The sequence below is a fragment of the Daucus carota genome, chromosome 5, assembly GCF_001625215.2.
Source record: "Daucus carota subsp. sativus chromosome 5, DH1 v3.0, whole genome shotgun sequence".
Classification (NCBI taxonomy): domain Eukaryota; kingdom Viridiplantae; phylum Streptophyta; class Magnoliopsida; order Apiales; family Apiaceae; genus Daucus; species Daucus carota.
The window spans coordinates 20,189,607-20,333,785 of NC_030385.2; the positions used below are offsets into that span (position 1 = coordinate 20,189,607).

The window sequence follows — 144,179 nt, forward strand, 5'->3', positions numbered from 1 at the left end:
ATGTCCTTGTAGAAAATGTGCTAGTCGTTATTGGAATAGTGAAAATGGTATCCATGAACACCTCATATGTAATGGTCTGTGTCCACAGTCCATTCAGTGGATTTATGAAGTGTCAACCAAAAGAAAAATGACATTGAGGATGGAATGGATATTGAAAATGGTTTAGGTTTAGGAAATGAGTTCGAGGAGATGATACAACATATATATGAGAATAATATTGGTACTGAACATGGAGGCAGAAAGGGGATGGACGATGAAGCCAAGAAATTTTATCGGCTTGTCGAGGAGGGTGGGCAGCCTTTGTATCCTGACTGTACAACATTTACTCGACTTAGTTTCATAGTTAGATTTAAACTATTTCTTTTATACTCTTTGCACTTCATTAAATTTTCAGAGACAATCTAAGACTGCTGCAGAGAATCGTCAAAAGGTTGTGGACACCCACACTGCTGGGCGTACAAGTTTTACGCAAATTGGCAAAAAAATTGTATGTCATATTTCATATGATTGAATTTTTAACTCCTGTATTTCCTTGCATTATGTTAGGTCCCGATAGATGGTTTAATTAAGCTAGAAGGGGGGTTGAATAGCTTAATCACCAATTAAAAATATTTATGTCGTTTTAAAAAGTTTTCACCCCTTCTTTAGAACTTGTATCGAGAGTATTGGCAGTTACGTGCGGAAGTGTAAGAAAAGAAAAGGAAAATATTACACGAGCGATTTTATCCTGGTTCGCGGTGGCTAACTCAACCCTTGGAGTCCACTCACCCCTAGTCCAGTCCCCGAGCTCCTCCCCGGACTCGAGATTTTCTCTACTATAAAGAACTCCTTTACAGTAGGCGGAGAAGCCTTTACAAATATATATCTTGGAGCGTAACTCTTCGTTACCTCCTCACTATAAATGTAAATAACAAGACTTGTCTCGGAACGTAACTATCCTCGTTACTTCCTCAAAGTCGTTGCACCTCCAGTGGTCTTTGTACTTCTAAACCTTTCGCCGGTCTTGGATCTTAGGTATTAGGTATTGGGTCTTTCCTCTTCCTCACGGTGCGATGACTATCAACTCCCCGTCAATACGTCAAAGACTTGGGTCTTAGAACGAAGATCACCTCACTTCACTTCACCTCACTGCAAAAGTTAGAACACAATATCCACAAACAAATATATCCTTGTTTTATAAAAGTTTTGGTTCCGCAAGTTTTAGTCCAATTTTAACCACGTTGAGATTTGTCGATAATAACGTTTTAGTATGGTGGTTTAAATCGTTGGTTCAATTTTAACAAATTATATTGCGTGGAGAAATATAAGTTGTTGATTTTAATAAGATCGAGTGATGAGTGAGTTTTGAAAAGACGGAGTCGAAGTCGAGCAAGATATATCGCACACTCACACTAACGGATTTTGAACCAAGTAGCTTGTTCGGATAACACCCCGCGATAGCGAGAAGGCCCAAACGGGGTTTACCACCGAAACAAGTAAAATCACACCCGACACACACGTTCGGAAACTAAACACGTAATACCACGTATCTTATCTCAATGATATCCCCACCGAGCACAGGGCTGAAAAATGGGTTTCTCACTAAAACAAGAAGGGTATGGGAGTGATGGGAATGGGAGCACAAATTATGAGTTAGTGAGCAAGTAAAGTTAGTGCACAATATTCCCGATAATAACGAGTGGCCAACTCGAGTATTTTGAAATCAAGAGAGCTTAAGATGAAGAGAAATTTGTTTGAAAAGCCCTTTGAAAATGGTCGATTAAGACTCGGATAATTGAAGCTAAAAGAAACCACTTACACGATTAATGCACGAAAGTTCGCCGGAGAAATTCGTCGGAGGTTCGATACGACTTTAAGCACACGAACGAATTTGGGCAGCCCTTCGGGAGGTTGAAAAGAGTGGTTTATGAAAATGCTAAGATGAGCGAGGCTTGGTTGGGTGGAACGAAGCTTCGGGGTTTAAAACCTTGTATATATCGGAATATATGAAGAATCGAAGGTTTTAAAGATGAAGTAGAAGAAGTGGGCACTTGAATAAACTTTGGGAGAGTGTTTCTTCTTCAAAATCTCAGCATATATTTGGCTATTAGCTTGGAAAAAATGAATGGGTGGAGGGGTGTATTTATAGGCAAGAATGGGTGGGGTAAATGTAAGAAAAGTAGAAGTAAAAATGCAAAAGGTAATTAACCAAACCTTGGCCACTACTCCACTTTGTCCCCTTGTCCCCCACACCTAAAAAGGTGTTCTTGACCAGCATCTTGGACTAAAAATGCAGGACATTTAATGCACTAGAAGACAGACACGCTTTACGAGATACCGATAAAAACCGTTACATTAAAAACGCGATATTTCGAACGTGCGAAATAAATTACGGAAAAAAATATGATAAATCTTAGAATATTAGAAAATGGCATTCTGGAAATTTTGGTAATTTTTGGTCAACCCTAGCTTGGTCAAACGTTCAGCCAGTGATCGGGTCGGCAGACAGAAAACGCTCCGAAATGAAAGTTCTCGGAAAATTACGAAAATTTAACCATGCACTAAGAATAATATTTAATTGGCTAATCTCAAGTTTCAAGTCATTTTGGCAAGTGGAAGTATTTTATTTAGATTTAAAACGATAAATCAGGTTTTCGGGTTTCAAATAAAATACGATAATTCTTTCGAAATTATCAGAGAGGGATTAAGGCCAAACTTAAAACTTGAATAAATACTTAAAATATATTCCCATAAAGATAACATACTTTTGAGGGACGGGAATAATCTTAAGGTATTTAAACCGATTTTCTAAGATAAAGGCCGTTTTACGAAAAACCGAAACACTTCGTCTTTTGGAAAACAGAGAAGGATATTTGACGAAGGTTTTGATACCAAAATACTTAGAAAAACATTGTTCATGATAAATCATGATTTTGACACATTGAAAGAGCTTTCTAAGTATTGTGAATATTTTTCTCCGAAAAATAATGAATTTGAGAGACCGGGAGAAAATATTCCAGAATTGGTATAAAAGTGATATTAATATTTTTGGAGACAAATATTAATATGGAGAAAATAAATCCTTCCTTGAGTAAAATAAATCTTGAGGAATGAAGGATTTGATAATTTTTGAAAGATTTAAAATAATTTATTCCGAGAGATAATAAATGTTTAAATATGGAATAAATTACTTTAAATATACATTTTGCACATAATGTAACATGAGTACTCTAGAGAATACCAAATATTGATAGTCCTTTTTCGAGCTTCATGTAATTTAATGTTGCAGTAGCAAAAAAGAGGTAATCGTAGTCTCACGAAACGCCTCTGCGCCACTATTGCGTAATCAGAAAAGTTTCTTTAAAATAAATGTATTTTGATGTGAAGGAATATTTAGAGATTAAAATTACTTGCCAAAAATAACTTTCCACTTTTAATTAATCAAATAAATTAATGACCTATTTGGGAGGATTACTAGGTGAATTTAATTTTAATGTTTGTCACAAATACCGAAACAAATATATAAATAATTATATATTGAAGATATCCTTTCACATTATATAGTTTTAATGCGATTTATTTTTTGTATTATGTTGGTAGAGAGAGGCGGAGAAACTACAAGTGGAAGAACCGGTTCCTTTGGATCTCATTTACTGCAAAACTCATATGCATGTGCCAGGGCGTAAATACAAGGTAAATGCTATTCATGTGGAAGGTTAACTTAGACTTTATAAAATTGGTCCAATATTAAAGATGTGGATTACTTTAACTGGTCTGATTTTAATGTTTAATTTGTATTTATAATCTGTGTTAAAACTTGTTTTTTAGTTTAATGATGTTTATTTATCATCTCCCCCCCCCCCCCCCCGAATTTTTGTAGAAAAAAACTCCTTCTGATGATGGTGATGAAGAGAGTGCTGCTGTTCAAGATGGTGATGTTGTTCAAGATGGTGCTTCTGCAGAAAACAACGATACTGCAGAAAGCAAGAAGACTCAAAAAGGACCAGTCCATGGACCAAACTGGCTTCTTGGCAGATCGGGAAAATCAAGGAGAACAATGAACAAGCCATTGCACGTTGGTCAGAGTTCTACTAGCAACAGTACTGCTGATGTTGCTGAAATGAAGAAGACGATAAGGGATGAACTTGTAGCTGAAATGCAGGAGATGATTTACAAAAAAGTTCAGGAAAAATTGACAAAAGTGATGGGAAGATTGGGAGAACTTGTTCCAGATCTCAGAGAGGTTGCTGTTGAAGATTTCTGTGCTAATGTTGATAAAGGCGTGGACGAAGAGGCTCAAAATGATCGGTGATCATTATGGTTTATATTTACCATACTTTTGGTTGCATATTCTGACTTTTGCACGTACGCACGTACTAGAAATGGTTCATATTTTGAACCGTTGGTGTTAGTTCAGTTTCGACTATAGACTACATCTTTGGTTGGATATTTGACTCCCGGTGTTAGTCGTTTATGAAATAACTAGATGTTGGTTGTTTATTTTGACTTTTGATGGTTGTATGCTATATTAGTTTGGATTTTAAAGTTGATCTTGCTTGGATGTTTGGACTTGTTCATTAGTATTTTAATTCTTAATGGTTGATTTTGGATGAATAGGCGGTATCAAAATTTTCAAATAGAATACTGTAAAAAAATTAAAAAATATATGGTACAATAGACTTTAAAGTGTTGCACATAAATGTTGCAATTCAATAACAAAAAAAATATTAAAATGGGCAAAAAAGTTTGTTGAAAATGTTGCAAAAAATGTTGCAAAAAATGCTAATTAAAAGAACCAAAAAAGTGTTGCACACAAGTGTTGCATGAAAAACTAGTAGACACTGAAAAAATTTAAAGTGTTGCAAAACCATGTTACACTAGGCTACTGCAATATCTAAAAAGTGTGACTAAAATGGTTAAAAATGTTGCAATATGAGGCTACTGCAAGGCCTTTATAAGTGTTGCCATACAAGTGAAAGTGTTACATTTGATGACCTGTTGCAACGGCCGCAAATGCAAGCCTGAATTTTTGGTCAAATGTTACAATAGACACTGTTGTAAAACTTTTAGGCTATTACGCAACTTTTTTCCGGGCTTGCAATAGGCCAAATATTGCGTAGTGACAAGTCATTGGGAGATAACTGCTTTGGAAATAGAACACAATCACGAAGTTTTTACTCTTTCTAAGATGAGTTTGATAAGACGATAGAGACATGTGACCGCGGCTCAAAGAAATTTAATCAAGACCTTACATGTTTCGGGTGTCCCACCAAGACAACAAATGAATATTTTTGGTAAAATGCACGGAGGAGCGGAACAAGTAGGTTTTGATAGCCAACATTTAAGAAATGTCGTACGCGATTTTAGAAAGGACAACATGGGAGTAAACGATGCTCAAGCCGGTTTGGATTTGTTGTATCATTTGAAAGAAGAGAGTGTTAGTAAGTTTTTCATCAAGACTCTCCTTGATGACGAACAAAGATTGAAGTATCTTGTATGGGTCGATCTCCGCTCTTTGATGGCCTACAGAAACTTTGGTAATGTGGTTGTGTTTGACACTACATATCGAACTAATTGATATGCTATGCCGTTTGTCCTTTCACCGGAGTCAACCATCACTATCAATCAATACTTTTTGGTTTTGCACTCATGCGGGATGAATCAAAGACGACTTTTGAGTGGGTTTTGAGTACTTGGCTAGAGACAATGGAAAGCAAAGAACCCCTGACTATCATAACCGATCAAGATCAAGCCATGGTCGCGGCTATTGAATCACAACTTTCGAATACATCTCAATTGTTATGCTCATGGCACATTAGCAACAAATTCCCCGAGAAACTTGCAACATATTACTCCAAGGAAATGTTTAAATTTGATTTCAACAATTGCATCTATCACTCTTTGACCGAAGTTGTGTTTGAGGATCGGTGGAAGGCTTTGATTTTGAAGTACAATTTGGAAGGCAATACACGGCTTCAAGGGTTATATGCTTTGAAGCATAAGTGGGTCGAGGCTTACACAAGAAACACTTTTTCTGCAGGTTAGAAGATCACATCAAGAAGTGAAGGAATGAATGCCTTTTTTGATTCCTGATAAGTGGATTTTACATCCACTTGGAAGCCTTCGTTTTGACTTAAATCGATGATCTGGCCTCAAGTTTTTTATGTTTTTGATATGTTTTAGTGTTGTGTTGTGTAGGTTTCTTTGAAGGAGGATGGAGAGGAAATTCATAGCTTCAAGTGAAAAAAAAGGGCGAAAGAATTGGATGCACGAGGAGAAAGTTATGGACTCAGAAGCGTTGGCTGTGCAAGGCTGCTGAGTTGGCGTGGCCGCCCTACTTGTGGCGCGCCCGCCCCAAGTGTGGCGTGGTCGCCCCACCATCTGGACGCGATTTCAGGCCCGTTTTGCCCGTTTTTGATCCATTTGAAGGCCCGTTTGCTGGGGAACTTAAGGAAAGGCTTGGGGAACCTAAAATACAAGCTAGAGACATTCTAAGGAGCACGTGACGGCTACGGAGAAGATCGAGGATCGAGTTTTCATTGTTTTTACTTTTGTAATTCTTCGAAGTAGGCGTAACTTTGGATGCTCGTTTCGGATTTGTTTCGCAACTCTTGTTTTATTACTTTGATATTGTTTAGACTATTCAGTACCATGTTTACCCTTATTACCATGATGACGAGAGGTTTGATGATGAACTAATCGTTGTCGTGGGGTTTTAGTGGATTTATCGATGGATTTCAGTAGTTAATTTGTCTTATTCTTATGTGATGGTTCGATTTCCTCGTATTGGTTGTGCTTATTCGTCTTGGATGCGTAGCTAACATCTTAGGTTGTTTGTTAATCTTTATTGAAGCGACATTGGATATATAGATTTAGAACTTGCCATGCGAGCATAGGTTTATATGATATGCATAATTGTGATGTGATTTTACCCATCTTGCATCGCCCCATGTAATCTTGATAGATAACTTGTTCTTCAACCGTTATGTTTTCAAATCTTATAGACATATAGGGTCTAAGCATAATTGGTGTCTGTTTACCTTCTATCTTAATTGTGGATGTGAAACAGTATGGTGCACGTTTATCGACAGATAGCGTGTATCAATCTCGTGTTATCTGATTAGTTATCTACCATTACAATCGAATAAAGGCATAACTCTTAATGAAGTTGTTAATGAAGCTAGAATCTCATGTTTTAATTCACATAAGTAAATCAGTTTAATCGCTTAGTTTAATATTCTTAGTTTCAATAATTCGAGTTTAACTAGTAAGTTAGATAAAAACCAACCAACTTGTTATTTGTCCGAGCATTGAATAAGAGCCATACATTGTTGCATAAGTGCATATTCTTGATACACCAGTCTCTGTGGGAACGAACTTAATTCAAATTCTATATTACTTGTGACCACGTACGCTTGCGTGATTTTGTGCGAACAATGCCTATGTTGGTTCTTGCACCGGTTTGAAATATTTTGTAGAGGGTGCACAAAAAGCTTTGGAGAGGCAATTCATGCATGTGAAAGACGAGGATTACAAGACATGTCATAGAGGTCGCTGCATGCAAATGAAAACCGCTCTGGAGCACCACGCGGCTTCCATTTATACCAAAGAAATGTTTCGCAGATTTCAAGAACAATTGGTTGAATCATCTAAGTACTTTGTGGAGAAAGATAAAGATCGGTCCTTGGAAGATGTTGAAGACACATTCTACAAATGTTATAGACCGTTGACGGGTGCTTCTCAGAGAACCACGTATCTTGTATCATTCAACAAGGCGTCATTATGGGGTTCATGCATTTGTAGAATGTATGACCATGTTGGCATGCCATGCCGTCACATTATTGCGGTCTTGACGAAGAGGTGTGTGGCAGAACTACCGGAACATTTTGTGAAACGGCGTTGGACAAGGGACGCCAATAGAGTTGATGAAAAATTTCCATATCACACGTCCGAAGTTGAATCACCATCTCATGAATTGATTCCCACGGAAAGATTTAACCACATGACATTACTTGCCATGGCGTTTAGTCATAGTTGCATGGCACCGAAAGAGCGGTATGAGTATGCCGTTGGGGTTATTAATCAGGAAACAGAAATACTTGAGAGCATGCCCGTTGACGGGGTCGAAAATGAAAGAGGTGAATTCAATCCAAAAACAACTCAAGAAAGTGGTGAGAAGCTGCATGAGAGTATACTTGACCCCTTGGTGTCGAAAACGAAGGGGTGGAAAAAAGAGCACCGCTTTAAAAGCCCCGTTGAGGAACTTACTAAAACAAAAAGAAAATGCCAATATTGCAATATGTTGGGACATGATGTTAGAACGTGTCCCAAAAAGAAGAAGATGATTTAAGAAAAGCTGAAACTGCCCAATTGTAATTGACATTTTAAATAAATTTCCCCTATGTTTTAGTTGTTGTTTATATGTCCTTCATATGAGTTGGTGTAACTAACTTGTTCTTTGTTGAATTTGTAGGTGAAATGGCCGACGGTTCGGATGATAAGTCAGTGTCACACGTCAGCAACTCAATCTCGCACTCGGAAGAAATGTTTGTTTCACCTACCTTTAGCGAGTTGGAGGAAGCATGTCGTGAACTAGACGAACTTGTAGAAATGTACGAAGCACCACCCCAATCGGACGAAATTTGTGATTCACCTACTTTTAGCGAATTGGAGGAAGCATGTCGTGAGCTCAACGAATTGGCACAGATGTATGAACCACCTCCCTAATCGGAGGAAGAAAACACTGAGTTGTACCCGCCTGAGGAAGCGGCCTACCGGTCAAGAAATTAGACCAAAGCTTGTCAGTGGTGTGCAAACGATAACATGTTCGAAAGGGTGGCGTGTAACTTGACCCCATATTTTCTCCCTTTTTTGAACTTGGGTAAGGACTATCCCGATGGGCCAAACAAAGTCTCGCTGTGGGATGGTGGCGATATTGTGACGTGTGATAGGATAGCCGACATTCTGAGGTTGAGTCCTCGCCCGGGTTGCACGCGTGACCAAATGCGAATTGAATATGTCAAGGGGTGGGTGTCCCACCTTGATGGTGATGATACGGGGAAATGGATTACGGGCTAAGTTCCATGGAGCACATTTCGTCTCTATGATGGGTCTAGTAGCATTCGTGTGAGAATGTGGAATGATCACAATACTCATGCCAATGTGACCGACGGTGTGCTACGTGAAGGTTTTGTTGTTGTGCTCTATTGGGTGGCATGTTTCGTCAGAGCCGATGCTACGCCCGGGTCATCAAAGCACCGATTATCGGGAGGCTTCTCCAACAGTTTAGCAGGGTTTAGTTAGTTAGCTTTCCCGTACCTGATTAATGTTGATTTCAAGTTTTATATGTATTTTTCTGTAAGCGTAACAAACTAGACACCGTTCGATGTATTATTGACATTCAAATGACAATATTATGTAGTAATTTCTTTCTTAGTGCTAACATTGTCAAAATGTTATGAGGTCTTAGGATTACTTCAATTATGGTGTTTCTAGTCTATTCTAATTTTTTTTATGATTTTTGAACGTGTGTAATCACAGCAATATGCATGCAAAGTTCACAAAATTATCGAAAGTGGTCATTTCAAGAGCGTGCCCTCCTCGGGACATTCCCGAAGGGCGTGGTCCCTAAGGCAGGGTGCATTTCAAGCGTGCTTACGGTCAGCAACCGATGGGGGCATGAGGTGAAGACCAAGGGCGCGCCCTTTGCGGGGCGATCCCGTGGGCCTTCGGGTATTAGAGGATAGGTCAGACGTGTTGTTGAAATGACTAATGGGACAAGGTAGCAAGGTTCAAGGCGCGCCCTCAGGGGTCGCGCCCACAGGTAAATATATTGTGTGAGAGGATGAGTGAGTCTCAGTGACGACCCCTCTAGGGGATATACGAAGACTTACCCTTCCGAGGGATATGACGACCCCTCCGGGGGATATGAAGACCTACCCCTCTGGGGGATATAACGATCCTTCCGAGGGACATGAAGACTAGTTGTCGGCTCATCTGGTAGTTATCAGGCTCATCTGGTAGTTCCCGGGCCACATCCGGGCATGATCTATAATACTCAATCCTACTATCTGCCGAGTTAACCCTCGTGCGGGGCTTGAGGTGATCATGATTCTTGAAGGACCTCAAGGGTAACATGAAGGCCGATCATATGTCTGAATCCTGTATTCCGGTAAGTTAGCCCTCATTGGGGGATTGAGACGATCGTGTTACTTGGCTCCTTACTTGTCTTACCTCTTAGTGAGAACCTTCACTAAGGGGGAATGGCGCGTCCCTATAGCTCAAAGAATTGGTCACGGATCTACCAGACATCTCCTCCATGCTACGAAACGTAGGGGATCTCTCGTAGTGGAGATAATGCCGTATCCGTGATGTACTTGGACTAGGAGTCTGAGGTAGTTGGCCTCAAGGCTTAATTCTAACTGGAGTAGGACTCTGAAGGCGTTGGACGTAAGAGATAAGTCGCCACCTCAGGGTTGGTCTTATCCCCAAGAGGCCTAGTCCTGATCAAACTAGGAGTCTCGGTTCAATAGAACTACTTATGGCTTGATCCCCTATAAATATAGGGGTACGTAGGCACATTGGGGGATTATGGGTTGAGAGCACGTGAGACCAACTCAAAACCCTAATCTCAGCCACCCCCCAAAACACACAACCACCGCACTCCGGCAGCCAAAAACCACCGTCCCAGATCTTGATTCCGGCCATGAACCTCATCTTTGTTGATTACCAAATTTCTCTATCAACAAAGTGGCGCTAGAAGGAGGGGCTATTCAAGATTTTCATCTTAGGAGGAAGAGATGTCACACGATGGAGATTCGCACATAGAGGAGGAGCGTTTTCCAGCAGGGCGATGGCTAGAGCACAAGAGAAGAGGAGACATTCATCTACTTCTCCAAAAAAGGATGAATTCTCCATCGGAGTTTGAATGAGGACGATCATCAAAGGTTGAAAGGTAATGCTAGAGTACGCAGAAAATAAGGAATGAATTTGCCAAGATGGAACCCTTGCTTGAACTGACCATCAACCTCCTATTGCTCTATAGCTCAAGAAAAGAAAAGGAAGTGAGCTAACTCGACGAAAATCGAATATATTTATATGTAAATTAAAGGGTAGAAGGAGCTTTTTTATGATAAAAAATTCATTCAGTTCAATTTTTTTAAAGAGGAAAACGAAGACAACAAAGGGTCTGTTGAATTTCAAGTAGTGAGTTTCACCAATAGGATACGTAAACTTACTTCACATTTGGAATTGCGAAATTCTAGGAGGTAACCTAATTTGCGAGCCGGGTTTTCTGGACCGGGGAGTCGTCGAAGGATGAGATTTTTGGAGACCTGACGCGTTCGAAGGGTACGCCACCCCCTGACAGGGTGCGCCTCCTGGCGATGTGGTGTCCGACTACCACCGTGAGGAATGCATTCCTTGACACCTCTTAAGATGGTACGCCTCCCCCTGACAGGGCGTACCTCTAGATATGATGTTCACAACGTTTTCACATGTTATTTCTAACAAGTCTGTTGTGGTTTGAGCCTTTACGGGAAGGAGATCGCCTCCTTGGAGGCCACAAAGGTTTTCTGAAGGGGCGCACCCTCCCTAGAGCAAATGATTCGAGGTTTGCGAGAGGTGCATTTTGAAAGCCTAACCACATATGATGATGTGAAAGGGAAAGTTACGAGGGGCGAACTATTCAGATGGAACCTAGCTCGAAAAGTCATAAGGGTGCGCGCCTTCCCCTGGCTGGGCGCGCCCTCAAATAAATACTAAACCCCCTCAGTGTTTGGTTCCCTAAGACTACTGTATGTATAAATTCAGAGTTAATGTGGTGTTTGATTACCTTTATGAGGAATGCACCTCTTTGCTATGAGGAATAGTCACGCCTTCCTCTAACAAGGCGCGCCCTCATAAAGGGGTACGCCATATCCAACCAGTATTCTATTAGAGAGTGAATTGCGCGCCTCCCTCTGACAGGCCGTGCCCTCAGTTATGTTTGATGCATTGATTGCTTAATATTATTTTGTGTGAAGACAAAAATATGCAGGAAGGGGCTCAATAGTCTTGGGGAGGTCACGTCCCTACTTAGGACGCGCCCTCTCAGGAGTATTCATCACTTGAGGAAGCACATGAGGGCGCGCCCCTTAAGAGTGATATGCAGGTTCCCTTGACATGGCGCGCCCTTAGGATAAAAATGTTGAGAAGGAAGGTGTTTCTAAGATGTGCCTTCTCCTAATTGGACGCATCCCGAGTTCCTAAGTCGTGTGCCCGGATTAATATTTCCTTAGAGGGCGCGCCTTCCCCTAACAGGGCACGTCATGAGGTAACACTAACCATCACTATTGTAGTTAAGGAAGTCATATATATATATATATATATATATATATATATATATATATATGTGATTGTGTGCAGGTCAAGTCCATTCTAGAGGAGCTGTTTGTCTTGATTAGGACACGCCCTTCGTTCTACAGGAACAAAGCATGATACCTGCAAGGTCTTTGATCATGATACACTTAAGGCCTTTCAAAGGTTACCTAATTATCCATGACCAGCTCTGGGTACTATGAATTTTAACCATCCATGATACGCTCTGGATGTCATCAACGATCTACTCTGGATGCTACGATTATTTACATATCCATGATACGCTCTGGACATTATACTTGTGCATCCATGATACGCTCTGGACATTATACTTGCGCATCCATGATACGCTCTGGATCTTACATATCCATGATATGCTCTGGATAACACTTTATACTATTGATTCCCCATTGAGCTATGAGCTCTAGGACCCGTGTGATGCACCGGAGCTTTTTAAACCACGATAAGATTCGTGATGCCCCATATGGGATGATGTATGGACTTGGGAGTGGTCCTTTTGATTTTCTTACATAAGCAAGTGATTCACGTGTGAAAAAGTAAAGCTGCGCCAAAGGCCGCGCCCTCTACTTAATTCTTGGAAAAGATCAAAAGAGCCCACATTACAAGTAAGGCTGCGCCCTATGCTTATACAGTCCTTGGAAGATAAGAAATATTGCAAGTAAGGCAGCGCCATCGGCCGGGCCCTCCGCTTACGCAATTCTTTAAAAAAGATAAAAAAAGGGTCATGTTATAACAAGGCGGCGCCATTCTGTAAGTCGCGCCTTATATTACTATTCCTAGGTACCATGGACACACTAAGGTTGAAAAACAGCCACAAACTTTCGCATCGCAAAGGCGCGCCCTTCTTTTTTTGAAGTTCATTGGCGCGGATATTATAGTTAAATGTGTCCTTTGGAAGGAATAATCGAAGCTGCGCCACTGTCAACGACAGATAGGTCGCGTCCCCTGTTTTCTTTTATCTACATAAAGATTGCTCATTACTTATGAACGCATCATAAAGAGGCACCAGCCTCATGCTTAGCAACTTTGCTAAATGATCAAAGACACCGGCATTATATACTTGCAAGGCCCGTGCACAGCCTGCACCTTAAAATGTCGAGGAATAAAAGTGGCTTACGTCGCGCCTCTATGCGCGGACGCGCCCTCAGAAAAGGATGTGTGGTACGGAGTAAAAATTCCCTCGATATCTTCAATATCAAGAAATTTTGGGGAGTACTTGTTATAGCCAATTTTGGCTACACACTAAGGCAAGGGCGCGCCCTCCTCGGGACATTCCCGAAGGGCGCGGTCCCTATGGCAAGGTGCACTTCAAGCGTGCTTACGGTCAACAACCGATGGGGGCACGAGGTGAAGACCAAGGGAGCGCCCTTTGCGGGGCGATCCCGTGGGCGTGGCCTTCGGGTATTAGAAGACAGGTCAGACGTGTTGTTGAAACGACTAATGGGACAAGGCAGCAAAGTTCAAGGCGCGCCCTCAGGGGTCGCGCCCACAGGTAAATATATTGTGTGAGAGGATGAGTGAGTCTCAGTTACGACCCCTCCGGGGGATATATGAAGACTTACCCTTCCGAGGGATATGACGACTCTCCGGGGGATATGAAGACCTACCCCTCCGGGGGATGTAACGACCCCTCCGAGGGACATGAACACTAGTTGCCAGGCTCATCTGGTAGTTCCGGGCTACATCCGGGCATGATCTATAATCCTCAATCCTTTTATTTGCCGAGTTAACCCTCGTGTGGGGGCTTGAGGTGATCATGATTCTTGAAGGCCCTCAGGGGTAACATGAAGGCTGATCATATATCTGAATCCGGTATTCTTGTGAGTTAGCCCTCATTGGGGGATTGAGACGATCGTGTAACTTGGCTCCTTACTTGTCTTACCTCTTAGTGAAAACCTTCACTAAGGGGGAAGGGCGCGTCCCTACACCTCAAGGAATTGGTCACGTCTCTACCAGACGTCTCCTCCATGCTACGAAACGTAGCGGTTAGTGTTATCTCTCGTAGCGGAGATAATGCCGTATTCGTGATGTACTTGGACTAGGAGTCTGAGGTAGTTGGCCTCAAGGCTTAATTCTAATTGGAGTGGGACTCTGAAGGCGTTGGAAGTCTAAGAGATAAGTCACCACCTCAGGGTTGGTCTTATCCCCAAGAGGCCTAGTCCTGATTAAACTAGGAGTCTTGGTTCAATAGAACTACGTATGGCTTGATCCCCTATAAATATAGGGGTACGTAGGCACATTGGGGGATCATGAGTTGAGAGTACGTGAGACCAACTCAAAACCCTAATCTCAGCAACCCTCCAAAACACACAACCACCGCACTCCGACAGCCAAAACCCACCGTCCCAGATCTTGATTCCGGCCATGCACCTCATCTTTGTTGATTACCAAATTCCTCTATCAACAGTATCAACTTTTAAAAGTCATACTGTGGTTAAGGTAACCTAGGAGAGTATGTTTGAGCAGAATAAACACATAATTGCTTGAAAAAAAAATAACTCACTGGGTTATCTGCGGATACACTGATCCATTCCGCGGACAATCCAGTGGAAACAGGTGAAATGTGCAGTTTGTTTCTGCACATTCCCACCTGTTTTTAACACTGTAAGCCGATTCCAACAACAACAAAAACTGAATAAATGTGTAGATCCAGAAGGGTTTGGAATGCCTGCAGAGGATGGATTCCACCATACCGGCAGAGTATAATGATGAGTTTAGCAGGATTGCTCCTATATTTATTGAGCCGTACTACCGATTCATGCAGACGGTTAGAGGGCCGTCATATACGCCTCCTGTGTTGGAGCATGTCCATCCCTCTCCTTCTGCCAAGAGGCCGGTAGTTGCAGCAGCTTTTCACATGATGTTGTTGATATGACACAACCGTCTCAGCATATCTCTCAGGACCCTACACATCCTTCTTCTTCGAGGCCCGAGAAGATTGTTGTTCGCCGCCCCGCGGAACATAAATGGAAGATTAGCAAAAGGCTGACACAGGTGAAGATGGATACTATCCGGAGAGACTGGGGATGGGGGAAGGATATGACTGTAGGTCTTGAGGGTGGCATCAGACATGATCTCATGTTCACGCATGCCCCTATTTCAATGCAGAGTCTGGCCCCCGGTTGCTGGTTAGATGATCGGATCATCTACACATACATGGTACAATTTCTAACTGTACCCTGCTTCTATATTTCTGTTAATGTTGTACGTTCATTTATATTTGTGTTTGGTCATTTCTGTTAATGTTCTATTTCTGATAATTTCATGCAGTGGCTTTTACGTCATTGGGAGGAAGCAATTCTTGTAGAGGGCATCCATACCTGGGAGCCTACTTACTATTTCATGGATCCCTTGTTCATCCCTATGGCCATGGAATTGGACTACAAAAATCTGACGGAGAGGGAGAAGCATTTCTATGCAAAGTGGGGCAGTTGTGGGATTGGTTCACCAATCAACCAGGTGGACTACATATTTGTTCCCATAAATGTTAATGACAATCACTGGATTCTCATGGTCTTTGCTGTGAAGAAGTGGGCTATCATGGTTCTCGATCCTCTTAACAATGAGGCTGAATATCCGGACAAAGAAGAAGCAATGGTCTCGAATCCTTCACTCCTCCTCTAGTAATCTAAATGATGGTTGTGATGTTTTTGTTTTGATATTTGTTTTGATGTTTTTGTTGTTTGTTAGGTTGGTGTACTTGGAGGGATGCTTCGTTATCTTGGCAAGGGTCAAAAGTTCCCGAAGGAGGACCCTTTAGTTCTTGTTTGGGATGAAATGCCAAAGCAGCAAAATTATATTGATTGCGGGGTATTCGTCTGCAAGCACATGGACTACACCTTGCAAGGGTATGACCTCTCCACCTTGACGTGGGATACTTTGGATGTTGACCTTTTCCGCTTTAGGATTGCCAAGGAGCTGCAGAAAGGGAGAGCTAGGCGAATCCCCCATAATCTTATGTGGCAAAGGCTACAACTTGCCAAGCAATAGGACATTTATGTAGTTTCATAGTTTATGACATTTATGTAGTTTCATAGTTTATGACATTTATGTTTTAAGTATTCAAGTTGAACAATGTAATTAACTCTATTTCAATGTCATGAGATCTTTTTTGTTGATTATATCGGTCGTTTATCGATCGTGTCCACCCCCGACCCCTTTCATTCGATTTATTTTATGTGTTTCTCGTTTGAGTTTTCCCCACCCATTTATTGCATATTGTTAGGAATGTGAACCTCTTTGCCGTGATTAAATTTGAAATTTTTTTGAGTTTAGTCATATTTTGGATGTTTAAGAATTTTTGACGTTTTCTGTCATATTTGAAGGCTTCGCAAAATTTGGCCAAATTTTTTTTTGATTTTTTGTTGTTGGAATGTTGTTTATTCAGTTTTTGTTGTTGTTGGAACTGGTTTACAGTGTTAAAAGCAGGTGGGAATGTGCAGAAACAAACTGCACATTTCACCTGTTTCCACTGGATTGTCCGCGGAAAATATCCGCGGAATGGATCAGTGTATCCGCGGTTATTTTCCGCGGATAAACCAGTGAGTTATTTTTTTTCAAGCAATTATGTGTCTATTCTGCTCAAACATACTCTCCTAGGACACCTTAATCATAGTATGACTTTTAAAAGTTGATACAATAAGTTTTCATTGCTTATTGTCATTTCTTTCGAAAATGACCACTTTCGACAATTTTGTGAACTTTGCATGCATATTGCCGTGATTACACACGTTCAAGAATCATAAAAAAAATTAGAATAGACTAGAAAGACCATAATTGAAGTAATCCTAAGACTTCGTAACATTTTTACAATGTTAGCACTAAGAAAGAAATTACTACATAATATTGTCATTTGAATGTCAATAATACATCGCACGGTGTCTAGTTTGTTACGCTTACAGAAAAATACATATAAAACCTGAAATCAACATTAATCATGTACGGGGAAGCTAACTAACTAAACACTGCTAAAATGTAGGAGAAGCCTCCCAATAATTGGTGCTTGGATGGCCCGGGCGTAGCATCGGCTCTGACGAAGCATGCCACCCAATAGAGCACAACAACACAACCTTCACGTAGCACACCGTCGGTCATATTGGCATGAGTATTGTGATCATTCCATATTCTCACACGAATGCTACTAGACCCATCATAGAGACGAAATATGCTCCATGGAACTTGGCCCGTAATCTATTTCCCCGTATCATCACCATCAAGGTGGGACACCCACCACTTGACATATTTAATTCGCATTTGGTCACATGTGCAACTCGGGCGAGGCCTCAACTTCAGAATGTCGGCTATCCTATTACACGTCACAATATCGCCAACATCCCATAACGAGACTTTGTTTGGCCCATCGGGATAGTCCTTACCCAAGTTCAAAAAAGGGAGAAAATATGGGGTCAAGTTAGACGCCACCCTTTGGAACATGTTATCGCCTGCACACCACTGACAAGTTTCGGTCCAATTTCTTAACCGGTAGGCCGCTTCCTCAGGCAGGTACAACTCAGTGTCTTCTTCATCCGATTGGGTAGGTGGTTCGTACATCTGTGCCAATTCGTCGAGCTCACGACATGCTTCCTCCAACTCGCTAAAAGTAGGTGAATCACACATTTCGTCCGATTGGGGTGGTGCTTCGTACATTTCTGCAAGTTCGTCTAGTTTACGACATGCTTCCTCTAACTCGCTAAAGGCAGGTGAAACAAAGAATTCTTCCAAGTCCGAGATTGAGTTGCTGACGTGTGACACTGACTCATCATCTGAACCGTCGGCCATTTCACCTACAAATCCAACAAAGAACAAGTTAATTACACCAACTCATACGAAGGACATATAAACAACAACTAAAACATAAGGGAAATTTATTTAAAATGTCAATTACAATTGGGCAGTTTCAGCTTTTCTTAAATCATCTTCTTCTTTTTTGGGACACGTTCTAACATCATGTCCTAACATATTGCAATATCGGCATTTTCTTTTTGTTTTTGTAAGTTCCTCAACGGGGCTTTTAAAGCGGTGCTCTTTTTTTCGCCCCTTCGTTTTCGACACCAAGGGGTCAAGGATACTCTCATGCAGCTTCTCACCACTTTCTTGAGTTGTTTTTTGATTGAATTCACCTCCTTCATTTTCGACCACGTCAACGGGCATGCTCTCAAGTATTTCTGTTTCCCGATTAATAACCCCAACGACATACTCATACCGCTCTTTCGATGCCATGCAACTATGACTAACCACCATGGTAAGTAATGTCATGTGGTTAAATACATGAGATGGTGATTCAACTTCGGACGTGTGATATGGCAACTTGCCATCAACTCTATTGGCGTCCCTTGTCCAACACCATTTCACACAATGTTCCGGTAGTTCCGCCACACACCTCTTTGTCAAGACGGCAATAATATGACGGCATGGCATGCCAACATGGTCATACATTCTACAAATGCATAAACCCCATAATGACGCCTTCTTGCATGATACAAGATACATGGTTCTCTGAGAAGCACCCGTCTACGGTCTATAACATTTGTAGAATGTGTCTTCAACATCTTCCAAGGACCAAAATGTATTGATTCGTTCCGCACCAAAAAGTTGTCTTCAATTCATCCCGCACGAGTGCAAAACCAAAAAGTATTGATTGATAGTGATGGTTGAATCCGGTGAAAGGCACAAACGGCATAGCACATCTATTAGTTCGATATGTAGTGTCAAACGCAACCACATCACCAAAGTTTCTATAGGCCATCAAAGAGCGGGGATCGACCCATACAAGACACTTCAATATTTGTTCGTCATCAAGGAGAGTCTTGATGAAAAACTTACCGCCACTCTCTTCTTTCAAATGATACAACAAATCCAAACCGGCTTGAGCAACGTTTACTCCAATGTTGTCCTTCTAAAATCGCGTACGACATTTCTTAAATGTTGGCTATCAAAACCTACTTGTTCCGCTCCTCCGTGCATTTTACCAAAAATATTCATTTGTTGTCTTGGTGGGACACCCGAAACATGTAAGGTCTTGATTAAATTTCTTTGAGCCGCGGTCACATGTCTCTCTCGTCTTATCAAACTCATCTTAGAAGGAGTAACAACTTCGTGCTGTTCTAATTCCAAAGCGGTTATCTCCCACTGACTTGTTTTTTTCTTATTAACCACGTACATTGTAACTTTGCAACCATTCCTAGAAAGCACATCTCTACGCCGTTTTCCCTTAACACTACCAAGACTACCAATCAATATTTCATCGTCCTCAATGGGGTTTTTCCCACAATTTTCTCCCGCTAAATTACAAACATACATTCGACCATATATGAATTTATCTTTGACACGCTTCTGTGTGTTTTGTATCTTAATTTCAAAACCATTGTTTAAAACATACGCCCTAAACAAAATCTCCCCGGTTTGTAAATTAGGAAATTTTTGATTCATGTAGGGAATACTAATAAGGTCATCTTTATCAATATTATTATCACCATGATCATGCAAATTACCACTACTTTCATGCATACTACCTATATCATCATACAATTTCTCACCTTCATCTAATTGTTCACTAACAAATAACTCCTCACCATCGATATCAACAACTTTAACATACTCAATATTATCTCTATTATTACCACATTTAACCTCATCATCATTTACATCAACATTCTTGGTTTTTTTCAAACTTTTTCTACCTTCAAATCTTGCAAACAGTTTATCCATTACAACACAAAGAATAATCAACCAAACACTACTACAAATTAAGCTTACCCAAAAGAAAGATGAAAGTTGGATAAGATTCTTGCCTAAAAGAGTCACAAATCAGCACTACACTTTCCAAAAATTTCACACAACACTTGTGATGATCGCCTAGGTTATAAAAAGATCATACGAAACTTTTTGGGTTGTCCGCGTATAATAACCGCGGATACCCTGTGTGTTCTATGACAATTGTTCCATGACAATCAATTGTCAGGGAATAGGTGGCTTTATATACTATGTGCCTTCTTGGAAACGTTTATATTTCGAGGATAAGTGATTATTTTCGAGGTAAAATATATGACATTACTTTTTTTTTCCCGGAATTATTTTTTTATCATACAGTGAATTTGAAACACCTTCTTTATATGTATATTCAAAAAATTTATAAATATTGTTTTTTAAGAAATTAAGTCATCATAACACTTAACTTATTATACCACACAAGCCTTATATTTGGGTGCCACCAAATATATTTGGGTATATTTGGTTTAATTATTATAATAATAATTTATATTTGAATTTGTAAATACAAAAAAATTTAAATACATAAACTGAAATTTTCTTTTCATTTATAAATAATTTCTTAATACTAGACAATAACCACATTTTTTAAGTTACACTAAAAAACCCCTATATGTTAAAATGGAATTGTCCAAAAATTATTAAAAGGTCCTAATAAAACATAAAATCTATTCTTATACTCCCTCCGTCGCATAATACTTTTCCTGTTTGCCTTTATCACGCTAGCCAACTCACACTTTTGATCGTTAATATCTTTAATTTTGTATTATTATTAAATATAAAAATTTCATCGTGTTAAAGTACTCATAAATACGAATCTAACAAGATCACACATGACTAACTGCTCCAAAATTGGCTTGGTTTCAAGATGTAGAATCTATGTTAAATCACCATTTAGCGGGGGTACTAGGACTGGGGTCTCTCTCTTGGGCGGGGTATCTCAAGTACATGTATCTTTACCGATTAACCAATTTTTAAACGCTGGAGTAGATCCTAAAGAGCTACCACTTCCTCATGAATCGGGATCTTTTGGCTCAACTTTACCCCAGTTTTGCTGAGGGAGCAACTCCCTTTTTCACCTTGAATTGGTCAAAATATTCAGAGTTTATTACTTTTAGTAGAGGATTAGATCCAGCAACTAGGGGTCTATGGCTGACCGATATCGCACACCATCATTTAGCTATTGCAATTCTTTTCCTGATAGCAGGTCATATGTATTGGGGCATTGGTCATGGACGTACATTAGTAATTTATCTTATGTCATGAACAGTACCGACCGACATCTCACAAGAAACGTATAAAGAAACGGAGGCAGTATATTAAGTAAAATGGGGGAATGCGTCCTAATAATCACTTATCCTCGAATCGAAATATAAATGTTGCCGAGGCACATACTCCCTCCGTTTCTTTATTCTTTTTTCGTTTGATATGTCGGGACTGTTTATAACATGGGACAAATTACTAATTTACGTCTAATCTGTAAAACTAAATATAGACATGAGTGATCTTGTTGGATTCGTATTCACAAGTACTTTAATACGGTGAAGATTTTATATTAAATACCAATATGAAATTAAAGATATTAAGGATCAAAAATATGTATTGGCAAGTGTGATAAAGAGAAACAGGAAAAGTAATAAGAGACGGAGGGAGTAGTTGTTAGGTCCAAAGTATCGTAGAAGGGGGGGTTGAATACGATACTCACTACAATTTAAAATTCTTTCGAATCTTGCGGATTAATGAATTGCAGTCCTGTAATGGGTTTCGTGCTCCGGATATTTATTGGGTCGATTTCTGAGGATATGAAAATATTAAACCAACACACAATATTTCTCAAGGTATATCTGTATATTGATAAATACCTCGAACGGTGCTATAAATCCAAACCCGAAGGTTCGGCTACAATGGCCACTACTCTCAATATTACAAACCCTAACCACTACAGATATTTCTATTACAAAGCTAGGCTAGGGTGTATTATTACCAATTATTATTATATGTACCTCACAAGTGTTTCATTCTTCTCAAAATCCTATGTGTTTGCACTCACTTATGCTCACATATTTCTCATTCTGATATCTCATTGGTTCTTCTCAGAATCTCACCAAGTGTTTAACTCTCAGTGTTTGGCTCACAGTGTTTCTCTTAGCACTCAAAGTATTGTCTTCTGTACCCGCATGAGAAAATCACCATAGCCCCTTCAAGAGAGGTCACTGGCGGGGCAATGAGGTTTCGTAAATCCCCGATCCTCAACCGACTCATCAATAAATTGACTCATCATCAAAGAGTTGTTGATCTCCTATAAATAGGAAATCCATTCCGATTGGATCCAGATCTGTTCATATCTGGGGAGGGAGATGAGAATCCTGAAGATTTGGCAATTGAGATCCTCGTTTCCTCCTTACACCTGTAAAGGCATCAACCATCTAATCTACCGTAAAATGGTAAATTAAGAAGTTGCTTATGGAACATAACCTTTAACCTTACTGTGCACTCTCTTGTATTGTGCCAAAAGATATCTGTTTAGGCTCTTCATCAGAGTGATTACTGATGATGTGCTTGACTCAATACAAGATGCTCTGGCTGACAAGCGAATTTCAATGGACTCATCCTGTTAAGAGAATGATTCGAGAGACTGTTTTATTGCCTTTTCAGCTCTATATTCTTTTGAGAGAATACAGATGAGCAACAGTTACCTCAAGTTCAAAAACACCTTTTTCTCCTTGAGAGGTGGAGCTGTGGGTACACTATCCCTCACATCCTTCTTTGCTGCAACAAGTACAGTTTCTCCCTCATTGACCTCTAGTCTAATAAGTTCCTTATCACTCCAGGGGGAAAGTTGAGATGTGTTCTGAATTTGGAAGTATAGTCTAGGATAAAGATTGTTGGTTTGCAACCTTATGATTATCTAGGAAAGCCAAGAGGCTGATTAAGTTTCGAAGAACAGAATGAGATATAAATGCATTTTTTTTTGGAAAATCTATGATTTTAAATGAAAGCAATTGCATTTAATCTTTTGAAAAAAATGAATCAGTTGTGACTGTAAATTGATTTTCATAAAGAATGACAATCACAACCGATGAAAGAATCGAAGTTTTCCTTTAAAAATTGGTCTGAGTACGAGAGTCTGAATCTATACATAAAAAGTTTAAATGAACTTGTCTTTGAAAAGACACAGACTCCTGTTTCTCACTACAATTTTTTTTAAAAAAAAGGGAAACAAGAAAATTTATGCGTTACAGTTATAAAGCACTCGCCACACTAATTAGTGAAAAGGCCTCATACTAGCACATCGTCAAAACAGACGCTGCAAGTGACGAATATCACCAAGTACACGAATACAAGATAATCAATGTCTCGTCCTATGACGCTACATGTACAGATGCAAAATATTCTAAGAAATATTTATGAAATAGAGTAGTGGATACCAATTGTTGAATTCAATTGATAGGAAAATTTCTTTGAAGAAACTCACCACTCCAGAACATACATACGAGACAGAATAAAGATTTTGTTGTCTCCCTTATACACAGAATATTAAACACCTAAAATATATTAGCACTAGTGGTTATAGGAAATATGCAACAATATTTCACCAGTGCAAATACATCACAATCAATTCAAAAATAAAACATCAATAAAGCATCATAAAATAGATACCAATTAAATATTTCAAAAAATGAATTAATCATGCTTCTATTATTCTATCAAAGTCAAACTTAATCATTAAACAAATAAGCATTTAATCGTCATGGATCATAATTTAACTAAGATAAAGTAATAATTACCTACGCAATATCATATAATTATCAGATCAGCATATAACAACTAAAATCATGACAATCATACAAAGATATTCGCAAGCCCGAGGGAAAGTAGAGGAAAAGTTCACGAGTCCTATACATGTAAGTATTGAGTACAAGTAAACTCACACAACTCCTCGCGGAAAATATTAACTAAGCATCCAAAATATCACTAACACTAAAAGTATCACAACTATATGCAGTTAGACGTGAAATAAAATATCAATTAATAAATCATCAAATATCTAACACAAATAGTTATGCTTCAAGTATATACACTAATATAAATGGATTCAGCCTAGAGAGAATCTAAGTAACTCCACAAATACTAGTATATCATGACTAAATTCTAACTATATTCTGACCACATACCAATTACTGATACAAGTCACAAGTCTGGAAACAAATAAGTCATGCTTCATGTCATCCCTAATTATTTAAATCATGAACAAATAAGTCACTTAATTGTCATGCAACACAATTTAAATAATTGAAATAACAAACACTCATGCTAAAACATATAATCACCATCTAAGCATATAACATATTATCATGGCAATCACATTGAATAGCAAAAAGCACGAGGTACTGGATTTTAAATAAATTCACAAGTAATTTAATACTCATGAATTCATTCAAGAAATACGATAGACATGCTCATGAAAGAAGTAATACCTTATAAAAAATATAGTATGTGATCTACTTGCAGTTAAGTAAACTGATAAGTTGAATACCTCTAAGACTTGACATTTCAGTTGATGTACCTTTCTTGTACTGATCAAGTCCAGTGGTTGTTGTCATAAGTCTTGGCAGGTCTAAAATCTTCCAAAATGCGCATATTTAAAAGATCCTTGACTTCCTTTCATTGCCATCATTCTTTAGGCTAACTAGTAGACCATAAAGAATTGCAACTTTCCAACAAACTCATCATATCACTAATCTGCATTCACTTACCAATTATCTTGCACAAGTGACGTTAGTCCACATATAATATAATCATGGTATCACAACACATATAGTTATATTGTGTGTGCCTTGTATTATGAGAGGTAATAATTTGAATACCAAATATGACTCCAGCAAATAGATATTTAAATAATATGCTAGTCAGAAGTCATACCATGTCCGTGACGATCATCAGGTCCTGGAGAGTAACTCACAGAGAGCTGGTGAAGAAAGAGATATACAAATTCCGTTGGATCTGCAACTACAAAGTCTTTGAAATGTTGTATGAAGCTTTATCTTCTAGCTCACTGTAATATCCTGAACTCGAGTCTCGTCAATGGTGCTTTAGTTCAATCATGAAGGTCGTTGAGTCCCCTAAGATGTAGAGTCCTGAACTTGAAGATTCTGTTTTCATCATCTTCATAACCTTCTCCTTTGTAGTAACTCTTAGCAACCAAATTGGCTTGTCCCTCGTAACAGAGCCAAAAACATGTTGTTGGAATCTAAATACCCAACAAGTACTAAGTACTGAATTGTCATTAGGTTAGGGTATCAGACTCCGCACAATCTGCTATCCAAATTGATTGAGATAATCTTGCTGTGCAATCACTCAACCTGGATCCCTTTAGGAGCTTCTGAATCTTTCTCAAGTTTCACTTCAGATTGAAACCTAAAGAAACAACATCCTTTCACAATAGCTCTCCTAGTCTTCACTTCACCATTCGGAACATTTAAGAACTAGAACCCGAGAATGATATTGACTCCAAACCCTTTGTCTAAGCAGATACGCTCTTGAAATGTCCTGTTCATCTTCAATGTAGTGTTGAGTTTGACTAGTGAATCCACCAAATGCTCCCCCTAAGCTGTTGCTGCGATCTCCTTAATAATCCTTATCCTTGCGAAGAGATTCTGCTTGGATCTGAATCATTATTAAACAATTACTATCACCTTTAACAGCTTGGAGAAAAGTGTCGTTCAATGTCCCGTCTAGACATACAATCACCTTCTATTGATCAATCATAATCACCCTGTAGACTGTAGACTCCATTGAGTAGCCGAGGAAAGTATTCTTTGATCTTCAAATGCAAGACTTGCAAAGAGGCATTTCCCTCCAAACACATACCAAGAGTTAGTGTTTGCTTCTGATTGGCCACTGGCAAGAATGGTGTCTTTCTAGATTTATCAATGATCATGGTTCATCTTGATCAACCTTCATTTGTGATGTCTTGTCCGTAGAACACATACGAACAACACAAAAGAGTCTAGAGTAGTCAATGATCATCACAAAAAGATATCTGGCTTTGTTGTAGATATAACATTAACTGATCCGTAGAAATCCATATATGTATCATCTGAAGCGGCTCAGTAATGTTGATCATATCTTTGCTTCTGTGCGATGCTCCTTCGACTTCCCTATTTTGACATAACTCATATCCTTCATCCAATTTGAATTCCAGATGAGGTAGTCCTCTCACCAGTTCTCTTCTTACGAATAGAAAGAGCTCCTTGTTTTGACATACAAGTGCGAGAGCTTCAGATGCTATAGCTAACACTTATCTGATGAAGTTTTACTATCGAAACAGCTCACTCCATCTTTAGTTAAAGTTACATATTAGCTACGAGCAAATTCACATCCTTCCTGATTTAAGATAAAACACTATTCCATGAACTGACAAAATGTCCTTTGTCAGAGAACCGTCTGATACTAGGAATGTGTATTTTGACTCCTTGCAAGAAAGATATGCTTCCATGATGACATTCGTGGAAAACAGGCATGTCCCGTAAGAGAATCTTTGTTGTCATCTTCCAAAAATGATTGACGGAACTGCTCACACGATCACATTTGCTAACAAGGTACTTTTTGTGAATCATATGATTTCACCTACTCAGCAAACAGAGTGCACAAAAAATCATATGGAACATATGTAACCTGCAATTACAAATGGAAAGAGTTCTATGGTCCCCAATCATAACTATGTCCGAATGGATTAGAGATATTTCTTTAACAGTAGTAACAATAGAAGCAACCTTAACATGCTAATTCTATCTAGACATTGCCCTAATGTGATTTTCAAACATGCTTTTCTAAAATCAATGCAAGTACAAAAACATGCATTAATGACATGAAAATAAGCAGACATGATGTTGAATACACATGGCAAACAATCAAAGATAAGACAAGAGCAAGACAGGCAGTTATGCAATTCAGAAGATTCAGTACTCTCTACTTAAACTAATTAACACAAGTACAACAGGTAGCAAGTAGAATTACATATATTCAATAATCTTCTAAGAGCATAAGGATCTGATTCCACTCTGTTGTTATATGGCATTATACTATCTCTATTACCTAAGTCAGTTTTAGATTTAACATGAAGTTCTAAAAATTCTACTGACATAAGGTAGACATTCCATTATAGAACAAAATAAAATCCTTAACAAATAATTCAGATTAGATAAGCAAATCTAATTGTACTAGGGAATTTGAAAGTAAGTGTTTTAACAAAGTTATACATGCTAGGATCATAACCCCTAAAACTAAGAGTCGTGTTCCAAAGGAAAGCTTTTAATCTCACCATTGCAAATAATCAAATCCTAAATACTCATACACATGTTAAGAATCTGCTAAAGACACATGCACAAGATTATCATCAAACCTAGTTACTAGAGAAGTGATCTAGCATACTAGTTCAACATTATTTGTTGTGATGCTACCATGCTTGTGCTTGTGTATTAAATATTTCTACTCAGAGATTTATAACATGCTTTGAATATAAACAAATAAGTATTGCATAGTTAGAAAGAATTCGTACCTGAGAAGTGCGAGGTGAGTCATCTTCAGAGAATGCTAGGATAGCCAGATAACCATAATCATCCTTCTCATCAGCAACTGATCCATCTTACACCTTTCCTTAAGTAGCATAAGAACTTGTTGTGATGCTTCTTTCAAAACATCCACTTGAATTTCAGACAAGCCCTATTGTCCTTGTTTGTCGAGGCTTCAATATATATATATATATAGCAACCCTCTTCGCTAAAGATACCAATCAATATGTGTGTACTAACCAACTCAGTTTTCAAACAACCTGTCGAACTGAACCCCGAAGAGTGTCCACTTGAAACCAATGGATTCCATCTGAATCTGACATGACTAAACCTCTCACAGTGTTATGCGAATCCCTGAAGTTCTGTCCTCACATTCTTTAAAAGTGTTAACTTTCGTCGACTTGAGCTTCCTCAAATTCAGCAGTTACAAACTCTTCTGTTCAATCCTAAGGTTCTGACATAAATGCACGAAACTGATTTGGTGCGGTAGTAACTCGATAATTATATCCTTAAACCTCCACAGTTCTTTGTCTTTGGTTCAGTTGATTCTGGATGGATTTAGCATTGATACAATTCACTGTGTAATTGTATATCCCTGAATCACCGAGTTAGATTGAAATCCCTTGAAGATTCTTCAACAAAAACTTCTCTTTTCCTACTACTAGTGGTGCCATTCAAAGTTGACATTCCGAGCCCTGGAAAGATGCTTCATTGCAGATGTAGCAAATTCCCATCCGGATCTGGTGATCTGATAATCAAGTCAGAGTAATTACTCAGATCAAGGCCTGAAGTACCTTCTTCAAAATCCACTGTTAGTAGTACCAAATTAGTCTTCAATAGAATCTTCTTCGAATCACAATCATCTTTGTCGAACATAGAAAACTGCTTCTAACAATCCTTTGAGTAATCAATTGGATTGGGTCATCAATGTACTTCCATTACCGGTTCTAAGAATCTGGTATTTGAAAGCCCGGTGTTTGTCTTGTAATCCGTCAGCCTGATCTGTCTCAACTAAATGTCAATCTGATTTGTCTTGGAGTAGAATAATTAAAAAGGTTACGGCACACTTGATTATTTAAACTAGGTTTAAATTATAAAGAAAATAAATTTAAAAATAAGTTTTAAAAGATAAAAGAAAATAAAGTATAAAATAAACTTAGTCAAATCTATAAAATATATTTAATTATATTTAAAAAATAAATTAAAACAAATTCATAATAAACTGAATAAGTTTAGAACAAATTTATTTCAAATTCATTTAGTAAATATATTAAAATTTATTGTTTGAAAATATTCAAGTGTCTGGTCTCCAATTAAATCATAGCTTTCAGAACAAACTAAGTTGAACCCTGAACTTGAATTTATATCCTCTTAAATTTATATTTTATATTTTAACTTAAATTGAAATCATAAACTATAAAATTTAAATAATAAATTTATAAAATTTATGATAAACTTAATAAAGTCTAAGAGTAAACTTTACAAGTCTAAAATAAATTTAAACAAATTTATTAAATGAATTTGATAAGGTTTATAAAATAAATTTAATTAATTCATAATAAACTCAATTAATAAGTTTAAAATAAATTTTAACAAATTTATAAAATAAACTTATTAAAATTTAAAATATCAATTTATAAGTCCTGGTCCAAAGTTCAGTATCCAACAGATAATCCTTGCTTAGGCCTACGGACAAATTCAGCAACATAAACCGAAAAAACATTTCCCCTAATCAAATATCAAAAGCTAGGTTCTTGATTTTCCGTACGATAAGGATCCTGATTTGTATATCAATCAACCTGGCTCTGATACCAATTGTTAGGTCCAAAGTATCGTAGAAGGGGGGGTTGAATACGATACTCACTACAATTTAAAATTCTTTCGAATCTTGCGGATAAATAAATTGCAGTCCTGTAATGGGTTTCGTGCTCCAGATATTTATTGGGTCGATTTCTGAGGATATGAAAATATTAAACCAACACACAATATTTCTCAAGGTATATCTATATATTGATAAATACCTCGAACGGTGCTATAAATCCAAACCCGAAGGTTCGGCTACAATGGCCACTACTCTCAATATTACAAACTCTAACCACTACAGATATTTCTATTACAAAGCTAGGCTAGGGTGTATGTATAGTGGGAGTAGCCGTGCAGAGCACTTGGCCATTTCATCCCGAAGGATGTACAATGAATTGTGAGAACACAATTCACATATTTATAGGCTTTCATAACTAACCATGGTTAACAAGTTCGTTCTGGACGAATTGAGTTCGTCTTGAACCAATTCAAACTTAACCAAGTGTGGTTAATACTTGAGTTCGTCCTGGACGAATTGAGTTCGTCCTGGACGAATTCATATTTAACCAAGGGTGGTTAAACAACTTGAGTTCGTCCTGGACGAATTCGTCCCAAGTGCTTCCAATGTGTATGTATGTAGAAATCCCATGCCTTGGAATATTTTCAAGCTTTAAGCATCCATAGAGCATCACTAGGGCGCACACCAGGCGCAACTTGGGCGCTCTCAGGCACGACCTCGAGGAGCGCAACTTCAGGCGCAAGTCGGGCCCAACTCGAGCGCTCCAAGGCGCAAACTCCAGGAGCGCAACTTCAGGCGCAACTTGAGCGCAACTCGAGCATTCCAAGCGCAAACTCCAGGCGCGAACTCAAGGCGCAACTAGGATGCTTCCAGGCGCGAACTCGAGGAGCGCAACTCGAGCGCAACTCGAGCACTCAAAGGCGCAAACTCCAGGCGTGAACTCAAGGCGCAACTAGGGCGCTTCCAGGCGCGAACTCGAGGAGCGCAACTTCAGGCGCAACTCGAGCGCAACTCGAGCACTCAAAGGCGCAAACTCCAGGCGCGAACTCAAGGCGCAACTAGGGCGCTTTTAGGCGCGAACTCCAGGCGCAAGTTCAAGGCGCAACTAGGACGCAACTCGAGCGCTTCAGGGTGCGAACTCCAGGCGCAACTAGGGCGCTACTTGGGCGCTCTCAGGCGCAACTTCCAGCCTTAGTTTCTCAGCAAGCATGTTCATGTACTCAGCAAGGGCGCCACTAGGAGATTACCAGGCGCCACTTGGAATTTGCATAGCTAGCTTCCAAGTAGACACGTGACATCATCATTTATGCACATAATATAATATATATATATACACTTAAATATATATATATGTTTATGTAAAATTTAAATACATATACTATATACATACATATATTTATTTAAATATATATACATATAAATATACATATATACTTATGTTTAAAAACATATATACATATATATTATATATATTATATTTAATTAAATATACATATATACATATATATAAATATATTTGTACATACACAAATATGTAAGTGCACACATATATAAAATAGGTCACTATTGGACTTACTCTTATGTATTGCCTGTTTGAGAAGCTAATTATGGGCTTTGTGTATAACAAGAGGCTTTAATTTCGAGTTTTGACTTAATTAGCCCGTTATTTACATAACTGGATGTCATAAAACAAGTGGGAGGGTGTAATTGTAATCTCTGGTAGGAATATTGTGTGTTGTGAGAGAATTGATACAACACCCCCAGAACCGTATACCACAATTATAGGGATATCTACTACAACTACGAAAATCACGGCTAGCTTTTAGGGGCTACCGTTAACATAAACCAAAGAAAAACAAATGTGTTTAAGGGCTGAGCTTGCAAAGAACCAAACAACGAGGCCGGAATTATGGAATTCCGTCCTGCAATTGCCCGGAAATGTACGTCACAAAGGTTACACGTGCCTCTCTTTAGAGTGTAGAACTCGTGAGTAAATGAATCCGAATCCGTACATTTGCAAGGTGCCTACATACCCTATATATAGGGATCAAGCCCATGTAGTTATCGATTTAGGACTCTGAAGAGATAAGCTTTTATCCCCTCTAGTTTAGGATAAAACAACTTCCTCTTGTAGTTATCTAGCGGTATCCCACTCCAAGTAGGTCACTTGAAGCCTTCGTCTTGCATGATCATTCGAATATATATGAATTATCTCCTGTCGATTATAATTATCGCCATAATGCACGTATTTATCCCTTAATTTACAGATAAATGATAGCTGATATACTCCCAATATACTTCCAATTCGTCCTCCTAGAAACAAGGAAGAAGAGTCCTGCTTGGAGTCTGCCTGCCGTTCTGCCCAGGCGGCGGAAGCCCTACCAGCGTCATCCCCTAACTGCAGCCCTGTAGCTGCAAGCCAGGATGCACTTAGTGGTAACCCCTAGCAGAAGTAACCCCTAAGGCGCCTTCAGGTGCAGCCCCATTCTGATGGCAGCCTTCATTGTGCTTCCAATGCAAGCCCGTATATCTTCTTGTACGTCCTCAGTGGTTCACCCAGCCACGGTGAAACCCAATCATCACTTACCAAATAACTCCAATAGCCCAAATAAAGTCCAAATAATATGTTGGGCTATAAAATAAGCCCATGGAGATTTTATGGCACAACATTGTGCAATGCTTTCACTTAGTCTGTTGTTTACTTGTTTGATAATTTATGCAAGGCAATCAAAGGGTTTAGATTTCCAAATAATTCTTATTAAGAAATGATATGATGAGATGATTAATATACAGAGTGAAGAGATTGACTAGAACCTTAATTAGTACATGTCTTCATGTCAATAATCATGTGTAATAGGATATCGCATTCTCTGATGGGGAATGCAAGTGAAGAACTTTTATATATGTTGTTAATTAGTTTAACTATATAGAGTATAGGAATGAATAGTGTATTTACACCTATGTTTTTCGTGGGGCTGGTAGTTTATGTAGTAGATTATATGAAAGCCCCATTGTTATTGGGCCCAAGTTTATTAGGTATCTTTTCAGTACTTATTGTATTTTTGCACGTACTTCTTATTCAGCTTTGATTATATTTATAAATTTTAGTGAATAAATTGGTCGTGATTGTTCTTGGGATTTATTTGGGGTAGTGATTAGGTTGCAATTTAATCACCCAATAGTGTGTATTTTTGCTTTTGCTATCTTGTCGTACTCATTCTTGTTAGTAATTTATGAAACTCGTTTCAATCTAACTTCTTCATTGTCAATCATTAACCCAAATTCCCAAACTAGTTTGATGAAAGTGTTTTTCGGGTTAATATTTATTGTTTTAGCTTACAAAGAGAAGGTAGGGATGACAGTTTTACCTGACCCAATGGATACCTGAATTGTTCCGACCTGATTGGATCTACCCGAACCCGATTTTTTTGGATCCGGATCTTATTTTTAGACCCGAAAAAGTTTGGATCTGGATCTGGATCTCAGGTATTCCGAACTGAGACCCGACCCGAAACCCGATTTAAACCCGATCCGCACCTGAAACCCGATACAAAATATTATATATATATATATATATAGATAGATACTATATGTTAATGTAAAGTGTATATATTGAGATATCAGGAATTATTAGGCATGCATTTTAACATATTACTTAATTTTATATGCGCAATACAGAATTTATATCATTAAATCAATATTTTATTTTTCTCAATTATTGTGCATTAAAATATCTAAATATAATTAAAAAAATAAAATAAATGATAAATTTAATGATTGTATACAACTAAGTTAACATGTTTCACGTGTTTATTGTACTAAATGCATCCTGCATAACCATTTTTTATATTTCTAAATTTAAAAAAAAATAATCATCAATTGTTTTATAGATATATAATTTTTATTTTTATTTTATTTTTAAGTATCCGAATTAGACCCGAACCCGACCCAAAACCTGAAAAAACCCGACGGATCGGATCTGGATCTTTATTTTTTGGACCCGAACCCAAACCCGAACCGAAATATCATGGATCGGGTGTGGATCTCAAGAAACCCTACTCGATCCGACCCGTTGCCATTCCTGAGAGAAGGGTCAGGGGAGGTTGCCTTATATGGCCTCAAACCTGGACAAAATCTTATTTTTATTGCAACAAGAATAAGATTATTTATTTGAGGGTGTTCAATAGATTTCGTAGAGGGTGAAGAATATCATGTATTTCTCTTTCCACCTTATACCACCTAAGACACATCTTATACTTATGTACTCACATGACATTAGGATATTGGTTTTAACTTTCAGGCATTGCATTTTCTCATTCTATATAAGTTGGAAAATAGAATCGGATATATATATGATATATTGGTAAGGTTGATATTTCCCAACATTGTTAATAAGTTTGCTGCATATGGTGTTTTTTGTGGTATTTCCTCAAAAACATTGTTGCCACGGTGTTTCCCATTTGTGGGACATGCTCCCTTGTCTGTTAGATACAATATGTTAATGTAAAGTGTATATATTGAGATATCAGGAATTATTAGGCATGCATTTTAACATATTACTTAATTTTATATGCGCAATACATAATTTATATCATTAAATCAATATTTTATTTTTCTCAATTATTGTGCATTAAAATATCTAAATATAATAAAAAAAATAAAATAAATGATAAATTTAATGATTGTATACAACTAAGTTAACATGTTTCACGTGTTTATTGTACTAAATGCATCCTGCATAACCATTTTTTATATTTCTAAATTTAAAAAAAAATAATCATCAATTGTTTTATAGATATATAATTTTTATTTTTATTTTATTTTTAAGTATCCGAATTAGACCCGAACCCGACCCAAAACCTGAAAAAACCCGACGGATCGGATCTGGATCTTTATTTTTTGGACCCGGACCCAAACCCGAACCGAAATATCATGGATCGGGTGTGGATCTCAAGAAACCCTACTCGATCCGACCCGTTGCCATTCCTGAGAGAAGGGTCAGGGGAGGTTGCCTTATATGGCCTCAAACCTGGACAAAATCTTATTTTTATTGCAACAAGAATAAGATTATTTATTTGAGGGTGTTCAACAGATTTCGTAGAGGGTGAAGAATATCATGTATTTCTCTTTCCACCTTATACCACCTAAGACACATCTTATACTTATGTACTCACATGACATTAGGATATTGGTTTTAACTTTCAGGCATTGCATTTTCTCATTCTATATAAGTTGGAAAATAGAATCGGATATATATATGATATATTGGTAAGGTTGATATTTCCCAACATTGTTAATAAGTTTGCTGCATATGGTGTTTTTTGTGGTATTTCCTCAAAAACATTGTTGCCACAGTGTTTCCCATTTGTGGGACATGCTCCCTTGTCTGTTAGAACCTTACATTAAGGTTTCCTAACAGTCAACAAGAGGCTTGATGAATGGGTGAAGCTTGAGCAGCTTGATCTTAATTCAGTGGAGACGGTTGTAGATGAAAAGGTGGAAGACAAGGTAATTTTGTGTACATTTCTTCTATTAAACCTATTTTACTCAAAATTTTTGGTCTTGCATTCCCTCAGGTGTTTTTAGTGTTCTCGGCTGAAAAGTTTGTCCTTCTATATGAAAATCTATATTTCAAATCTGTATGTTTTTATTGTCATGCTCTGTTTAATATTCTGTGCATTTGTCTAAGTACTCCGGTTGTACAGTGTTTTGCTTTCTGCTAACATTTTATTAACAAAACTACCAAATTATAATTATTGATCGGAAGTTTTGCTTTTGTGGTTTTTAGGCGACATCCTTAGAAATGACTCGCCACCAGAAACGCAAGATTGATGAGACACATGTCGAGGTGTGTTACTTATCGTCTGCATTGCTATATGGATACTGTATTATTGACACTCTTATGTATGTCTGGTAACAAATTGTTATTATATTTATTATTATTAGCAACCTGGGAGTTGAGAAGTTATCATATCACTTCTTTATATATTATTTTCCCAGTGTGTTATTCCTTTTGATGGACTATTAGTTAGTGTGTTATTTCGACGTACTATAGGTAGATTAAAATATATGTGTAGCAAGGGAGTGCAAAGATGGGAAAGTGTAACTCAAGATGAAATTCCCGCTGACTTGTAAATAAAGACAATATAAGTGGTTGATATTCTTTTCTTAGTGTGAGACAAAGATATCAAAGGTATTGAAAAGGCTACAATATATGCCCAATGGCAGAATCACATTAACAAGTGAAACCCTATCATGCAACAATCCCATCTAAAATTATGCTTAGTCAGATGTTCATCCGTTACCCCTTAGTGGCTGTTGTGCCATAAAATCTCCCTGGGCTTATTTTATAGCCCATCATATTATTTGGGCTTTATTTGGGTCTACTGGAGTTATTTGGTAAATGATATTGGGCTTCACCATGGTTATTTGGTACAAGAAGGGATACGAACTTGCACTGGAAGCTTAATGAAGGCTGCCATCAGAATGGGGTTGCACCTGAGAGCTCTTTAGGGGTTACCTCTGTGAGGGATTACCGCTAAGTGCATCCTGGCTTGCAGCTACAGGGCTACAGTTAGGGGATGCCGCTAGCAGGGCTTCCACCGCCTGGGCAGAACTGCAGGCAGACTCCAAGCAGGACTCTTCTTCCTTGTTTCTAGGAGGACGAATTGGAAGTATATTGGGAGTATATCAGCTGTCATTTATCTACAAATTAAGGGATAAATACGTGCATTATGGAGATAATTACAAACGGGTGGAGATAATTCATATATATTCGGATAATCATGCAAGATCAAGGCTTCAAGTGACCTACTTGGAGTGGGATACTGCTAGATAACTACAAAAAGAAGTTGTTTTATCCTAAACTAGAGGGGATAAGAGCTTATCTCTGCAGAGTCCTAACTCGAGAACTACATGGGCTTGATCCCTATAAATAGGGTATGTAGGCACCTTGCACAGGGACAGATTCGGATTCATTTACTCACGAGTTCTACACTCTAAAGAGAGGCACGTGTAACCTTTGTGACGTACATTTCCGGACAATTGCGGGACGGAATTCCATTATTCCGGCCTAGTTGCTTGGTCCTTTGCGAGCTCAGCCCTTAAACACATTTGTTTTTCTTTAGTTTATGTTAACGGTAACCCCTAAGAGCTAGCCGTGATTATCGTAGTTACAACAAATATCCCTATAATTGTGCTATACGGTTCTGGGGGTGTTGTATCAATTCCTCTCACAACACTTTTTGTTGCTAGAAGGAGGGGGGTTACTGATCTTAGAGAGGAGAGATGTCAGAAATTCCCAAAAACGCAGAAAATCCCAAGACGCCGGAAGGCGCTGCGCAAGATGAAAGCGACGTTCCGAGCGGCGAATTAACACGCGAGGAGATGAAAGCAAAAATGAAGAGAATGAGTCAGAGAATTGCCTCCTTGAAAAGAAAGTCAGCAAGGTCAAAAAAGGTTAGCAAGGTGACCCCCACCAAGCTAGATTTTGATGGAGAAGGTGGTAGGAAGGAAGGTGGCAACCCTGAGAAAGAAGCTAACCCTGAGATGAATGATGGAGAACACTCACAGGCTGCTAGTTTGTTCGACCGCCTTGGGAGGAAACTGACCGAGCAAGACTTGCGGCACAGGCTTAGCAACAAGGCCCCTAACGGGGATGAACCTGAAGGCTCGCAATGCAAGGCTCCTCCCAGCCAAAGACAGGAAAAGCCCGTGTCTGAAGCTCGATCAAAGGATAAAAACCAAAGGCCGTCAAAAGTTATATCCATTCATGATGATGAGGAAAGCTCAGGGTCGCATAATGATGAGGAAATAAGCAAGAAGAAAGATCAACCCCTGGATGGTGACTATGAGGTTGCACTTGATGACGAGGATGATAAGTGCAAGATGGAAGAGCTGCTGGAAGCTCTAAAGAAAGTGAAGGCCAATAAGAGGTAGAAAGCCGAGCTTACCGTCAAGTCACCCTTCACCAAAAGGGTTGGGGAGTCACCCCTACCGCGTATCTACCAGGGGGTTGGCGACCTGCGATTTAACGGAACCACGGATCCCGTGGAGTGTCTTAGCCGGTTCGACACTCAGATGGATGTCGCTTATTGGCTGCAACCCTCAGGGATAACGCTCACCACTTTTTCAAGAGGCTTCCTGCTAATTCTATCAGCTCTTAAAGGAAAATGAGTGAGCTGTTTGTGGGACAATTCAGGGCTTCCGTTACTTATGCCCCACCTGCCAATACTCTGGCCAATATTAAGCAGAAAGAGCATGAGACACTCAGAGAATATTTCAAACGCTTCAACTCAGAGGTGCCTCATGTCAGGCCAACATCAAAGGAGACCCTGAAGAACTTCTTGATAGCGGGGGTAAGGCCTGGAACAGACTTCTGGAAGGAGTTGCAAGGGCGGGAGCCTGAAACCCTAGCTGACTTCTTTGCTAGGGCAGAACCCCATAAGGTGATTGAGGAATCTCTAGCTAAGTTGAAGAAGGAGTCGAAGTCTGAAAGTCGTAGTAGCTGGAAAAACAAGAGAAACAGGTCTTACAGCCTAGATAGGAGGAACACCTATAAGAGGAACCCCTACATCAGGCCTACTGGTGAGAAATCCTCGAGCCGAGACGGCAAAACCTCACCCATTACTGTGAATACAACCAGCACACAGGGCTTCGACAAGTCAAGGCTGACCCTGAGAAAGACCAGGGAACCAAGGTACCATGAATACACGCCTCTGACAGCTCCCATAGGTCATATTTTCGAGGTTGGAGACAAGGCGAGACTCTTCCGGAAGCCCTTTCGAAATGGACCCGCTGGAAAGAAAGACCAGGGGAAATATTGTGCTTTCCACGACTTAAATGGGCATGACATAGAGGACCTAATTAGGACTGGGTACCTGACCGAGTTTGTAGCCCAGGAGGCTAAGAAGTACAAGGAAAAGAAGGCCGATAGGGCAAATGACCAGGAAGCCAACCGTAACACCCGAGCTGGTAGTGTAAGAATGATCATCGGGGGACCCTTCGTAGGAGGCCAGGGACGCAGTGCTATGAAGAGATATGTACGGGAAGCCCGAGGGCCGCCCTTGACCAATGTGTGCCATCTGTCTGAAAGGCCTCCCAAAATGTTTAAAGGGGAGACCCTGGACATTACCTTTACTGAGGGGGATGCACGCGCAGTACACCATCCTCATAGTGATGCCCTGGTGGTAACAGCCGTGATTTGAAATTTTAATGTGCACATGCTTCTCGTCGACAACGGAAGCTCTGTCAATATCCTGGCCTATAGTGCATACCAAAGAATGAAAATGGCCGACAAAGACATGATGGCCTGCTACAATGAATTGTATGGTTTCATAGGAAATGCTGTCCAAATTGTTGGAAGGGTAAGACTCCCCATCACCCTTGGAGTGGAGCCACTGGCTACCACTCAAGTTGCAGAGTTCATGATAGTGAAATAAGACATCTCTTATAACGGGATCCTGGGCAGACATATCTTAAGAGACATGCGGATCATAACCTCGATCTACCACTTATCAATGAAGTTCCCAACCCCTAATGGAGTAGGATGTGTGCGAGGATGTCAGGCTGAGTCCCGAGAATGCTATAGCAGAGGTTTGAAATCCGCAGTGAAGGCCTGCAAAGAGATCCAATTAATGGACGGAGACATCCCCGAAAGCTGTTACAAGCAAGTGGAGATAGAGGAGGAACCCGAAACCAAGGCTCAGTGAAAAGTACTGATAAAATTTGCGAAAGAGACCTGCAACATGGTGATCATTGTGCAACATCCGGGGGAAGACCTATACCTTGAAGCCTCACATGCCGTGCATGGAGGGCTTACCCTCACGGATGCACCTCTAGTGAAAAATATTGATACAGCTGAAACCCTGGTTGAGGGGATTGTAGAAGATGTGATTGACAGTGATTCCGAAGGGGCTAGTCGAAAGCAGCTCCAAAATAAAAAGCAAGAAAATAAGTGCGAGGCACCTTGTGACTTCAACAGTGCTATGGTAACCTATCAACATGGGGACCGGACACGGCTTCCCGTTCATGAAATCCTGGGTACGCAACCCCAAGAGGGTGGCAACGAAGAGGTTACCGTTGAGATCGACCTCGACCCAAGGATGCCGGAAGCTCAGATGAAGACTGGAGCAGCTGGGGATACCCTGTCAATCTTGGTGGATGAGTCCGACCCCTCTAAAGAATTAAAGATTGCGGAGCAATTGGGGCCAGACCTAAGGGAAACCCTGGCCGCATTCTTAAGGAATAATCTAGACGTCTTCGCTTGGAACCATTCAGATATGATCGGGATTGACCCAGAAGTCATGTGCCACCACCTCAATATTGACCTGGACAGAAAGGGAGTCAGGCAGAAAAGAAGGCCAATTAGTGGGGAAAGGGCTACCGCTCTTCAAGAAGAGGTAGACCGACTATTGAAGGCAGACCTAGTAAAAGAAGCCTTTTACCCAACATGGCTAGCAAACCCAATGCTGGTGAAAAACCCAACGGAAAGTGGAGAACATGCATAGAATTCACCGATCTGAACAAGGCTTGCCCCAAAGATAGCTTTCCGCTTCCTCGAATTGACCAATTGGTGGATTCCACTGCGGGGCACGCACTGTTAAGCTTCATGGATGCTTATTCGGGCTACAACCAAATCCCCATGTTCGAGCCAAATCAGGAACATACCTCCTTTATCACTCGCTTTATTGCTATATTGGGATGCCGTTCGGTTTGCTGAATGCTGGGGCTACTTATCAAAGGCTAGTCAACAAGATGTTTAAGGACCAGATTGGGAAAACAATGGAAGTATATGTGGATGACATGCTGGTCAAATCGAAGGAAGCTTATGATCAGGTGACACACTTATCAGAGATGTTTGACATACTAAGGGATTACATGATGAAGTTGAATCCTCAAGAATGCGTATTCGGGGTTGAATCTGGCAAGTTCCTGGGCTTCATTGTCAATCACAGGGGAATCGAAGCTAACCCTGCGTAGATCAAGGCCTTAATTGAAATGAGGTCGCCTAGGAATGTGAAAGAGGTGCAATGCCTTACAGGCCGGGTTGCCGCCCTAAACCGGTTTATCTCGAAGTCCTCAGACAAGTGTAGAGAATTTTTTGCAGCCATGAAAAAGGGGCAAAAATTTGAGTGGACGACAAAATGCGAGGCTGCCTTCCTAAAGCTGAAGGAGCAACTTGGAAGCCCGCCACTGTTGGCAAAACCAACGGAGGGAGAAGCCTTAATCCTTTACTTAGGGGTTTCCGAGTTCTCAATTAGCGCCGTCCTGATCAAGGAGGAAGAGCAAGCCCAGCAGCCGGTATATTACGTGAGCAAAAGACTACTCGATGCTGGAACCCGCTACTCGAACATGGAGAAGTTAGCCTACGCACTAATTTTGGCTTCTCGTAAACTAAGGCCTTACTTCCAGGCTCACAAAATTGAAGTGCGAACATCCTTCCATCTCAGACAAGTCTTACACAAGCCAGAAGCCTCTGGTAGGATCATGAAATGGGCAGTCGAGCTAGGCCAATTTGATATAGAGTACAAGCCAAGAACTGCTATTAAGGGGCAACCATTAGCTGACTTCATCCTGGAATTTCCACCCACTTTTGAAGTTGAAGGGATAGAATGCGTACCTGAACCTCAGTCTCCAATAGCCATACCCGAGAATTGTTCCTCTTGGTGGAACTTGTACGTCGATGGGGCTGTCAATGGAAATGGGGCTGGGGCTGGCATTGTCCTAGTCAGTCCGGAAGGCCATAAGTTGCAAAGATCCATTCACTTCGACTTTAAAGCCACCAACAATGACGCGGAGTATGAAGCCCTAATAGTGGGGCTAAAGCTAGCGTTGGAGATGAGGGTGGAAAATATGAATGTTTACAGTGACTCAATGTTGGTAGTTTGGCACATTCGGGGAGGCTTCCAAGCTAGGGGTCCCCGTACCGATCTTTACATACGGTATGCCCATGAACTAATTGGGAAATTCAGGGAGATCAAGCTAGAGCAAATACCAAGGTCTGAGAACGCAGATGCAGATGCCCTGGCCAAGTTAGGCTCTCAGAGAGATGCACATATGCTTGGGGTGATCTCCCTCGAAATCCAATATCAGCCCAGCATCCCTAAAATTGAGGTCCTGGATGTTGAGGTTGAAGAATCTGACCTTTGGACAACCGCAATTCAGGAATATATAGCCAACGGAACCATGCCTGCAGACAAAGATGAGGCCAGAAAATTGAGATACAACGCATCTCAATATGTGATTTATGATGGGATTCTTTACAAAAGAGGGTTCAACCGACCCCTCCTTAGGTGTGTTGCTGGGATAAGATGTGAGTACATTATGCGTGAGGTGCATGAGGGAATTTGTGGGAATCACTCGGGGGGTGCCTCCCTCGCCCACAAAATTCTTCGTCAGGGCTACTACTGGCCTACCCTCCACAAGGATGCTCATGCCTTCGCCAAGGCCTGTGACAGTTGCCAGAGGTTCTCTAATACAAATAAGAACCCAGCAGTACCCCTAAAGACCTTGACAAGCCCCTGGCCGTTTGCTGTTTGGGGTATAGATCTGATTGGTGAATTACCCAAGGGAAAAGGAGGCGTGAAGTATGCGGTTGTGGCTGTAGAATACTTCACTAAATGGGCTGAAGCTGAACCCCTAGCTTCCATCACTGCAAGGAAGCTGGTGGACTTCGTTTATCGAGCAATCGTCTGTCGATACGGGGTTCCCTACAAGCTCATATCAGACAATGGGAAGCAGTTTGACAGCAATGAGATGATAAAATTTTGTGAACACCTCGGTATAAAGAAATGGTTTTCCGCGGTGTGCCATCCCCAGAGTAACGGTCAGACGGAGGCCGTAAACAAAATCATCAAGCACACCCTGAAAGCCAAACTAGAAGAGAAAAAGGGGTGTTGGCCAGAAGAACTTCCAATGGTGTTGTGGTCTCACAATACCACTCCAAGGTCTACCACTGGTGAAACCCCGTTCACCCTAACATACGGGTGTGAACCCATGGTTCCCGTGGAAGTTGGAGCAGGGTCCTTTCGAAGAGATAACTATGACCCTGAGAATAATGAAGTCAACCACAGGCTCTACCTAGACCTGATTGAAGAAGTAAGGGATACGGCTCAGTTGAGACTTGCTGCATATCAACAGAGGACCCGTAAATATTTTGATAAGGAAGTGAGGGCTCGACCCCTTAAAACGGGAGACCTGGTTTTAAGGAAAATGATGCCTAACATGAGGGTTCCCGCTCATGGGGCCTTCGGTGCAAAATGGAAAGGCCCATATATTATTAAGATAGTGCTTTGGGAAGGTACCTATCATCTTATAGACATGGATGGGAGACTCATACCACGGGCATGGAACGCCCAACACTTAAAGAGGTATTACCAGTAGCTTCACCCGGGTAGTATTTCTGTAGGCTTCGGCTTTGGGTTCAAGATAATAAAGGCGGTTTATTAGTTGTAATCGCTATGCTTTTAGGAAAATTATCAGGCTACTATTTGCTTTATTTGCTAGGATGCTCGGGGGGTGGTGTCTTCACACCCCCCAAAATTATGTTATGTTAACTATTTACCATGTGATTCAATAAAATTTTGCAGCTTTCCGTTATGAAAATCTTGTATATGCTTGTTTTCTTACCATGATTGTTAATCGGATGCTTTATGTATGCTTTAAAAAGTAATTAGGGCTTCAATTGCATCTAGTTCTCCACCATAATTGTAATTATGCTAAAGAACTCGGGGGGTAGTAGGCATATCATTAATATTACTTGACTTAAAATTCAAAAAAAAAATGGAAATCGAAAATATTAAAACTTGGGAAACACAACTTGATAACTTGGCTGCACTAGTTGGAAGGAAAGCTTATCAAAGCTTTCAAGGTTTCAAGCTTTTCAAGCTTGCAAGGCTGCATTTATTAGAAGTAGGGCTTATCAAAGCCCTTCAAGGTTTAAAGCCTATCAAAGCCCTTCAAGGTTTATAGCCTATCAAGGCTTTCAAGGTTAAAGCTTATCAAAGCTTTCAAGGTTTCAAGCTTTTCAAGCTTGCAAGGCTGCATTTATTGGAAGTAGGGCTTATCAAAGCCCTTCAAGGTTTAAAGCCTATCAAGGCTTTCAAGGTTAAAGCTTATCAAAGCTTTCAAGGTTTCAAGCTTTTCAAACTTGCAAGGCTGCATTTATTGGAAGTAGGGCTTATCAAAGCCCTTCAAGGTTTAAAGCCTATCAAGGCTTTCAAGGTTAAAGCTTATCAAAGCTTTCAAAGTTTCATGCTTTTCAAGCTTGCAAGGCTGCATTTATTGGAAGTAGGGCTTATCAAAGCCCTTCAAGGTTTAAAGCCTATCAAGGCTTTCAAGGTTAAAGCTTATCAAAGCTTTCAAGGTTTCAAGCTTTTCAAGCTTGCAAGGCTGCATTTCTTGGAAGTAGTGCTTATCAAAGCCCTTCAAGGTTTAAAGCCTATCAAGGCTTTCAAGGTTAAAGCTTATCAAAGCTTTCAAGGTTTCAAGCTTTTCAAGCTTGCAAGGCTGCATTTATTGGAAGTAGGGCTTATCAAAGCCCTTCAAGGTTTAAAGCCTATCAAGGCTTTCAAGGTTAAAGCTTATCAAAGCTTTCAAGGTTTCAAGCTTTTCTAGCTTGCAAGGCTGCATTTATTGGAAGTAGGGCTTATCAAAGCCCTTCAAGGTTTAAAGCCTATCAAGGCTTTCAAGGTTAGGGCTTATCGAAGCCCTTCAAGGTGCAAAATTTCTTGAAACTTCAAGGCTTACTTTGTGGAATTACATCAAGGCTTACTTTATGGAATAACATCAAGGCTTATGTTTATGGAAGTACCTCAAGGCTTACAGTTGAGGACTACTTCAAGGTTAACGAGTGAGGATTACCCTTAAGGCTCACGCTCAAAGCTTTCTCTCAGGGCTTACGCTTGGGGCTTATGCGTGAGGCATCATTGACAAGTTCACATACAAACTAGGGCTTACAAGGTCTTGAGCGAGTTATTCCCAAGTTCACTAGGGGGGGTAAACCCCTCTAAGTCTTAAGATGGTCTTCTTCACTAGCAGCCCAAGTTAAAGCCAAGCTGAAATCCACTAAGCTATATACTACTTGGGGGAATTTAAAGACTCTTTACGCTACTGGAGATCGAGCATGATCGTGACCCTATATATTCACAAAGCAGGCAGTACTTGGAGAACAAGATCCCAGGGGTCACAACCCCCGGAAATTGAACTCACTGCGTTCTTAATATAAGGGTTACCCCTTACCCTCATTCTTTTTACCGGCATGGAAGGTCAGACGGCAAATATAACAACATCAAAAGAAGTACAACAAAATTACACAAGACAAATGAAGGAAATAGAGCAGTTGCGATAAAAAAATAAATACAAGGGAAAGTTCCTCCCCACCCCAACAGGGGGAGGTCCCTTAGAATATCAGAACAGCTTGCGAGACTTTCGGAGGAGTCCGCACCTTCATCAAAAATTCAATTCGTGACGATAAACGCCAAGCCGAAATATTCGTAGTTAAAAGTTGATTAAACAAAGGGAGAGGTTATCAGGGAGTGTTAGGTCCTGAAACGATTGTAGAAGGGGGGTTGGATACAATCGTCACTAAAAATCACGGCGGAATAATCTGATTTGAATTAAACTTGTTAATCAGATTTTAATTAATTAATATAAAGATGTTTTAAGCCGTTATATAATTAAAAAGGTTCGTTTTAAAGTCCACTAAAGTTCGTAGAATAAATTCGACAGGATGTATTCTAGTTTAGTGATTAAAACAACCGAGTGATCAAAGCACAGAAAACTGTGGATATAACGAATAGCAAGTTACAAACAACTTGAAAGTTTACAATGCAATGAACAACATACAAATGAAGAAGTGAAGCCATATTTATAGGCAAATCACTTGGATCTAGGTATGACATTGAAAGGAATGACTTTCTAGCTTAGGAATGACATTACAATGGAAGATATGACATTATTACACAAAGCCATGCCCTAAAACAAAGAAGGAATGACATATATAAGGAATGTCATACTGCCAGGGGCGGTATGACTTTATTCCTTGGTCACTACACTTCATTTGGCATGACTTTACCAAAGAAAGTCATTCGGTTGAGCTTTGTATGACTTTTTAAGTCATTTATAAGCAAGTCATACACACAATCAAGAAAGTCTGAATACGGGACACGGTATGACATTATTATGTCATACCAGTGTAAGCCATATGCAAGCAAACGGTATGACATTCAATCAGAATGTCATACCGAATGGAATGAACACCCAAATGTCATCAGAATGACTTTTTCAAGTCATTTCTGAGAAAGTCTAGTAGCAAGGCACGGTATGACATTATTAAATAATGTCATACCGAGTCATTTGATGCATTAAACAGTTTAAAAAATATATATAAATATTAGATAATTACCCACTTAATTATATTAATTATATAAATTCATAAATTAAATTAATTCGAAAGTGAATCAATTTAATAAATAAATTATACAACCAATTTAATTATTTTGATAAGTGAGATAATTAAATAAATACTTATATAATTGTATATCTTCATCAGCAGAGACTTCCGGCTTGATTAAACTTTGTAGATCTTTGTCTTGATCGAACGGCCACTTGTAGTTGATGCAGAACACTTAATCTGAGTAGCTGACACACAAATGTACTGTCTGGTTCATCTGTATCTAGCTGAATTAAATATTCTTTATCAAATAAACATTTGAAACGAGGCTTGTTCGTCGAGTCTATGTCTTCGTAGTTCTTCTTCATAAGTAACAGTAGTATGGAATCTTCTGAATAAATAAAGTATTAAAACTTTATACCTTCTGGACTTCTGGACGTGCAACAAAAGATTATTTGTACACTGAGGCTTGAACATATTAATGAACTTCTTCCAGTGGTGTGCAGCATCATCCTGAAATTCTTCAGACATATAATTTCAATAAATCACTTGACGTTCTTCGTACGGATTCCTTCAACAGTACTTGCTATTTACCTTGCTTTCTTATCAGAGTTGAGTTGGTACCTCTTTAATTACAAATAGGCTAAACATATACCTTTCAGGGAGCAGCAGGGGAGGAGGAGTCCTTCTCGTCAACGGCAGGGGGATCCTGTGAAGCCTGGGTTATCGCCAGGGCTGCGGCCACAACCCATTCCGGGGGCGTCACCACAAGACCCGCAGAAATCAACTCTGCGGGCTTCGGCTCGTCTTCAGCCGCAACCCTTGTATCAGCCCCCTCAAGACCCTGGGAAGTTGCTGGAACCTTATCTAGGCCAGCCTCATCCTCGGCCTTCGCCTCCTCCAGGGCCACCGCAGCATCAGGCTCCAATTTTGCCCAGTCATTCTCGGGGAAGAACCTGTAGGCCGACTTGACACAGTCCTTAATGCCTGCGGCGACCCCAGCCTCAAAAATGGTGGCCTCCCGCTCTTTTCTCCCCGCCTTGGCCGTAGCAGCCGCATTCTGGAGACCTTTTACCTGCAACTCCAGCTCCTTAACCTGCTTACGCAGGCCGTCAACCTCATCCTCCAGCCCCCTCCTCACCATGTCCTCCTTCTCCTTCAGCTGCTGGGCCCTGGCTTCCGCCTCCTTGAACTTGAGGTTAGCCTTCTGGAAGGCATCCCTCTCCTTAATCGCGGAAGCCAGGTCAGCCCTGGCCTGCTTCAAGTCCGCCCTCATGGCTTCGTTGACCCGGGCAATGTCAGCAACATGCTCCCCCATTTTTAGGTCGAGGAACAAGCTCTTGGCATTGGCCACCACCTTGTCACGGGTGGCCTCTGTCATGGAAAGCCTGTCCCACTCCCGAATAGTGGCCTCCGGGATCTGGTCTCCGAGCATCCTCAGGAAGAGCTGAGTCTTCTGAGTTGAGGAGGACGCAGGGGAGCTACGTACCAGGGCCACCCTGGGCTTCTTGCTGGAGCGGCCTTCAGCTGAGGACCCCGCCTCCGTAGCTTTGGAGGGGTCCTTCTTGCGGCCTCCAGGGGAGGCCTTCTTCTGCTCCAAGGAGGGAGTAGGCAGCTGGGATACTAGCTTTACGGAGATAGGAGCTTGGGAGCCGGAGGCCTCCCCGAAGAGGTCCTCGTACTTAGTGGAGTGCTTAACAAATTTGGGGATGTTGGAAGCCATATTTGCAAGAAGGGAAGATAAGGAAAACGATTAGAGGCCACTGATGTGCTAGAAATAATACCTTAAATCGCAAGCGCACGATCACCGTTTTAATATTTATGATTCGATCCACAGAGATTAAAATTATTTTCGCAACTTTAATTATTCATCTAGGCGGAAAAGAAATACTTTTGAATATTTTTCGAAAACTTTGATTTGACTAATCAACGAAAGAGGTAAATTGATTTCTAATTTTAAAAGTAACTTATTAAGCCAAAAATTGAACTTTAACGTTTAAGAGTGATAAAATTAATTAAAAACTTAACTAATTCTATTCAGATTTTGAACTTAATTAATCAAAAAGTTGTACTAACAGCTCCACCCAATTCGGTTAACACTCGGACATCACTGTGTTTAAAACGAACCACGATCAAAAGATTAAACTAACAGCAGGTGAATAAAATAGGTGAAAATGAAATGAAGCAGGAGAACAAAAATAAAAGTGACAGAAAATCGAGGAAACTTAACAACAGCCCAACTATTCGATGACTCAAGGACTCAGTAGAATTAAAACCAAAAGCACAGCACGATCAACGACACAACTAACCAAACAAACCCAGCAAACTCAAACTTCTAAAAACGAAAACTAACGGCCTAATGACTCGATCGGAAACCAGCACAATACAAGACCCACAAGAATGGACAGGGCACTACGATTCAGCTATCTACCAACACAACTCGACAACTAAGAATTCAAACAAACAATTACAGAACCTACTCCGTAGAACAAACAAGCACAGAACACTACCCAGTAGCCAGACTCGGAAACAAATAGAAATCAAAACCCAGCCGCTACTAACGAATTCTACCAAAAACGCAGCAGAACAAAGGGGAAATGAAGCAAACTGACTAAGAAATGGCAGTGAAAACGACTCGGCAGAAACTAAACAAACAAACTCAAACAAAACCCAGCCATCAAAAACTCAGAATACAGACTAAGACCCAGAAACTCAGCTGTACTAAACACCAACTCGGCACAGCAAACTCAAATACTCAGCAAATGAAGAGAACCCAGCTACACAAATCGGACACCAAAAAATGCTAAACCCAACTCACAACTCAGACAAAAATAGAGGACGACGACTCGGAATACAAAACCCAGCAAGCAAACTCAAAGCTGCTAACACAAAAAAAAAGGAAAAACGCAGGACACAGCCTCACGACTTAGGCCAAACGACGCAATGCAACAACAGAATAGAGGCTCGACGAAACTAAAATCTAGACTACAACTCAAGCAAAGAGAAGAACAAGAACTCGGTGCAAAACAGAAAATCGATTCACAAGAAACTGAATACCAGACCCAGCAAAAACAAACGAACCCAGAACCCAAACTCGACGACTCACTACAGAACTCGGACACGGACTCAAAAGAAAACGCAGAATACGCAAACAAGCAACCCACAGACAGCGGTTCGATTTAACAAAACAAAACTCGGAAACTAAAAACAGAGTGACTCAGTGCGTGACTCGGAGAAAAACGACCCAACTCGGCAATCCATCGAAACAAAAATGAAAGCAAACGAAACCAAGTATAAAAGCAGAAAAGGTGCGTGGTGGTTTTTTGCTTAAAACGAAGCAGGAACAGGGGAGGGGGGAAGTAAAATTAAAACAGGGGTTGAGGAGTTTGTTCTGGGTTTGAATGAAAGAAACAGGGAAAGGGTTTATTAAAACGAAATAAGAACAGCTAAAACAAAAACTGAGTAAATCGGTTTTAAAGCTATTTTATATAATTTTTTACGTTATCAGCAGTTAATATATCTAGAAAACTGAAGTGATTTAGGAGATTTTAAATATTAACTCTCTCACAAATTGATTTTGTGCTAGAACTTTTAATCACCTCCCAAAAATCTACAACTAAATATAAAGAGAGCTAACAAAGATGGCTCCTTCCAATCTACAAACAACTTTTGAACTTTTTGTAGTTAGAGGAAGATTTCATAGCCAAAATAAAAATGAGAGAACAAAAGGAGATCTAGCACTATACTACCAACTAGGAAAAGACTAGGTTAAAAAGATGGTGATTACAAGTAAAGGGGTGGGGGTATTTATAACTAGAAATGTAGGCTTTAGGGGTAGGGTGGCTAAATCTAATCCATCCATGTGTGATGTGTGTTGGGTAGATCATAGCCCTCCATGTGCCCCTTTGCTTGCCAACTCTCTTTGATTTTCTTCTTTTCTTTTCTTTTTTCTTTTTTCTTTTCTTTTTTGCATTGACTCTTATTTCTTTATTTATCTACAATTTCCTGAAATAAAATAAATAAGCGAGTAATATTACGAAAATAAACAAAAGATAAGCACTTAAATATGCAAAAATATGGACTAATCAGCCACATGATTAGTAAATGGAAATATAAAAGGATGCAAGCACGGCAAATGACATGAAGGTTATACAGAATGCATGGCATATAACAGGAAATGTGCAAAAGACATAGCATTGACAATTAACAAGTTCAATATTACAAGCTAGGAGGAAACCTGGGCTTCCCGTCCCTTCAACACCTGCACCCCCCTCGTCAACGGGGGATGCATCAACCACCGTGGTGGAAAAACCGAGCCTCTCCAGATTCTCTGGAGTTAGCAGGCTGGAACCATCACCCAACTTGGTGGAAAGCTCCAACACATGCTTGGCCCTCTCAAGGGACTCTCCCGCCAAAGGGGTCTGCACTGGCATGTCTACAACAAACACAAGTATAAGGCAACTAAACGGGAAGCCTAAAAACTAAACTCATAATGAACAAAGGGGAAAGCTGGCTTACTGGGGGAGAGATTGAAGTCCAACCTGTAGACCGGGCAGTCGTAGCAGTAAAGGAAGAGCTTTTGCCAGTCTGACATTGACTGACGGCTACCCTTATACCCTTCTTGTGGTGGGTATTCCAAGCAGTAAGATAAAAGAACCCTGAGGTCCTCCCGGTGAGTTTCAGCTGGGAGAACCAACCCAACTCCAAGGCAGACATCCTCACCCCATGGTGGATGTCGTAGAGGATGTAGAGGCAGACCGCCATGCGATAGGAGTTGGGGGTGAGCTGCATGGGGGAGACCTCATAAAAGTCCAGAACCTCCAAGATGAAAGAATGGAGGGGAAGAGACAAGCCCAGCCTGAAGAACTGGGAGGATAGCACGGCGTTGGGGTAGTTGGTGTCCAGCTTGAGGGTATCAAAGCGGTGACACCTCTCTCCAGGTTTCCCGTTGGAGCCTGGCGGGAGTCATGATGGAGTCCATGTACTCACAGGTTAGGACTACAGTTGGAGGCTCGATAACCTCCACGGAAGCCTCGGCCTCCCATTTAGCCACCTCGGGGTTCTCCTCGAGAGCTTCAGCAGCAGCATCTAGCGGGAGGCCCGCGGTCCCGTCCGCTTGGCTGGACTTAGAGGTGGTCCAATTGAGCTCTTTTACCACCAAGCTGCGCTTGGAGCGAGTCCTACAGCTAACCCCCAAGAGTGGCTGATCAGGATGAAGGCCCAAGCTAGGAGAAGACCCCGTGTCAACCATGACCACGGGAGCCTTGCTGGTAGCAGATTGGGAAGAATGGAGGATGTGGATCCTTGAGACATCTACAAGAGGAAATGATGGGTTAACAAAGGACTCAACAGGAGGTGAAAAGGTCGAAAGAAAAAAGAAAAGATAAGGAAAAAGGGTCCGCGGAAAGCCGGGCTGCAAAAAGTGGAGCCCTACGGGTGTGAAGTCAGAATGGAAAGGCTCCAGTTGGAGCCCTAAGGTACAAAGAGACTGTCTCCCTCAAAGGGGAGTGGTATGAACTACGGATGACGGTTCGTCTTCTCCTCTTGCTATTGGGAAGCTTAATAAGGTACCCAGAGCGGGAAGCCCGATTCTAACCTTAACCTCAACCACAACAAACAACGTTCAACCGATACCCAAAACTACCAACCAAGCAGGTACAACACAGAAATTACACAACAAAGCATTTAAAGCAGATAAAAGGCACGAAAGGGATTTCAATCGAAAAAGAGGGGTTTCCTCTGAAGGCTGATTGGGAACCTAGGGTTTGTAATCTAGGGTTACGATCAAGGCTTCAAATCAACGCAACAACGCCAAGGGCGATAACCCAGTCGGGAAACAAACAAGGTTTTAATCGAGGTCAATTAAAGCCAGTGGTGTGTGAACCTTCAAGAAATTGGTGTGTACAATCGGCTACACAAACATGCAGAGCAAACTAACAGTTCAATCTGACACAGTAGTATCAAGCAAGACAAATGTGGGTGTGTGCATGCATGTCGAGGTGAACAGTCGAAAAGAAAAACAAAAAGCGATAGTCGAGCATGGATCATATAAACATTTAGCCGCAATCATGGTACAGATATAAAGGAAAAATAAAGGCGAGGGCTTGAAGAAGAGCATACCTTTGGTCGGAAAGCGAAGACGGAGAAGGAGTCGAAAAGAACGCTAGAAAAATGAAGTGTTCTGCGCCTGGGATGCTTCGGGTATAAAAAGTGGGAGAGTGAAGAGTTTGGAGTTAAAGAAAAGTGGAACAAGGCTGTATGTATGTGTATATATAGCGGTAGGAAGTGGCGAACAACCACGCCAGGTGGCTTGCCGTGACTGTCTTGGCGTGGAGGTAGCTTTGATGAGCCAGGGGTTCCCGAGGCCCAGGTAGGTGGCTGAAGAGGTAGAGGCGTGATAGGCCTCTACGACTTCACCACCAATTTAGGGGTTCATTGTTACAATTCAAATCGATTTGAATTTGAATTAAGCCCCGAAATATTTGGGATCAGCCTTATCTAAAAAATGTTGTGACACACGCGGGAAACTGAAAGGGTGGAGCTGAAATTGCGGAAGCATAAACACAATTTTTGGAAACAATTTTGATTATTTTTGGGAGCAAATATTCAAGGCTTATGGTGGTTGCATTAAATTAATATAATTGGATTTATAATTATGTATGAGGTATATCTGAATTATTTCTTGTTTCTTACACTAGGCTGCGCGCACGTAAGCTTAGAAATAATTTACGATTAATCCCTAACATGATTCGAGGGCTTGCAGCTGGAAAGTTGAGGATTACCGTTCTTAGGTTCCTCTCGTATTTAATACTTCAAGGAACCGATGGGGTAGTTGTTGTGCCATAAAATCTCCTAGGGCTTATTTTATAGCCCATCATATTATTTGGGCTTTATTTAGGTCTACTAGACTTATTTGGTAAATGATATTGGGCTTCACCATGGTTATTTGGTACAAGAAGGTCTACGGACTTGCACTGGAAGCTTAATGAAGGCTGCCATCAGAATGTGGTTGCACCTGAGAGCGCTTTAGGGTTACCTCTGCGAGGGATTACCGCTAAGTGCATCCTGGCTTGCAGCTACAGGGCTGCAGTTAGGGGATGCCGCTGGCAGGGCTTCCGCCGCCTGGGCAGAACGGCAGGCAGACTCCAAGCAGGACTCTTCTTCCTTATTTCTAGGAGGACGAATTAGAAGTATATTGGGAGAATATCAGCTATCATTTATCTACAAATTAAGGGATAAATACGTGCATTATGGAGATAATTACAAACGGGTGGAGATAATTCATATATATTCGGATAATCATGCAAGATGAAGGCATCAAGTGACCTACTTGGAGTGGGATACCGCTAGATAACTACAAGTGGAAGTTGTTTTATCCTAACTAGAGGAGATAAGAGCTTATCTCTTCAGAGTCCTAACTCAAGAACTACATGGGCTTGATCCCTATAAATAGGGTATGTAGGCACCTTGCAAAGGGACGGATTCAGATTCATTTACTCACGAGTTCTAGACTATAAAGAGAGGCACGTGTAACCTTTGTGACGTACATATTTGGGCAATTGCGGGACGGAATTCCATTATTCTGGCCTCGTTGCTTGGTCCTTTGCGAGCTCAGCCCTTAAACACATTTGTTTTTCTTTAGTTTATGTTAACGGTAGACCCTAAGAGCTAGCCGTGATTATCGTAGTTACAACAAATATCCCTATAATTGTGCTATACGGTTCTGGGGGTGTTGTATCAATTCCTCTCACAACAGTGGCTATTAAATAGTTCTTGGGATTTCCTCTATTCCAATAGCTGGGTTTTTTTTGGGCTATTTATGAAGTAGAGTAATGATGTTTCAGAAATATGTAGGGCCATGAGGAGCTTGATGCTGCCAGCTTGCGTGAACATGAAGAGTTTATGAAAGTTAAAAATATTGCAACTATAGAACTTGGAAGATATGAGATTGAGACATGGTACTTCTCCCCCTTTCCACCAGAATACAATGACACATTGAAGCTTTACTTTTGTGAATTTTGTCTGAATTTCATGAAGCGTCAAGAACAACTTCAGAGGCATATGGTGAGTTTAGCATCAATACTTAAGTTTGGATCGTGCTTTCAAATAGTACCTTGTGTCCTCTTGAGAAGTGCTCTTAATAATGTTATCCATATAAGAATTGTTAATTTGTTGTACTAAATCTGTTGATGCAAATAAAAAACATTGTACCGTTTGCACATTTAATTTTCTCACGTCACCCAATTGCTTGCAACTGATACTCGTGGGCTATATTCAAAATTCCTTTGTTAGCTAAATCTTGTTATTTGTGCTTTTGTTTCAGTTGATTCCTTTCATTTATTGACCTTTAATTTTTTCAAAACATGTATTCAAGTATAAGAAGTAAGCATTTTAAGGTTTATAATTGAATTTCTGTGTAGAGGAAATGTGATCTCAAACATCCACCTGGTGATGAAATATACTGCAGTGGTACATTGTCAATGTTCGAGGTTTGTTTACATGATCTTTAAGTTAATATGTTAGTTGTTTCTTGTTCCTTGTAATATTGGTCTATTTCATTTCGAAACTCAGAATTGCTAGCTTACTATTGTACTTATCATATCTTCCTTCATTTGTTTAGGATGTTACCTTTGAGTTTTACATAATACTATTTGTAATCAAGCCCTTCAGTTCTTATTTGTAATATTTCCTGATATTTTCTTATGTTCTTGTGTACTTAATGTCTTAAGTTGTATATAGTCAAAGATCTTCATACTTGTATTTTTTTTAAAAGCCTTACTTTAGCTATGTGAGTTTTGATGCATGAAATAGGTTGATGGGAAAAAGAACAAGGTGTATGGGCAGAATCTTTGTTACTTGGCAAAATTGTTTCTTGATCACAAAACACTTTATTATGATGTTGACCTGTTCCTGTTAATATGCCGTGTGAATGTGATGATAGAGGATGCCACATGGTTGGATACTTTTCCAAGGTATTCTATTCTACTTCATAGTTGTTTCATTTCTTCAAGACGTTGTCTACTAGGCTGGGTATATTTCCATATGATGGTGTTTTCCAAGTCTTGTTGTGTTCTAAATGTATGATTAACTCATCTTTTTCAGTTGTATATGTGTTTCTGTTTGTTATAACAGAAGTTAGTACTGAACATTGGACATGATGTTCTGAAGTTCCCTGAAATCGTATTTAGATTTGCATTCTTGACTACAAATGCTTAAATAAGTCATTAATCACTGCTATAGGATGAGGTAATTAGTTTTGTTTAGTCTGAATTTTTGGTTCGGAGTCAACTTAAGACTTTGGAGAACTATAACGCTTGGTTGAATGCAGAAGAACATTCAGATATTTGCTATACTTTTCGCAAAGAATATGTCTACCTGGGGACACTTGTTGCCAATAGTAATCTTTCTTTTCCTTTTAAATTGGCAGCAACTGGACATTAATTGGTTTCGGTTATCTGCAATAAAATTCTGTGTAAAAGTTTGTTTCTTAAGTATTGTTTCACTTTTAAATTGCCTAGATACTTTAAATGATTGAGCTGACGAGGCCATAGTGATGCCAATGTGAGACCCAAAAAACTACCTTTTAATTGTATATGTTCTGGTGATGCAGGAAAAGCACTCGGAGGAGTCTTACAATTTGGCATGTATACTGACGATTCCTCCCTATCAAAGAAAGGGTTATGGAAAATTCTTAATTCCATATTGTAAGATCTTTATATTGTTTTTATGTCATTTTAATCTTCATATCTGTAATAGAGTTCCTTGTATCTGAAACTGGATCGTCCAAAACCTATGCTTATGTTTCAAGGTTTTGGTTCAGATGTTTATTTTTCAAATTATAGGTTATACGAAGCTCAAAAACTAAAAGTAATTGTTAACTCATCTAACAATAATGTTGTTCCCTTTAATAATGGATGATACCTTCACCAGTTGTGAAAGGACATCTTCGATAAAAAGATTATTTTGATATTTGCATAACTTACATAAAATTTAAATTCACTTAGAATCCTCTCCAATAGGACATCTTTATTTAATTGATTCCGTCAAAAGTCAAATGGTCAAACTAGCTCAAAAAGAATTTCCAAAATTATATTTATATCATATAAATATAAATGATACTCCTTGTTTACAAAAAGATTTTCAATATTTTTCTAAGGAGTATTCAAAGTTCTTACACCGCAATTTATCGGACGAGAAATATCGATTAATGATATCTTCTTGTTTTAGAATTGCAAAAGCAAAATGCAAAAGAAGCTTGAACAAGGAATATACATTCATTATATTCTTTAGAACACTCTTTTGACATTTATTTGAAGAGACAAAAATTTATTACTCAAGTCTTTTATTTTAAAGTAATTTATTCCCAACTATTCAACTTATTATTTTACGGAATAAATTATTTTAAACTCTCAAAATATCTCCTTCAAAATTCAAAATATTTTATCTTCAAGGAAATATATTTCAAAGTGTTTACTCAAGTCAAAATATTAGCCAAAGTTCTGTTCAAACTCGCAAATGGCTAATCGTATTTTATTCAAACCCGGAGACCGGTTTTTATCGTTTTAAATCCAAATAAAATACTTCTACTTGCTAGAATGACTTGAAACTTGAGATGGATCATTTGAATAATGTTTTTGGTGTATAGTAAAATTTTCGTAATTTTCTGAGAAGTTTAGTCCGGACGCTATTTTTAGGGGCTGACTGGTATCTTTGACTGGACGTTTGACCTAGTCAACATTGACCAAAATTGACCAAAATTTCCATATCACCATTTTCCAATATTTTATGATTTATCATATTTTTGGTGTAATTTATTGGAGGTTTCGGAAAATCGTCGCGTTTAATAACGATACAAAGTTACGTTATTAATCAAATTCTCGGGAAGCGTGCTTGTCTTTTAGTGACACAACTCAGCTGAGATTTCTCCCATAAAGTTGTTTGTCTTCTTGTGCAAGTGGCCAACAAACACAACAAAACCACAATCCACACCTTTTCAATCTCCACCCTTTATTTTCCTTTCATCTCAACCATTCACTCCACCCACTTCCCTCTATAAATACCCACCTCCCACACACCAAATACTCCCAAGCTAAGAGCCAAGAAAGTGCTGAGATTTTTATAAGTGTTCAAGATTTTCAAGTTTATACTCTCTCTCTCTAATACTTCATCTCCAAAACCTTCTCTTTCTTAAATATATATTCATGTATACAAGGTTTTGATTCTCAAGCTCTAACCCACCAAGTTAGCTCACCCACAACCACTTCCAAGACTCCGTAGGGGCTGCCCAAGTTCGTCCAAGTGCCCAAAATCCGGCCGAACCTCCGGCGAATTTTTCCGGCGAACTTTTCCGGTCATCTCCCGTAAGTGGTTTCTTCTTAGCTTCTTATTTGTGTCTTAACCGACCATTTTGTTGCAGGACTTTGTACTTAAACTCTCTTCATCTTACAAGTTCTTCAACAAGGTTCTCTAAAAGAGACCAAAAGATCCGGATTTGTTCAAGATATAAAAGATACATACATCTCTCTCTTTTTAAAGAGAACAAAGAAAGAACATCCGAGGAAGTACTCGATCTCTTCAAAGAGACAAAAGATTTGAACATAGTTTCAAGAGTACTTAATCTCTACAAGAGATTTGTGATAAAAGCATCGTCGTCCTTCCATCTATCACCTTAGTGTTGTGTGGAAGAAAGATTCACGACAAAAGAGCTTTTAATCACTATAGCTTCAAAAGCAAAGTTTAGCAACTTATTTGTTGTTATTATCTTGGCTAAACTTTGAGAAGCTAAAGAAAGCATATTCGATCCCGCACTAACTTAACTTTACTATCTCGGGAAAATATCGAATATTCCGAACTATTGTTCGAGGAAGCTTTCTACATCCTAAACTTCAAAGAGCACAACTCAAAGAGGCTAGCCACCCACATTTTATTTATCTTGGCTTTATCAAGTTGTGCAAGAAGTTAAAGAAAGGATATTTTACAATCTCCGAGATCTCTCATTATATCTCAAAACGGAGTTTTGTAAACCAAGTATTCTTTGATCAACATTTTGAATCAAAAGAAAAGAATACTTGTGTAGCCTTAAGCATATTTTGCTTAAAAGAAAAGGCTTGATTAATTACTCCCAACTTAACTATACTTGGAGTAATTAAACGTATACTTGATCTTATATTTTAGATCCAAAGAAAGTATACTATACTTGACTATAATATTTATAACTTGAATATTATTGTCATCTCCGAACTAGTACAGTAACATACTAGTTCAAAACTCATCTTTTATAACTTGTTTGTTTTGTAGATATTGTGTTCTAACTTTTGCAGTGAGGTGAAGTGAAGTGAGGTGATTCTTGTTCTAAGACCCAAGTCTTAGACGAACTAACGGGGAGTTAGTCGTCTTCGCACCGTGAAGAAAAGAAAAGACCCAAGATCTAAGACCTAAGATCCAAGACCCGCAAAAGCTTAGGAATACAAAGACTACACCAAGGTTCTACACCGACTTTGAAGAAGTAACGGGGAGTTACGTTCTAAGATAAGTCAAGTAGAGTTTTTACATTTATTGTGAGGTTGTAACGGGTAGTTACGAACCAAGATAAATATTTGTAAGTTTAGATTGTAAAGGCTTCTCCGCCGGCTATAAGGAGTACATCTTTCTTATAGTGAAAAATCTCGAGTCCGGAGAGGAGCTCGGGGACTGGACTAGGGGTGAGAGAATCTATTAGAGGTTGCTCCATCGCGAACCAGGATAAAATCGACCGTGTGATATTTGCTCTTTACTTCCGCACATATAATTGCTAAACAACACGGTAAAAATATTTAAAACTTGGAAAATATTTTTAAAAGGCAATTATAATTTTTAAATTGGATATTAAGCTATTCAACCCCCCTTCTAGCTTAATTTACGCCTTATTCAGGACCTAACAATTGGTATCAGAGCTGTGCTGCTTAACGTGTTTGTCAAGTGATTTTCAGATCTACAGGCACAACAAGCAGTGATCTTAAATGGCGTATTTGAATACCATTGGCTGCGGTGAAGGTCTATCTAGCTCTCGACCACCTCTATTCGATGGCACCAACTTTGCAACATGGAAAACGAGATTTCGCATCTATGCTAGATCTCAAGGCGTCAAAGTTTGGATGGCTATAGAGGATGGCATTATCATTCCAACCAAAATTATTGATGATGTCATCTACGAGAAGAAAGTGAGTGAATATACTCATGAAGAGGAGGATAGAATGAACATCGCCGCCAAAGCTGAAATGGTTCTCACAAGTGCACTTGCTGAAAAAGAATACAAGCGTGTGAATAATTGCAAGTCTGCACAAGAAATGTGGAACAAACTTGTGGTCACCTACGAAGGAACCACCGATATTAAAGATTCTCGAATGGATACTTTAATCATGGAGTACGAGAACTTTAAACTCCAAGAAGGAGAAAATATCATCGACATGGAAACGAGATTCACTCGTATTGTCGATGAGCTTGCTCAACTCGGGAAGAACTACACGCAAAATGAAAAGAATCGACGAGTTCTTAAATCTCTTCCTCCGAGTTGGAAAGTCAAAGTTACAACAATCAAAGAGATGCACAATCTCAATGATTATCACATCGACAACCTCTTTGGAAATCTTCGTGCTTACGAGGAAGATAATGTTCCGGATATCGTCGTTCCTAAAGTGGAAGAAAAGAAGAAAAATATGGCACTCAAGGCCATATTAATCGATGATGATGACAACGACGAAGAGTTGAACGAGGAACTCAAAAATCTTGATGAAGGCGAAATCGCTTTATTGACAAGACAACTTCGTCGTGTGCTTCAAAGCAAAGCTCAAAGATATGGAAAAGGCTTCCTCAAATCAAACAATCAACAAAGAGTTTTCAACTCTAATGGAAGGCCTAATTACTCTCAAAACTACGCTCCTAACTACAAGAGTAATTTTCCTGCTTCGGGCTACAACAAAGGCAAAGGAATTCAAAATTCAAATTCGAATTCCTACAACAATGCAAACAACAACAACATCAACAACAACAACAACTATACTTCTCCTAAGCCTAAAGAACATGTTCCAGAGGAGACACAAGATGTTTGTTTTGAATGCAAACAACCGGGTCACTACAAAAGGGAATGTCCTAAGCTAGCCAAAGGACGTGTTCTCGTAGCAGAAAACGGTTGGGATCTAAGTGAGGATGAAGAAGCCTCCGAAGCAAGCGAAGAAATGGTTAATCTATGCTTAATGGCTTCGGATGATGCATCTACTTCTACGGAAGATTCAACTACGAACCAAGAGGTAAGTGGTCCCTCACGAATATTAGACAATATGCATCTATTTATTGACTCTAGCTTAAATCTGCTTGACATGACTAAAAGTGATTTAATTGATTTGCTAGTTCATATAAATAGTAGATATTGTGATGCTGATCAACGGTTCCTATCAATATGGTCGGAACATGAAAAACTCAAAAGTTCGAGTAAAGATCAACAAAAAGAGTTGACTCGAATAAAGGAATCAATGATCAAAAGTGAGGACGAGATAAATTCCCTCAACGATCAAAATGATCCCCTAAAGCTTGAAAACAACAAGTACAAGGATAACATCACAAATCTCGAAGTAGAGAATGTTTCCTTGTTACTTCAAGCTGAAGAGTTGGAAAATGAGAAGTTACAATTAAATGAAAATAATTGTAAGCTTCACGTTGATGCGTTAAACTTGAAGATTCTAAATGAATCATTGACTCAAGAAAGAACAACTCCGAGTCATCAAAAGAGCTCTCTTGAAATTGAAAAAGAGATGATCCTAGTCTTAAAAGAAAATGAAAAGTTTCAATTGGAAACACAAAGACTAAAGGATGAGAATATTAAGCTCTTATCTCAAGTTAAGGATCAGGAGATATCCTTAAATCAAAAGATTAATTCTTTGATTAAAGAAAAAGAAAATCTTGAGATAGTGGTTCAAAGATTCACACATGGTAATGAGATACTAAATAAGATGGTATACTCAAAGAACTCCTTTAACCGTGAAGGTTTAGGATATGATATAAACACTCAAAGTAAACGAGTGAAACCATGTGTGGAACCACCTAAAGATGCTCCCACACCACCAACTCTAAAGTGCTCATATTGCAACAAAATTGGACATTCTGTCTCGTTTTGTAAATATAAGAGTGGTGAAATTAAGGGGAAGCATGTATGGATTCCAAAGGAATCAAAATCATACACTCGGGTTGACAAAGCTATACCAAAGAAAAATGGTGCCAATAAAAATCAAAGGCAACCAAGGTTTAGCTACCATCAACAACCAATTGCGTTTCAAAGTAGAAACGAAAGAAAGAATACAGACTCTAGAGGCAATATTCCTAGAAGTCATTATGTGCCTAAACAGAGTTTCTATCATCACCCTACTCCTTATCATAGTTATGATAGAAACTATGTGCATCCTAGAAATGATTTAAGGCAAAATGCTTATTATGCTAGGAATCATGCATCTAGATCTTTGTATGTGCTTCAAAGTGATTATCCTATGCCTAAATTCTATTATGCAAACTCTAGAACTGCTTATGTTGGACTAACCCCTGGACCCTCAAGACAAAAGGGTACCAACAAGTTTTATTGATTGTGTTTGTAGGTGTGCCTTGCTGCTAAATCAGACATGTGGTACCTTAATAGTGGATGTTCGAGGCATATGACTGGAAACAAGTCACTCTTAAACAACATTAAAAAGGTTGCTGCTGGAGATGTCACATTTGGAGATAGTAGCAAAGGTCGCATCATTGGAATTGGGGACATTGGAAATGATCGAGTCAAAATATCAAATGTTCAACTAGTCACCGGGCTGAAATACAATCTTCTTTCAATCAGTCAACTTTGTGACAATGAATACAAAGTAATCTTCTATCCTACTCACTGTTCTATTTTGAACAAGGATGGAAAGTTGGTTCTTACGTGCACTCGCAACAAAAATGTCTATACATGTGACATGGGCAAAATCAAGAATGTGTGCCTAATCACTACAAATGATGATCCATGGCTATGGCATCGAAGATTGGGGCATGCAAACATGAACCTAATCAAGAATCTTTCCGCAAAAGATCATGTTCGAGGGATACCAAAGCTAAACTATCAAAAAGATCACATCTGTGATGCTTGTGAGATTGGAAAGCAAATTCGGGCGACTCACAAAGCAAAATCTATGATATCTACTTCAAGGCCTCTCGAGCTTCTACGTATGGACTTAATTGGACCTGTTCTGGTTCAAAGTCTCGGAGGGAATTCTTATACGCTGGTGATAGTTGATGATTATTCAAGATATACGTGGACGGAATTTCTCAAAGCTAAAAGTGATGCTTTTGAATCTTTCTCCGCTCTATGCAAAAAGATTCAAAATCAACAAAAGAATACCATTGTCTATATACGGACGGACCATGGTAATGAATTTGAGAATTCTAGCTTCAAAACTTTTTGTGATGAAAATGGAATCACTCATAACTTTTCGGCTCCCTATACTCCTCAATCAAATGGAGTTGTCGAAAGGAAGAATCGGACGCTGCAAGAAATGGCGAATACAATGCTAAATGAGTATCGTCGGCCTAAGTACTTTTGGGCCGAAGCAATGTCAACTGCTTGCCATATTCTAAATCGGGTGTTACTCCGACCAATAAAGCTGCAAACTCACAAAGCTACTTCAAAGTATTCGGAAGCAAATGCTATATTTTGAATACCAAGGATTATCTCACAAAGTTCGATCCAAAGTCAAGTGAAGGCATCTTTCTTGGTTATTCGAAAAACAGCAAATCTTATCGAGTATTCAATCTCAAAACTCTTGTGGTGGAAGAGTCGATGAATGTGGCATTTGATGAGTCAAAGCCATCTTCTAAATACATTGATCTTGTCGATAAAGATGATGATGGACAAGATAATGTGGAAGAAGTTATTCGTCAATTTAAGAATATGGATTTTGGTACATCTACACCAAATAATCCATTGGAATTAGCTAATGTTGAAGATGATCTCCCGAAGGAAATTCCTGTTGTTCGAAGTCATCCCCTGGACAACGTTTTGGGTGACTTAAACAAAGGAGTTCAAACGCGCTGACAAGTTCAGAACGTTGTTAATCATCTCAGTTTTCTATCTCAAATTGAGCCCAAAACTGCTAACGATGCATTACTAGACGAGGATTGGATCTCTGCAATGCAAGATGAATTGCTCCAATTCACTCGAAGTAAAGTTTGGGAACTTGTTCCAAAACCTGAGGATACTTCTATCATTGGAACAAAGTGGGTGTTTCGCAACAAACTTGATGAAAACGGAACGGTTGTTCGAAACAAAGCAAGGTTAGTTGCTCAAGGATACACTCAAATGGAGGGTATTGACTTTGATGAAACTTATGCACCCGTAGCTCGAATTGAATCCATTCGAATGCTATTAGCTTACGCGTGTCATAAAGATTTCAAAGTATACCAAATGGATGTGAAATCTGCATTCTTAAACGGGATACTCGAGGAAGAAGTTTATGTCAAACAACCTCCCGGTTTTGAAGATGCAACACATCCGGAGTATGTGTATAAATTGCACAAAGCTCTATATGGCTTGAAACAAGCTCCGAGAGCTTGGTATGAAAGGCTAAGTAAGTTTCTGTTCGACAACAACTTCAAAATGGGAATTGCTGATAAAACCTTGTTTACACGACAAGAAAAAGATGATATCCTACTTGTCCAAATATACGTAGACGATATCATATTCGGCTCTACAAATGCTACATTGTGTAAAGAATTCTCGGATAGCATGAGCAAAGAATTCGAGATGAGTATGATGGGAGAATTGAACTTCTTCTTGGGATTGCAAATAAGGCAATCTAACGAAGGCATCCACATCTCTCAATCAAAGTACTGTAAAGAGATGTTAAAGAAATTTGAAATGGATGATGCCAGACCCATCTCTACTCCTATGTCTACATCCAACAAATTAACGGAAGATCCAAAGGGGATTCCTGTAGACATAAAGAAATATCGGGGAATGATTGGAAGCTTGCTTTACATCACTGCAAGTAGGCCCGATATCCAATACAGTGTTTGTAAGTGCGCACGATTTCAAGTGGCACCCAAGGAATCTCACTTATCCGCTGTCAAAAGGATATTGAGATATTTGAAAGGAACTACTGATCTTGGTCTATGGTATCCTAAAGGGTTGTCATTTGACTTAGTGTGTTTTTCTGATTCTGACTATGCCGGGCATCTAGTCGACAGAAAAAGCACTAGTGGTACATGCCAGTTTCTCGGTGGATGTCTTGTCTCGTGGTTTTCAAAGAAACAGAATTCCGTATCGATATCTACTACGGAAGCTGAGTATATAGCAGCCACAAAATGTTGTGCTCAAATTTTGTGGATGAAGCAAACATTGGCTGACTATAATGAGAAATTTGATGTGGTCTCAATTCTGTGTATTAACACAAGCGCTATTGATTTGAGCAAAAATCCAGTGCTACACTCGAGATCAAAACACATCGACGTAAGGCATCATTTCCTACGTGATCATGTGAACAAAGGAGATATAAAAATGACTCACATTGATACGGAGAACAATGTTGCTGACATTTTCACCAAGCCACTACACTCGGAACGATATGCCAAATTGCGCTTGGATCTCGGAATGCTGGAATACACTAAATAATTTAGTGTGCAGGTTTGCGTATATTTATATTTAAATATATATATATATTTATTTTGGGTAAAGATAACTTACATAATTTTTAGTTATCTTACGAGCAAATAAACTTTTCGATCGAACGTCTCAATATCTCAAAAATTCAGATTCATTGATGAAGAAATTTGTCAATCGGATTTTGTGAGGTATTCGAGAAATTCGAAGTAATCGATCAAATTGTTTGTTCGAGCGAGTATCATTCAATACTTCTAAGATACTGAAATTATGCACTTTATTTTCCCAATATTGGTCAAATATCTTTTAGTTTATTATCTTTGATATATATATCTTTAATAATTATGTAGATGATTATTTTAAAGATTTTAATATATATATATACATATATTATTTTTGCGTGAGTTAATCCAGATCAGCCAACAAGCTTAACCATTTTTTTTGTTTGATTCACAAAATCTCAGCCGCTCGATTTTACCAGATTTAATCTGGATCGTTCAGTAACAAAAATACATATATGTATTATTTTTGTATTTTGTGCGTAGTGAAGTCCCTTCTCTTCTCTCTCGAATCCTTGCAATACAACTGCATCAATCTTCATCGATTGAACCCTAAATTCTCTGGGGATTCTCTTTGTGGTTTGTACTGTTGGGATTTTCTACAAACGCATAATTTCATTCTTGAATTCGTGTGTTTAATGGCTGGTTTGGTAAAAGTAAATTGATTTCAGTTCACTCAAATCCAAATCTTTTCAATAGATTTGGGGCTTTCGATTGAAATCAACATTTTTAGCTGCTGTATAGCTGATTCCATATTTATTTTTTACTGAACCTATCTAGTTGTGCATTGGGTGTACTGTTTAGACTCAATCATAGAAGCTATGTTGAGTTAGTCGCTGTTTGATAAGCCTTCACACACTCTCACTAGCACACATGATCATAGCATCTATTGTATAATTTCTAATTCTATGCTGAGATGCTACATGTATCACGAGTCTGGATTGTGAAAAGGAAATGAAGTATAGCAGTCTCCTTGATTTGGCAGAGCCGATATTGCTGCAAAAGGCTGATTGATTAACTGCCACTCGTCTGAAAGCCAAGTCTGGGTAGCTAATAAAGCTTAAATCGAAAGCATCAGCCTAGGAATTTCAGAAAATGTCCTGTGTGGATTGACTCCACAGGACGAGGTAAGTTTTTGAAATCTCTGCTAAATAATTGGATTTGAAATGAATTGGTATTTTCTTGTAAAATTGACAAGGACTGATAATCTTGATAAATAGTGTATTCAAGGTGTTGGATATGTTTGCTATGTTGATTTTAACTGACTGCCTGTGTGTAATCTTAGGTTATTCTGGTTAAAATTGGTTTGTTGATTTAGAATCAACTATGACTATGATTGAGTGGTTATTTGTTTGTTTCTCTCTTAACTGATTATATTCAGTACTCATAAGAGAACAGGTAATATAAGCCTGTTGATGTTTAATACTTGGTCAAAATGAGAACTGGTTATTAAATTCTCTTGAAAATGAGTTGTATATACTTGTTATTCTTAATGATTCGTGTTTTATAATACACCTCTGTAAACATGCTTTGTTATACTAGTGATTAAATGAACTCATTGCTAAAAAGAATGTCAGAGTTATGAAATATGTTTTTTTTTCTTGCTTGATAAATTTGTACTTATGGGAATGACTTCTGTCCAAATACTTATTGTTGGATGCCAACTGGGATTTTTAGTTATATATGCATCCATGTCATACCATGTCTGTAGAAAAACTTTACTCAGAAGCACAAATATATACTTTATACCCTGATGAATGTACTTTATAATGCCAACTGTCCTATATTGTACATGACTGTCTGCAGTAGGGCTGCTGAGCAGTTGCATCTATTAGTACTTATTGTGCTTTACACACTATAGTCTGGACTTTCTAATCCTGTTTATATCACCTATTCTACATTGGCTCCATTCCACTGTGCATTTTAGACAGAAATTACATGCATTCTGCTGTATTTCAATTATCTTTTCTTGCACATAAAGGTCAGTCTTAGGTCTGCTGTTCAGTCATGTCTAAGTGTGCTTATTGATAGACCACTGCATACTCTTTTGAATTTCAGCATGCCTAAATAAATTACTGAAGAGAGTTGGTTTATTAAAACTGAACTTATATGCTATTTAAATTGATGCCAGCTAAGTCATGTCTTGTGTGTTATATCATGCCTGCAGAAGACTTATTTCAGAGGCATAAATATATTCCTATATGCTCTGTTTTTACAGCTATTGATAAATGAGTGTACTTTGATGTATACCAATTGTCTCACCATGCATAAATCTTTCAGCTGTATAACTGTTACACAGGTGTACTAAGTTGTACTTGTAGCACTGTATTGAGACTTTGAGAAATTTTAATAACACCTATGTACTTTTGACTGATCACTTCTCTGCAGAACTGTTTTGCATTACAAGTTGCCTTGATATTGCTGCACTTAGATCACATGTAGTCTGTTGATAGTCAGTATTAAGAATGCAGGACACAAGAAAATATCTTGTTAATCTCAAAAATCAGCTGATGTGCTGTAAATTGGAACACAACAAGCCAACCTCCTGTTTTATCTAAACAAAGACAGCTAATTGGACTTCAAAATTGATCAGGTGTATTCTGCACCTTTATATAGTAACTATCCTGCTGAAATTTGCTAAAAGTCTCTTGCCTGATTATTATAGGTTAAACTGAGTTCACCAGTTACATTTCAAATGTTAAATCTATGTGATAGTCTGAAGAATGACTAAAATAATTAAGTGTTCTGCTCATGATTATCAGCTCTGCCAGTAAAAACATCCATAGTATGAATTTTTGTTGAATTTGTAGCATGCTGGAAACAAAAATCTTATCTGCTGCAGCTATTTGTATAGGCTACTTAGGTGTGCATTTCATTATTTCTACCATCTGTTGCCATATTTGACTGGTTGCCTGGCTTGATTTATTTGAATAGTTTATGCCTTCTGTTTATAATCTGCTTGGAATATCTCTCTAATCTCTCTAAATCTTATTCCTGCAGTATGAAAATAGTTGAAAAGATGATTTCCTGTATATTTTAATCACAAATGACTGTTCATGTGATATAACATTTGTGTTGATTAACATGAGACTTCCTTGATTAGTTAAGTAGCTTGCTTCGCTATTTTTTAATTCATACATTTACAGGAACTCCTTTTGGTTGTAATATATTGTCCCTGATTTCTACTCAGTTTAATGGTTGTTTATACTCTGGAAGTGTAGTTGTAGGACTGCAGGGTGAAGCACAAGTAATGATCGTTTAAATTTGGCTGCTGAATATTTCTGTATGGTTTCTGATTGCCAATAATTAACTCTTGAAGAGTTCTGCAGCTAAGTAGACTTCACAAGTATAGCTACTGTCCAGGTGTTTTCACTTTGTGATATTCTATAACTGGATTAACTTGGTATCAGTCTAAATAAAAGGTATCATTGTTATACTCAATTTTTTAAGCTTCTCTATCAACTGATTGTCTAAATATAGTCTCAAAACTGCTATTTGGTTCTGTGGTTTCTATAAGATATGCCTGACTTTTATGCAAATAGATGGCAAGAATGAATTATAGAAATTACCTGAAGCATGCTGTAAACAGACTCTTGAGGAAGTTATATCTGCTTGCTAATTGTCCTGTACCATGCTCCTGAAATTCAGTCAATTTCTAGCTTCCGTGAGAGACTTTTAATTGTCTTGCCTGTCTTGATGAATTATCATGTTAGTTCTATGTCAAATTCTGGAGAGTCTTTTCTATAACCTGAACTTATCTTGAATATATATATATATATATATATATATTTGCTTTTACAAGTATTCTCTGTGTTAATAAAGAATAGTACTTACAAACTTCTATTCTATTGTATTACTTGAGTTAGTTTCTTTATGCTTCTGCAAGACAGTACATTTGTTATCATGTGACTGATTGAATAAGGTTCAGTATGCAAGACTCAATTTCTATATCCCTGGGTGAGTTATTTAAAATGAAAATTAGCTTAGTATTTATGCAGTCTGATTCAGTGTCAAGCAGGTGCTGCTCTCACAATATAGTTTTCTACATTATCACTCTGCTCTCTTGTATACTTTCTAACCAACTAATTTTGCAGAAGGATCAAGAAGTTAATCACTACAACTCTTGGGTGAAGGATTTAATTTTTCAGTTTATTTGTTTAAATGATTGATAAAACTATCTTGACTCTTGTGCTTGAACGAAAATGAATATATTGGCACTCAAAAACTGTCATGCCATGTTCTATTTCTGATATATGATGGAATCAGTATGGAAATCGTTGTCAGCATACTCATTCTATTTGCTTTATAACTGATTAATACTTTTGTTCATACATATAAATTTTTTTTGAGGATTATCACCAACATTCTCATAGATTTTAAATTCAACTAGTTTTTCAAATTCTGGGTGATATGACTCTGACAAAGAAAATGCATTTATTAAACAAAATCTAGCAAAGTTGTACCCTGATTGCCATGCTCATTTTGTTTCCCCACTTTATAATTTTAAATATTGCTTTTTGGCATTTTCCAAACAAAAGGGGAAGAAGAAATTGGACTCCAATTTTAAAATTTTAAATATTCACTAACTATATTCTTTTTGAGCCCATACTGACAAATTAAAATTGCCTTGTGCAGGAATCAATCAAGAGGATTTAGCTTGTGTGCTCCTAAATTTTATGTGCAAAAATAATTTTCTGAAAATCCATGCATACACGTAGGGGAAGCACACACCTAAAAATTTAAATTTTATGTTTGTTTGGCAAATACCAAAAAGGGGAAGATTGAAAGGACATCTTCGATAAAAAGATTATTTTGATATTTGCATAACTTACATAAAATTTAAATTCACTTAGAATCCTCTCCAATAGGACATCTTTATTTAATTGATTCCGTCAAAAGTCAAATGGTCAAACTAGCTCAAAAAGAATTTCCAAAATTATATTTATATCATATAAATATAAATGATACTCCTTGTTTACAAAAAGATTTTCAATATTTTTCTAAGGAGTATTCAAAGTTCTTACACCGCAATTTATCGGACGAGAAATATCGATTAATGATATCTTCTTGTTTTAGAATTGCAAAAGCAAAATGCAAAAGAAGCTTGAACAAGGAATATACATTCATTATATTCTTTAGAACACTCTTTTGACATTTATTTGAAGAGACAAAAATTTATTACTCAAGTCTTTTATTTTAAAGTAATTTATTCCCAACTATTCAATTTATTATTTTACGGAATAAATTATTTTAAACTCTCAAAATATCTCCTTCAAAATTCAAAATATTTTATCTTCAAGGAAATATATTTCAAACTGTTTACTCAAGTCAAAATATTAGCCAAAGTTCTGTTCAAACTCTCAAATGGCTAATCGTATTTTATTCAAACTCTCAAACTTCTACTTGCTAGAATGACTTGAAACTTGAGATGGATCATTTGAATAATGTTTTTGGTGTATAGTAAAATTTTCGTAATTTTCTGAGAAGTTTGGTCCGGACGCTATTTTTAGGGGCTGACTGGTATCTTTGACTGGACGTTTGACCTAGTCAACATTGACCAAAATTGACCAAAATTTCCAGATCACCATTTTCCAATATTTTATGATTTATCATATTTTTGGTGTAATTTATTGGAGGTTTCGAAAAATCGTCGCATTTAATAACGATACAAAGTTACGTTATTAATCAAATTCTCGGGAAGCGTGCTTGTCTTTTAGTGACACAACTCAGCTGAGATTTCTCCCATAAAGTTGTTTGTCTTCTTGTGCAAGTGGCCAACAAACACAACAAAACCACAATCCACACCTTTTCAATCTCCACCCTTTATTTTCCTTTCATCTCAACCATTCACTCCACCCACTTCCCTCTATAAATACCCACCTCCCACACACCAAATACTCCCAAGCTAAGAGCCAAGAAAGTGCTGAGATTTTTAGAAGTGTTCAGGATTTTCAAGTTTATACTCTCTCTCTCTAATACTTCATCTCCAAAACCTTCTCTTTCTTAAATATATATTCATATATACAAGGTTTTGATTCTCAAGCTCTAACCCACCAAGTTAGCTCACCCACAACCACTTCCAAGCCTCCGTAGGGGCTGCCCAAGTTCGTCCAAGTGCCCAAAATCCGGCCGAACCTCCGGCGAATTTTTTCGGTGAACTTTTCCGGTCATCTCCCGTAAGTGGTTTCTTCTTAGCTTCTTATTTGTGTCTTAACCGACCATTTTGTTGCAGGACTTTGTACTTAAACTCTCTTCATCTTACAAGTTCTTCAACAAGGTTCTCTAAAAAGAGACCAAAAGATCCGGATTTGTTCAAGATATAAAAGATACATATATCTCTCTCTTTTTAAAGAGAACAAAGAAAGAACATCCGAGGAAGTACTCGATCTCTTCAAAGAGATAAAAGATTTGAACATAGTTTCAAGAGTACTTAATCTCTACAAGAGATTTGTGATAAAAGCATCGTCGTCCTTCCATCTATCACCTTAGTGTTGTGTGGAAGAAAGATTTACGACAAAAGAGCTTTTAATCACTATAGCTTCAAAAGCAAAGTTTAGCAACTTATTTGTTGTTATTATCTTGGCTAAACTTTGAGAAGCTAAAGAAAGCATATTCGATCCCGCACTAACTTAACTTTACTATCTCGGGAAAATATCGAATATTCCGAACTATTGTTCGAGGAAGCTTTCTACATCCTAAACTTCAAAGAGCACAACTCAAAGAGGCTAGCCACCCACATTTTATTTATCTTGGCTTTATCAAGTTGTGCAAGAAGTTAAAGAAAGGATATTTTACAATCTCCGAGATCTCTCATTATATCTCAAAACGGAGTTTTGTAAACCAAGTATTCTTTGATCAACATTTTGAATCAAAAGAAAAGAATACTTGTGTAGCCTTAAGCATATTTTGCTTAAAAGAAAAGGCTTGATTAATTACTCCCAACTTAACTATACTTGGAGTAATTAAACGTATACTTGATCTTATATTATAGATCCAAAGAAAGTATACTATACTTGACTATAATATTTATAACTTGAATATTATTGTCATCTCCGAACTAGTACAGTAACATACTAGTTCAAAACTCATCTTTTATAACTTGTTTGTTTTGTAGATATTGTGTTCTAACTTTTGCAGTGAGGTGAAGTGAAGTGAGGTGATTCTTGTTCTAAGACCCAAGTCTTAGACGAACTAACGGGGAGTTAGTCGTCTTCGCACCGTGAAGAAAAGAAAAGACCCAAGATCTAAGACCTAAGATCCAAGACCCGCAAAAGCTTAGGAATACAAAGACTACACCAAGGTTCTACACCGACTTTGAAGAAGTAACGGGGAGTTACGTTCTAAGATAAGTCAAGTAGAGTTTTTACATTTATTGTGAGGTTGTAACGGGTAGTTACGAACCAAGATAAATATTTGTAAGTTTAGATTGTAAAGGCTTCTCCGCCGGCTATAAGGAGTACATCTTTCTTATAGTGAAAAATCTCGAGTCCGGAGAGGAGCTCGGGGACTGGACTAGGGGTGAGAGAATCTATTAGAGGTTGCTCCATCGCGAACCAGGATAAAATCGACCGTGTGATATTTGCTCTTTACTTCCGCACATATAATTGCTAAACAACACGGTAAAAATATTTAAAACTTGGAAAATATTTTTAAAAGGCAATTATAATTTTTAAATTGGATATTAAGCTATTCAACCCCCCTTCTAGCTTAATTTACGCCTTATTCAGGACCTAACAATTGGTATCAGAGCTGTGCTGCTTAACGTGTTTGTCAAGTGATTTTCAGATCTACAGGCACAACAAGCAGTGATCTTAAATGGCGTATTTGAATACCATTGGCTGCGGTGAAGGTCTATCTAGCTCTCGACCACCTCTATTCGATGGCACCAACTTTGCAACATGGAAAACGAGATTTCGCATCTATGCTAGATCTCAAGGCGTCAAAGTTTGGATGGCTATAGAGGATGGCATTATCATTCCAACCAAAATTATTGATGATGTCATCTACGAGAAGAAAGTGAGTGAATATACTCATGAAGAGGAGGATAGAATGAACATCGCCGCCAAAGCTGAAATGGTTCTCACAAGTGCACTTGCTGAAAAAGAATACAAGCGTGTGAATAATTGCAAGTCTGCACAAGAAATGTGGAACAAACTTGTGGTCACCTACGAAGGAACCACCGATATTAAAGATTCTCGAATGGATACTTTAATCATGGAGTACGAGAACTTTAAACTCCAAGAAGGAGAAAATATCATCGACATGGAAACGAGATTCACTCGTATTGTCGATGAGCTTGCTCAACTCGGGAAGAACTACACGCAAAATGAAAAGAATCGACGAGTTCTTAAATCTCTTCCTCCGAGTTGGAAAGTCAAAGTTACAACAATCAAAGAGATGCACAATCTCAATGATTATCACATCGACAACCTCTTTGTAAATCTTCGTGCTTACGAGGAAGATAATGTTCCGGATATCGTCGTTCCTAAAGTGGAAGAAAAGAAGAAAAATATGGCACTCAAGGCCATATTAATCGATGATGATGACAACGACGAAGAGTTGAACGAGGAACTCAAAAATCTTGATGAAGGCGAAATCGCTTTATTGACAAGACAACTTCGTCGTGTGCTTCAAAGCAAAGCTCAAAGATATGGAAAAGGCTTCCTCAAATCAAACAATCAACAAAGAGTTTTCAACTCTAATGGAAGGCCTAATTACTCTCAAAACTACGCTCCTAACTACAAGAGTAATTTTCCTGCTTCGGGCTACAACAAAGGCAAAGGAATTCAAAATTCAAATTCGAATTCCTACAACAATGCAAACAACATCAACAACAACAACAACTATACTTCTCCTAAGCCTAAAGAACATGTTCCAGAGGAGACACAAGATGTTTGTTTTGAATGCAAACAACCGGGTCACTACAAAAGGGAATGTCCTAAGCTAGCCAAAGGACGTGTTCTCGTAGCAGAAAACGGTTGGGATCTAAGTGAGGATGAAGAAGCCTCCGAAGCAAGCGAAGAAATGGTTAATCTATGCTTAATGGCTTCGGATGATGCATCTACTTCTACGGAAGATTCAACTACGAACCAAGAGGTAAGTGGTCCCTCACGAATATTAGACAATATGCATCTATTTATTGACTCTAGCTTAAATCTGCTTGACATGACTAAAAGTGATTTAATTGATTTGCTAGTTCATATAAATAGTAGATATTGTGATGCTGATCAACGGTTCCTATCAATATGGTCGGAACATGAAAAACTCAAAAGTTCGAGTAAAGATCAACAAAAAGAGTTGACTCGAATAAAGGAATCAATGATCAAAAGTGAGGACGAGATAAATTCCCTCAACGATCAAAATGATCCCCTAAAGCTTGAAAACAACAAGTACAAGGATAACATCACAAATCTCGAAGTAGAGAATGTTTCCTTGTTACTTCAAGCTGAAGAGTTGGAAAATTAGAAGTTACAATTAAATGAAAATAATTGTAAGCTTCACGTTGATGCGTTAAACTTGAAGATTCTAAATGAATCATTGACTCAAGAAAGAACAACTCCGAGTCATCAAAAGAGCTCTCTTGAAATTGAAAAAGAGATGATCCTAGTCTTAAAAGAAAATGAAAAGTTTCAATTGGAAACACAAAGACTAAAGGATGAGAATATTAAGCTCTTATCTCAAGTTAAGGATCAGGAGATATCCTTAAATCAAAAGATTAATTCTTTGATTAAAGAAAAAGAAAATCTTGAGATAGTGGTTCAAAGATTCACACATGGTAATGAGATACTAAATAAGATGGTATACTCAAAGAACTCCTTTAACCGTGAAGGTTTAGGATATGATATAAACACTCAAAGTAAACGAGTGAAACCATGTGTGGAACCACCTAAAGATGCTCCCACACCACCAACTCTAAAGTGCTCATATTGCAACAAAATTGGACATTCTGTCTCGTTTTGTAAATATAAGAGTGGTGAAATTAAGGGGAAGCATGTATGGATTCCAAAGGAATCAAAATCATACACTCGGGTTGACAAAGCTATACCAAAGAAAAATGGTGCCAATAAAAATCAAAGGCAACCAAGGTTTAGCTACCATCAACAACCAATTGCGTTTCAAAGTAGAAACGAAAGAAAGAATACAAACTCTAGAGGCAATATTCCTAGAAGTCATTATGTGCCTAAACAGAGTTTCTATCATCACCCTACTCCTTATCATAGTTATGATAGAAACTATGTGCATCCTAGAAATGATTTAAGGCAAAATGCTTATTATGCTAGGAATCATGCATCTAGATCTTTGTATGTGCTTCAAAGTGATTATCCTATGCCTAAATTCTATTATGCAAACTCTAGAACTGCTTATGTTGGACTAACCCCTGGACCCTCAAGACAAAAGGGTACCAACAAGTTTTATTGATTGTGTTTGTAGGTGTGCCTTGCTGCTAAATCAGACATGTGGTACCTTAATAGTGGATGTTCGAGGCATATGACTGGAAACAAGTCACTCTTAAACAACATTAAAAAGGTTGCTGCTGGAGATGTCACATTTGGAGATAGTAGCAAAGGTCGCATCATTGGAATTGGGGACATTGGAAATGATCGAGTCAAAATATCAAATGTTCAACTAGTCACCGGGCTGAAATACAATCTTCTTTCAATCAGTCAACTTTGTGACAATGAATACAAAGTAATCTTCTATCCTACTCACTGTTCTATTTTGAACAAGGATGGAAAGTTGGTTCTTACGTGCACTCGCAACAAAAATGTCTATACATGTGACATGGGCAAAATCAAGAATGTGTGCCTAATCACTACAAATGATGATCCATGGCTATGGCATCGAAGATTGGGGCATGCAAACATGAACCTAATCAAGAATCTTTCCGCAAAAGATCATGTTCGAGGGATACCAAAGCTAAACTATCAAAAAGATCACATCTGTGATGCTTGTGAGATTGGAAAGCAAATTCGGGCGACTCACAAAGCAAAATCTATGATATCTACTTCAAGGCCTCTCGAGCTTCTACGTATGGACTTAATTGGACCTGTTCTGGTTCAAAGTCTCGGAGGGAATTCTTATACGCTGGTGATAGTTGATGATTATTCAAGATATACGTGGACGGAATTTCTCAAAGCTAAAAGTGATGCTTTTGAATCTTTCTCCGCTCTATGCAAAAAGATTCAAAATCAACAAAAGAATACCATTGTCTATATACGGACGGACCATGGTAATGAATTTGAGAATTCTAGCTTCAAAACTTTTTGTGATGAAAATGGAATCACTCATAACTTTTCGGCTCCCTATACTCCTCAATCAAATGGAGTTGTCGAAAGGAAGAATCGGACGCTGCAAGAAATGGCGAATACAATGCTAAATGAGTATCGTCGGCCTAAGTACTTTTGGGCCGAAGCAATGTCAACTGCTTGCCATATTCTAAATCGGGTGTTACTCCGACCAATAAAGCTGCAAACTCCATACGAGCTTTATTTTGGCAAAACTCCGAAGCTGAGCTACTTCAAAGTATTCGGAAGCAAATGCTATATTTTGAATACCAAGGATTATCTCACAAAGTTCGATCCAAAGTCAAGTGAAGGCATCTTTCTTGGTTATTCGAAAAACAGCAAATCTTATCGAGTATTCAATCTCAAAACTCTTGTGGTGGAAGAGTCGATGAATGTGGCATTTGATGAGTCAAAGCCATCTTCTAAATACATTGATCTTGTCGATAAAGATGATGATGGACAAGATAATGTGGAAGAAGTTATTCGTCAATTTAAGAATATGGATTTTGGTACATCTACACCAAATAATCCATTGGAATTAGCTAATGTTGAAGATGATCTCCCGAAGGAAATTCCTGTTGTTCGAAGTCATCCCCTGGACAACGTTTTGGGTGACTTAAACAAAGGAGTTCAAACGCGCTCACAAGTTCAGAACGTTGTTAATCATCTCAGTTTTCTATCTCAAATTGAGCCCAAAACTGCTAACGATGCATTACTAGACGAGGATTGGATCTCTGCAATGCAAGATGAATTGCTCCAATTCACTCGAAGTAAAGTTTGGGAACTTGTTCCAAAACCTGAGGATACTTCTATCATTGGAACAAAGTGGGTGTTTCGCAACAAACTTGATGAAAACGGAACGGTTGTTCGAAACAAAGCAAGGTTAGTTGCTCAAGGATACACTCAAATGGAGGGTATTGACTTTGATGAAACTTATGCACCCGTAGCTCGAATTGAATCCATTCGAATGCTATTAGCTTACGCGTGTCATAAAGATTTCAAAGTATACCAAATGGATGTGAAATCTGCGTTCTTAAACGGGATACTCGAGGAAGAAGTTTATGTCAAACAACCTCCCGGTTTTGAAGATGCAACACATCCGGAGTATGTGTATAAATTGCACAAAGCTCTATATGGCTTGAAACAAGCTCCGAGAGCTTGGTATGAAAGGCTAAGTAAGTTTCTGTTCGACAACAACTTTAAAATGGGAATTGCTGATAAAACCTTGTTTACACGACAAGAAAAAGATGATATCCTACTTGTCCAAATATACGTAGACGATATCATATTCGGCTCTACAAATGCTACATTGTGTAAAGAATTCTCGGATAGCATGAGCAAAGAATTCGAGATGAGTATGATGGGAGAATTGAACTTCTTCTTGGGATTGCAAATAAGGCAATCTAACGAAGGCATCCACATCTCTCAATCAAAGTACTGTAAAGAGATGTTAAAGAAATTTGAAATGGATGATGCCAGACCCATCTCTACTCCTATGTCTACATCCAACAAATTAACGGAAGATCCAAAGGGGATTCCTGTAGACATAAAGAAATATCGGGGAATGATTGGAAGCTTGCTTTACATCACTGCAAGTAGGCCCGATATCCAATACAGTGTTTGTAAGTGCGCACGATTTCAAGTGGCACCCAAGGAATCTCACTTATCCGCTGTCAAAAGGATATTGAGATATTTGAAAGGAACTACTGATCTTGGTCTATGGTATCCTAAAGGGTTGTCATTTGACTTAGTGTGTTTTTCTGATTCTGACTATGCCGGGCATCTAGTCGACAGAAAAAGCACTAGTGGTACATGCCAGTTTCTCGGTGGATGTCTTGTCTCGTGGTTTTCAAAGAAACAGAATTCCGTATCGATATCTACTACGGAAGCTGAGTATATAGCAGCCACAAAATGTTGTGCTCAAATTTTGTGGATGAAGCAAACATTGGCTGACTATAATGAGAAATTTGATGTGGTCTCAATTCTGTGTATTAACACAAGCGCTATTGATTTGAGCAAAAATCCAGTGCTACACTCGAGATCAAAACACATCGACGTAAGGCATCATTTCCTACGTGATCATGTGAACAAAGGAGATATAAAAATGACTCACATTGATACGGAGAACAATGTTGCTGACATTTTCACCAAGCCACTACACTCGGAACGATATGCCAAATTGCGCTTGGATCTCGGAATGCTGGAATACACTAAATAATTTAGTGTGCAGGTTTGCGTATATTTATATTTAAATATATATATATTTATTTTGGGTAAAGATAACTTACATAATTTTTAGTTATCTTACGAGCAAATAAACTTTTCGATCGAACGTCTCAATATCTCAAAAATTCAGATTCATTGATGAAGAAATTTGTCAATCGGATTTTGTGAGGTATTCGAGAAATTCGAAGTAATCGATCAAATTGTTTGTTCGAGCGAGTATCATTCAATACTTCTAAGATACTGAAATTATGCACTTTATTTTCCCAATATTGGTCAAATATCTTTTAGTTTATTATCTTTGATATATATCTTTAATAATTATGTAGATGATTATTTTAAAGATTTTAATATATATATATACATATATTATTTTTGCGTGAGTTAATCCAGATCAGCCAACAAGCTTAACCATTTTTTTTGTTTGATTCACAAAATCTCAGCCGCTCGATTTTACCAGATTTAATCTGGATCGTTCAGTAACAAAAATACATATATGTATTATTTTTGTATTTTGTGCGTAGTGAAGTCCCTTCTCTTCTCTCTCGAATCCTTGCAATACAACTGCATCAATCTTCATCGATTGAACCCTAAATTCTCTGGGGATTCTCTTTGTGGTTTGTACTGTTGGGATTTTCTACAAACGCATAATTTCATTCTTGAATTCGTGTGTTTAATGGCTGGTTTGGTAAAAGTAAATTGATTTCAGTTCACTCAAATCCAAATCTTTTCAATAGATTTGGGGCTTTCGATTGAAATCAACATTTTTAGCTGCTGTATAGCTGATTCCATATTTATTTTTTACTGAACCTATCTAGTTGTGCATTGGGTGTACTGTTTAGACTCAATCATAGAAGCTATGTTGAGTTAGTCGCTGTTTGATAAGCCTTCACACACTCTCACTAGCACACATGATCATAGCATCTATTGTATAATTTCTAATTCTATGCTGAGATGCTACATGTATCACGAGTCTGGATTGTGAAAAAGAAATGAAGTATAGCAGTCTCCTTGATTTGGCAGAGCCGATATTGCTGCAAAAGGCTGATTGATTAACTGCCACTCGTCTGAAAGCCAAGTCTGGGTAGCTAATAAAGCTTAAATCGAAAGCATCAGCCTAGGAATTTCAGAAAATGTCCTGTGTGGATTGACTCCACAGGACGAGGTAAGTTTTTGAAATCTCTGCTAAATAATTGGATTTGAAATGAATTGGTATTTTCTTGTAAAATTGACAAGGACTGATAATCTTGATAAATAGTGTATTCAAGGTGTTGGATATGTTTGCTATGTTGATTTTAACTGACTGCCTGTGTGTAATCTTAGGTTATTCTGGTTAAAATTGGTTTGTTGATTTAGAATCAACTATGACTATGATTGAGTGGTTATTTGTTTGTTTCTCTCTTAACTGATTATATTCAGTACTCATAAGAGAACAGGTAATATAAGCCTGTTGATGTTTAATACTTGGTCAAAATGAGAACTGGTTATTAAATTCTCTTGAAAATGAGTTGTATATACTTGTTATTCTTAATGATTCGTGTTTTATAATACACCTCTGTAAACATGCTTTGTTATACTAGTGATTAAATGAACTCATTGCTAAAAAGAATGTCAGAGTTATGAAATATGTTTTTTTTTCTTGCTTGATAAATTTGTACTTATGGGAATGACTTCTGTCCAAATACTTATTGTTGGATGCCAACTGGGATTTTTAGTTATATATGCATCCATGTCATACCATGTCTGTAGAAAAACTTTACTCAGAAGCACAAATATATACTTTATACCCTGATGAATGTACTTTATAATGCCAACTGTCCTATATTGTACATGACTGTCTGCAGTAGGGCTGCTGAGCAGTTGCATCTATTAGTACTTATTGTGCTTTACACACTATAGTCTGGACTTTCTAATCCTGTTTATATCACCTATTCTACATTGGCTCCATTCCACTGTGCATTTTAGACAGAAATTACATGCATTCTGCTGTATTTCAATTATCTTTTCTTGCACATAAAGGTCAGTCTTAGGTCTGCTGTTCAGTCATGTCTAAGTGTGCTTATTGATAGACCACTGCATACTCTTTTGAATTTCAGCATGCCTAAATAAATTACTGAAGAGAGTTGGTTTATTAAAACTGAACTTATATGCTATTTAAATTGATGCCAGCTAAGTCATGTCTTGTGTGTTATATCATGCCTGCAGAAGACTTATTTCAGAGGCATAAATATATTCCTATATGCTCTGTTTTTACAGCTATTGATAAATGAGTGTACTTTGATGTATACCAATTGTCTCACCATGCATAAATCTTTCAGCTGTATAACTGTTACACAGGTGTACTAAGTTGTACTTGTAGCACTGTATTGAGACTTTGAGAAATTTTAATAACACCTATGTACTTTTGACTGATCACTTCTCTGCAGAACTGTTTTGCATTACAAGTTGCCTTGATATTGCTGCACTTAGATCACATGTAGTCTGTTGATAGTCAGTATTAAGAATGCAGGACACAAGAAAATATCTTGTTAATCTCAAAAATCAGCTGATGTGCTGTAAATTGGAACACAACAAGCCAACCTCCTGTTTTATCTAAACAAAGACAGCTAATTGGACTTCAAAATTGATCAGGTGTATTCTGCACCTTTATATAGTAACTATCCTGCTGAAATTTGCTAAAAGTCTCTTGCCTGATTATTATAGGTTAAACTGAGTTCACCAGTTACATTTCAAATGTTAAATCTATGTGATAGTCTGAAGAATGACTAAAATAATTAAGTGTTCTGCTCATGATTATCAGCTCTGCCAGTAAAAACATCCATAGTATGAATTTTTGTTGAATTTGTAGCATGCTGGAAACAAAAATCTTATCTGCTGCAGCTATTTGTATAGGCTACTTAGGTGTGCATTTCATTATTTCTACCATCTGTTGCCATATTTGACTGGTTGCCTAGCTTGATTTATTTGAATAGTTTATGCCTTCTGTTTATAATCTGCTTGGAATATCTCTTTAATCTCTCTAAATCTTATTCCTGCAGTATGAAAATAGTTGAAAAGATGATTTCCTGTATATTTTAATCACAAATGACTGTTCATGTGATATAACATTTGTGTTGATTAACATGAGACTTCCTTGATTAGTTAAGTAGCTTGCTTCGCTATTTTTTAATTCATACATTTACAGGAACTCCTTTTGGTTGTAATATATTGTCCCTGATTTCTACTCAGTTTAATGGTTGTTTATACTCTGGAAGTGTAGTTGTAGGACTGCAGGGTGAAGCACAAGTAATGATCGTTTAAATTTGGCTGCTGAATATTTCTGTATGGTTTCTGATTGCCAATAATTAACTCTTGAAGAGTTCTGCAGCTAAGTAGACTTCACAAGTATAGCTACTGTCCAGGTGTTTTCACTTTGTGATATTCTATAACTGGATTAACTTGGTATCAGTCTAAATAAAAGGTATCATTGTTATACTCAATTTTTTAAGCTTCTCTATCAACTGATTGTCTAAATATAGTCTCAAAACTGCTATTTGGTTCTGTGGTTTCTATAAGATATGCCTGACTTTTATGCATATAGATGGCAAGAATGAATTATAGAAATTACCTGAAGCATGCTGTAAACAGACTCTTGAGGAAGTTATATCTGCTTGCTAATTGTCCTGTACCATGCTCCTGAAATTCAGTCAATTTCTAGCTTCCGTGAGAGACTTTTAATTGTCTTGCCTGTCTTGATGAATTATCATGTTAGTTCTATGTCAAATTCTGGAGAGTCTTTTCTATAACCTGAACTTATCTTGAATATATATATATATATATATATATATATATATATATATATTTGCTTTTACAAGTATTCTCTGTGTTAATAAAGAATAGTACTTACAAACTTCTATTCTATTGTATTACTTGAGTTAGTTTGTTTATGCTTCTGCAAGACAGTACATTTGTTATCATGTGACTGATTGAATAAGGTTCAGTATGCAAGACTCAATTTCTATATCCCTGGGTGAGTTATTTAAAATGAAAATTAGCTTAGTATTTATGCAGTCTGATTCAGTGTCAAGCAGGTGCTGCTCTCACAATATAGTTTTCTACATTATCACTCTGCTCTCTTGTATACTTTCTAACCAACTAATTTTGCAGAAGGATCAAGAAGTTAATCACTACAACTCTTGGGTGAAGGATTTAATTTTTCAGTTTATTTGTTTAAATGATTGATAAAACTATCTTGACTCTTGTGCTTGAACGAAAATGAATATATTGGCACTCAAAAACTGTCATGCCATGTTCTATTTCTGATATATGATGGAATCAGTATGGAAATCGTTGTCAGCATACTCATTCTATTTGCTTTATAACTGATTAATACTTTTGTTCATACATATAAATTTTTTTTGAGGATTATCACCAACATTCTCATAGATTTTAAATTCAACTAGTTTTTCAAATTCTGGGTGATATGACTCTGACAAAGAAAATGCATTTATTAAACAAAATCTAGCAAAGTTGTACCCTGATTGCCATGCTCATTTTGTTTCCCCACTTTATAATTTTAAATATTGCTTTTTGGCATTTTCCAAACAAAAGGGGAAGAAGAAATTGGACTCCAATTTTAAAATTTTAAATATTCACTAACTATATTCTTTTTGAGCCCATACTGACAAATTAAAATTGCCTTGTGCAGGAATCAATCAAGAGGATTTAGCTTGTGTGCTCCTAAATTTTATGTGCAAAAATAATTTTCTGAAAATCCATGCATACACGTAGGGGAAGCACACACCTAAAAATTTAAATTTTATGTTTGTTTGGCAAATACCAAAAAGGGGAAGATTGAAAGGACATCTTCGATAAAAAGATTATTTTGATATTTGCATAACTTACATAAAATTTAAATTCACTTAGAATCCTCTCCAATAGGACATCTTTATTTAATTGATTCCGTCAAAAGTCAAATGGTCAAACTAGCTCAAAAAGAATTTCCAAAATTATATTTATATCATATAAATATAAATGATACTCCTTGTTTACAAAAAGATTTTCAATATTTTTCTAAGGAGTATTCAAAGTTCTTACACCTCAATTTATCGGACGAGAAATATCGATTAATGATATCTTCTTGTTTTAGAATTGCAAAAGCAAAATGCAAAAGAAGCTTGAACAAGGAATATACATTCATTATATTCTTTAGAACACTCTTTTGACATTTATTTGAAGAGACAAAAATTTATTACTCAAGTCTTTTATTTTAAAGTAATTTATTCCCAACTATTCAATTTATTATTTTACGGAATAAATTATTTTAAACTCTCAAAATATCTCCTTCAAAATTCAAAATATTTTATCTTCAAGGAAATATATTTCAAACTGTTTACTCAAGTCAAAATATTAGCCAAAGTTCTGTTCAAACTCTCAAATGGCTAATCGTATTTTATTCAAACTCTCAAACTTCTACTTGCTAGAATGACTTGAAACTTGAGATGGATCATTTGAATAATGTTTTTGGTGTATAGTAAAATTTTCGTAATTTTCTGAGAAGTTTGGTCCGGACGCTATTTTTAGGGGCTGACTGGTATCTTTGACTGGACGTTTGACCTAGTCAACATTGACCAAAATTGACCAAAATTTCCAGATCACCATTTTCCAATATTTTATGATTTATCATATTTTTGGTGTAATTTATTGGAGGTTTCGAAAAATCGTCGCATTTAATAACGATACAAAGTTACGTTATTAATCAAATTCTCGGGAAGCGTGCTTGTCTTTTAGTGACACAACTCAGCTGAGATTTCTCCCATAAAGTTGTTTGTCTTCTTGTGCAAGTGGCCAACAAACACAACAAAACCACAATCCACACCTTTTCAATCTCCACCCTTTATTTTCCTTTCATCTCAACCATTCACTCCACCCACTTCCCTCTATAAATACCCACCTCCCACACACCAAATACTCCCAAGCTAAGAGCCAAGAAAGTGCTGAGATTTTTAGAAGTGTTCAAGATTTTCAAGTTTATACTCTCTCTCTCTCTAATACTTCATCTCCAAAACCTTCTCTTTCTTAAATATATATTCATATATACAAGGTTTTGATTCTCAAGCTCTAACCCACCAAGTTAGCTCACCCACAACCACTTCCAAGCCTCCGTAGGGGCTGCCCAAGTTCGTCCAAGTGCCCAAAATCCGGCCGAACCTCCGGCGAATTTTTTCGGTGAACTTTTCCGGTCATCTCCCGTAAGTGGTTTCTTCTTAGCTTCTTATTTGTGTCTTAACCGACCATTTTGTTGCAGGACTTTGTACTTAAACTCTCTTCGTCTTACAAGTTCTTCAACAAGGTTCTCTAAAAAGAGACCAAAAGATCCGGATTTGTTCAAGATATAAAAGATACATATATCTCTCTCTTTTTAAAGAGAACAAAGAAAGAACATCCGAGGAAGTACTCGATCTCTTCAAAGAGATAAAAGATTTGAACATAGTTTCAAGAGTACTTAATCTCTACAAGAGATTTGTGATAAAAGCATCGTCGTCCTTCCATCTATCACCTTAGTGTTGTGTGGAAGAAAGATTTACGACAAAAGAGCTTTTAATCACTATAGCTTCAAAAGCAAAGTTTAGCAACTTATTTGTTGTTATTATCTTGGCTAAACTTTGAGAAGCTAAAGAAAGCATATTCGATCCCGCACTAACTTAACTTTACTATCTCGGGAAAATATCGAATATTCCGAACTATTGTTCGAGGAAGCTTTCTACATCCTAAACTTCAAAGAGCACAACTCAAAGAGGCTAGCCACCCACATTTTATTTATCTTGGCTTTATCAAGTTGTGCAAGAAGTTAAAGAAAGGATATTTTACAATCTCCGAGATCTCTCATTATATCTCAAAACGGAGTTTTGTAAACCAAGTATTCTTTGATCAACATTTTGAATCAAAAGAAAAGAATACTTGTGTAGCCTTAAGCATATTTTGCTTAAAAGAAAAGGCTTGATTAATTACTCCCAACTTAACTATACTTGGAGTAATTAAACGTATACTTGATCTTATATTATAGATCCAAAGAAAGTATACTATACTTGACTATAATATTTATAACTTGAATATTATTGTCATCTCCGAACTAGTACAGTAACATACTAGTTCAAAACTCATCTTTTATAACTTGTTTGTTTTGTAGATATTGTGTTCTAACTTTTGCAGTGAGGTGAAGTGAAGTGAGGTGATTCTTGTTCTAAGACCCAAGTCTTAGACGAACTAACGGGGAGTTAGTCGTCTTCGCACCGTGAAGAAAAGAAAAGACCCAAGATCTAAGACCTAAGATCCAAGACCCGCAAAAGCTTAGGAATACAAAGACTACACCAAGGTTCTACACCGACTTTGAAGAAGTAACGGGGAGTTACGTTCTAAGATAAGTCAAGTAGAGTTTTTACATTTATTGTGAGGTTGTAACGGGTAGTTACGAACCAAGATAAATATTTGTAAGTTTAGATTGTAAAGGCTTCTCCGCCGGCTATAAGGAGTACATCTTTCTTATAGTGAAAAATCTCGAGTCCGGAGAGGAGCTCGGGGACTGGACTAGGGGTGAGAGAATCTATTAGAGGTTGCTCCATCGCGAACCAGGATAAAATCGACCGTGTGATATTTGCTCTTTACTTCCACACATATAATTGCTAAACAACACGGTAAAAATATTTAAAACTTGGAAAATATTTTTAAAAGGCAATTATAATTTTTAAATTGGATATTAAGCTATTCAACCCCCCTTCTAGCTTAATTTACGCCTTATTCAGGACCTAATAAATTGAACCTTACGAGGAGATTTATTTAAATTAAACTTTGCAGTTGACATCAAGCTTACCAGCTTACCAAATAGTATTTAGGGAATAAGTAGTTATTAAGGAGGCGTTTAGTAATGCTGCTCTCTTAAATATTAATTTTTGCACATCAATGATATCTATCTGTGAGAGTATATGTACCAAGCACACTTTTAGGTCTCTGCCTAGAGTAAAATATGCAAAAAAGCAGCCAAGAAGATTTATTACTTCATATTTATTAATAGATCGACTGAGGGGAAGGAAGAAAGATTGATTGACTAATGATGTTTATCGTACATCTCATGTTATGATTGTATTGCTGTTTTTTTGAGTGTTTGTCGTGGCTTATCTCATTATTAACTTGGAACAATATGTGACCTGTCAAAGAAAGAGGGGAAAGTTGCCACACCTGAAAGACCCCTGTCTGACTTGGGACTGTTGAGTTACCGGGGATATTGGACTCGTGTTCTTTTAGATATTCTTAAGAAGCACAAGGGAAACATATTTATTAAGGTATACCCAACTTTTGAAATAGCAATAGAAACTTTACATGTTATTTTGTTGCTATATTTAGCTTGTTGAGTAGTTGATTTGTTTTTAACATTTTGTTTTCAATTTTTCGGTTGGATGCTTTCAATGCTTATCATTATACTGTAGACATATACACACATTCAGCTGAATGGAACTTTATAAAAGCAGTAATTGGTAACTCGGGAATATATGACGTGTTCTCTCTCTGCATTTTGAATTCATCATGGTACCTGACTATTGTCCAATGGTCTTGGATGTTTTATTATATCACGCGTTATTACATGCTGAAGGAGGCTAAATTAAAGAGGCAAGCTGACATAAATATTGATGGGGATTAGGGGGGGGGGGGGAGGGAGTGACTTCAAGTAGAAAGTAGACTGGTTGTGGTTTTTGTTCTAAAACTCAGCAAACTAGGCGCAGCCTAGACCCCCAGAGTTTGTGGAAATTAGACCATCAGGCTTATTTCTGTATTTCGCCTATATTATTCTTTAAGCTTTTGGAATGTGGCTTGTGCTAGTCTGGCTCATATTTGCAAATGAAGCACATTGTGATCCAAAATGTAGCATTATAAAATGTTGTGAAAGAGTGGGTGTTTGTGCTTGGTGTGATCAAGCTTTAAGTTGTTAATTGATTGTTTTGTGTTCTTTTTTTGTAAAATGATTGTTTTGTGTTCTCTAAGATTTTTTGCTTGTTTGTAGGAGCTTAGTGATATGACAGCCATCAAGGCAGAGGACATTCTAACCACCCTTCAGAGCTTAGAATTGATTCAATACCGGAAGGGACAACATGTTATTTGTGTAGATCCAAAGGTCCTGGACCGTCACCTGAAAGCTGCAGGGCGTGGTGGCCTTGATGTAGATGTTAGTAAGCTAATATGGACTCCTTACAAAAGACAAGGTTAGGGGATGGATACAGACTTAGCAGCTAATGAGTGTCTACCTGGACTTTTGGATCCTACCTGTATAAATGGAAATCGTAGGTAAGAAAATGAAAAAAAGGAGCTTCTAAGTTACATAATCATGTTGGCTCTCAGAAAACAGTCTTTGTCAACCTGGTGCAGCTCTAAGCAGAATCCAACTACATGTATTTGGTATGAATTGGTAACTCATAACTGCTTTTAAATAGGTGAGATTGTAGTACTACTATAACTGTTCGTGTTCTGGTGTGCCAGTTCCATTATGTAACTCGTGGTTAGTAAATACTAAATACAGGCCCAGTGAAGTTTTCAAAATTCCTGCAAAAGGAGATGAATTTACAATGTTTGTGGCTTGTTATTTTATTGCAATTCCTCAAAATGTATAGTCCCTTGAATATATGACCAGAAACTTGTAAGGTGGATGGCCGAATCAGAATGTGACCCAGAACATGAAATGCAGTAGTATGAGTTGTGTATTGTGGTAATATTAACTTACTCCAACAGTTGAACTATTTTATAGACGGAGAGCTAGTAGATCTATCCTTCGGACAATCATTTTCTCTTCTTTCTTGAGAAAGACATGAAGGCGAATGAAGAAAGTTTTGAACTTTTATTTCTCTTCTATGGTATCTGAAACTCACTGAAAGTATAAAACGCGGGAGTATTGTGTGAATGTGTTGATTGTGATCGAGACAGCTCATAGTTGTTGGATGGCCTACATGTTGTGCCGTTTGCTATAATTGTTTACACGAGTAAAAAATGACAAAACTATTGTTTGAACCTCTCCTCGAAAAACATTAATATTGTCGTCGAAGTAGCCATTCTTACGACTTTCACCGGGAGAAAACCCCAAACTCTTTATTTGTTTTATTTAATTTATTTTTTTTAATAAATTTTCTTTTTGAGGAGAAGGATTTCTATTATATTGATTTGGTTTGATTTTCTAGATTTATATTGCGATTTACTTTTTTCTTTGACTCAAGTGGAGCTTATAAGATTCGATAGTTAATTATCTATCTTGTAGCTTCGATTATGAGATCTAACTTTTTTATTTTCATTTGTTTTCAGTTTGCTTTCATTTCGATTTTGAGCTTGTATTTTCAGGTTGTTTTCTTTTAGAGGTTTGTCTTGACTTCTTGATTGTAAGCGACGGTCTTGATTTCGTGATGAAATTTTGTATGAAATCACGGTTCTGGTCAATAACTCAAACCATAGCTCTATCGAGGTACGATGAGAGGGTATCAGTAGGATGCATGAAGTGGATACTCTTTTGTGTGTGTCTATATATATAATATATTATCCTCAAGAAATCGTTTAACTGTCACTTAATAGGAACTGTTGATTCCAATTTAGTATATGTTCAAGAAGATGAATATTACTAGAAATCGTTTAACTGTCTCTTGATGAGAACTATTGATTCCAATTTACTATGTGTTCAAGAATATGAATATTACTGGAAATCGTTTAACTGTCTCTTGACGGGAACTATTGATTCCAATTTACTTTGTGTTCAAGAATATGAATATTACTAGAAATCGTTTAACTGTCTCTTGACGGGAACTATTGATTCCAATTTACTATTTGTTCAAGAAGATGAATATTACTTCCACCTGATGCAAAAGAAACAACCTATTGACAAAATATTTACCGTATTCAACATTCATATATATTATATATTTGTATATAAAAATTTCTGCTTAACAAAAATGAGGACGTTCTTAAATATATCAAATTTGTCAAAAACACAAACAGTAATATTATATTAATGTTATGGTAAAATAATGAAAAACTAACGAGGGAAAATAAGAAAACATTAATAAGGTTCTCATCCGTAAGCACGTAAATTATACACAAAAAAGAAAAAAAGAGAGCAGCAAAACATAGAGTAGTCGTAGTATCTAAATGGAGGGAGGTGGGTCTATGGCTGTTTGAAAAGTTGGAATTTGTATATCTGTGAGTTGCGGAAGAGATGATCTTCTCTTCCACAGACTCACAGATGGTTGCAGCGGCTGCAGCTTCTTGATCACCGGCAACGGCGGATCCAATTCTGCGAAGTTGACTAGACCACCGCCCTTACTATTGTCATCACCATCACTGCTTAACTTGCTAGCTAACTGTCTTCTTCTTCTTCTTCTCTGATCAACCACACATTTCTTGATTATTTTGTGGGTGGTGGTGGAAGATGGGTGACGTTTGACTTGACCCATGCAGCTGACTTTGGGGGAACGAGGGTCGGGACAGAGATTTGCTCTTCTACTTGTGGGTTGGGGTGCTATACTACTAGTAGTGTCTTTAATAGAAAGTCTGCAGAGTATTGGGAGGAAGATTTTGTTGCTGGATGGAGATGGAGATACACAAGGCTTTCCATTCCGATGTTTTTGATTATGTACTCTACTTCCCATGTCAACCACTTCTCTCCTTGCCGTCTTCTGATATTTATAGCGCTTTTCTGATGTTAATTGCACGATCTTTTCTAATAATGTCGTATGTTTTACTTGTTAGGGAGGGGAGGGGAGGGGAGGGGTTTGTGGTGGGAGAGAGATATAGATTTGCATTTATAGTTGGATCACTTGTGAATAACTTGGACACCCTCGCTCCCCCTGCTTCTTCCCATCGTATATCCGGGAGTTACCAAAGAAGCTTCGAGTTTATAGGAATGTGTTCATATTTATTAATAGGATTTTGGTTCACACGGCCTATTGTTATAACGGTTTTTCTATGGTGTGCCCATGGGCACATGCTAAACGCGGAAAATTTTGTACTTGGATCATTTTGATTGGCTCATATCTCATGATAATGGTGGACCCCCCTGCAAATACACCAACCACACCAATAAAAATCTCCCAAATACAAAAATTTCCGCGTTTAGCATGTGCCCATGGGCACACACTAGCCAAACCGTTGTTATAAATATTTATCAACACGTATTTGTGTTTAATCATGTTGGGGATTTTGATTTATTATTAAAGTTGTTTATTCAGAACTTTCATATTTAAATGTGAGTCAAATCATTAAAAAAAATTAATGAATAAATGGGTAAAAAATATTATGAGGGTGTTTGACTCGGTTTATATGCTCACTCTTAACTTATGAGTTAGAAACAATTTATAGGGACTCTTTTGTGTAACATTTTCTAACTTATAAGTCAGAATATATGAAGTCGAAAATTCTAATTTTTTTTAGTGACTTATTTTTATTTTTAGAATTTGAATTTTACAAATATGTAGATGACCACTTTAAAAGATAGTGTATAATATTTACTATTATATTAATAATATCTATACCCAATAAGTTGTAAAAAAACAAAAAATTTATCTAAACATATAAAATAATATTTATTTCTCATTTATAATTAATTTCACGTTTATGAATAATAAGTATTTTTTTTTTTTGAAGTAATAAGTATTTCTTTTAAATTATGCCAAACAACCCTATATATAATCATCAAAATTTCTGATATTTTCTTACACTAATTTGAAATGAATTTAAAATACAGATTCCAAGTCCAGAAGTACTCTAGGCAAATGGTAGAATAGAATGATTGGTTGCGTATGTAAGTTGTAGAATACATGTTATCGTTTTGGTATGTGTCTAGCTGAGCTACACTTAATTAATAAGAAGTATTTATATATGCACATCCTGCAGATATCTAATTGAATATTTTGATTGAATATTAGTTGCCAATGTTATAGTATGGGTCATGCGTTGACAGGGGCGGAACCAGGATTTATAATCCACCTGGGCTGGCCGAAAGTAGGGATGGCAACGGCTCAGAACGGGTCGGGTTTTTTGAGATCCAGACCCGATCCATTATATTTCGGTTCGAGATCGGATTCGGGTCCGGGTCTTGAAAATGAAGATCCACATCCGATCCGTCGGATTTTTTCGGGTTTCGGTTCGGATTCGGATCTAATTCGGATATTTAAAAAAATTAAATAAAAATTATATATTTATAAAAAGTATGATGCTTGATTTTTTTTAAATTTGGAAATATAAAAAAGTGTTTTACATGTTTCATTTAGTACAATAAACACGTGAAATTCCGTAACTTATTTTGAATTTTTTTTTTATGTATACAAATTCAAATACTAATTTTTTATTAAAAAAAAAGATTAAAAAATAAGTTAGGGAATTATATCGGAGCATCAGATTAGTTTATTCCACGAAACTTCTCATATGTAAAGCCTGCATATGAACATAATTACACGGGCTGTGAAGTGTGATCATTAGTTTTAGTTTGGCGGAGACCGGAGAAATGGAGCCGTAAGTAGGTTTTGATTTGGGCTACCTGGGCTAAAACTAAATTGGGCTAGCAGATATATATAAAAATTTTGTAAAAAAATATTTTGGGCCGGGCTACAGCCCACCCCAGCCATGGGCTGGTTCCGCCCCTATGCGTTGATATTATATAGGCCTTTCCCTCCTGTGAGTCAAATACTGATCTTGAAATGATTCTAGAGATACAGTTGATATATTGTTGTTGATGCCCGTGGGCTGATATACAAAAATTAATCTGAGATTATTTTCATGAAAGGGACACGACTGGCGATCTGTTTTGGAATGCGATCGTGCAAATCGTAGTTTTTAATTAAAACGTGTTTTGCAACTCTGCTAGAATACTTGGCATCTCGAATCAAGGAGTAAAAGTAATTACTGGAGACTGCTTCATGACAATTACACGTGTTGCATTTTCTGTCTTAATTCAGACAGAAAATAATTGAGTGGACCATTTTAAAAAATAATTTATATAATTTATATTATTCTATTAATTTTCGTATCTGATAATTTGTGTATATCAAATATATTATCAAAATATATAATATAATAATTTATTTTTATTTATATATAACTTATCATTTATAAATAAATGGCAAACACTATTTAAAAATTAAAATCAACGGAAACGTGACAATATTGCGAATGGAGAAATTTGGAAGTTGGACATTACGCAAGTGATGTGAACACTATCTGCTGATCGAGTGGTCGGTTTTGGCAAGAAATCCAGCATTACTTCTTTTTGGTTTTAGAGTTGAAGTGACTCTCAACCCTGCAGCATTCTTGAATGTTTTGATTACGATGATTAACCATCATTGTCACCGATGCCGGCTGCCTTATGTCAACATATTCCTGTCTTAGATCCAAACTTTATATCAACCATCTTGTTTTTTTTTTATCTGGTTTCGTTATACGTATTCCTGATTTTGATACATAATTATTTTATATACACAGTATTTGTTAGGATGTGTTATAATTTACCACCACAACATAAAGTTAAGTAGCAAGTATAATTAGCCGTGCCCGACATGAGAGTATTACACTTGGGACGAATTTTAAAGTGAAACCGACATAAAGCAACTAAGAAAAATAAAGTATGAATGAATAATGGGGTGGCTCAATTTCTTCAGCCGTTTAAAACCCGAAATCACAAGACTCCGGATTGTAATAGCAATCGTTTATATCCTCTAATGACACTGCATATTCAACTTAATAAAGATGATACGAGAATTAAATTTAGAGAAAATTGTAAAAATATTCATATTTTTAAAAATACAATCGAAATTATAATTGAATTTATAACATAGTTGAGTTACTATTTATTGTGAGAATACGAGCGTTGCAAATGACGTTGCATCATATTTTTGAAAATCATTTCTACAATTTGGTACCCTTTTATATATATATATATATATATATATATATATATATATATATATATATATATATATATATATATATATATATATATATATATATATATATATATATATATATATATATATATATATATATATATATATATATATATATATATATATAGGCCAACATTCCAAAGAGGGACTCCTTATATGGAGTTACATAGTGCGCCACTATAAATCATCAATTTTATTATAAATTCTGTTATAGAATACATATAAAACGTGATTCTAATATAGATTACTATAAAATATATCTATTTTAAGTAATTTAACACTTAAGATTTGATGAAAAAAGTATATTTTCGAAACTGATTCTACAACAGAATAATTCTGGATGATTATTATTCTGTTATAGAATCATGTTGAGATATTGCATAATTTTAGATGATCTTTGGAATAAAAAAATTGTATAACTTCGTTTTTGGTTTAATAATCAAAATTTGCAATTATATTTCATAAAAAATATAATAAAATATATATTATGTATATATTTATAATGGTGTGCTACCTAACTCCATATAAGAGGGTATACTATGGAGTGCTACCCTATATATATATATATATATATATGAGTCAAGTTCTATGGAGTACAAAAAATTGTTGGAGTATTGGAGTACAAGATTCATACAATATAATCTAGTCATCCAAAATCTTTATTTTTTCTGTTCAACAATATTTGTAAAAATCCGACAACCTGCGGATTATCTTCTACAACATAAACATTGTAATCAAAAAATAGAACAATTACTTTTATAAATCGTAGGACATTATATTTTGCAATATAACTTATAAGCAGAACAACAATCTTAATGCTTGTTAAAGTTGAAAGATATTAATAATTAATTGATAATTATGTTTAATACTACTTATAAATGATAAATTATATATAACTTTGGATAATCAGAGATATTATTTATGATTAAACTAAAAAATTATAATTTGTACTCCAATACTCCAATGTTTATATGTACTCCATAGAACTTAACTCTATATGTATATATATGTGTGTGTGCTCATGATCAAATAGAAACCAATCTTAAAATAAAAATTAAAAACCAGTTTCCCTACTACTATTTATAACTACAGGTATCACTAATTTATACTGCATTAATCACTGTTTTTATACAGTATGTAAACAACGATTTTTATTATCAAAATTGTGACAATCTACTTATCTAAACTATTGATAATCGATTATAGATGATCAATTTCATCCGTAGGAAAGTTACTGGCGGTAGGAAGCCGCAAGAGAAGTTGTATGATGATGGGAAGTAGTCGTTAGCTTTGTAAGTTATGATGAAAAGTGTCACTACTAGAAAAACAGCATTAGAAATCGCACGTTATACATCAGGAAGAAAAACCACCAATGTTAAAACTGTTTTTTACATCGTTGAAATAAGAAGTGATGTCTTTTTATTGTTGGTGCATCAGTCAGGTGCATAAGGGACGTCTAATCCCCTTTTTAAAAAAAATGAAACCTGCTACCCGTCTCTTTTTCTCCCCGCCCTTAACTAAAATTTTCAGTTCCCCTTTAAAACATTTCCCCACTTTTAACATTCCCCCCTGCTGCACACACTCCCATTCTATTAAAAAAACATATAAACATAGAAAAATAAATGAAAAGCTATCAATTTACAAAGATTAGACTCAGAATTAAAACACTCTCTCTCTCTTCCCCCCTTTCATCGGCGCTGCTCAAACGTAACCCTAGAACTCGATTTGTTTAATTATACCTGCAATCTCCAATTACACATCTCAGTTTGTTCATATTAACACTTTTTATTTGTTTCTTTCTGTCTATTGTTCGATTTTCTTGTTTTTTTCAATCTTTCTGACAGATTCAGAGTGGTGTGTGTTGGTGTTTGGAGCTTAAAGATTCAGAGCTTGAGGAACGGAGTTTATTCGAGCCTAAAGCCTGGAGCTTGGAGTCTGTTAAAGTTTAAATCTTGGATCTTGGAGTTTCAGTTCGCTTTTGGGGGTCCAAGTTTCGTTTTGTTTGGTTTTGGAGTTTGCTTGGTTAGGTATTTGCTTGTTTACATTTTTATTATATTTCTTTGGCCTGCTATGTATATCTATGTGTAGTTTTATGTATACATATTATCGGAGACATGTTTAAAACTGTTTGTATATAGTTCTCTTTGAAATTTCAATATATTTTTATGTTTATAGGACCCTGTATAAATAAATTGCTGCTAGTTGTATGTAAAAATATGTGTTTGTATTGTTTGTAAATGTACTTGTACAATGTGTTTGTGTAAAGTGTGTTTGTATAGTTTTTTTTATGACTAAATTATGTTTTCTGTTTTAATATTTGTTTGTCTGTACGTGTAAAGTAGTGAGTAATGGAGAGCTTGGCACAACCCAAAATGTTCATAAGACTACTAGCTTGGCCAGGAAAGTGTTTCGGCTTTTTAAGGTTCAACCTGAACTCTGGTTTTCCAAATTTGTTGTTTAAAGTAATTAGTTCAATCGAAATGTTGCTTTGATTCATGTACCTCATTATGATCCTACTGTGTAATCTGAATTTGAATTGAAATATTGATGCTGAGTGAGAATAACCTTTGTATTTAGTTGGTTTTATTGGTGATCTTTTACTATTTTATATAATAATTTAATTGCTTTTGCAGTTTATTAATGATCTACATGCGCTTATTAGTCCTCCAGTTCAAGGAACTCCTCTTCCACTTATTTTGTTGGGAAAGGTACTAGATGAATTATCCTCAGAGCTATTTCCAGCGATCTTGTATTTTAATTGTCATTAAATCTTTGATGTCAACGCTTCTTGCAGTCTAAAAACGCTTTACTGTCAACTTACTTTTTTCTTGACCAATTTGTTTGGCTCAGTAGGACTGGCATATACAAGGTACAAACTTTTTTTCCATATACAAGAGTCTCTAATTGATTTCATTGGGTCTGCGTAGTGAGTTACATGTGCACAGAGTGTGCAGTGTCATACAGAAGGCAGAGTGTGCACAGCGTATTGCCAAGATTTCTGTTTACTGTTATATGGGTTCATCAATTTGTACTACCTTGGTTGAGGTTTGTTGCTTCTTATTAATATTCGAAGTCTTTTTGCTTTCCTATTAATATCCAAAGTATGGCTATGCTAGATGTTTGTTGCTTTGTATGCTAAAAGTTGCAAAACTTCCATAGTAAATTGTGAAGCTAAGAATGAAAGTTTTTAACCACCTATTTGGTTTCAGATAGGGGAGCTTGGAAGGCTTTCAGCATCAATGAAGAAATTAAAGAAGGAAACAGTTTGCTCATGATGATAGCAATTATACTTTACTCTATTGACGAGTTAATTTTCTTAATTTTTATTCATGCTGATTGCAGAATGAGGTAGAATATCGTGCTAAACTGCAAAATCAAATCAGAGGTCGCTGGCCTTGATCAAAGCAGCCATAGATATCGGGGTAGCAGCTGGGCTGTTACAAATAAGCAGCCATAATAATCAGTGTGTTGCAAGAATTAATGCGGACACTATTTTTTCAACAATAAGCTGAAACGCACATCTGATAGTTTAAAGAAACAGTTTCCTGATCTCAAACTTGTAGTCTGACTTGTAGTTATATAGACGTTCTTGTAGAGATTGAGCTTCTGAATGATGGTTTTACATTTTTTTTGCGGAAGTTTTGTTTTGCTAGCTAATTAATTTAGTTTTAGTTTTGTTATGGTAGTGTAGACATTGGTTTGGTTATTTAGTATGGATTTGGTATATTGTTTGGATTTTGGGCATTTAATTGAAACAGGGGATTCATGGAAACAAAAACTAACATTCACATCACTTAATAACTGATGTAGAATTTAGTCAAATAAGAAATTGTCATTCAAAAGATAGTAATGGACCGATATTACAAGAAGGGACACACATATCAGCTTAAAAGAAAATGCCCGATGTTAAACTATATAATAGATATCAGAGTATAAAAAAACTGATGTAAAACAAAAACAAAGACATCGGTTTCTTAAATAAAAGAAAGGTACCACATCACTTCAGAGAAAAGCATGATGTAAAAGGTTATTATATACATCAGTTTCAAAAGTTTTTGGATGTTAAAGTATCATTTTATTATATATGTGATAAGTTTAAAATGATATAGATGGCATACCAATGAAGAACTGAAATTATGGTGAAGGTATTTATTTAACAAAAATACATCAGATTGTTTTATAAAATGATGTGTAAACTGATTATAGACATCGGCTAAAAAGCGATGTGTAATGCACCTACTTTTCTCATCGCACGCGAAGACATCGCTCGGATTTTCAATAGACATCGCTTTTTAGCCGATGTCTATTGACAAATTTCTAGTAGTGTGTATGTGACTATTGGTGATGATAGACAATTGGGCAAGTCATAGAAACATCTGGTAATGGTGGTAAAAGGTCCATTATTACCATTTGGGTGAAGATGATGGTCATATACTTTGCATATATGTATACATACATATATATATATATATATATATATATTCGCGAGAAATGCTATATATAAATTTGTGATATGTTATGTACAAATTAGTGATTTCTATAGTTAAAAATAGTGATAAAAAACTGTCCAGGAACTGGTTTTTAGTTTTTAGGCTAATTTGGTTTCTATTGGAGTAAGACTATATATATATATATATATATATATATACACATATATATAGATATAGATATATACATATATATAGATATACATACATACATACATATACATACATACATACATATACATACATATATATATATATATATATATATATATATATATATATATATATATATATATATATATATATATAACCCTACTCCAATACAAACTAATGCGATTAAGTAGAATGGTAAGGATTTTGGGACCGGGGATAGACCCCGAGATGGGCCTGAAAGTGTTTGTCCTAAATCCAATCATGTATGATGAGTTAGGAAGAACTTTCTTGTATTCTTATTTGATTTCATTAGTATTAATAAAAGACTTGTTTTGGTTTTATTATGGGCTTTATCTATTTAAAGTGTTCTAAATAAGATGTTCCATAGTTTAGAGTAAAGCTTCTAGAATTATAATGAGATTGTAATTGTGAGATCTAGAAGATGATAACTCTAGACTTAAACAGTTCCTGATCATAGGATAACTAATCGGAAGTTAGTGAATCCGCAAAGATCGGTACATACTATGCTTGCTCCCTTCAGGAGGATGTCTGTTCTCATAGGAATTTGTGTGGTGACACTATAGCTAGTATGTAGGTGCTTATTAGAGAATAAGTTCACTGAATATGACTCGATAAGTTGAACAACTAATGGAGATTACTCACGTGTCATAGTTATTCACTGAGTGATAGTTGTACAAGTGTCCTTAGACTTGAGATTGTTAAAGTTATCTTGTATATAATGAACTGTGCTTTGGTTTAGTCCTCAGTCTCAAGGTCATCCATTAGGACTATTCTGGGCATAGGGATTTGTGTATAGAGATAGTTAACGTCAATAGAGGATCTACCCCTTCCAGTATAGGAAGAGAATATCCTATGTTATTCTTAGTATGCAAGTTTTGGAATCTCTGGCCAGAGTGTAAGAAAAAAGAAAGGAATTTCTAATTTGCATTAATATGAACATTGCATTATGAATAAGAAATCATATGATTAAATTTGATAGGCCTGACACAAGATCCATGCCTTGTATGTAATCGGGATATTGTAAGGGCAGAAGGAATTCATTGTACGGTAACTAGTCATTGACAGGTTCTTGGTATTCTAAGCAGTGAATTCATATTATCCGGATAGTCGTGATATGTTGAGAAGCATCACTCACGATGTAGAATAAATATAATTAATCAGTTAATTATATTTAGTGAATTTTAATATTCATATAAATAATTAATAAAAGTTTATTATTATTTATATCTACTACCGGCATAATAATGAACCTACAGGGTCACACCATAAAAGAATATTTTCTTTGATGAAAAGATGAGAGAGAGAATTATTTTCTAAATAGTTTAGAAAAAGAAATAATGATTAAAATAGTTTTAATTATTATTTAAACATTTTATATGATAAAGTGTAGGATGTATATAATAATATATATTGATACATTAATTATATAAAAACCTAAAAGAGCCCTATATAAAGAAAGAGATGAGGAGGTGTTTAGACACTTGTGTTTTGTGAAAACCTAGTAGCCACCATCTCCTTCTTCTACATCTCTCTCTCTCTCTCCCAAAACTCCATTTTTATAAAAGCTTGGTTTTATAAAAAGCTTCATCGAAGAGGATCATTCTTGGTGGATACCGGTAGAGCGCTTCACACTCTGAGAAGCAACTGCTATCAACCATTTTATAAAGCTTCGATTTTCAAGGTAGGGTTACGATTCCTCCACTCGTGTAATTTATATATCTTTTCTATATGCGCGATACACGGGTTTTACGGAATAATTGATATATCATGCTTCCACTCATCCGTAAATTCCTTTATTGGTATCAGAGCTAGGTTCTGTATATAGAGATTCATATAAAAAATTTCAGATTTTTTTATGCATGTATGGATTTATTATGATTTTTTCAAGTTTATTTAGATTTCATTATGAATTAATTCGAGATAATTTTTACATGAGATTTTGACTATTGATCTGGGTTCTACAAGTGTTGTGGATCATCTAGGTAATTTTTCATAATTTTGTGATGTGTAGATTATTTGTTAAGAATTTTTAAAATTGTTTTAATTAAAATTCATTAAATAATTATGCATGTTGAAATATATGAAATTATAATTTGCACAAGGAGCCCTGACTGATCAGATATTTTTGTTTTTGCTACTGCCTGATTTGAGAAATCATATTATTTTGATTTTATTAATTTATTAATTAATTGTTAATTAATTTATTAATACTAAAATTAAAATGATATTAATATTAATAAAAGTTATTAATTGTAAGGGAGTAATGTCAGTTTGTTGTAACGGCTGAAGAGTTTTAAAGCATGTCTTAATTGTCTTAATTGCTTTTAATTATCATAATAAATCCATACATCAATATATCAATGTGTGACATGATATTACTTGCATGCTTACTTGTTTATTTATTTTAATATATGAGATATATGCCTATGTTTACCATGCGATGATAGATTTAGGTGAACTTAAATCAAAATAAAGCGTGCCCTAGAAAATCTAGAATAGGAATCGTTTCTTGCCTTAACAATAATATTATTAATACAATCATGAGATTCTTGTGTTTGTGAAACACGTAATTAAATATGAATTTTCAATATTGAGAGAAAGGATGATTCTGTCAAAAGCGGCTTTCGATCTGTAAGAAAGGGGTATTAACTGACGCCTCTTGACAATGCACCCCCCGATCTGGGAATCATCTAATTATCGATTATTGATTTGAAATATTTAATTTAAAAGGAAGAATCTCTTTATAATATGATTATGATTGTAACATAATATAATCCCTCTAGAATTAAATAATATCAAGTAGTAATTGGCCAATAACACAACGGGCTTGTGTTGGTCATAGCCTTCCAACATCATAGAAAATAGTTCTTATTTTTAAATCATTGTCGTTTCGTGCTACAGCCGAGGGCTTTGATTTCGAAATAAGATATACTTATCTATTACATAGAGATGTGTACATTGAATTAGAATCTAATGTTCGTTACATGCTGCAGCCGTGGGCCGTTAGAGACCGATTTTATTGTACGAAATGTTGGGTTTGACTTGACTTAGAATATTGAGTTTGTCGTGCTACAGCCGTGACTCAATTATTCAAGAGGCTAAAGTTTTATTAGGGAATAACATAAGATGTAATTGACAAGAGTTGTCTGCCTATTGAACATCACATGACGTTTCGTGCTACAGCCGAGGTTGTGTGATGGAATGTAGGATCCCTATTCCCACTAGCATTATGAATGCTTAATTTTTCACTTAGGGGGTTGTATAAATTAGATAAACTAGTGGGAGCCACTTATGAATAAAGACCCGATTCATATAGTGTTTTAAAATGAAATTGAATATTTGCTAAGTGTTGTTATGTGTTTATCATTAACAGATTTACTATATACGTTATGTCTTCTGCACTATCACTCCGGAGCATACTAGATGCTCACAAGTTGACTGGTCCTAATTTTGCTGACTGGTTTCGAAACTTGAGAATTGTTCTCAGGGTTGAGAAGCTGGAATATGTGCTTGACTCACCTATGCCTGCTAAACCTGCTGACGATGCACATAATGATGAACATGTTGTGTATCGTAAGTGGATAGATGAAGCAAATGTTGCACAATGTATCATGCTAGCATCCATGAACATTGAGCTACAGAAGCAGCATGAGCATATGGATGCTCACACTATCCATACGCATCTACAAGAGTTGTATGATGTGGCAGGGTGGACAGCTCGATATGAGATATCGAAGGAGCTGTTCAGTTGTAGGATGTCTGAGGGATCATTTGTGAATGACCATGTACTTAAGATGATCAATTTGATTGAACGTCTTGGACAACTTGGTTTTAACATGGATGGGGAACTGACTCAAGACTTGGTCTTGCAATCACTTCCGGGTTCTTTTTCACAGTTTGTTATGAACATTCACATGAATAAGCTGGATGTCAGCCTGGCTGAACTCCACAACATGTTGAAGACTGCGGAATCAAATTTTCCCTCTAAGAAGAGTTCTGTTCTTCTAATTGGTGAAGGTTCCAATCCTAAGAAAATGAAGAAGAACCCTTCCAAGAAGAAGAAGGTAGGTGAGAAAAAGCCAGATCCACCAAAAGCTGAAGACCCCAAGAGCAAAGCTGTTTGCTTCCACTGTAACAAGGTGGGGCACTGGAAAAGGAACCGCAAGGTTTACCTTGCAGAATTCAAGAAGAAGAAGGGTAGTGAGACTACCGCTTCTGGCTCAGGTATGTTCATGATTGAAGTGAATATGTCATTAAGTCAAATTTCTACTTGGGTATTAGATGTTAGGGTTATACTGAAATATTCGTTTGAAGTATATAACAATTATTTGAGAATCTTGAATGCATGTTTTCACATTGTCTGTATATTATATATTGTAGACAAACATTGTCTGTATATTATATATTGTAGACAATCTAGTATCAAATGGGATAGCAGAAGATTAGATTGTCAGACTCCTTATATAATATAATAAGGGTTCACAGTGAGGTGGTGTTAGACAAACCACTGGAACGGCTGAAGTATCATTTGGAAATAGTTTATCTTGACTATTAAATAATACTTATATACTTTGTGTATATTGAACGGGATCAAAATAGTAGAATAATTGTTTCTTTAATTCTGACAATAAAGAACTAAGATTCTATGATGTTATTAATGCTTAAGTTCTTAATCCGGATATAGTGATTGACACTTGTATTTAATGCACATGCCTTGACTCATAAATTAAGTAATTTATTATAAATTACGAATTTATGTATTGGGCAATGACATTATATACAGAGTTGGATATTGACTATAAAAGGAAACCGTGTCCGAAAAATATATTCGGGTGATGATGTCCTCTTGAAAGCTCATAAAGATAATTATGCTTTAGTCCTGCAGGCAGATTTGTTCTTGCATAATTATAAGGTTGAGTGGATGATCAAGGATAAAAGATATTAATTAAATTAATTGTCAGAAATTAATTTAATTAATGGACACGATATCTTAAACATGGGGAATTTATAAGCAATTAATATGGGAACCGAATTAAATAATTAATTTACGGAATTAGGAAAGGTAGTGCAAATATTAGTTCTTTAGTGGATAGAATTAATATTTAATGACATTGGGCCTGGCCCGGAATGTCATTGGAAGGCCTGAACTAATGGTCCATGATCCCTACTGTAGCCTATATATATTCTCGTTCTCCTAAAGCAGAAAGATACACCAAAACGAATTGATCCTAGAGTTTGAGAGAGGCAGACAGCTAGGGTTTTGGTTTTCGGAGCTTTAAGGAGAGGCACACCTTGGGAGATCGAAGGCCACACTTCGTCCAAGGAGAATCAAGGAATACAGTAGAAGACGTGGATTTGAATCGCTTGCGCCGTAGCGATTAAGGTTAATATTCTGTTCGAACTTTGGATAAGTATCATAAAACACAGGGCCAAAGTCCGATTGTTCCAACAATGGTATCAGAGCGAGGTTGCGGTTCTGCGTTTTATGATATGTAGTCCATGTCATGATTATATATATGCATGTATGTAGTGATTCTGTGATGCAGGTTGTAATCCACTATTATGGCCATGTTTTAATTATGTGTTTTGGATCCCACGTGGTTTATCGTGGTTATTCTGTTATGTTTGGATTCCACGTGGTTTATCGTGGCTGTTGTAAATCACGAGGGTTGATCGTGATAGTTTTAATCTTGTAATTCAATTTGTAATTGTTTTAGATGATGATATGATGTAATAGAATAGGCTGGTTCGTCTGTAAAATTAGTATGTAATTGTTTGATCAACGGGGCTGCAAGAAACAGGGATCTTCCGCTGCTGCGATTAGGGTTTCGGGGGTGCAGCACTGTTTTGGTCATAACTTTTGCATACGGTGTCCGATTTGGGCGAATGAGCACTTTTCGGAAACGGCAGAATGAGACGGAGCTAGCTAAAACTCGACAAAGCCCGGTTGAGGTGTTTTCGAGGCTGTTTTCGGAGTTTTTCGAGGCATTCTGAGGCCGTTTAGGCCTCCAAACGGGCTCTCCAAGTTTTCTGGACAGATTTGGATTCTGTCGAAGGATGAATTCGAAGCTGTTTTTTCCGGGGCCATAATAGTGGATGTGCTTTATTATGATTCTTGATTATTGTTATTATGTGTTTCTTGTCTGTGTTGTTATGCCATGTGATACTAACCCTTCGCATGCTAGAATGACATGGACATAGGGATGTTTTTAATTAATGCTTTAATCATGCTAGTATGCTGCCATGTTATGTGTTCTTTATGTTGCTATAACCATGATAGTATGCATGTGGACTTCGAAGAAATAGCATAGGACGATGCATCTAGATTAAAATCCTCAAAGTAAATTCTAAGTGGGAGAGGGAGTTAATATGATATTAAATCCCATGGTCTCCATCATTGTTTGTATGTAATTTAACATAAAGACGAATATAAATTATGTATACGTCACCCATCGTGGCATGTAATTTATGGTGTCTAGAATGTTACAGATATTACTGGAACAAACTTCTTAAATTAATACGAATAGATACGAATTTTATTTATCTCTGATTTAGGGCGATTTCTGAGGCTTATGGGTATTAAGTGAGACCGATGTGACTCTTCCACTGCCTAGAAGTCAAACCAGACACGAATATTGAATTGAAGTATTTTATTCAAGAAATATTGGAAGGTATACATGCCGCCCATCGTGGCATACCAAGTTCCATAGATTTCGGGTAATTTAAGATTTGATGATGGTATACACTTAGCTATGAAAAATAATATAGACCACCCCAACGTGGCTTATTGTTTAGTAATAGGACCGAAGTAACGTTTAAACAAATTTAGGTGGTATACATGTCACCCATCGTGACGTACCAGAAACTTTTGGTGTTTAAACATTAGTGCATTTAATTTTAATAATTGTTAGAGGAACCAATATGTCTTAATTTTTTATGCACCCTTCTTTATGTGTAATGTGATTTTTTCATGCATGATTCTCAGGATAAAATGGGCTTTAATCCACTGTTCACCATACTTAAGGATAACAAACTTACCGGACCTAACTATATTGAATGGAAACGTAATTTGGACATTGTGTTGACTGCTGAGGAGTACAAGTTTTGCACTTATGAACCCAAGCCTGAGCAGCCCGCTGCTGATGCTCCTGATGAGGAGAAAGAGTATTATAAGCGGTGGACAAAGGCTGATGAGATGTCGCGATGTTACATTCTGGCAGCAATGTCGGGTGTTTTGCAGCATCAGCATCAGGCTATGGCCACTGCTTCGGATATGCTCTTTAATCTCAAAGAACTTTTTGGAGATCAGAATAGGGCTGCTAGGCAAGTAGCCATGAAGGCTTTAATGAACTCTCAGATGGCTGAAGGTACACCTGTAAGGGATCAAGTTCTCAAGATGATGTCACATCTGAATGAGATAGAGATCCTTGGTGCAGAGCTTGACGGGGAATCCCAGATTGACATTATCTTTATCAGCTTGCCCAAGAGTTTTGAGCAGTTCCGCTTGAATTACAACATGAACAAGAGGCAGTATAGTCTTGCGGAACTGCTGACAGAACTTCAAGCAGCTGAAGGATTATTTCGCCAGAGTGTTCAAGTGAATGTGGCTGAGAAAGGTTCTTCCTCTAAGCCGAAAGGCAATAAGAAGAAGAAAAAGGCTCAGACATAGAAAGCTGTGAAGGCAGTGGGAGTTCAAGGTGGTGTGAAAAAGCCTAAGGGGAAGTGCTACCGGTGCAAGCAGTCGGGTCACTGGAAAAAGGATTGTCCTCTTCCTAAGAAGACAAACGATACTGGTATGTCTCTTTCTCTAGTTACAGAAACATTTGTAGCGGCTATATCTACGAGCACTTGGTGTGTAGATACTGGAGCCACTGATCATGTTTGTAACTCTATGCAGGGGTTCCAGCAATCCAGAATGCTTAGAGATGGTGAGATCTACGTGTTCATGGGAGATGCTACGAAAGTAGCAGTAGTTGCAGTAGGAGTTATTCATTTATCTTTTGGTTCTGATAGGATTTTGGTTTTGAACAATTGTCTTTATGTACCTTCTTTTAGAAGGAATTTGATTTCGGTTTCTAAACTTGCTATGGATGGTTATAATGTTTGTTTGGATCGTAATGTTTCTATTATGATGAATAAACGGATTATATGTTCTGGTACATTGCAAGACAATTTGTATATAATTAATCCTAGTCAACCCGCACTGAAACTACAACATAGGGTATTGAACAACACATCTTCTACCTCTAATAAAAGAAAGGAACCTTCTAGTTTGAACCAAACATATCTTTGACACTTGAGACTAGGTCATATTAACTTGAGGAGGATTCAAAGACTAGTAGTAGACGGGCCTTTAGGCTCATTGGCAGTGGTGCCATTTCTAGTTTGTGAATCCTGCTTGGAAGGTAAAATGACCAATAGGCCTTTTAAGGCAAAGGGGAATAGAGCCAAAGAAGTGTTAGGATTGGTTCACTCTGATTTATGTGGACCTATGAATATCCAAGCAAGAGGTGGTTATGAGTATTTCGTCACTTTTATTGACGATTATTCTAGATATGGATACGTTTATTTGTTGCACCGTAAGTCTGAGTGCTTTGAGAAATTCAAAGAGTACAAAGCTAAAACGGAGAAGCGACATAATAAAAGTATCAAGTCACTACGATCTGATCGTGGTGGCGAATACTTGCTTGGGGAATTCAGGGAATATTTATCAGAGAATGGGATAGAATCCCAGTTGACTGCACCAGGCACACCCCAGCAGAACGGTGTAGCAGAGAGAAGGAACCGGACTCTTTTAGAGAGTGTTAGATCGATGATGAGTTATTCGGATTTACCCAAGTCATTTTCGGGACATGCCTTAGAGACAGCAGCTTATCTTCTGAACTTAGTACCTTCTAAGTCGGTTCCTAAAACCCCTTTAGAATTATGGACCGGGGACAAACCGAGTCTGAGACACATTCGGATATGGGGTTGTCCAGCACATGTGCTGAACAAGAACGCGACTAAGCTAGAATCTCGTACAGAAGTAAAGCTGTTTGTAGGCTACCCCATGGGAACAAAAGGTTATTTATTTTATAGTCATAAGAATCGGGATGTCACTGTTATCACCAATGCAAGATTCTTTGAGGAAGACTATATAATGAATCACAAACCCATGAGTAGTATCGTTTTAGAGGAATTAGTGGGAGGGACGAATAATGAACCTGTAGTACAAGTAGAACAACCACAGCAGACTGTGCAGCCGGTCACTAATACTGCACCAGTTCCTCGTCGTAGTGGGAGGGCTGTTCGACAGCCCGACAGATTCATGTTTTTGGGAGAGTCTTCGGACTTGGTCTCTGGTGAACATGATGATGATCCCCGGACATACGAAGAGGCAATACAAGACAAAGATGCAAGTCTTTGGCAGAAGGCAATGGATTCTGAGATGGAATCTATGTATTCTAATCAGGTCTGGGAGCTCGTGGAACCACCCAAAGGTGTTAAACCTATTGGATGTAAGTGGGTCTACAAGAAAAAGAGGGGATCAGACAAAAAGGTTAAAGCCTGGAAAGCAAGACTTGTTGCGAAAGGGTATACTCAGAAAGAAGGTATCGATTATGAGGAAACCTTTTCGCCGGTAGTCATGCTTAAGTCAATCCGTATTCTTTTATCTATAGCAGCTCATCTCGATTATGAGATTTGGCAAATGGATGTCAAGACAGCTTTCCTTAATGGAAATCTTGAGGTTACCATCTATATGCAGCAACCAGAGGGATTCATTAAAGAAGGCCAAGAGCATCTTGTATGTAAGCTGAAGAGGTCTATTTATGAACTTAAACAAGCTTCTAGGTATTGGAACATTCGCTTTGATCAGGCAGTCCAGTCATATGGATTTGATCAATGTCCAAGCGAAGCATGCGTGTATAAGAAATGTGAGGGAAATGCAGTGGTTTTTCTAGTGCTTTATGTTGATGACATTTTACTCATTGGAAACAATGTTAAGATGTTGTCTTTAATAAAGGCATGGCTGTTCAAACAATTTGAAATAAAGGACTTAGGTGAAGCAGCATACATCCTTGGGATCAAACTTATAAGGGATCGCAAGAAAAGGATGTTGGCTTTATCTCAGGAGCCCTACATAGATGACGTATTAGCTCGTTTTAACATGCAGGACTCTAAGAAGGGTAATTTACCCTTCAGACATGGAGTTACTCTATCAAAGAGGCAGTGTCCTTCGACACCTAAGGAGATAGAGAACATGAAGGCAGTTCCTTATGCTTCGGCATGTGGGAGCCTAATGTATGCAATGTTATGTACGAGGCCTGATATCTGCTTTGCCGTGGGCATGGCTAGCAGATACCAGTCAAACCCAGGACAAGAACATTGGAGTTCCGTAAAAGCAATACTCAAGTACCTGCGAAGGACTAAGGAATATATGCTAGTTTACAAGTCCTCTGATTTATTGCCTCTGGGATATACCGATTCGGATTTCCAGAAAGATAAGGATAAGAGAAAGTCCACCTCGGGATGTGTTTTTACTTTGGGAGGTGGAGCCGTAATATGGAGGAGTGTGAAGCAGAAATGCATCGCAGACTCAACCATGGAAGCCGAATATGTGGCAGCCTCTGAGGCAACGAAAGAGGCTATATGGTTCCGAAACTTCCTGCTGGATTTGGATGTGGTTCCAAATCTGCCACAGCAAATCACGATTTATTGTGATAACACTGGTGCTGTGGCGAATACCAAGGAACCACGGGCCCATAAGGCAGCGAAACACATAGAGCGTAAGTATCACCTCATACGACAGTTCGTTAAGCGATGAGATATCATTGTGGCTGATATAGCATCAAAGGATAACCGGGCAGATCCTTTCACGAAGAGCTTACCAGCTAAGGCTTTTCAGGAGCACGTGGAAGCGATAGGAGTCAGATACTTTGTCACATAGTTATATATAGTTGGTAGTGGATTGCTTGTAATAGACACTGATATACTCAAAGAATATCTTGAGTATAAGTGGGAGATTGTTAGGGTTATACTGAAATATTCGTTTGAAGTATATAACAATTATTTGAGAATCTTGAATGCATGTTTTCACATTGTCTGTATATTATATATTGTAGACAAACATTGTCTGTATATTATATATTGTAGACAATCTAGTATCAAATGGGATAGCAGAAGATTAGATTGTCAGACTCCTTATATAATATAATAAGGGTTCACAGTCGAGGTGGTGTTAGACAAACCACTGGAACGGCTGAAGTATTATTTGGAAATAGTTTATCTTGACTATTGAATAATACTTATATACTTTGTGTATATTGAACGGGATCAAAATAGTAGAATAATTGTTTCTTTAATTCTGACAATAAAGAACTAAGATTCTATGATGTTATTAATGCTTAAGTTCTTAATCTGGATATAGTGATTGACACTTGTATTTAATGCACATGCCTTGACTCATAAATTAAGTAATTTATTTTAAATTACGAATTTATGTATTGGGCAATGACATTATATACAGTGTGGGATATTGACTATAAAAGGAAACCGTGTCCGAAAAATATATTCGGGTGATGATGTCCTCTTGAAAGCTCATAAAGATATTTATGCTTTAGTCCTGCAGGCAGATTTGTTCTTGCATAATTATAAGGTTGAGTGGATGATCAAGGATAAAAGATATTAATTAAATTAATTGTCAGAAATTAATTTAATTAATGGACATGCGATATCTTAAACATGGGGAATTTATAAGCAATTAATATGGGAACCGAATTAAATAATTAATTTACGGAATTAGGAAAGGTAGTGCAAATATTAGTTCTTTAGTGGATAGAATTAATATTTAATGACATTGGGCCTGGCCCGGAATGTCATTGGAAGGCCTGACCTAATGGTCCATGATCCCTACTGTAGCCTATATATATTCTCGTTCTCCTAAAGCTGAAAGATACACCAAAACGAATTGATCCTAGAGTTTGAGAGAGGCAGACAGCTAGGGTTTTGGTTTTCGGAGCTTTAAGGAGAGGCACACCTTGGGAGATCGAAGGCCACACTTCGTCCAAGGAGAATCAAGGAATACAGTAGAAGACGTGGATTTGAATCGCTTGCGCCGTAGCGATTAAGGTTAATATTTTGTTCGAACTTTGGATAAGTATCATAAAACGCAGGGCCAAAGTCCGATTGTTCCAACATTGAATACCGCCTGTGGTTCTCACATTTGCAATTCGTTGCAGGGACTAAGGAAAAGTAGGACTCTTGAGGAAGAGGAGGTGATTCTACGGATGGAAAATGGAGCAAGTGTTGCTGCTGAAGCTGTAGGATCATTTCTTTACATATGCCTACGGGAAAGACTATTGTTTTAAATAATTGTTATTTTGTTTCCTCGATTGTGAGGAATATCATTTCTATTCCCATGTTGAACTTGGCTGGATTTTTGTTTGTTATTCAGAATAATAAATGTTCAATTCTTAGAGATAACGTTCTTTATGGAAGTGGTATTTTAAATAATGGTCTGTATGTATGTGACGTAGAGCATAATTTACTAAAAATTGAACATACTAATAAAAGAAAAAGGGATGATGAAAATCTCACCTTTTTGTGGCACTGCAGACTTGGTCATATTAATGAAAATAGACTGCGGACATTGCACAAGGAAGGGTTACTTGACCCCTTTGATTTTGAATCATATCCTACATGCGAGTCTTGTCTATTAGGCAAAATGACCAAATCTCCATTTAGTGGACATGGAGAGAGGGCTGCGGATTTGCTAGGATTGGTACACACAAAAGTATGTGGACCAATGTCTACACAAGCCATGGGTGGATTTTCATACTTCATTACTTTCATAGATGATCGATCTAGATTCGGATATGTGTATTTGATGAAACACAAATCTGAAGCCTTTGAAAAGTTCAAAGAATATAAGAATGAAGTGGAGAAACAAACCAAACGTAGTATTAAAACCCTTCGATCAGATCGAGGTGGTGAATACTTGAATGGAGAGTTTCTAGATTATCTCAAAGAAAATGGTATAGTCTCTCAGTAGAATCCTCCATATACTCCACAATTGAATGGGGTATCTGAAAGGAGAAATCGAACTTTGTTAGACATGGTTCGATCCATGATGAGCTATGCGGATCTTCCAGTATTCCTATGGGGTTATGCATTGGATACCTCAGCATATTTACTGAATAAGGTGCCTTCCAAATCTGTTCCTCAAACTCCATATGAGATATGGAAAGTAAGGAAACCGAGTCTTAAACACGTTAAGATTTGGGGATGTCCAGCTTATGTGAAGAAAGTTGATCCTGATAAGCTGGAATCTCGATCCGTACAATGTTGTTTTGTGGGATATCCTAAAGAGACTTTAGGGTATTACTTTTACACCGATCATAGGGTATTTGTCTCCAGACACGCTACCGTCTTAGAAAAGTAGTTTATCCTTGAAGGAAACAGTGGGAGCAAAATTGAACTTAATGAAGTTGAAGAAGCACAAACTACTACGGTTCAAGTGAAAACACCTGTTCAAACTGAACAACCTTCTGTGGAACAGCCCATTCGTAGGTCGAGGAGAGTGTCTAGCCAACCTGAGAGGTATTATGGCCTTGTCATTGAGAATGACAATGAGTTGTCAATCATTGATGATGACGGCCCTATGACCTATAATGAGGCTATGAGCAGTGTTGACTCAGAGAAATGGCAAAGTGCCATGGAATCCGAAATGGAATCTATGTATACCAACCAAGTATGGACTTTGGTTGAAACACCTGAAGGTGTGAAGCCTATTGAGTGCAAATGGGTATACAAAAGAAAGATTGGAGCAGGTGACCAGGTGGAGACCTATAAGACCAGGCTCGTGGCAAAAGGATTCAGACAAAGGCAAGGGATTGACTTTGATGAAACTTTTTCGCCTGTAGCCCTGTTAAAATCAATTCGGCTTTTGCTTGCGATTGCTGCTTACTACGACTATGAGATCTGGCAAATGGACGTAAAAACGGCCTTCCTCAATGGGAAACTTGAAGAGGAAGTGTATATGATACAGCCAGAGGTTTTTCTTTCCAAAGGAAATGAACACCTAGTGTTTAAGCTGCTACGAACCATATATGGTTTGAGGCAAGCTTCTCGTAGATGGAACATCCGGTTTGATGAGACAATCAAAGAGTTTGGTTTTATCAAAAACATAGATGAACCATGTGTCTATAAGAAGGTTAGTGGGAACGCGGTAACATTTCTTATATTGTATGTGGATGACATACTTCTTATAGGAAATGATATACCGATGCTGCAATCAGTCAAAGTTTGGCTATCGAAGAAGTTCACTATGAAGGACTTGGGAGAAGCGTCCTACATTCTCGGTATGAAGATCTATAGAGATAGATCTAGAAGAATGATAGGTCTTACCCAGGGTACATACATCCAGAAAGTGCTTAAAAGGTTTAGCATGGAAAACTCCAAAAGAGGTCTCATACCGATGAGCCATGGAGTATCCCTTTCCGAAAAGATGTCTCCTAAGACACCTGAGGAAAGAGAGCGTATGAGTAAGATTCCTTATGCTTCAGCAATAGGATCTATCACGTACGCGATGTTATGTACTAGGCCTGATGTTGCTTATTCAATTAGTGTGACGAGCAGATATCAGTCCAATCCAGGTGAAGACCACTGGAAAGCAGTGAAGAACATCCTTAAGTACTTGCGAAGGACTCAGGATATTTTTCTTGTTTTTGGTGGTGAATCTGAGTTGAAAATAGAGGGTTACACTGACTCTAGTTTTCAATCAGAAAGTGATGATAGCAAATCCATGTCAGGGTACATGTTTACTCTGAATGGTGGTACGATTAGTTGGAAAAGTTCCAAACAGTCTACAACGGCTGACTCCACAGCGGAAGCTGAATATATAGCTGCAAGTGAGGCTGCAAAAGAAGCCGTTTGGATGAGAAAATTTGTTTATGATTTGGGAGTTGTTCCTAGCATTGAGGAGCCTATTGTGTTGTATTGTGATAACAACACAGCAATAGCACAAGCCAAGGAACCTAGGTCTCATAAAAATTCCAAACATGTTTTGCGACACTTTCATTTGATTAGGGAAATCATTGAAAGAGGAGATGTCAAGATTGAGAGAGTTGACACACATAACAACGTAGCAGACCCACTCACAAAGTCATTGTCACAGATTCACTTTGATCGTCATAAAGAGAAGATGGGTATTAGATACCAGGGTGATTGGCTTTAGTTCAAGTGGGAGATTGAAAGTGTTTGTCCTAAATCCAATCATGTATGTTGAGTTAGGAAGAACTTTCTTGTATTCCTATTTGATTTCATTAATATTAATAAAAGACTTGTTTTGGTTTTATTATGGGCTTTATCTATTTAAAGTGTTCTAAATAAGATGTTCCATAGTTTAGAGTAAAGCTTCTAGAATTATAATGAGATTGTAATTGTGAGATCTAGAAGATGATAACTCTAGACTTAAACAGTTCCTGATCATAGGATAACTAATCGGAAGTTAGTGAATCCGCAAATATCGGTACATACTATGCTTGCTCCCTTCAGGAGGACGTCTGTTCTCATAGGCATTTGTGTGGTGACACTATAGCTAGTATGTAGGTGCTTATTAGGGAATAAGTTCATTGAATATGACTCGATAAGTTGAACAACTAATGGAGATTACTCACGTGTCAATAGTTATTCACTGAGTGATAGTTGTACAAGTGTCCTTAGACTTGAGATTGTTAAAGTTATCTTGTATATAATGAACTGTGCTTTGGTTTAGTCCTCAGTCTCAAGGTCATCCATTAGGACTATTCTGGGCATATGGATTTGTGTATAGAGATAGTTAATGTCAATAGAGGATCTACCCCTTCCAGTATAGGAAGAGAATATCCTATGTTATTCTTAGTATGCAAGTTCTGGAATCTCTGGCCAGAGTGTATGATATTAGAAAGTAGTTTCTAATTTGCATTAATATAAACTTTGCATTGTGAATAAGAAATCATATGATTAAATTTGATAGGCCTGACACAAGATCCATGCCTTGTATTTAATCGGGATATTGTAAGGGCAGAAGGAATTCATTGTACGGTAACTAGTCACTGAAAGGTTCTTGGTATTCTTGGTATTCTAAGCAGTGAATTCATATTATCCGGATAGTCGTGATATGTTGAGAAGCATCACTCACGATGTAGAATAAATATAATTAATCAGTTTATTATATTTAGTGAATTTTAATATTCATATAAATAATTAATAAAAGTGTATTATTATATATATCTACTACCGGCATAATATTGAACCTACAGGGTCACACCATAAAAGAATATTTTCTTTGATGAAAAGATGAGAGAGATAATTATTTTCTAAATAGTTTAGAAAAAGAAATAATGATTAAAATAGTTTTAATTATTATTTAAACATTTTATAAGATAAAGTGTAGGATTTATATTATAATATATATTGATACATTAATTATATAAAAACCTAAAAGAGCCCTATATAAAGAAAGAGATGAGGAGGTGTTTAGACACTTGTGTTTTGTGAAAACCTAGTAGCCACCATCTCCTTCTTCTACATCTCTCTCTCTCTCTCCCAAAACTACATTTTTATAAAAGCTTGGTTTTATAAAAAGCTTCATCGAAGAGGATCATTCTTGGTGGATACCGGTAGAGCGCTTCACACTCTGAGAAGCAACTGCTATCAACCATTTTATAAAGCTTCAATTTTCAAGGTAGGGTTACGATTCCTCCACTCTTGTAATATATACATGTTTTCTATATGCGCGATACACGGTTTTTACGAAATAATTGTTATATCATGCTTCCGCTCATCCGTAAATTCCTTCAGGACCTAGACGAGGTCTAAGTGAGGCCTAGTAGGGTTGAGGTGGGGCCTAGTGGGACCATGGCGGGGCCAATGTTTGGCTCTTAAGGCTGTCTTGAGCCTGTCCAGGGCCTGTGCGGAGCCTTGGCGAAGCCCCTTGCGGGCCCGTGGTGGATTGAGTGTGGGTGAGTGATGTCATTTAGGTATAATTTCTTTTGGTTTGTTTTTTAGTTTCTATTTTAGTGGTTTGTATTTAAGAAATTGCCTACATATGTGTGTGTATATATATATATATATATATACACACATATATAGAAACTAAAATAAAATGCAAACTGCGAACTAAACCCTAAATCCACACATTAACGCTCGACCCAATCCTGTTTCAACGATCAAACCTTAAAAAGTTATAAACTTTACAGACACGATAATTACAATACTGTTAACATCAATCAATACTTACAGCGCCAAATAATTCTTACAAGTAACACAAAACCCCCATTATCAACTCCTCAACAAAAATCACAACATTTCAACATTCAAACCTCTCCGGTTTCAATCTCCGATGATGTTGTATTCGGTTTCAAACACGTAAACAATCAGCAAATTGAAGCAAACGAAGTGGAAAAATGGTGTTCTGAAGCTTCTTACCAAAATTCATCAGAAAACTCGGTTCAAAATCTAAGTAATCACTTATGCATTTATTATAAATGCATAATCACTTATGCATGTTACTAATTTAGTGATTTTTAGTTTTTTTTTTTATATTTTTGCTTCAAATCAACAATCATTGTTGTTATGATTTTCAAGGACCTACAAATTGCAATCTGTTGACTACTCAATGAGAAGATATGGATAAAACTCAAAAAGGTATGTGAAGTTAACGTCTTATGTTTTTTTTTCGTAATTTTTTAGTCATGTCATTGTGTAGCATATGATTTTGCTGATTATATGATGCCGATTTGATTTTAGTTTTCTAGTGATTTCAGTGATTGACTGTGTAGCATATGTTTTTTAGTGATTTGATTATGTAGCATATGCTTTTAGGTCTCTAATTTCATTGTTGATTTTCGTGATTATTAGATTTTTTTCATTAAATCTAGTTTTTGTGATTGTAGTTAATTAGTTAAATATAGATTCCGTTGATGATGTCGATCAGTAAAATATATATTATACTGATCTCATATAAAACTATTTTAGTTATTATGTTCACTAGTTTACATTTATGATTTTGGATATTAGATCCAGTCATATTTAATTTAAGTGTTTGATATACTTTGTATATGTTACATTCGGATATGCTGGGGACAAAAGCATTTATCGAGGATTTTTATTGTTGTTTTATTAGATACTGTCAAGTATATCACTTATCTCCCTTCAATGAATCTAATCTTATTAGGGACTGCTTGAGAATCGGAGGTAGAGATTCGATATGATTGAAAAAAATATGATAAACAATTGATTTCTTCTGATTTCTTGTAATTTTTAAGTTAAATTAGCTTTGATCATTTCTCTAACTAAGTAGGAATAAATGTGATTGTTATGATTTTGTGGAGGAGTAATATGTACTACTAGTGCGATAGACTATTGCATGTGAAGTTATTGTGGATTTTAGTGGTATAAAAATTGTGATTTGTATCACGCAGGACCCGGTGTAATAAAAATCTAACTATGTCTAAACTGAACAGACTAGTTAGATTTCATATTTTTGCTTCTTTTTTGTTTGCACTGCTTGAGAATTGAAGGAAGAGATTATTGCAGAAAATGTAATAACAAATGATTTTTTTGTGATTTTGCAGGTTCTACACCAACACCTCACAGAAGTCCAAGACTCCAAGAGCTAACTGATCAAGACCATAATCTGCAAAACAACAAAGATGACTTTGAGCCTACTATTCCTAAAATTTTTAGGAAATCAAATAATAAAATCAAGTCAACTGCAAACAGGCCAACTGATACTAATGATGTGATAATGCCTTCTTTTATATTTCAATTTGCATACATCATTAAAGATCCATATAACCTGACTCTATTCAATGCTATTGACAGGAACTTGATGATGACGAATTTTGCTTAAGAGATTTCTATGAAGATCAAAATGACAAGAAATCAAATTCTCAAAATGAAGACTAGTTCCCTAAAGAAGAAGAAGAACAACCAATAAAACCAAAATTCACAAAGTGAAGATAAAAACATGTGTAAGTATATGAATGTTTGTTCATTTATTAATTAGTGATTTTATTGTTACAGTTAGTGATTTTATTGCTTCGTCTAGTGATTTTATTGCTTCCTCTAGTGATTTTATTCCCTATAACTGATGATTTAACTGTCTTTAAAGTGCACTCAACTCATTTTTTAATTAACCGTGCCATCTGCTTCCACAACTTTGTAATATAACTATTGATATATTCTAGTTGCATGGATGAGTTGGTTAAATAAGGCACATACAGGGTCATTCACAAGTTATTCATCTTTTTATTGACCCCTGCCATCACATGTTTCCCAAAACTCTGTATTATTTCATTTATCTATTATACTTATATTTTTTTTTAATTTCCTTGTTAAATTATGATGCCTATTGTTTCTTAGCACATAGTTTAGGTAGTAATCACTTACATCAAGGTGATGACATCTAGGGGGTGGGTGATGACTTCTAGGGGGTGATGACATTGTTATTCAGACAATGCAAACAATAAGTTAGATTGTAGAAGGGGGTTGAATACAATCTACAAAAATTTTAACTAATTTTTGCTTAACAGATTACATTCAAGCTGCAAGAGAAAATTAAAACTTAAAACCAAAATTTAAAGAACAAGGATCTTAAAAATTTCAGGTGGATTGTTTGATCCACCTGAGAGATTTTTATATTAAGAACCTTCCAAGTAAAAATACTTGGCTGCTTACAAAAGAATGAAGAGCAGAAGCTTACAATTTCTTGCTCACTATCTCTACTGCTTTGCTCTTCAGTTCTCAGTGTTTGGATACTTTGAAATGTAAATTACAAAGTGAATATATACTACTACATACAAAACTAGTCTGTAAAAGTATTTTCCTACTCAGTTTCTAGCTATTACAGATATAGAATTTCTTGGACTTGATAGAACATTTGGCAGCTTGAAATTCTTGTTGCTTTTACAGAAATGGTAGGCTTCGAGGTACTCAATATTTGACTAAACTGCTTTTAGTTTAGCTTCCAAAACTGGTGCAGCATCTGTCACATCAACCCATGTGCTTCTTGTCCCTTACTTGACTTGTAGCTTTCAATTGCTAATTATCAATCGCTAATTTTATTGATTGATAATATCTTTGAACTAGCAATTGATAGCCTTCCTTGATTATCAATTGATGTGTTGATGTAGCGATTAATGTTAGGCCGAATCAAATCACTATACTGGTGTATATAGTGAACACACTCAATACAGAACACACGAATAAGAGAATAAAACAACTAAACTCTTATTAACACCAAACACAATAGCTTACAAATAATCTCTTAGTGATTTATAATTTATCACTAAGAGCTTCTAGGTTACAAGAATAATGTACTCGATGCACAACTCATCTAAAGTAAACCCTACGCTGTGTTTATATACGCAGTTACACGATATCTACTGATTGATTTAACAATAATCTGCTTCCTAAAATAATCCAATCAATAGCTATCTTATGCTGTCCTGATCTGCACAATCTTCCTTAATCTTTATCTTCCGTGTTTGTCCAGATCTTGTCCTAGAAATCAGGCGCCTTTATCCTCTGATCAGCATAAACTCTGATGACGTCTGCAGGCTACAAACTCTGATTTCCAGTTAAACTCTGATCTTCATTTCTGCACACTAAACAAGTCAGATACATGTGACATCATCAAATATGTAACAATCTCCCCTAACTTGTACATTAATCAGAATGAACAAGTTACAATATATATACTGATGATGTCAAAAACTACTAAGGACAAATGCATAAATAATTAATTCACAAAACTAATTACAACTTAAAGAACCAGCAGTTTCATTCTATTCCATCAGCCTATATCCATAGCTTTCTCTGACAAACTGAGTGATCAGATCTTCTTCAATTTGCCTCAGAGTTTGTATCATCTGGGCCTTCACAGAACTGAGTTCTTCAGTGTCTTCCCCAGTCTGGTATATAGCTGATCTCAAGGCACTTGCCTAGCTTCTCCTCATAGCATCACCCAGCTGAATCACTCTAGGTCTATCTGCATCATTGTTATACCCCAAGATTCTGGTTCCAGCTATTGTCTCCATAACAGAGCTGTTTTTCTGCATCTCAATCTTAGAACCATCATCTTGAGATATTTTGGGAATGTATTCTTGATCAGGCTTTTCTCCATAAAATCTTCTCTTTTCAGTAATAGTCCTTTTAATCAGATCAGACCATCTCTGAGTTACTTAATTCCTTATCTCAAACATATAATGAATATGCTCAAGCTCCCTTAGAGATTTTAACAATAAATCAGCTTCTGATATTCTGTAGACCCTTCCATTGTTGGGAAAGATTGCCATCTTTTCTTTATCACCTGTACCATCATGAGTATCTACCAGAATTTGTGTTGACTCCACTTTGTCAAGATCCTTCTGAGTGACAGCTTCACCAACCTTGTCAGTCAGAGGATAGGGATCTCTGAAGGTACTTGCTGAACTTGTTTCTATTTTCTCTTTTAAGTGTCCAAGTCCAGTAGTATCATATGCTTCTTTTCCTCTGGTTCCTTGAAGCCTAAGTCTGGTCAACATAGAACTCTCCTCATATAGACTAGTTCCAAGGCTTCCAAATAAGCTTTTCTTCTTGTTCTGATCTTGTGATTTATCAGAGCTTGATTTCAGCCATGAAGCTTTTCTCTCAACAGACTCTGACTGATCAGATATTGCCTTTATTTCTTGAACCTTAACTTGAGCACTGTCAGAGGTTAAGTTCAGGTCAGTATATAACTTGGCGAAAGTTCCTGAAGCCTTCTTCTTTTGGGCCAATCCAATTTCTTCTTCTTCTTTTGTCTTACCAGATACATCAGATACAACCTTGATAGCTTTGCTCAACTGTATCAGTCTTTCAAAAGGAAATTCTGATGCAATCTTGATAACTGAAGTCTTCTTTGGAACAGGAACACCATCAACAGCGTGTTGTCCCTTGTTCTTGGGCTCAATTTCAGACTTTGTTTGAGACCTTGTTCTTGGTCTGTTGATGTCTGTGTAATTTATTTCTCCAATCACAATCCCTTTTTCTCTTGGTCTGGATTGTTTCTGTGTATGTTCAAAAGTTGACTTTTCCTTGTCAGACTTTAGTTTGCTGATCTTCATCTTCTCAGCTGCTAATCTTTCTTCTTCAAGTGTGATGGCTTCAATATCTACTCCTGGATTCTCCCTTTCAAAAATTTTCTTGGAAACAGCTTCATTAATAGCTTGAAGAGATGAAGATTTGTAAAACAGGGTAGTCTCTTTTCCTCTGAACTACAGAGTTTGACAAAATTTCTGAGATTATGGATCTCCAGCTTCAATCAATTTATCTGATTCAAAGATCAGATTTTCTCCTTGCTGTTCAATTACTGGCATCACAGGATCAACTACAGTCAATTCATTTGAGATTTTCTTTGACTTTCTGAGTGCTTTAGATTTTCCATCTTTATTTCTCCTACTTCTTTTAGCATGAGTATTTTTCTCTCTGATCTGCAGAACAACCTGTTTATCAGAATTTCCAGCTCCCTTTCCATCCTTATCATCATCTGGCTTCTTCTTTTTGACATATGTTTATCACTAGAGCATTTGTCTTTTGGTATTTTCTCCCCCTTTTTGACATCAGCAGAGGTAAGAAAAGTAACCAACTGTGCAATAGAAGAACTCAACTCAGATAATGTATTCAACATGGAGTGTTGAGTGGCTTCAATACCAGCAACCCTGGCTTCAAGAGATGGAGGCACATCTCTGCACATACCATGATGATATGCAACTTGACAGACTTTAACTCTGGCAGAGGTTTGAGGAAGTGCATATACTGAAGGCTGTGGCTAATCTGAACAGAAGTTACCCCCTCAGCTTCATCATCATCAACTGCTGAAATGCTCAGAGTTTGGGAAGGCAGAGATTCTGTGGCTGCATCAGAATTTGCAGCACAAGATATCTCCTGAACAGGAGCTGCATCATGGTCTTCAATCTGAATCAGAGATTCCTGATTCATTTGCAAGGTAGACTCTGCTGGAACATCAGCTGTAATCAAAGATTCCTGATTAAGAATTGGAGTTGCTGCTTGAAGATCATCTGATTTATCTAGTAAATCATCAGGAGTAGTCTCTGACATGGGAATGTCAGCTACAGTTGAGGGGTCATCAAGAGGGACTGCAGATAGAGGTTCAACAAACACAGGATCAGAGGATGTGACAATGGCAAGAGGTCTAACCACTGTTTCAACAGGAGGATCCACAGTTAAATTTGTAACTGAGGTAGGCTTGATCTTCTTCCTGGTTTGTTTCACTGGTGGAGGTGATGGAGGAGGTGGTATATCTTCATCATCAGAGTCAGAGATAGGCTGAAGAAACTTCCTCTTTCTTCTGGGCTGTGTGGAAGGAGAAGATTGAGGTGAGGTCTGAGAGGATCTCAGAATCCTCTTAGGGGAAGAGATGTCAGATTTTACAACTGGTCCTTGTTGAGAAGGACCAGAGGTTAATAAATCCAGTGGTTGAGAGGTGGATGGTTGAGGTTGATTCTCATCAGAGAATAGGGGGTTGTATTTGTCTGGTAGGGCCAGCTTCAATTTGTCCTGAACAGTTACAGGAATTGCAAATACAGGAAGTTGAGCCTTTTTGGTATCCTTTTTAATTATATCAGTGAATGCTCGCTTGGTAATCTTAAAGGGAGGCTCAATATCAGTGTCAGGCAGGGATATATTTGGGATACAATAAGAGAAAATCAGCTGACAGAATCTAGCATAATAAATTATATTCTGATTCTCCTATCTTCTATCACCAATAAATCTCAGAATAGAAGTTGCAATATTAAATTTGAGATTATGGATTAGAGAGTACCCAATTTGCTGACTGAGGATTGGAATTGCATCAAAGTTGCTGCACTTATTCCCGAAAGCTCTGGTAATGCAATCATAAAAGAAATTCCATTCTTTGTAGAGATTTGGGCGTTTGAGATCCCCCATATGATCTGTACTTCTAGAGTATCCAAAGAAGTTCATCATGTCTCTCAGGGTCTGAGCGGAGATAGAGGCATTGTATTTGCTGTGTTCTGGAAGATGAACAGCCTTCCAAACTGTCTCCGGAGAAACAAAATACTCCTGACCCTCATACTGACAGGTAAGAGATGGGGATCCATGTTCACCACCATCATTATATTTTTCTGACCGCCAGAAGGTGAGAACTTGAGTCTTTGAAATAGACTCTGGTTGAGTCAGAGCATACATTAGCTCACTCTGAGCCAAGAAGTCTTGAATGAGATGAAACTCCCTGGGAGCTTCATCATTATCCAGGATTGGAACATAGTTGTTGGTTACAAACCGAGCGTCGTCGAAATCAAAGGCTTTGGTCGACATTTTGCTGAAAAAGTGCGAAAATGGTGAGATGTAGATGAGGTGTATGATGAAATGTGCGAGAGAGAATAAAGAGTAGAGAGAGAGAAAGAGCAGTGAAAATGGCGTGTGAAAAAGTAAAAGATTAAAATCTTTTAACTGAGTATATATATATATATATATATATATATATATATATATATATATATATATATATATATATATATATATATATATATATATATATATATATATATATATATATATATATATATATATATATATATATGCACGCGAACTGCAAAAAGAAAACGTTACTGGGACACGTGGTAGTCCCTTAACGGTAAAAAAATTAGTGGAGCAGTAATTATAACTGTTGCGTGTAAACTTGTGTAAAACAACCATTATCGATAAAACAAAATAATCAGCTGTGTTTCCACTAAAGAATGCAAAAAGATTTTGTATTGTTAGAAAATCAATCTGAATATTTACGATGATAAAAACCATTTAACAATTAAATTCCGAAGTCAATCAGAGATTGACCATAATCAGAATTTAAGTAAATATCAGACTGTAAAACAATCTCAGAAGATATTCATAATTAATCATCTGAAGAGGAATGATAGATCATACGAATATTTATCCTCAGAGTTTACAAATATAATTCGAATTTTATCAAGAAATCACTAGAAGACAAAATATTTGTTAATCACAAACGTGGAGTGTGAAGTGTGTGAATTTATGAATCTAAGTTTACTACAAAGATTGACAAACTTCTCAAGATTTTTAGAAAGAACCAGATTGTCGGAAAATTATTTAAACACTCCAGTTGCAACAGAGCCTACTGTAGTAAGGATCGGAGTTTAACTTATGCTTCTCTTTATTTAATCACAGAAAATCTTTAGAATGGAAACTTCTCAGGGTAAGTGAGTTATAACCATCATCAGATCAGTTTCCTTGTGCTCAGAGTATTTCTCTAGTAATCTGAGAATGTGAAAGGTCACCAAGAAAAATATTGCTTTTCTGATGCATGTTGCTTAATACCAGCAATGCACTTGGATCTTCCCTGACACAAAATATCTAAGATCTCAAAGGAGTAACTAAGTTGTTTTGTTTTTTTTTGTTTTTTTAAGAATAGAGAAAGCATAGTTTAGACAAATCCAGACTGAAGATTTAATGACCCTGTGCACAGAAAGGGGATGAATAAAATTCTAAAACTGATTACATATCTAAAATCTAAGAAGTAAGGCAGTCTAAGTGTCAGATTAAGATCATGAGAGTGTTAAAGAAATTTCCACATATGTAACAATACAAATATCAGACTTATGGAGTTATTAATGACTCAATTCAGGAATTTGTAACAATTTCTTCACAAGAAAGTCACTCAGTAGAGAAAAATCATGAAATCAGAGTTTGTCGAGTCAGAGTATAATCATCAGAGTTTAGCATATCAGAGCATAATTATCAGAGTTTAAATCAGAGAATAATAGAAGCAGTTATAAAACATGCTTATAACAGATAAGGAGTGCTGATATGTTTTTAGATAGCTAAGCAGAGTTTAGAGAGGACCAGAGATCATCCCTAGCTCATTTACAAGTCTTGTAAATGTTGCTTCAGCCAAAGGTTTGGGGAAGATATCTGCCAACTGCAGATTTGTAAACCTGTAAACAAGAATAATATATGCAATGACCCTAAACATCCACGGACCGCTCCAGGTTATAGTATGAAACAAGCCACAACTTAAGTTATATTACAATACGTCGAATCCCAATCAATATCTTACAACTTACACACCTCAACGCAGTGCTTACACACAAAAGATACTCAAAAGTTCATAATATCAGCAACTCCTAGCAAGGCTCTCCAACACTCATCCTGATACCTTGGCTTGATGACTAGTCTGTGGGTCCTCGCTAACAGTATTCTCTTTCTTCACTGGAAAAGAACATAAAGAATCGCAAGAATGAGCTTACAGCTCAGCAAGCAATATAAACAATAAACTGAAGTTCAACAATTATCAATGATAATGAATCAGGATATCAAATCTCTTTTTAAAGCAGTGATTAGAATTGGATATTCATATTTTTTATTTAAAAACCAAGGTTAGGCTGCTGATCAGTCACGCACTAACCCCGAGCCAGGTACATACCAAGCTCTATCACTGGATCCAAGGCACACATTGGCCTAATGACCACGAATCTGGTCTGACCACGAATCTGGTCCACATTTATAAAACAATCCAATTCTTTAACAATATAATGAAATCAACAATATCTCAATAAATCAGAATCAATACCATTTGAACAGAAGCAATATTACCAAAACAGAATCATAATCGTTAAATCAGAATCATTATAACGAGGGTTGCAATATTTATCAAGATTAAAAGAGAATTCAGAATTAGGTTCAAGTATCATCGCAATATGTTCGAAGAATGGCTTGAAGTCGAAAGAAAGATTAAGTATATGGTGAAAACAATCTGGTGTTTGTAGAAGAAATAATGCAATTGAGATTGACTTAAGGTTCCAATTATGTTTATCTTGAAGGAAATTCAAGTGTTAGGGTGTATATGTGTGAACATTCTTCGAAAGAGTAATATAGGTGTTTGGTAAGACATTGTATAATTTGGTGAAGTATTGTAGCATATAGGTTTGTACTGTTTGGTCATTCATGGATGAAAGAATATCAAAGTAAATGAGTTGTGTTTCCAGGTCTCAAAGAAATAGGTACAAGTTCAATTGAAATCAAAGTCAAGGTTCAGCTTGTAATTCAGGTGTCAAGAGGGTTGGATAAGGTTTATCAATAATCAGGATCAATAGCACAATATATCAACAGATGTATTTTCAAATCTTTCCAGAACAACAACATTATATGCAGAACAGTAACTCAAGGAGTTTACAGAAGTACAAGTTGAGAATAGAGCACTTGCCTTATTCTGAAGCTTTACTTCTCTCTATAGCTTTTACTAGTCAGAATCACTCCAATACTACTTGCTTTCCCTTTCTAAGCCTGTCCTTCTCTGATAATCACAATATGCATCTATCAATACTTAATCTCATATCATTCTATTTGTTTCATAGTCGAAACAAGCTCCTAGCTACCCTTCGTTTCACTTAAATCCGATATACGGTTTAAAAGATACTAATAAAACAATCATACAATGTCCACATAAGCCTTTCACATATCAATCAAGTAACACATAGCACATAACACATAACTTAATCAATAAAATAGCTTTTCAGAAAAGGTTTGGGGTTAAAATGATTTTTCTGGCATTTATTATGAATTTTCAAACATTTTTCAGAATAACAACGGGTAAAAGAATCAAGTTATAATTGAATAAACAAGTTTAAATACTCGAAATAAGGTTCGAAATCATTTGAAATCAATTAACGAACCTTCAACGCATTTTAGAATAATTTTCTAAAGCTTGAAACTATTTTTCTGGATTTTTAAAACATTTAAAACAATTAAATCTAATTAATAAATCAATTAATAAATAATTAAAACAATTAATCAATTAATATTTAATTTAATTGACTAATTATAATAATTAATTATTAATTAAAATTAATTAATAAATTAATTTAGATTTGTTTTTGAATAAAGAAATAATTAAAAACTATTTTTGAAAATAAATAAATGATTTTCGAAATTAAAAGAATTTAAAATAAATCAGTTTTTTAAAAGTTTTAAAACTTCAGGGTTTAAACTGCAAAGTTTTGAAACTATGAGGTTCGAAACGTCAGAAATGAAACTAGGGTGGGAAGACTTCACCATCTCCAAAACCTGGGTGACTAAACGGCAATTTGCCGCCGTCGCCACCCCCGGTCGCCGGAAAACACATCAGAGATGCCAGAACCTTACCATAAGCTGCAGATCAGACCTACTCGATGCCAGGAATCCATTGGTACTGTCAAACTCACCAATGGTTGAGCCGTTTGGCCGTAATAGGCGCCGGAAAATCGACGTCGCCGTCGAGCTTCAAAGCTCCGGCGAGACCGATTCCGGGGTCACACGGCCACACGGCCACCACCCACGGATTCCACTCTTCGTACTCTATCTAATGGTACTAACCAAACATTCCCTGGATTCCTAGATTATAAACGCCCAATTCAATTGAAAATATTCATACGAGGAACAAACCCTAGTTCTTCAATTCGAATAATCAAACTCAGTTTTGAACATGTTATTGAACTCCAAATCATGCATATGATATACCAAAATTATCTACAACATGGAAGCATAAAATCACATAAAACACATCAAAATCAAAAAGCCCTAATTTAACCCTAATTAACTCGAATTTAAAAACCCTAATTACTTCTAACCTGTGAATCTAGAGTGGTTTTTGATGCTTGATATGGATTCTACGCTTCGATATCTTCGATTTGACTGCTTGCACGCTCGATTCTGAGTCCGATAACGTCTTCAAATCTTCGATTGAACTCCAAGAACACGAAGAACGATAACCCGGTTTCTCTCGATTCCCGTGTATTGAAATGATAATTATGAAAAATAATCTAATAATTATCCTATTTATAATTACGAATAATGGCCCCCATTTGGATCATACCGGACATAAAATACACTTCTTAATCATTAAATATTAATAAAACTGATCCGTTCGGGACCGATTTTAAAGATAAATATCAAATACACACATTACGAGAACTTATGGGGCTCCGAGCTTTGATTGGCACGAAATACGAGAATATAATGCTTTAGCCAAAATAATTTGGGGGTTAAAATTATCCGGCGTACACGTTTATCGATACGATAAAATAATAATAAAATATTCATAAAATCATTCCGAAAATCTTTCACGTAAATCCGTACACCAGATGGGAAAAGTTAAAACACGAAAGTTGTTCAGAATATCTCGAATAACAAACCGGCGAAACTTTCCCGGAAGCCCCCCGGGGTTTAATTATCGAGTAAACGGGTTTAAAATCAATTTAATAATAATATTTTATAATATACTTGTTAGATATAATTGATGATTACTAATGTTCTTAAAGTTTGTTTTAGAACAGGAATCATCAGAGTTTAAACTGGAAGCTGATCAGAGTTTAGCAAAGTCTGACAGAGTTTAATAAAGTCTGATCAGAGTTTACATAGTCAAGACTCGTCAGAGTTTACACGTGGAAAAGAGCTCAGAAGCGGATATACTTCAAGGAAGGATAGAAGCTGAGGAGTGATTTGCTGACTATGGAAACTAAACAGAAAACTGGAGCAATCTTTGATTGATAGATTTATTAGCTGATTTATAGGATATCAAATCAGAGATTGATTTTGTAACTGTGTCTATATAAACACAGATTAGGGTTACTCTATAGGAGTTAAGAAATCGAGTATATTGTTAAGAACCCTAGCAGCTCTTAGTGATACAATATAAATCACTGAGAGAGTCTTTGTAACCAACATAAGCTTTGTGAATATAAGAGTTTATTGCTTTCAATCTCTCATATTGTTTTACTGTGTTACAGATTGTGATCACTATATCAGATTATATAGTGAGTTTATAGGACCTAACAAGTGGTATCAGAGCCAGCTCTGTTAAGATTACTACAGTGAGATCTTAAACACAATCATGTCTGAAAAATCACAAGCTTCGTCCTTTAGAGTTCCAATCCTTAAGGCATCTGAATATCCAGTCTGGAAAGAAAGAATGATCATATTCTTAGACTCTGTTGATCCAGAATACCTTGACAGAATTTTTGATGGACCACATATGCCCACCAAGCTCTCTGTTGGGATTGCAGATGAACCTCAAAAGATGGTTCCAAAAGAAAAGAAAGATTATACTCCAGAGGACATCTCATCTATCAGTAAAGATGCAAAAGTGAAGCATCTGTTGCATAGTGCCCTTGATAATGCAATGTCTAATAGGGTGATTGGGTGCAAAACTGCTAAACAAATCTAGGATGCTCTGGAAACCAGATGTCAAGGAACTCAGGCCATTAAGAAAAACAGAAAAACAATCCTTACTCAGGAGTATGAGCACTTTGACTCAAAATCTGGTGAGTCCCTGACAGATCTGTATGACAGATTTGTCAAACTCTTGAATGACTTATCTCTGGTGGACAAGGAATATGATCTTGAAGACTCAAACCTCAAATTCCTTCTAGCTCTTCCTGAAAAATGGGATTTGAAAGTCACTACAATAAGAGACAATCTTGATCTTGGAGAAATGTCTCTTGATGATGTTTATGGATGGCTGAAGACTCATGAACTTGAAATGGAGCAAAGGAGCAAACGACATGGAGGAAAATCAAAGTCTGTTGCTCTGAAAGTTCAAGAGGAAACTGCTAAGAGCAAGGGAAAAGCTCATGTCACAAAGTCTGACATTGAATCATCAAACTCTGATGACTCAAACTCTGATGTTCCCTCAGACTCTGAAGAAAGTGATGATGAAATGATGCAGTTAGCAGCATTGATGGTGAAAAGCTTCAAGAAGTTGGCCTACAAAAAGTTCAACAAAGGCAAAAGTTTTTCAAGAAAAGACAGAAACTCTGACAGAGTTTATGACAAGAAGAACTTTAAGAAGAATGAGGGCAAAGAAGGGAAAGCTGGAAAAGCTGACAAGTATAACTGTTTCAACTGTGGTGAAAAGGGACACTTTGCATCTGAATGCAAGAAAGCAAAGAAGGAAAAAGAAAAGGCCTTTATCACCAAGAAAGGAAACTGGACAGATACATCTGATTCAGAAGAAGAAGTCAATTATGCTCTGATGGCAAACACTGACAACAACTCTGAATCTCCTGCTAAGGTACCTCATTCTACTCTTGCCTTTGATACTGAAGATATAACTGAGTTAAGATTGTTTCTTAAGACTTTACATATCAGCTTTAGAGATCAGACTTTAGAAAATGAAAGATTAAAATCTGAAACTCTGAGTGTAAAGAAAAGGAATGATTTTCTAGAAAAAGAATTAGTTCAGATGTTGGAAGTTCAAAAAGAAAGAGATGATGCTGTCATTGTCAAAGATGAATTATCAAAGAGGTATGCATCTCTTCAATCAGAACTTGCTAAGGAAAAGGAGATCATTAAGACATGGACTAATTCAGGCAAAACCACTCAGGATATCTTAGGTAGTGGAAACTGGAAGAAGGGACTAGGTTACACTGATAACTCTGAAGCTGAGTCATCAAAAACAGAGTTTGTTAAAACTCAAAAACCTAAGGTTAAACCTGTCAAATTTGTTGTTGAATCCTCTAAGTCTAAACAGAGTAGACCAAAATCAGAGATTAACAAAAATTTAAAATCTGATAAGCCCAAACAGGTTAACATAGGACTGATGACTCAGAAACAGCTTAAACATAAGCTTAAAGAGGTAAAGTCTGATGACAAAAACAAGGAGCCTAAGAAAAATAGAAATGGCAAGATTGGTATAGACAAGAGTAATAACTACATGCCTGTTCCAAATGCACCTAGGAAGACATGCCATAACTGTGGTAATACTAATCATCTTGCTAATTTTTGCAGGAAGAACAGGGACATTAACTCTTTACCTACAAAGTCTGGAGTTAGAAAAAGTAGTATTAGATATAAACCACAAGATCCATGTTTTCATTGTGGTAGTTTATGGCATTCTATTTATACTTGCAAAGAATATCATAGTTTGTATTATGATTATTATCAATTGAAGCCTTCTTTAAAGGTTAATAAAAACTCTGCAAGTACAAACTATGTTTCTAGTACAAACTCTGTTGCAAAGTCTGTTAGCTCAAACTCTGATAATAATACCGCTGCAAAAGCTAACAAACTTAATAAGGCCAAGGGATCCAAGCAAGTCTGGGTCCTTAAATCTAACAATTAGTGGTCTTTGTGATTGCAGGGCAACAGGAAGAACATTCTAGTCTTGGACAGTGGATGTTCAGGACACATGACTGGAAATAAAGCCCTGCTATCAGAGTTTGTGGAGAAGGCTGGCCCAAGTGTTTCTTATGGAGATGGCAACATAGGAAGGACTCTGGGATATGGCAACATCAATCTTGGAAATGTCATCATATCAAATGTAGCTCTTGTTCAAGGGCTGAAACACAATTTACTCTCTGTCAGTCAGATCTGTGACAGAGGATATCATGTTGATTTCTATGAAGAACACAGTGAGATAGTAAGCAAGTCAACAGGCAAAGTGGCAGTAACTGCTCACAGACATGGGAATATTTATGAAATCCACTTGCCTACAAACTCTGAAGGAAAAGCAATTTGCTTGTCTACAAGGATCTCTGCAGAAGAAAGCTGGAAATGGCACAAGAAGCTCTCACACCTGAATTTCAACTCCATAAATGAGCTTATAAAGAAAAAGCTTGTGAGAGGACTCCCTGAATCACTACTTACATCTGATGGATTATGTGATTCATGTCAAAAAGCCAAGCAGAGAAAGACATCTTTCAAGAGTAAGACTGAATTCTCAATAAACAAACCATATCATCTTCTACATGTTGATCTATTTGGCCCAGTCAATGTACCATCCATTGCAAGGAAGAAATATGCTCTTGTCATTGTTGATGAGTATACCAGATACACTTGGGTATATTTTCTTCACTCTAAAGATGAAACAGCCTTGCATCTGATGGATCATGTGAAACAACTGGATCATGGATCTGAAGACAAAGTGAAGATCATTAGAAGTGATAATGGAACTGAGTTCAGAAATTCAACAATGGAAGAGTTCTGCAAAGAAAGAGGTGTAGTGCAACAATTCTCTGCACCTGGTACACCACAGCAAAATGGTGTAGTTGAAAGGAAAAACAGGACTCTTGTAGAAGCTGCCAGAACTATGCTTGATGAGGCTAAATTGCCTACTTATTTCTGGGCAGAAGCTGTTCAAACAGCTTGTTTCACTCAAAATGCAACCTTGATTAATAAGCATGGCAAGACCCCATATGAGATGGTGAAGAAAAAGAAGCCAAATCTGAAGTATTTTCATATATTTGGGTGCAAATGCTTTGTATTGAAGACTCATCCAGAACAGCTTACAAAGTTTGATCTAAAAGCTGATGAAGGTATTTTTGTAGGTTATCCTCTGATAACAAAGGCCTTCAGAGTCTATAATCTGAGAACCAAGGTGATCATGGAATCCATTCATGTGTCATTTGATGACAAAAGAATTATGGGCTTAGCAGATATGGATGATCATGAAGAACTGCATTTTGAAAATGAAGAAACATTCTCTGATTCAACAAACTCTGATGAACAGTCAAACTCTGACTGTGAACAAAATACAGCAAACTCTGGTGAATATTCACAAGTTCATGATGATGAAGCACTTGTTGAGGGGGAGCATCAGAATGTTTCAGATTCTACCCAAAACTCATCAGAGAATGCTGACTCAAACTCATCAGAGAATACTGATTCAAACTCTGATAGCACAAATTTAGGGGGAGCTACAGAGAATGATCAACAGAATCAGGAGAGCATGGATCAAGGGGGAGGATCAAATGATGAGAATGGTCAACTTCCACATGCTAGGAAGTGGACAAAATCTCACACACCTGATTTAATAATTGGCAATCCAGAAGCAGGTGTGCAAACAAGGACAGCTACAGCAAATGAGTGTTTACATCATTGCTTTCTGTCACAAACTGAACCTAAGAAAGTGGAGGAAGCTCTTCAAGATGCTGACTGGATTCAAGCAATGCAAGAGGAGCTAAATGAGTTTGAGAGAAACAAAGTATGGACCCTAGTACCAAGACCTAAAGACAGATCAATAGTTGGTACAAAATGGGTGTTCAGAAATAAAACTGATAGTGAGGGTGTCATTACAAGGAATAAAGCAAGGCTTGTAGCAAAAGGGTATTCACAACAGGAAGGTATTGATTATGATGAGACATTTGCTCCAGTTGCAAGATTGGAGGCAATCAGAATCTTTCTGGCCTATGCTGCTCACAAGAAATTCAAAGTATTTCAGATGGATGTCAAGAGTGCTTTTCTAAATGGAAAATTGGATGAAAAGGTATATGTTGAACAACCTCCAGGATTTGTGGATCCAAAACATCCAGACTATGTCTACAGGTTGGACAAAGCACTTTATGGACTAAAGCAGGCTCCAAGGGCATGGTATGAAACTCTGGCTCAATTTCTTCTTGAAAGTGGATTTACTAGAGGTACCATAGATAAAACCCTGTTTTATTTGAATCATGGTAATGATCTGCTTTTAGTTCAAATCTATGTTGATGACATTATTTTTGGCTCCACTAATGCTAAACTCTGTCAAAGATTTGCCAAGCTCATGCAGTCTAGGTACCAAATGAGCATGATGGGGGAACTCAGCTATTTTCTGGGTTTACAAGTTAAACAGATTGAAGATGGGATTTTTATAAATCAAGCCAAGTATGATGGGTAAACACTGAAGCTGCTTCCCCTCAAAAGCAGAAAAGAAGAAGACTGGTTGCAGCTTATGACTATGATGATCTTGAACCAGCACATGCTGTAAACTCTGAACCCACTCCTACAACAGCCTCTGAACCTGTTCAAGCCAGTCCACAGAAGCCAGCCAGATTCAAAAGAAGGGCTCACAAGCCTGCAAGAGCAAAAATTCCAATCACTGAAATCACAGATTTCACTCTTGAGGAAGAGCAAGTACCATCCACCACTCTACCAGAATCTTCTCAAGCTCTGATGGTACTTCCTCTTCAGGCTGTTCCAATCCCTGATGGTGCTACAGCATCTTCTACTTCATCTGAAGTAGATGAAGAAATTATTTGTAAGGAGCAAGCTACAGCTGAAACTGAAACAGCAATGTCTGATCCCAAATCTCCAATATCTGATCATGGAACCCAAACTCCGATTCCTAAATCTCCAGTGAAGATTCCTCAATCTCCAATGAAGATTCCTGAGGGTGCCATAGTTCATGACACAGCTCCAGAAAACTACAGGTCTGATGTAGTTGATGAATCTGACCAAGTAGCTTTGGAAGCTCTACAGTCTCTTGCTCAGACTGGTGAAGCATCTATCAAATCACAGTCTGAAGCTCAAGAAAAATCTGCTCAAGACACTGTGGAGAAAGTTGCTGATCCTGTTGATGATGATGACAAAGCAAACTCTGATACTGAGGATGATGACAGTTCAGATACTGACAAAGATGAAGATGATGGAGTCCCTCTGACCCAACAGAAGTGGGAGTCTACTAGCCAGTACAATGCAAGGCTACAAACTCTGAACACAGACTCTGTGCCACTTCCCAGGGATCTTCAAGTTGATCCTCCAAATGAGGTCTGGGATAAACTCTGGTTGAGCCATCAACATTCTCTGGAGCCACCTAAAGCTGAAGAATTTCTATCTATGGCAGAGAATAAAATCTCAAACTCTGATGTTATGTCAAGCCTCAAAGGCACAATTCTATATCTGAAGACATTTCATCCTGCTCATGCCCAGACATCTAAATCAATAGATGGTCTAAGAACAGAGGTTGCTAATATCAAGGAAACAAATGAGCTGGAGAAGAAAAGAACTATAATCCCTCTGAGAGATAATGTTCAGAAGCTGGTGACTGCCAATGAATCTCTGGACAAGAGGATGACCATGATTGAATCTACTCAAGAAAAGATGTCCAAACAGCTTGAAGCCATCCAATCATCACTTTCTCTGATCACATCCATACTGATTCCTGATGAGGATGATGTCAAAAAGGGGGAGAGAGTATCTCAGGTCAAATGCAAGTCTACTACTCAAACTCTGAAGAGAAAGAAGAAGGATGATGATGATGATGCTGATGATTTCACAAAGCACAAGAGATTTCAAGCAGGGACTGGTGGAAGAGTTTCAAACTCTGATAGTCAAAAACAATCTAAGCAAAGCACAAAGTCTGCTCCAACACATAATGTCACATCTGGATCAAAGCACAGACCAGTGGCTGGATCAGATAAACCATTGACTGATGAAGAGCTTGCTAGATTGGTTTTTGAACAAGAAAATCCAGAAGCAAATTTGGATTTGGAGTTGATTGCTGCAGAGGAAGCTGAGCTGAAAAAGGAACATATTGAAGCTATAAAATCTGGAAAAATCCAAAAGCCTGCAAAGTCAACTACACAGCCAAAAGAAAAAGGAATACTGATCAAGGAAGCTACTGTTGCTGATCAGAGTTTACCAGTCAAAAAGGTATACTCTGAAGATGAATACACCTCCAAGGGTAAAAGCAAAGTAGATGAACATCTGGAGAAAGGCTGGGATAAAAAGAAGTCTACAACCTCTGACAAGGATCAAGTTGTAAAGGAAAAGAAGACAGAAGTTGCAATCTCTGACAAAGCTCATGTTGCAGAACCCCAAAAAGAAAAATTAACCTCTGACATAGCTCAAGTTAATAAGAATGCAAAGACAGACACAACCTCTGACAAAGCTCAAGCTGTGTTCAAACCAACAACAACCCCACTGGCTGAATTTGCAAAGCCTACTCTGATGACTGAGATAAGCTTTGAAAAGGGCTCAATTCAACCAATCTCTCATCGAAAGGCAGGAAGAGATAAAGGAGGACTGGGATCCAAATATGAAAAATTTGATCAGAGTATAGGATCAAGACCAGATGACCCCTCATCTCTCTGTGCTCCCAAGACTGGAGTATTGCAAGACAAAATGGACAAACTTGATTCAGTCCAGTTGGTGAAGAATGACAGAGGAGATAATATTCTTATCTACTTCATGTCTGATGGAACAGTGTTTAGAGTACTTGAAGCAGATCTCTATGCTAAACACTGGGAGGAATTGAGATATGTATCATACATATTTCAAGTGAAAAACAAGTCAGGACAACACATCTCCAACCTGCTCAAAGATCAAATCAGAAGAAAGATGGGTATTACAGGAAACAAAAATGCTGGACCTTTCATTCCCAAATACCTCAATCATAAAGGACAGTTGGTGGAGATGAAGAAAAATTCAGCAAAGATTGAAACAATAGGTGGAATCAGAACTCTTGCATTTAATGAAGAGTCTGATAAAGCTTACAATATCAGGCTGGATAGGGACTTGAAGAAGAACAAGATCTATGATCTCAGAGCTGCAATTTATCAAACTGGAGTTTCAGATCCAGAACTGAGAGAGATCAAGAGACAAATGATTACAGTGCTTGAAGAAGCTGAGAAAGAACTCCTCAGAGAGTATCTAAAGGCAGCAAATGGTGTCTATGCAGCTAAGGAGTAAAGTATCTGTAAGTTTTGAAAGTTTTCTGTTATATAGTTAAACTCTGTTGCATTTGACTTAAATGTTTTGACATCATCAATTATCTGTTAACTTGCACATAACTTATTTATGCACAAGTTGGGGGAGATTGTTAGATATAATTGATGATTACTAATGTTCTTAAAGTTTGTTTTAGAACAGGAATCATCAGAGTTTAAACTGGAAGCTGATCAGAGTTTAGCAAAGTCTGACAGAGTTTAATAAAGTCTGATCAGAGTTTACATAGTCAAGACTCGTCAGAGTTTACACGTGGAAAAGAGCTCAGAAGCGGATATACTTCAAGGAAGGATAGAAGCTGAGGAGTGATTTGCTGACTATGGAAACTAAACAGAAAACTGGAGCAATCTTTGATTGATAGATTTATTAGCTGATTTATAGGATATCAAATCAGAGATTGATTTTGTAACTGTGTCTATATAAACACAGATTAGGGTTACTCTATAGGAGTTAAGAAATCGAGTATATTGTTAAGAACCCTAGCAGCTCTTAGTGATACAATATAAATCACTGAGAGAGTCTTTGTAACCAACATAAGCTTTGTGAATATAAGAGTTTATTGCTTTCAATCTCTCATATTGTTTTACTGTGTTACAGATTGTGATCACTATATCAGATTATATAGTGAGTTTATAGGACCTAACAATACTTAATTAACTCCTTAAATCAAATATCAAATCATATAATAATCCATAATTTGCCAAATGAGTGCCTAAATTCTCCATATTTTGATCTGATCATATAAAAATTATCAACTCACAAATCATAACACACATAGACGATCATACAGCAAGTCACTTAACATATAATTCACAATTAATTCACATAATATTCACAAAATATTTACATACTGGTATAAATAAACACATGTCGAAATCCCGGATATTACAGATCCAAAAATGATATCATCCACATAAATTTGAACTAAAAGAAGGTCTTTACCATGGTTGAGATAAAACAGAGTTTTGTCAATTCTAGCTCTGGTGAATCCACTTTCCAAAAGAAATTGAGATAAAACAAAGTTTTGTCAATTCTACCTCTGGTGAATCCACTTTCCAAAAGAAATTGAGCCAGAGTTTCATACCATGCTTTTAGAGCTTGCTTTAGTCCATAGAGTGCTTTGTCAAGTCTGTAGACATATTCTGGAAATTTCGAATCTACAAAACCTGGAGGTTGTTCAACATATACTTCTTCCTCCAGTTCCCCACTGAGAAATGCACTCTTTACATCCATTTGAAAAACCTTGAATTTCTTGTGAGCAGCATAAGCCAGAAAGATTCTGATTGCTTCTAACCGTTCAACTGGAGCAAAGGTCTCATCATAATCAATTCCTTCTTGTTAAGAGTATCCCTTGGCTACCAGCCTTGCTTTATTTCTGGTGATTATGCCCTCATTGTTAGTTTTGTTTCTGAACACCCATTTAGTACCAACTATAGATCTGTTCTTGGGTCTTGGTACCAAAGTCCAGACTTTGTTTCTATCAAATTCATTTAGCTCTTCTTGTGTTAGGTCCAATCAGACGTAGAAGGGGGGGTTGAATACGTCTATACCAATTTCTTCGATTTAATTTAATTGCGGATAATTCTGTTTCAGTCCAGGTTAAATCAATCGTAAATAAATAACTCCAGCAAGTCGGGGAATATTCTTGTATTAGAAATAATCCTCGGGTGCTACAAATTCCAACATAAGTGTCGGCTGCAGAGACTACAATCACTCTATTACAAACTCTCGATAAAAACGATATTCTAATTTAACTCTCGAGAATGTGTATAGTGTGTGCACTTACAAAGTGTGTAGTTGTTTTCAAATGAAAACATCAACCTCTATTTATAGGCTTTCCAACAACTAACCATGGTTAACGAGTTCGTCCTGGACGACTTGAGTTCGTTCGGGACGAATTCGATTTATAAAAATAAATCTAACTCAGAATATACAAGGAGTGGCGCCACTTTCATATACATATATATAAGCATATATATATATATATATATATATATATATATATATATATATGAAAGTTGCGCCCAGATATACACTTTCTCCACTTGTGGTCAAACTTGGCGCCTCGGTCAAAGTTGGCGCCAATACAGTGTGCCACTGTAAGAAATCACTTAGAATAATTCTAAGTGTTTCAGTCAATTGTTGCGCTCGAGAGTCAAAGGATGCGCCTGTGTGGTCAAACCTTGCGCTACATAGTGCATCACTGTGTTTAGCACTTAGACAATCACAATGAAGTCAAACTTTGCGCTTCACTTGGTCAAGACTTGTGCCATAACATTCATCCTCAGTGTAACAGTGAAGACTTAGAGATTTTCTAAGTGTAAAGGCTGTGGAGGCGCAAACTTTGACTTGGTCAAATTTTGGGCTCCGACTCAGTTGGCGCCTCCCCTGTGTATGTGTACTTAGACAATTTGCCTTGGACTCCAATTTTGCACCATTATATATATATATATATATATATATATATATATATATATATATATATATATATATATATATGTATATTATTAATTGTGTTAATTTAATTACTTGAATTATTTAAATTCAGGTAGTTCACAATTAATATATATATATATATATATATATATATATATACACACACATATACATATACATAACAATGAGTTCTTTGGCAATATATTCTGGAGCAGCTCGATTGACTTGATCAATTAATTCGTTGATCGAATCCACTGAATACTTTCGTACGTCCTGACGTCCTGTGCACTGGTCTGGTTCACGAACGACTCGAACTGAAATAGTTCTTTGAATCCTTTGCTTGATAATATATTTGATCAGTCATTCCGGGCTAGATGTTGCTTCGATAAATTTGATTATAAATAATCAAATTGAGTATACTGGAATCTTCTGGTCTTTGATACTTGATCTTCAGGCAATCTTGATAGCAGAAACTGATTGTGCTTTATTCTTCACTGAGGCTTGAACATGTTAATGAACTTCTTCCAGTGGACGGATGCTCGTCTCAGATATCTTGATTGTCTTTGTCTGTTCGTATCGAATCTCCAACCTGTAGATTCATGTATTATACTTACGTATTGTTTCCTGTATTTTGTTGTGTTGAGTTATCGTAATTACATTTACGATACATTATGCTTTACAATCTCCCCCTATTTGATTGTTAGAGTTCGACAAGAAAATCCTTTAAGAGGATAACTCAACTGACACAATGAAAAAGCACACTATTTTAAACAGGAAATAATACTAAGTACAGTCTGGATTATATCTTACAATTTCCAGAAATCAAAAGTAAATAAAAGCAGCCATTGTTCCTCTAGCCTGAACTAATCTTTCCTTGGCTTCTTGGCTCTTGCATTCATCAGATTGAGCTCAGCTCTCCTCTTTGCAGCTTCCTCTACTCTCTTCTGAGTGAGTTTATTCTCAATTTCTTCAATCCTTGCAGTTATGGTACTCAGTGCCACTTGCTCCAGTGTATTCTCAGGTGGTGGTTGCTCCAGATTTTTCTTCATCTTCTCTAAAGTTTGTAGATGGACCATCTTCTTCAGCTTCTTAAAAGTGATATTCAGATCCATTCCTTCAATTTTCATGATGACTCTTGATGGATGAGCACGAACCCTTGAAGTGTTGTGAACAGTCTCTACAGCTTTCCTTATCTCCAGAAGATCAATCACATCTGTGAGCACACTCTTGTCTTCTTTTACTACTGACCACTTAACAGCAGCAACTGCATGAATAATTCTTTTGGAGGAGAATTTTTCAATCTCTGTAAGTGGTATAGCAATGGCCTCAGAGTCTTTCTTCTTTTTGAATATAATGGATGTTGGATTGTAAGTGACAACAGGAGCATTTGGATTCTCAGGTACTTCAGGGTTGAGTGGAGGCAATGGATATGGTGGTTGACGATTGATGGCTAATAAGTCCAAGTCTCTAAGAGCAGCAAAGTTTAGACGATAAGCATATAGCAATTCAGCAGTTAGTCTTCCCTTGCTTGTCCTTGAGCACTTTTCTCTGACTTGAGCTTCCAGATATTTCAGTATACGAGGATTGTAAGTTGACAATGCTTCATCAGTGAGTCCAATACTCTGAATCATACCATCCTTGAAATACTTGATAACTGAAGGCTTGTCATGAATTTCCAGTCCAATATCAGTAATCCATTCTTCCACCATATCTCTGAATGTTTCATTGTGCTTCTTTCCTGTTGAGATGACCTTATTTCTTACCACAAACAACTCAGTCAGAGAGAGATCTCTGAGAAATTGACTTGACACATGTTTGAGTCCATGGCCTTCCTTCTTTAGCTCGAATGATATGTTGATCATCCATCCTCTTCTTGGAAGAACAGCAACTGACACAGTAGAAATGATATCATTTAACACCTCGTGATAATCATGTAGATCCTTGTAGTTGTTCCTGAAGGAGTCAAAGATATCTTTTACTTCGTCATCATTATTTTCCTGAGTGACCTCTGGGAAATCAAACACAGCTCTGGCAATATCCCATTCATCTCCATCTTTGTGTAAGTTAGCAAGTCTCCTTTCCCTACGAATCCGTCTTTGATTTTATAACTTCTCCCTCGCTCTCCTTAGCTCAGCAAAATCTCTAGAGACATCAGCAATATCTTGAGGATTTTCAATTTCATACTCTTCAGGAGGGAAGATGTGATTGTGATATGCAAGTTCATCAGCAAAGACTCCCTTGTCTGGGATTTCACCTTCTTCCAGATCATCATCATCAGCACTAACCATCCTTATCACCCTGTCATCAACAAACTCAGGGATGTACTCGTCATGACTGTAACTGAATTGACCTCTAAGAGCAGAGTCAATCAATTCTTCAGCCACCCCTGTGATCACCCTTTTTCCTCTTGCTTTTTCTGCTGCTCTCTCCCCCTCAGTTGAGTAATCCTCTCTGGAAGGTTGAGATGCCAGCAACTTAGCTTCTAGAGCAGCCAACCTTTGTTCCATAGTAGATTTAATCTCCACGAACTCCTCCCGTAGAACAAGATTCTCAGCTTCAACATGTTGAACTTTGAACTTCAGAGCTTCAAATTCTGTCACAGATACAGTTGGAATTGCAGATTCAAGTGTAGGTTGGGCTGTTGGGTTCTCACTTGTTCGTTCTGTAGGTGTTTCTCTCGTTTCACTCAAAGCTACAACTCTGTGGATCAGAGGGTTTCTGTATAGCAAGTTCTGTAGGTGTTTCCCTCTCACTCAAAGAAATTCCAGCATCCTTAAATGTACCTGCAGAAGAAATCTTCTTAGCCTCTTCTAGAGAGGTCACAGAAGGTGCAATGAAGGTTCGTGAGCCTTCGTCCTCAGTTTCCTCGTCAGATGAATCTGAGTCATAAGAAGCAAGTTGCCAACTACTCGAAGATAGTGAGTCCTTAGTTGGATCCTGAGTTGAAATCTCAGGGTGGGTAGACACAGGGCTCGAAGGATGTGATCCTTGAATAGGCGAAGCACCCTGGTTTCCCACAACTGCCTTTGACGGCGAATGACTTTGTGACAAGTCCTCTATAACTGGCACACTTCCTGATATGAAGGGCTCAGAAACAGATTGCCGTTCACCTTCGAGAGGTGAAGAGTCCCTTAAGGGATCTGGGAATGTTCCTCCCAGGGGGGTAGACAAGGATGGAGAATTTGGCAATTCATCCAAGTTTCCCCCAGAAGCCTGTGAAGGCACTTGATCCTGAATAGGATCAGAAACAACAGTGTCTATCCCTGACATGGACGACAAAGTGTTGGCAACCGTCAATTCTTCAATCGTGTGTGCAACCTCACTGTGCATTGGAATATCATGTGGCTGAGGTGGTGAAGGAATAGACATATCTGCAGTTGTCTCAGGTTCTATTCTGCTTCCCTGACAGGGAGACAGAGCTGCAGTTTCAGAAACAATCTCCTTGTGTGGTGCACTTAAGGCACTTTCTCCCTCTCTCTCAGAAATAACAAGTGGTTGGCTGAGGGGTTGAGAAGTTTCTGCTTCATGGATTTGTGAAGTGATGCCTTGGTTATGAATTTGGGGGATTTCAAATTCACTGGCATTTGTGATAGGTGGTGATAGCTGATTGGAATCCAAAAGATTCTGAACCCAATCAGGTGCACTAAATGACTGTTACATATTTGATGATGTCACAGGTATCTAACTTGTTTAGTGTGCAGAAGCAAATATCAGAGTTTAGCTGGATCAGAGTTTAAGCGATGATCAGAGTTTGCAGGCGGCTGATTTTCAGGAGCATATCTGACTAAGTAAGGAAGATAAAGATCAAGAGAGATTGTGCAGATCAGGACAACAGAAGGATAGCTACTGATTAGATTATTTTAGGAAGCAGATAATTGTAAATCAATCAGTAGATATCATGTAACTGTGTATATAAACACAGCTTAGGGTTTACTCTAGATGAGTTATCGATTGAATATTATTCGTGTAACCTAGCAGCTCTTAGTGATAAAGTATAAATCACTAAGAGATTATTTGTAAACTACTGAGTTTTGTGAATAAGAGTTTATTGAATTATTCTCTTATACTTGTGTTTGTCTTGGATTGTGTTCACTATATTATTATATATAGTGAGTTTAGTCGGCCTAACAAGTGGTATCAGAGCCAGCTCTGTTGATATACCTACAGTGAGATCTTAATCACACAATCATGTCTGAGAAATCACAAAACAGTAGATATGAGTCTCTTAGGGTTCCGGTCCTCAGGGCATCTGAATATTCTGTCTGGAAGGTAAGAATGATCATGTTTCTGGAATCTACAGATCCAGAATATCTGGATAGAATTTATGATGGTCCACACATGCCAACAAAGCTCTCTGTTGCAGTGGGAGATGAACCCCAGAAGATGATTCCTAAAGAGAAGAAGGACTATACTCCAGAGGACATCTCATCTATAAGTAAAGATGCAAAGGTGAAGCATCTGTTGCATAGTGCTCTGGACAATGCTATGTCAAATAGAGTAATTGGATGCAAAACTGCAAAGGAGATATGGGATGCTTTGGAAGTCAGATGTCAAGGAACCAAAGCCATCAAAAAGAACAGAAGGACCATACTTACTCAAGAGTATGAACACTTTGATTCAAAATCTGGTGAATCACTGACTGATCTTTATGATAGGTTTGTCAAGCTGCTGAATGATTTGTCTCTTGTGGATAAAGAATATGATTTGGAAGACTCAAATCTCAAATTTCTACTTGCTCTGCCTGAAAAGTGGGATTTGAAAGTAACCACTATAAGAGACAACCATGATCTTGAAGAAATGTCTCTGGATGAAATCTTTGGAAGGTTGAAAACTCATGAACTTGAAATGGAGCAAAGGAGCAAACGACATGGTGGGAAACCCAAACCAGTTGCTCTAAAAGTTCAAGAAGATTTAACTGTGAAAAGCAAAGGATCGAAAAGCTCATGTCAAAAAGTCTGATACTGAGTCATCAAACTCTGATGTTGACTCAGACTCCGATATCCCTTCAGATTCTGATGACAGTGATACTGAGATGATGCAGCTGGCAGCACTAATGGTAAAAAGCTTCAAGAAGATGGCCTACAAGAACTTCAACAAAGGGAAGAAGTTCTCACCCAAAGACAGAAAATCTGACAAAAAGGTCTTCAAAAAGAATGAAGGCAAAGAAGAAAAATCTGGAAAATCTGATAAGTCTAAGTACACCTGCTTCAATTGTGGAGAAAAAGGCCACTTTGCAACTGAGTGCAAGAAAGCTAAGAAAGAAAAGGAACAGGCCTTTATCACAAAGAAAGGAAGCTGGGCAGACACATCAGAGTCAGAAGATGAAGTCAACTATGCCTTGATGGCAAATATGGACAACAGCACTGAGACTGTTGAGACTAAGGTACCTCATTCCACTCTTGCTTTTGACACTGAAGATATAACTGAATTAAGATTGTTTCTTAAAACTATGCATGTTAGTTATAGAGATCAGACTTTAGAAAATGAAAGACTAAAATCTGATAACTTGAATGTCAAGAAAAGGAATGATTATCTTGAAAAGGAACTAGTTCTGATGCTAGAAGTTCAGAAGGAAAGGGATGATGCTATCTTTATTAAAAATGAACTCTTAAAGAAAAATGCTTTCCTTGAATCAGAACTTGTTAAGGAAAGAGAGATAATCAGAACTTGGACTAACTCAGGAAAGACTACTCAGAATATCTTAGAAAGTGGAAACTGGAAGAAAGGGTTAGGTTACTCTGATAAAAATGAAGCTGAGTCATATAAACAAGAAACCATTAAAATTGAAAAACCAAAGGTAGTTCCAGTAAGATTTGTTGCAGAATCAAAAACTGATACTCCTAAACAGGTTAATGTTGGTTTAATGACTCAGAAACAGCTTAAGCATAAACTCAAGGAGGTTAAGAAAGAAAACAGGATTAAGGAACCTAGGAAAAATAGGAATGGAAAGGTTGGAATAAACAAAAGCAACAATTACATGCCTGTTCCAAATGCTCCTAGGAAAACTTGTCATAATTGTGGTAATCCTAATCATCTTGCTTCTTTTTGCAGGAAAAATAAGGACATAAATGCTATGTCTCCAAAATCAGAAGTTAAGACTAGGAATACTAGATTTAGACCAGAGAATCCTTGTTTTCATTGTGGTAGTTTATGGCATTCCATTTACACTTGTAAGGAATACCATAGTTTATATTATGATTATTATGAATTAAAACCCTCTTTGAGGAAAAAGATTGATTCTCCTAGTTCAGCATCTGTTAAAAAGTCTGTTAGCACAAACTCTGATATAAACTCTGATAAATCTTCCGCTGCTAGTGTTAACAAACTTAACAAGAACAAAGGATCCAAGCAAGTCTGGGTCCTTAAAACTAATCATTAGTTATGTATGTGATTGCAGGGCAACAGGAAAAACATCCTAGTTCTGGACAGTGGATGCTCTGGACATATGACAGGAAATAAAGCCCTGCTATCAGACTTTGTGGAGAAGGCTGGCCCAAATGTTTCTTATGGA

At 37.3% G+C, this 144,179-nt stretch overlaps 1 protein-coding gene and 1 pseudogene across 1 annotated transcript; both read left to right on the forward strand.

The window, feature by feature from the left end:
* Positions 1 to 5,628: 5,628 nt before the first annotated feature.
* Positions 5,629 to 8,706, forward strand: LOC108203406 (protein FAR1-RELATED SEQUENCE 5-like). The gene is made up of 3 exons (XM_017372322.1): positions 5,629 to 6,019; positions 7,458 to 8,168; positions 8,453 to 8,706. The coding sequence occupies exons 1-3, from the start codon at positions 5,629 to 5,631 to the stop codon at positions 8,704 to 8,706; spliced, it is 1,356 nt and encodes a 451-aa protein (XP_017227811.1).
* Positions 8,707 to 21,138: 12,432 nt separating this feature from the next.
* On the forward strand, positions 21,139 to 87,367 carry LOC108192758 (histone acetyltransferase of the MYST family 1-like; annotated as a pseudogene).
* The last annotated feature ends 56,812 nt before the right edge of the window (positions 87,368 to 144,179 follow it).

Bases quoted from the DNA above. Each gene is read 5' to 3' on its own strand.
- LOC108203406 (XM_017372322.1), top strand. From the start codon at position 5,629: ATGCGGGATGAATCAAAGACGACTTTTGAGTGGGTTTTGAGTACTTGG. The intron at 6,020-7,457 runs GTTAGAAGATCA...AATATTTTGTAG, and splicing joins AAGAAACACTTTTTCTGCAG to AGGGTGCACAAAAAGCTTTG. The intron at 8,169-8,452 runs GTATACTTGACC...TTGAATTTGTAG, and splicing joins TGGTGAGAAGCTGCATGAGA to GTGAAATGGCCGACGGTTCG.